The 144,179-nt window shown below is 46.9% G+C and overlaps 1 protein-coding gene across 3 annotated transcripts; it reads left to right on the forward strand.

Moving 5' to 3' along the window:
• Positions 1–61,728: 61,728 nt before the first annotated feature.
• Positions 61,729–113,611, forward strand: DDHD1 (DDHD domain containing 1). Of its 3 annotated transcripts, XM_083166375.1 has the most exons (13): positions 61,733–62,554; positions 68,539–68,712; positions 70,404–70,505; positions 72,699–72,827; positions 73,474–73,621; positions 81,549–81,658; positions 86,232–86,338; positions 89,669–89,931; positions 100,628–100,700; positions 101,804–101,953; positions 102,975–103,218; positions 105,306–105,494; positions 112,862–113,611. In XM_083166375.1, the coding sequence occupies exons 1-13, from the start codon at positions 61,924–61,926 to the stop codon at positions 113,044–113,046; spliced, it is 2,505 nt and encodes an 834-aa protein (XP_083022501.1). In that variant the 5' UTR covers positions 61,733–61,923; the 3' UTR covers positions 113,047–113,611. The 3 variants fall into 3 exon arrangements, 2 of the variants coding, with proteins under 2 accessions (XP_083022501.1, XP_083022502.1); XR_014466199.1 differs by lacking the exon at positions 102,975–103,218 and having other exon boundaries at positions 61,729–62,554; positions 112,862–112,999; XM_083166376.1 differs by lacking the exon at positions 70,404–70,505 and having other exon boundaries at positions 61,734–62,554.
• The last annotated feature ends 30,568 nt before the right edge of the window (positions 113,612–144,179 follow it).

Below are 144,179 nucleotides of genomic sequence, written 5' to 3' on the forward strand. Positions count from 1 at the left end.
GCCTTCTAACATGTCCCGCTGAGCTACTCATGTATCCATGCACGCTGTGCATTAGTTTAACTGATTGTCAACCTCGCATAGTCGACACCGCCGTGTGTCATCCTTTTCTATGTTGCACAGCCTAGCATATGTATACTCTATCTTTGATCACACAGATCTGAGCGCGTCATTTGCAACCCCCTATCCAGTGATCCGTCCCAACACAGGTGATCACCCGATAGGTACCTCCCCCTCCACTGGGATACAGCCACCCGCACGTTTCAGTCCCACTTTGTGCCCCCACTCAACACATCCAGCTCCCCGCAGCGCTATTCTTCCCCCCTTCACTCGTGATGTCCTTTGTTATTCCCACACTCCAGCCGTCTTTTAAACATCAAACGGCATCAGCTCCTTCACACAAGCGTCACAGGGATTCCCTGATGACGCGCACAGACCAGCCCCTGTTGCTTAGCAACATGACGCTCTCAGCTCCGTGCGTGGTGCTGAGTGACAGCGCTAATTTGAATGTTCATTGGTTTTCTGGCGCCTTTTTTTATGTTAAATACTGCTTGTGTGAGCTGCTGCTCTGTACCCCTGAGGAAAACTGGTTAGAGTCCAGTTGAAACAGACTGTCGGGTCTGTCTGATGTTACTTAAGATGTCTATCATGCTGTGAGCATTTTCTAATACAAATCATTTCTTCAAAAACGAGTGCTGGTCTGTCTTCTTCCCTTCTGCAAGGTTGGGTAAGTTTTGCTCTATTTTCTGCTGAGGATGGAGGAGCAGCAAAAGGCCATTGAAGCCTACACGGCCACCTACGACATAGGCAGAGGAGCGGGACTGACGCATGTGAAGCGGTGAGGGAGGAAAGGAAACACCCGCCTAGCGAGCCAGATAGCTGAATCCACCCTAGCGATCACTTGAGTGAGAGAAGTAGCAGCCAGATAGCCCTCACATACCAGATAGGGCTCTTGTTGGCTGCTTACCCGCACATGTACGGTTAGGTAGTAAGACACCGGTTGCTGAAAAGCGATACATCTCCAACCCAGGGGTTCTAGAGAGGTGGAGGAACTCTTCCATCTGCCACCTTAAAATTGATTAGCCCCCTCCCCTCCATCCATTAGGCAATAATTTAAGAGACGACTGCTAATAAATAAATGAATAATAATCACAAAATTAAACAATCAGATTACATTAATTAATAATAATCATAATCACACAATCAAGCCAGATAGGGGTCTTGTTGGATGTTAAACTGATCAAAACAGTTACACACTTGCAGACAAACTCTGTGCTGCACAAAATGCCCACTGCTCCTTGGCTGCACATGGAAAACAGTGCACGATCAAGCCAGATAGGGGTCTTTTTGGGGCCTAGTTTTTTAAACTGCCATCCTGTCTGCCGCTGCAGTGCCACTCTTACATGAGCCACGTGTTTGTGCCACACACTTGTGTGGCTTAGCATAGTTATCCAGCTACCTCTGTGCAACCTTTTGCCCTAAAAACAAAATTGTGAGGTGTTCAGAATAGACTGGAAATTAATGTTATTGAGGTTAATATAGCGTAGGAGCAAAAAAAAAAAAAATTCTGCGATTTTAGCAGTTTTTATGCTTTTTTAAAAACAAAATCAGAACCCAAAACCCAAAAATCCAAACACAAAACGTTTAGGGGGTGTTTTGGCAAAACCCATTAGAACCCAAAACCTGAAGGTAATCAGAACCCAAAACCCAAAACACGAAAAGTGGCCTGTGCACATCCCTACTAAAATGGTGCATGGCCTACATCAGAAACGTATCAGGAAAGACTAAAAGATCTTAATATGTATACTTTAGAGCATAGAAGGGAAAGGGGGGACATTATAGAAACTTTCAAATATATCAAGGGTTTTAACAAGGTACAGGTGGGAGACATTCTTCACAGGAAGAGGAGCAACAGAACACGAGGACATGCACTGACACTAGAGGGAGGAAGATTCATGGGAAATTTGAGGAAGAATTACTTCACAGAAAGAGTAGTAGATACGTGGAATAGCCTCCCATCAGAGGTGGTAGAGGCAAATACAGTAGTACAATTTAAACATGCTTGGGATAGGCGTATTGATATCCTTACAAAGAAATAAGGATCAAATATTATTTGAGGTAACATGTTTAAAAAAGGGGCAAACTAGATGGGCCAAGTGGTTCTTATCTGCCGTCAAATTCTATGTTTCTGTGTAGCCCGTAGGGAACATGCGCCGCCCTGTAGCCCGTATAGACTTATAGGTGTGTACATACAGTACTTCACCATAGTATTGTAGTCATGTTTATAATGTCAGTATAATTTGTATTTTAGAATGTAAGGAAAGTGTTTGGAGACATTATGCATGGTAAAATATAAAATATTAATTTCTTCCCTTTTATCCCCCCTGATCCGGACCAGGCTCCACATTCCGAAAGGCCGAAAATTCAATCCATACGAAGAATGTGATGTTAACATGATGTCAGTGAGTTAAGTTACAAGATATTTCTTTTTAATACCCTTTTATTAAGATTAATGGTGCTTGTCCCTATGTTATAAACATGGTGGGTCAAGTTTTTTTATGTTCACTCAATTTGTCTTTGGGTTTCTCCATCCGTTATCTGTCTTTCTGGCTGTTCCGTCATTGCCTGATGGGCGCAGCCGATCCTGCCGACAGGACCACACTCGTGGCAATGCTGCTAATACTCCTTTATATGCTCCATTATGATCTTGTACAGAATATGACCAATAGAATTGATTTCTCCACATCATCCTAATGTTATAAAATACATGACTGATTTATTTTCATAAACATCGTAACTCACCCCATGAAAACATTAATGTACGCTATGCAAATTCAACACGTACAATCAATGAAAATCTAGTGGGCCTGCCTGATAATGCAGCAGTTGGAGGATATGCATAGTCACTAATCACACATAGCAGCCAACCAACGCGTTTCGTCTTGTCACACCAAAGACTTCATCAGTGGTAATACAAATATGTTGACACAGCGCTAGTTTGAGGAGAGATCAATTAAATTGGATACCATGGGATGTTTAATAAAAAAAAAAACATTTATTAATTTAATAATACTAATACAATTAAAAAATACCAATTGTAAGCCATTATTAATAGCAGCAATTGTGTGGCACTTGGCTGGGTTAGAAAGATACCGTAGTGAAGATCCAGTTTCTCACACTATAGAAGAAGTAAATGAGATTACCAAAGTCCCGTTCCTATTTTGACCTCCGGCCGTATTGTAGAACCTCACTCGCTGGGTGCTGGTTGTAGGCAAGGAGTTTCCTGGAGTGGAGATATTATTTGGAGAAGAGGGGGATCTTGGAGCCCAAGAATAAGGATGTTCAGAGGATCCTGTAGATGGAGTGATGGGTCTGGTCCGGGATTGGTAAATATGCTGTGAATATGTCCAGTAGACTGGCGTGAGCCAGGGAGAGGCCGGTCTGTGGCAAAACTAACGTGTTTTGCCAGTTCAACTGGCTTTTTCAAAGGGGTAATAATGGATTATGGATATTGATGGGTACAGATTATCAGTGTATACATCCTGACATCAAATTCAGAGCTGGTGTCTGAATCTAAACATGGCTAGAACTGGATATCCCTAAGGAGGAATCCCCTTCCCCCAACCTAACCCTAACCAGTCCTTCCTGCAACCTACCCCTATCCCTCCAACCCCCTCCCCCAGCTGTCTAAACTTAACCCTTGTACCATTACATAAACATAACCCCCTACTCCCTGCTGACTAACCTTAACCCCATCATTTGAATGACTAACCCTAACCTTTCCCTCAACCAACTGTGGTGCTGGTCTTCTGGAGCGAGTCGGGTTGCGGGCGTCGGATGAGCGACTGCCACCATCCCGTCCACCAGAATCCCCCGTTGATAAGAATGAATTCCTGTGTTTACACCGTGGTAATACCTCACGTATGCTGATCCACTGGTGTCCTATACCGTGGTAATACCTTATGCTGATCCACCTGTTTCCTACACTGTAGTAAGATGTTAGTCATTGAGAGAAAATACATCAGTCCTCTGAGTAAGCTGCCAGTTATTGGCAGCAAAATGTGTCAGTCCTCTGAGTAAGTTGTCAGTCATTGGCAGCAAAATGTGTCAGTCCTCTGAGTAAGCTGCCAGTCATTGGCAGCAACATGCGTCAGTCCTCTTTGTAAGCTATCAATCATTGACAGCAAAATGCATCAGTCCTCTTTGTAAGCTGTTAGTCATTGACAGAAAAATGTGTCAGTCCTCTAGGTAAGCTATTAGTCCTTGACAGCAAATGCGTTAGTCTCAGATTAAACCATTAGTCATTGAGAGCAAAATGGGTAATTTCTCTGAGTAGTACACTTTAAACATGCTTGGGATAAGCATAATATATATATATATATATATATATATATATATATATATATATATATATATATATATATATATATATATATATATATGATATCCTTACAAAAAAATAAGGATCAAATATGGTTTGAGGTAACATGTTTAAAAAAGGGGCAGACTAGATGGGCCAAGTGGTTCTTATCTGCCGTCAAATTCTATGTTTCTATGTTTTTATGTTACGTGGTTAGTCATTGACAGCAAATATGCGTCAGTCCTCTGAGTAAGCTGTTAGTCATTAAGAGCAAAATGCGTCAGTCCTCTGAGTAAGCTGTTAGTCATTGAGTAAGATGTAAGTATCAAGAGCCAGCTGACACTAGATAAAGGACTATGTTGAATTCTATAGGCACACAGAGAACTTGCACAAGGGGAATTCAATAAATATATATACAAACCAACCAAAGCCTTTTCACAACAAACAAAAACCTACGTTATGTTTCTATACACAACTTACACACATATCTAGAAGCAAATGCGAGCACTTGAAGATACCAAACCAATCAGTCTGCACGGCAAGATAGTGGATATCCTTCTCCTTTTAATAATACGTCATCGCCGTGCCGGAACAAAGCAGCTGACAATCGCACGATACTGTAGCATTTGTTTTTAATAAAAATATGTTTTTGTTTTTTGTTTTTATGCATTGTAGACCGAAACTAATTACACAAAGTATGAGGAAAAGAAAAAAAAGAAAAAGTTAAAGATCTCTGAATAAACCTTTCCCAACATGTGTTCTGCCCACATGTCTTTGGCTACGCATACAACCAGCATGTGCATTTTAATTAAAATGTCCTTAAATGTAATTTGATTTTTTTTTCTCCCCCTTACTCCGAGTCCACATCTTAATCATCAGCGCAGCACCTGACACAACAAACTCTCCCGGCTTCCACACGCAGCACGCAGGCCAATCGCAGGACTGCAGTACAGAAGAAATATTGCACAAATGAAAAGGGCCTCAAACAGTCTGCTACAGTACTGGGTACAGCTGTAACCACATGCTGCTGACGTGAGGCCTAAGAAGCCAAGTGACCGGGGTTATAGTGGTTTAAAACAGATTAGCCCAAGGAGCAAGAACCCCCTCTGTACTATAAACGTATGGCTAAATCCTGACCGCGCTCTCTTTGGCCTTGCTGCTTATTCATGTAAGTTCTTCAGAGACTTAAGATGAATGTTTATCTCCACAGATTAATGGGCGATAGGAGTGTAAGTGGTTTCAATAATGGAGTTATATACTTATACAGCAGTTTGTCTAAGTGCTCTCTAAGACTTTATTTGCAGCTGGAAGCTGGGCGGTAGATGCTAGAGGCTGGCGAAGCCGTTGTCCTTCACCTTTTTCAAATAAATGTCTAAAGAGGATGTATATCAGGCCTGGCCAACCTCTGGCCTTCCAGCCATTGTGAAACTACACATCCCAGCATGCCCTACCACAGTTTTAGCATTCTCTATTAGCAAAACAGTGGCAATGCATGCAGCGGTTATGCAGCCTGAATACCGCCTATTTTAGCAGGAACATTTACATGACGCACCAAGGATCAGCTGTTTCTGAGCGTTTATATAAATTACATGAATGGTTTATGCTCGAAGCTCTAGTGTCCAAGATGCGGAGCCAAAGGGAGACATTGGGAACACACATTGGCAGTGACAGGCCAAGGGGACACACGGAGATGGGAGAGGTGACGGGAACAAACTTAGGCTACATCGGGCAGTAGGGTACAAAGGGACCGTGACAGGCAGTGCGGACACAGAGGCAGTGAAAGGCAGTGCAGACACAGAGAGGCAGCGGCACATAGAGGCAGTGACAGGCAGCAGGACACAGACAGTGACAGGCAGTGGGGACACAGGAAGGCAGTGACAGGAAGTGGGGACACAGTGGGACAGTGACAGGCAGTGGAGACTCAGAGAGGCAGCACAGACACAGAAAGGCAGCGGGGACAGCAAGAGGCAGTGACAGGCAGTGGGGACAGAGAGAGGCAGTGACAGGCAGTGGGGACAGAGAGGCAGTGACAGGCAGCAGCGACATACTGTAAAAAGGCAGTGACAGGCAGCAAAAACACAAACAGTGACAGGCAGCAGGGATGCAGAGAGACAGTGACAGGCAGCAGGACACCCAGTCAGCGGGGACGCACAGACAATGACAGGTTGCTGGGACACACAGACAGTGACAGGCAGTGGGGACACACAGACAGTGACAGACAGTGGGGACACACAGACAGTGACAGACAGTGGGGACACACTGTACACACAGCACAGATTGTGCCACAATATAAAATGGCCCATTTCAGTACCAGGACTAAGCTTCCCTCCTGTAGTGGTATTAGGTGTTGATAAATCATTAATGGAGCCCTTCCCCAAAGAGTAAGTTCTGTTACTCACTCCCGAGAATCAGATGCCGCCCATATAATCATGACCCTCCTTCTATTGTAACAAAATCAAAAATTTTTGTTTTATTTGCTCCACTGAGAAAACAGAGAACATGCTTTTAGTACATTAGAAGATTTTTACACATGGTATAAGTGTTTTGTGTAGTACTTTGCCATTTCTTTGGGGTCTTTTTGTTGTTGTGGTTGTTCGTGTTGTAATGTTTCTGTTGTACTCACATTAGTTTAGGCGCCTCGGGGCATTTGAGTCTTGTCCATCCCTATAGTGCATATAATCTGCAGTAATAATGTGCAAATGAATAACATGTTCCCGAGTCTGCAATCTGATATGAAAAGCAGTCATTTGCTGGGTCTCATCCCCCCCCCACCCCCGGATACACCAAGTCAAGGGGTCTTGCAGACCCTGACCTTGTCAAGGGCCAATTTGTTGCCAAATTGGTAAATGTTCTAAAAATTAAAATTGCAGTTCAGCATTTGGCCAGAACTTGCGTCCGTTTGGGAAGCCTTTTATTTTGTTGTTCTGAGTCTGGGTAGGCGGGAGAGGGAGTATAGTTTTTTTTTATTTTGGGGGTTTGGCAAAGGACCTTTTTGGATTTTGGTAGAAATGTCAACACGGCTTAGACGGCTGTCACTTATTTCATGTAGACCTGACAGATGGTTAAAGGATTTATTCAGAGTTGGATGGGTTTGAGCACAGGTGTGGAACATAAAAAAAGAGAACCAGGAAGGACGCACTATGACAAGTATTTTCCATTTTCATTTCGCTTTACTTTTGGCTCATTGTCATTCTGTTCCCATTTTGTAATCTGGGAGTTTAATAAGTTTTTTTCCATTGAACTGCATCTCCTGGTAATACTTCTATTCAGGTGACTTGCTTTTGTGGAAGGGTAGCTATGTAAGTAACTGGTATGCTGCCAGTATATACAGGGAATGTGGTGTATTCGGGATACAGTGTAGTGTAAGTAGTGTAACTCTAAACTGCTTCCACCCAGACCCGTGGCAGCCATTAGGGGGGACCCCCAGGCCCAGACAGAAAGGGGGACTTGGACTGGAGTCTATCAAATATATTTTGTCATAAACAAAGTTCACATTTCCCATGAAGCAATGTATGGGTAGAGAACTGCGTCTGGTGCTGTGTGCACAGAGGTGTCACCAAAGATGCCGGGGGCTTTTGCCTTTATGTTCCGCCCTGGGCCAGTTACTTGTGTTGTAAACAAGGTTGTATCTACCATAGGTGCAGGGGGAGCAGCTGCTATGGGGGCCAGAGCAGAGAGGGGCCACCTTCCCTGTCAGTAACATGTGTTATATACAGGGTTTAGCTACCATAGGTGCAGGGGGTGCAGCTGCTATGGGGCCCAGAGCTGAGAGGGGCCACCTTCCCTGTCACAGATACATGTGTTATATACAGGGTGTAGCTACCATAGGTGCAGGGGGTGCAGCTGCTATGGGGCCCAGAGCTGAGAGGGGCCACCTTCCCTGTGACCGTTACATGTGTTATATACAAGGGTGTATCTACCATAGGTGCAGGGTTGGCAGCTGCTATGGGGCCCAGAGCTGAAAGGGCCCACCTTCCCTGTCACAGTTACATGTGTTATATACAGGGGTGTAGCTACCATAGGTGCAGGGAGTGCAGCTGCTATGGGCCCAGATCAGAGAGGGGCCACCTTCCCTGTCATAGTTACATGTGTTATATACAGGGTGTGGCTACCATAGGTGCTATGAGTGCAGCTGCTATGGGGCCCAGAGCTGAGAGGGGCCACCTTCCCTGTGACAGTTACATGTGTCATATACAGGGGTGTAGCTACCATAGGTGCAGGGAGTGCAGCTGCTATGGGCCCAGAGCTGAGAGGGGCCACATTCCCTGTCACAGTTACATGTGTTATATACAAGGGTGTAGCTACCATAGGTGCAGGGAGTGCAGCTGCTATGGGGCCCAGAGCTGAGAGGGGCCACCTTCCCTGTCACAGTTACATGTAATATATACAGGGGTGCAGCTACCATAGGTGCATGGAGTGCAGCTGCTATGGGCCCAGAGCTGAGAGGGGCCACATTCCCTGTCACAGTTACATTTTTCACCATTGGTTGGTACATACTGTAGGGGCCCTAGCAAACCTTTGCTACGGAGCCTACAAATGACTAATTACGCTACTAAAGGGGTACAATAGCATTTAGGTATGTCTTCGCTTATACTGGGGTGGTCTGCACTGAAGTGCTACTAGTAGAATGGGTGGTAAAGGCTTCCCTAACTAGCATGTAATTATCCTATTATACGACGCGTAATTATCACTGGATAACAGGCTTTTCTCAGGTATGCGCCCTCCTGACAATCTGGCCTTCTGGAGACTTCTGGGCCTTGAGCTCCAGCCCCTGGTAATGAATCTCACTCATGGTTAAGCTGTTAGGACCTATTAGCTTTTCTCATACAAGTCTGCCGGCTTTCATAGGGATTTGGAAGATAGCACAGCTAGCCCACTTCCCACTGATGATTCCGGCATGTGTTATTGGATACTGTGCTGGCTCAGAGGACAGGTCTGAAGTGTTTCCTATGAAGTTGAAATCTTTTAAACACCCCCCCCCCCCCCCCCCCACCACCACTAATAATTTTCTCAGCAAATGCCCGTCAGGCACATCTGCCATGGGACCCGCAGTCAATATTCCCTTGTGTGTGTTTCTTATCTGTATGTTGTTCATCCTGCGAGCAACAGTCAACTCACTGGAAGGGATTCAGGGGCTCGTTTCAACAGGAAGTGTCATCATTACCAGGAGTTTCATGCTTGTTGCCAGACACGAGAAGGTTCCCCCAATCTGGCACTTCCGGGTAACGCTGTACACTTTACGCTCCCCTGACAGATACTAGGGGGTAAATTGGTACTTGTGTAGTATCACGGCTCCCACGATGGGCATCGTATAGTAAAAAATTGCATCGCATCGCATGCGATGCGATCACATGCGATGCGATCACATGCGATTTTGATCACAAATGCATCCAAATGCATTTAAATAAGTAGGAAACATGTTAAATGCACCCCAAATGCATATCTCCCAACTTCTGTGTTGGGAAAGGGGGTGGGCGTATGCAAATGAGGGTGCAGCTTATGCTAATTAGCCGCGGCCTCATTTTCATACGAGAATAGGCGCTGTACGCATGCACACAGCGTGTATTCTATTAGATTGGGGGGTCTCCCAACTGCCGCAGCGGGACAATGCCTGCCGCGGGTGGGACAGGACCCGAAAATCGGGACTGTCCCGCTGTAATGACAGTTGGGAGGTATGCAAATGCCATTTTTCACACTGTACCACCCCCACTATCAACGCCAACCCGAAGCGTGGCGAGCGCAGCGAGCCGGCGTGGGGCAGCGGTACGCGTCCTACGACCTTTTCATACCCCCACTATCCACGTCGGCATGGAGTTGAGAATAGAAAGTGTGGCGAGCGCAGCGAGGCGAGGGGACGCGGACACCTTTGAAGCACGCAAGGGGACGCGGATACCTGGGAAGATATCCGCGTCCCCTCGCGAGGCGTGCTGCGCTCGCCACGCTTCGGGCTCGGTGGCTCACTGCGCTCGCCACACTTTCTATTCTCAACTCCACGCCGACGTGGATAGTGGGGGTATGAAAAGGTCGTAGGACGCGTACCGCCGCCCCTCGCGGGCTTGCTGCGCTCGCCACGCTTCGGGTTGCCGTTGATAGTGGGGGTGGTACAGTGTGAAAAATGGCATTTGGGGTGCATTTAACATGTTTCCTACTAATTTAAATGCATTTCGATGCATTTGTGATCAAAATCGCATGCGATTGCATGCGATTTTTTGCAAAAATGCATCAAAACGGGAAAAATCGCATCGCATGCCATCTCATGTCACAACATATGTTATGCGATGGGAGCTGTGATACTACACAAGTACCGGTAAATTTACTAAGCAACCAATCGATCAGATTCTACTTATTTATTTAGCACCTTCTAAATCAAGAAGCTAATCGATAAACAACAAATAAACAATGAATTGTTTCTATGGCAACAGGCCATCTTCAATATAACTCCCATCTTAGTAAATGTACCCCTAGAGGTCTAGTAGGACCTCTAGCATTTGTCTCCTCCAAAGTGGTGGCCATATTTGGAGTGCCATTTTTAGTAGATTTCATGAAGATTGGCCAGACCGCACGTAATCTGCAGAGACCCTTCATTCAGAGGTCGGAGTAGCTATCACTTCCTTTGAAGCGGTAGTGATATCTCTGTATTGTAATGCAGCAGCAGCAATTACGAGCAGTCATCCTAGGATGCAGCATTGAATCACTGTAACACCATCTAGGCCCAATCAGGAGAACAGACTTTTTGCCAGGCTAAGGATTTCTGTTCATCAAGTGAACCAATGTAGAGACCTCATGGACGTTTTGAAGATTTTTGCTGGATTTGAGTTATTCCTCAATTCTTTATTTAATTGTGTTTCTATTATTTTCCCTACTACTGATGTAAGGCTCACTGGTGGGTAGTTGCCTGCCTCTTCCTTGCTTCCACTTTTGTGCAATGGTGCAACATTCACTCTTTTTTAGTCCTCTGGAATAACTCCTGTAGCTGGTGACTGGTTAAAATAATTTTGGTTTAAGAAGCAATATAATGGGAGGAGACCAATGGTAGTTAACATCAAGAAGCCGGACAGATCCTTGTGATGATAAACTGTGAAAAGAGTTGACTATTTTTACAAGCAAAATGCTAATTCACAGCTTTAAGAAATAAAAGACCTTCAGGATATATTAATAGTCACATGCAGGGAGAAAAGCCAATGTAATATGATAGAAGAGCTAAAACAATCACTACCAGCTCAATTCTGCACCCGCTGATCCTGCCGGGCACATGCAAGCGGGGAGTACCTAGGAGAGATCTTACAGATCCCTCTCCTGGTAAAAAAAAAGGTACCCCTTTTCAGACTGTAGCTTGCCAGCTATAATGGCTATCGCCATCTGAAGATGGCGTTTGCAATGCTGGACCAGCTATCTGGCAATTGGCAATTTGACCAATCTCACAAGGTCTGTTTTTGTGATCAACAACAGGGTATTGCAGGGAATACTTAGGGGGATATTCAGTCTTGGATTCCATCTGTCGGAACGTTCCAACAGTCGGAATCCTGGCCCCTTTTCGCCCAGCTGGACAGCCTTGCCAGATGGAATTCAATGTTCCGCCTTGTTGAGTGTTAAAGTGGGTGTGTCGACGAAAACAGCAGTGCACTGTTGAGAAACGGCTGTGAATTCGACAATCCACTGCCGTTTCTGACAAAACAGATCTGGCTTGTTTTAAAGTCGGATTTGTTTTGTTAAAAGCCGCCTTCAATGCTGTCAGGTGCCCAAAGCGAGGTATGCAGTCTCGTGCTCTATTTCCGACAGGGGATATAGTGCCACCGCCTATTCAATACTGCAGTTTCCAACAGCATTGAAGGCGAATTTCGACAAAACAGATCCAGCTTCTAAACCAGTCGGATCTGTTTTGTCAGAAACGGCCATGGATTGACGAATACACATCAGTTTCTTGAACTCCACAGCCGTTTCACCGACACGCCCCCCTTTTCGACATTCGACAGGCGGAACATTGAATTCCGCCTGTTGAGTTGCAGATGAGCTGCCCGAAAACGGCACGAGATTCCGGCTGTCGAGACGTTCCGACGGTCGGAATCCCCCATTGAATTCCGCCCTTAATATCCTACGGCATGCGTTTCCAAACTACGGCCCTCAAGCTGTTGTAAAACTACACGTCCCATCATGCCTTACCACAGTTCAGCTATTAGGGAATGCTAAAACTATGGCAAGGCATGCTGGGATGTGTAGTTTCACAACAGTTGGAGGGCCACAGTTTGGACATGCCTGTCCTAAGGGTACCTCCCAAAAATGAGTGTCTTGGGGGGATATCCCGCAAATATTACTTAAAAAATAGGCCCCTAAGTCAAAGTAAAAGAATGTGCAATGATTGAACTATGCAGTTGAGCTGATGGACAATAAAACTGATCTTCGGGGGATATATTTAAGCTTCGTTTGCAGAAAATAAGCGCAGGATCACATGACAATGCAAACACCTTTTTTTTATTATTATATAAGTAAATGATTTGATTCATGCCTCTACCACGATGCGGATTAAGATGTAACTTTTGGATCTTTTCCAGATTGTATAAAACCCAGGTTTACAGGCTTCATGCTTTGCCAGGTTCAGTAAAGATTAGTTTGTGAGCTTTTCCCACTAGAAGATGCTAGGAAACAGAAGTTTTAGATGACAGCGGACACAAAATGGGATAACTATTTAAAGCTAAAAATATGTTTTAAGACCTGTGCGGATGATCACCACACCCTGGTATTCTCCATCAGCGCATCGTTCCGATCCCCTTCCTCCAATCCCACAATAGGCTTACATGTCAGCTATTAGCCTGGGCCCAGCAGCTGAACATGTTTAAGTGTTTAAATAAAATGAGAACACTCTGAACTCGGGCTCATCACAAATTATTACTCGTAAATGGAATCTACAAAATAAGAAAAAAAAAAATATCCCAGGCTTTTATCTGCTTTGCTATAAAATGGCCAAATTTGCTGGGTTCCAGATGTCTATCACAGGCGCTGATGTTCCCAGACCTATCCTATGGGACATCCCCTTTACAGCTTCAGGAATAGGCTCCGGGTGCAGTTTGCACCATATAACTGGATCTTGGGGCAAGATCTGCAAAGATCAAATAGGGGTGCATGGTCCACACAGTCAACTGTGCTGACATATAAGTCTTGGTGGACGACGGTTTGCAAAGGTGGCTCCAAATCACTGGGGAAAGATTCTGCAGTGTACTCGGTCATATAGTTCCCGGAGCCACCCCCTATCTTGACATGAAAGTCCCCTGCTACCGAGGTAACAGAGCCATGCAGACATGATTCTTGGCTGAGGGCAGCGAGGCACTGCGCCCATAGCATGGCGAGAGCAGCGGTACCCTTAGACGCTGTCCATGTCGACTGAGGCAAAAAAAAAATGTGTAAAACTCATGTCAACTTTTTGACTGTCAACCTTACCATTATCCACCTAATGCTTGTGTCGACCTTCCAACCCTGCCAACCTATTTCAGGTGGTGACCTAAGGCCTGTCGACCTTAAGTCATCGATCCAATGCATGTCGACCTTAATTGGGTGGACCCAATGAACCATACCATACAGAAGTGCCCCCCATACGTTAATTATAATTTTCCTTACCTACATGTTCGCTGTCGGGGTTACGTGATAGTTACCAGGGGTTTCAGGCTCATTGCCAGGGGTTACACGCTCATTGCCAGAGGTTACATGTTCGTTGCCAGGGGATTTGTGCTCATTGCCAGGGGTAACATGCTCATTGCCAGGGGTAACATGCTCATTGCCAGGGGGAGTTACATGCTTGTTGCCGGAGGGGTTAAATGCTCATAGCCAGGGGGTTACATGCTTATTGCCAGGGGGTTTACATTGCTCATTGTCAGGGGGGGAGCGGGGATGATGCTAATAGCAACCAGTCAGATTCTTTCTATCATTTTGTAGGATGCAAAAGAGAAATGATAGAATCTGAATGGTTGCTATGGGCAACATCCCCTCTAATAAATTTTAGAACTTAGATAGGGATGTAGGAGGAAAGTGTTATGGTATGACGAATGATCTGGTATCCGGCCAACAGTGTCTAGGTCGCTTGTCGATATGTCAACACCAAATGGTCACCATGCACGAGTTCCATATACACAAAAGGTCAACACAAGCAGAAGAGCAACTTGGCAATGGTTCGCACATAAAGGTCGGCATGAGTTTTTTTTATTATTATAATTTTTTTTTATTTTTAGCATGCTTTACCATCCACGTGGACTACAATGAAATGCATGGGCCGATGCATGGCCAGCCATATGGGGGTATGTGGGACACTAATTCTGTTCTCAAATCTAAGAAAAAAAAAACTAACCCCAAAAAACTCCAGTTCACCTTTTTATGCATTGTACATTTCCATGCCGACGTTTCACTTGTGTTGACCTTTTGTTCATGTTCACCTTCTGCATGTCGACCTGGACACTGTTGACCTACTAACCTAATAATCTATGGGGAGAGACAAAGTAGTAGATATAGATAATTAAGATGGTATGTGGCAGTGAATAACGTGCCCAAGATGGCCGAACCTTGTTTCCCGCATTGAATGCAGTGTGGCAGGGACAACTCTTGTCTGTTCGTTATTCCCATTGTCAGAGCGGTGGTTTCCGGGGGAATCTCTGAACCATCCAATCAGCATTGGCACAATACTGTAACTAATGACAACGCAACTACAGACAGCACACACGTCATTCTCTATGCCCCTCCCCGAGTCCCCATTAAATCATACTAATTCCCCAGTTCTCGGACGCAATGATATATGAACCCTGGTCAGGAAACAGCGGCCTGACAGCGCACATGAAGCCGTGAATGATACAACTGGCATGTATTCCTCACGTGTCGTACGCTAATCAACAAGCTTTCCAAATGACTTCCAGATAAACTGGAAACACAGCATGTACCCATTTCCTTTACACACACACACGGCCTGTCCAGCTGTGCTCTGCGGTGGTTGTGAAGGCCCTTATCTGGCCCGGTTATCAAAGTGACATATTTTCTGTATCAGGCCCTGGGAACTGGTTTATGGAGCAGGAAGGAAGCTGGAGCGGTATCTGGATGATGAAGCCCTCCGCCGTCTCATCTTCCCACTGTTTTTAAGTGTCCAATTAACTTACACATCCCCCCGGGAGCATTCATTCAGCGCGGCGCTCGTGTGTACTGACACATGTATTTAATGCATTCTAGCAAGGCATACGCAGATACTAGCCTCCTAATTGGCTACGCTAAACATCCGTCTGGGGTTGTTAAATATTCAAAGCAGATTTATATAACAGGCCACAAAAAAACATATATATATTTTGAGTGAAAACATTCCCCTAGCAGGCACAGAAAGCTCATTGAGGTAATGAGGACTCCCTGAGACGGAAGTACGCTTTTATCAAGCCGCCCGGCAGATGGGCAGGTGGAAATTGTTATCTGAGCAGCTACAATCCATAGACTAGTCTGGTATTATCTATACAAGGAGGCCAGGAACAAGGGGTTCAAGGCCCAGGGTGGTTACATCTAGGGGAACCAAGTTGCGGGACGTACCAAGCTCTAGAAGGAAAATAATTCTGGAATGGGACCCAGGCCGCTAATGACATCTTCAGATGACAAGAAGGCCTTAAGTAAGTGGTCAAGGTGGAAGTGAAGCTACCATGGGTGCAGCAGGTGCATAGCAATGGGGGCCCTGAGGACTAAAGGGGCCCACTGCTGCCACCCACTCCTGTGTGGCATATTGTGAAAACTAGGGTTGGAGTGGAGGAGTAGGGGGCCCATATTTATATTTTTGCACCTGGGCTCACCACTCACAAGTTCCACCACTGAGCCCAAGGTGGTAACATCTAGGTTACCCAAGTTGTCAATGAAATGGAAATATAGTATCAGTTATAGATGCTTACCAAGCTCTGGAATGGAAAGCATTCTGGCACAGGATCCATGCCGCTAATTTCATCTTCAGAAGGCATTAGCTCAGAGCGACCTACGGGCTACGACAGTGCATAATTTCAGCCTTCCACCAATGATCAGATTTATATGATGTTATCGTTGAACTCAAGAGGGTGGTGTGTAGCACCTAAATTTTCTATGCTTTTTAAACCTGTGTGATCAACGATGGTGGATGTGTCCTGTGGGTCCTCTCTGATTGTTGGGGTTCATGCTGAGTCTCCATTGAAACTGTCAAATTTGGGTCTTTGTGACTGTTTACTCGGTCGATATGGCTCTCTGAGGATCTACGCTCCAGATCGACGCTCCAGACACTCGTACATTTGTCTTCTGCCATTCCTAAGTAGATACCTGGTGGGCTATTGAGAACTTGTTTTATTCCTAAATCTGCGTCTTGGTTCTCAAGTTCCGCTTCCAGACCCAACATCCTAAGATCCTGGGGCTTTGTTCCTCTGATTTGGTTCCTGGTGTAGTCAAGACTTTCCAGTGGTTACTGACCTCTCTGACCCCGATCCCCTTATCACTTGTTAGTCCAGTCCAATGGGTTCTGACTCAGAGTGGATAAGCCAAGCCCATGACATTGAAGGGGAAATTTACTAAAGGAAATTTGTAAAAAAAAATAGGTGTATTTGTATCCAGAAATACACTTATTTTTGACATTTACTATCCCGAAAATACGGCAATTCGTATTGATAGCACATCAGTACGAATACGAATTGCCGTATTTTCGGGATAGTAAATGTCAAAAAAAGGTGTATTTCTGGATACAAATACACCTATTTTTTACATATTTCCTTTAGTAAATTTCCCTCTGAGTGCCAGTCTGAAGTTTTGAAGAGGTGGAGAGTCTGACACAGAGAGGGAGAGAGTTCCAGAGATTGGGTGCAGCCTGTTCAAAATCTTGGAGGCAGGAGTGGAAGATAGTAATCAGTTGGAAGGAGAGTCAGCATACATTTGTGGGGTAAAGAGGGTGGATGGGAGAGAATTGGGAGAGGGGTTTGTAAGTGAGTGAGTGTGGCAAGTTCTGAAGGGAAAGGAAGCCACGCTAGTGCCTTTATAAGACTGGGGGTATTGCTATTGGGTAGAAAAATTTACTTATCCTTGAGGTATTTCTGGGATGGAAACTGAAGGTAACAAAAGTGAGATTGTCGGAGAGAGAAATATCAAGCAGAATTTAATGACAACATCTTTGTAGGTTTGAACACATGGACATGTGCCGTGAATTAAATTTTGGGAAGTGCGATTATGTGGGAGTGTGAGAAGATGATCAGCTCAGTCTTAGACATGTTGGGGGTGTGATAAAGTGGAGAGAGATAATCTAACAGCCAATCAGATCCTAACTGACATGTTATAGGGTGTGTTTGAAAACTGAGCTGATTGGTTGGTAATTTATCTTTTCTTCACTTTATCTTTTCTCCTTTGCCCCGAAAGCTATGCCTTGTTAACGATTGCTGTGTTTAGAATTTCCAGTTGACTAAAGCCTAGACAGTAGTTTGATAATTATATTACTCTTGAAATCCCAGGAGATGAGTTGGCTAAATGTGATACTTTATCATAGATGCACCACAGGAGGTCATCCTCTGTCTTTCAATGTTTCCTGCATTTAAAAGATGAATGTCATCCACACGTTGTAATAGACATATCCTGCAGATCTGTAGACTAATCCTTACTGGTGTAGCGAGGCCAAGAGCTGGTTCCCCCAGGCCAACGTGTGTTAAGTCTGTATCCAGGGGCGTAACTACCATAGGTGCAGGGGGTGCAGCTGCTATGGGGCCCAGAGCTGAAGGGGGCCCATCTTTGCTGTCAAACTAATATGTTGGGCATACATTTATCACCATCAGTTGCTAAATAGGGGGCCCTTACAAACTTTTGCTATGGGGCCTACGAATATCTAGTTACGCCTCTGTCTGTATCAATTGGGCTGTGGAAGCTCAGAGTGTGTGCATCCTCTTGACCGTCTACATCAGGGGTCAGGGAACTTTTTTACCTTTTATCCCAAAATATATTTAGATACGCCGACGTTACCCCCTTGATTTGAAGGGAAGGAAAGCCTATTATTGTAATACACACTGTACCCCCAGAAATTGATGATATATCCTGCTAGTACGGTACACAGCCTGGCAGCCATTGATGATGATGATTACCATGATGACCATGTATGGCTGTTTGTGGTACAAAATTTGTACTACTCAACCATACATGGTCATCGTCATCACCGATGTTGCCAGTCTGTGTGTGGTATAGCCATTGATAATGTGACATCCAGGTAACTATTAGTGTCAGTATTACTGGATGATATAGTGACATCTGTGCAATGTTTTCCCCTAGACTAGAGATGGGTATACCCTGACAGGAGTCTATAACCAGGCAAAGAAATTTGGCGCTGCAACGGCAGTACAGACTGCGCGCTGCCGAGATGGCACATGGATGTGTAAGACTACACATCTATTCGCATACGGCCGCGTATTTTCACGGAGTGGAGGGAGGCGGGCTTTTGTCCACCTTACAAAAGCCTTTTTGTTCACCCTGCTGCCTAAGCAGTGAATGACCGCTGCTGAGTGAGCCAACCTGGATTAGGCCCATAGTCCCACAGTTGAATTGGGGCCTTATTCAGGTCTATTCGTTCGGAACTATTAATTTGCAAGGGGTCCGATGGTGGGCGTATGCGCATGGTCATTTCTGTGCAAGTGCATACACCGGGTGCGTGCGGACACGGGGAACAGGGTGTTCGCTGGGCGCACGCACCTAAGTGTGCAGGGGGAGGGGGGCCTGGGCTATTTTTATGTAGGAACGCCCAGCGTTTTATGCAAATGCCCCGACGGTGCGGGTGGGGGCAGCCAGCTGACCTCACCGGAAGTCAGCTGCCCGCCCACTTTCTCCCGAGCGTCCACGCATATGTGCATATTCGCCATCATTCGATGGACGCCGACCATCGAATGATGTGGGGGGATCCCACTGGGCTGCGAAGGGATGTTACTGTGTAACATCCCTTCCCAGGCCCTGCAAGGGAATCCCCCTTGGGAATGGGTGGGGGCCAGGCCACCATTCGTAAGGCTGGGTTCGGTGGACTCGCAAGGCTGTGAAATCAACCAGGATAACCCCCTTTGTTCTAGTTGAGCCTCTTACAATTTATAAAGAGTCTTTCACTGCATGTAACTGAATGCGCTCTGTTACCAAATCTGAAATCACGTCGTTGAATTCCCAGTAACCTCCACCCAGCGTCGTTCAGAGAGAGGAGAGAGGAGTAACGAGTGCAGCGGACATTTTTATTGGTTTACCTCTGCGGACTTTCATCCACGCTTTTAATTCCAGCCCCCCCCCCCCCCTTTTTCTTTTCATTTGATGATTTAAACCATGTGCTCAGAGGATTATTTTATCAGTTTCTCTTTAGTTTGAAAGAAATATCGCAGCTGAACTCATAAGGTTACACACCCGCCACTAAATCATTCTCTTCTCGCCCAGAAAATCTGCCATATTTGATAAATAGAGGGTGTCACATTTACTTCACCCTGAATCACTTTGAGACAGAGTTTCGTTACATGTATAAATTTTGTGGAGCAGTGGAATGTGTTAAGCCTTTAACAAATGACCCTTTAATGACTAGCTCATGAAAAACATAAATATGAATCTATAACACAGAAGTAATTGTCTATGAGGCTGAAGGAGGTTTTTTTTTTGTGGGGGGGGGGGGGCCTGTTGGTATCTTTGTAAAGTTAATAACTGAGATAATAAAGTATACTAGGCAGAGTTATGCCAGATGCTGGTTCTGGGAGGGGGGGTGCGGTGATTTAACGAGAGGTGAAATGACTTTACATGTTCTCTCCGACTCCCCCTTCTGTTCTACTTAGCGAGATCCAGGGCTGAAACCTTCCCGCTATCCTGTAATGGAGGCTGACAAATTGCAGAAACCTACAAGAAAATCTCTTTGTGCAAATGTGTGATTGCAACATGGCGGAATGAAATGAGACCCCTTTCACAGTTTGACCCCCTCTGTTAACGCAGCGAGAATGACCTGCGAGAGCGGAGATGAGCCTTTTCCATGTGAATTGACACGGTAAGTGCAATAAGGCCCTTATTCTGGTTCACTCGCAAAGTTGAATTCCTTCTCAAATGGACTAACCCATGCTGCACTGCAGGTGGGGCAAATGTAACTTGTGCAGAGAGAATTAGAATTAGGTGGGGTTTAAGTTAGATTTTGCAGTGTAAAAATAAACCAGCCAGCATTTTCCCTGCACAGAAACAAAATAACTCACCCAAATCTAAATCTTTCTGCACATGTTACATCTGCCCCACCTGCAGTGCAGCATGGTTTTGTCCATTTGAGAAGGAATTTGCCTTTGCGAGTGAACCAGAATAAGGGCCTAAGTGCGTTAATTCGAGTCACGGTAGCTAATGATTCTACCGCGGCTTATTGAAGCTGCTCCACACAATGAGGTGCTCAGTGCTGAGCAGCTGCGGCTGCACAGCCCACCATGTGAATCCCCAGGGATCGGCAGCCCTGTATGCATCTGGCGCCATGCCCCGGACTCTCATTGGCTAGTTTCGGGTTTAACAGTGTGTGATGGCTTATGCTGATTTCCAGGTACTCGATGTATGAAGAGCTGCTCATCCCCACGGGATCACATATATTACATGCATACATAATAACAAAATATGTGTATAACGACCCCCCACCCCTGCACTACATGGTTGGTGCTACAACCACCGCTGGGGCTAAATGACGTCACACTAGCCGGGCAGGGCCATGGATCACAGTGTCAGTGTTTGCGGCATTTTGTGGCAAGGGGCGGGTCCATGACAATGTGTCCGCGCCATAGCGCCCCCTGCGCTACCAAATCGGCTTGAAGTGCTGCATGAAGCATGGTGAGTGTGATTATTCATGGCCGCATCCTGCAGCGTGCCATGCATGTCATCATATGATAAACTTTTGGGCAAACTCAGACATTTTTTTAAAGGGGCAATCACTTACAAGACATGGTTTTCTAATACTTGGAGTACTTGTAGTTCTAAGACTCTATTTAATTAGAATCCTGTAATGAAAGATGTGAGATGCAAAAATAAAAAGTTGGAGATTAAAAAAAACTATTTTTAAATCAACTCGGCGTCACCCATACTTGCCTTCCTGACCCTCTCCATGCGCGAGAAAATGCTCTGTTCCTGGACTTCCCTGGTAATGTATGATTGCCAGCACCTGTGGTGAAACACCTTTACCTAGCTCCCCACAGGTGATGGCAGTCATACATTACCAGGGAAGACCAGGAACAGAGCATTTTCTCGCGCATGGAGAGGGTCAGGTAGGCAAGTTTGGCTTTACCTTGAGAGAAAGTGCTTTTGTGTAAAGTGCAGGATCGCACTGTGCGCTATGAACACTAGGTGTCGCCACTTGCCCACATTTTTAACTCACCTACTAACACAAGACTCACTTAATTTATATATATACACTAGTAAGCCCGCTCAAAGCAAAAGCTTTGAAAGCTAGTCAGCTTCCTTCTGTGTTTGTGCATGTGAGAAAAAAGATGTAGTTTCACTCTCTGCCAGCAGATGGCAGTGTTTCAGAGTCTCACGGACACTAGACATATACAGAATATATAGATGATCAGAATCAAACACAGGATTTCTAGAGGGGGGGATTCCAAATGCTTGATTTTAGAGTGAGTGTGGCCAGCCCATGAAGTGGGCATAATTAGCACATAGCAAGCTACAGTTGGCCCCCTAGTGCCTTATATTACAGTGTATGTAATCAGTCTGTGTGGTGAGCCCAGGTCCAAAAATATAATTTGAGCCCCCTTCCTCCACCCCCAACTCAAGTTCACAATATGCAACACGGCATAGGCGGCATTCTTTGTGATGTCACTGGCACCTAGTGACATCACAAAGAATGCCGCGCGCTGCATTTTCTGTTATGTCACTGATTCCTAGAGACTGGATAGGCTGCACTCTCAGTGATGTCACTGGTTCCTAGGGACTGGATAGGTAGCACTTTCAGTGATGTCACTGGTTCCTAGTGACTGGATAGGCGGCACTCTCAGTGATGTCACTGGTTCCTAGTGACTGGATAGGCTGCACTCTCAGTGATGTCACTGGTTCCTAGTGACTGGATAGGCTACATTCTCAGTGATGTCACTGGTTCCCCAGCTGCATGTTTCACAAAGCAGGCTAGCAAAGATGCATGCAAATTTGGATACATGCATATTGGGCCTGATTTGGAGAAGAGTAAACAAAAGTAAAGAAAACATATACCGTGCCTTTTTCTCTGGAATAAACCATGTTGCAATGAAGGGGAGAAAATAGTTAATTTTTTTTTATTTTGCATGCAGGGTAAATACTGTCTGCTTTTGCCTGTAGCCCACACAAGCTGGACAGCTTTATTATACTGCACACCCCTCTCACATCTCAGTCCCTCAGCATTTGATGCATCTGCCTCACCTGTGGTAATACGTTGCAGCCGTTGACATGCTCAGTCCTACACTACACTTAAGCTCTGCAGTACTAACATCTATATATGAATCTCAAAGAGCAAACTAACCTAAAAGGTTTATTATTTTTCATTATTTTTTATCTACAGTCATATTTTTTATGTATGTATATTAATTATTTTTTACATGAATGTTTGTTTGTCTGATATTCCGGCCGGTAAATATATGTGTCCTATGGATTATTTGTCTTTTTTAAAGAATTAAATAAGAGTATTTGAAATAAGAATATAGAATATTCTTTTGCCTATTATTGATAAATTATGGCCCTTATTCTGGTTCACTCGCAAAGGTAAATTCCATCTTAAATGGACAAAACCATGTGCACTTCAGGAGGGGCAGATGTAACTTGGCAGAGAGAATTAGATTTGGTTGGGTTTTTTCTTCAAAGTGAGATCTATATTGCAGTGTAAAAATAAAGCAGTCAGTATTTACCCTGCACAGAAACAAAATAACTCACCCAAATCTAAAGGCCCCCATACACTGTGCGATTTGGGCCCGATTTCACCCGATTCGGATGGATCGGGCAGACATGCCATCCGACCCGATGCGCGGTCCCGTGCGCATCCGGTCGGGAGGTCGGACGGGCTGCACATAAGATTTGGTAGATCTTATGTGCAGCCTGAAGGCGGGCAGAGGACACGGGGTATGGGGAGCTGAGCGGGGCGGGCTGATTCAAGGAGTCGGGCAGGGGAGGCGCACTGACCTGGGCGGTGATCGCCGCAAGCAGGGAGCCGGTGGTCCGGGGCGGTGAACGCAGTGATGGGTACCAGAGACCCTGTAGCGTGGGGGAAGCCGAACAGCAGCGGGCACACATAGAAATGAATGGACAGTCAGTAATTGGCTGAGAAGTCTCTCAGTCAGAGAGCTCTCAGTCAATCACTGGCTGTCCATTCATTTCTGTGTTTTTTTTTACTGTGCACCCACTGCTGCCCGGCTTCATCTACGCTACCCGGCAATCTGGTACCCTCGCCGCCCAGTAAACTCACTGCCTCTTTGTGTCCTGACTCTGGCTCTGTGCTTTGTCAAGTTTTGCATGCGATTCATCACATGCAAAACTTGACACATCAAGTGCCAAATTGTGTGTGACCCCCCCCCCACCCCCGGGGAGTTGTCAGTAGATTAGGTCCGACAAGTCGGCCTAATGTATTGGGGCCTTAACTCTCTCTGTTACATCTGCCCCACCTGCAGTGCACATGGTTTTGTCCATTTGAGAAGGAATTTGCCATTGCGAGTGAACCAGAATAAGGGCCTATATGCAGCACTGTTAGCGCAGTCTAAACTTTTGCGCTAGTTTTTTCTTCCCCCTTTGGGATCGAGTAAATTCCATTTAGACAGCAACTCCAGTGACTACCCTTTAGCGCTTAGATTATACTTTTTCTTGTCTTGGTTTCTACACTACACAAATGGGCTTTTTAGTGGATTCCACAGACCACATCTCCACAATGCTACTTTTCGGTACTTGTTTCCTATCTGGGCGCCCGCTAAGTTAATTGCGCACCATGCTATTCTCCGTATCAAAATCGGATCGCATCGCATCGGATACCACAAATGCACATACACGATATTGAACGATGCGATGCGATCCGATTTCGTTCCCGCTTTTATGGTTGGCCCATAGGATGGGCCATCTGTAACACTACTGTATTTATTAACCCTTCAAAGCCCTCCCCTTGTCACATCTGCACAGAAACACAGTATTGACGTCAACCCGAAGCGTGGCGAGCGCAGCGGTACGCGTCCTCCGACTTTTTCATACCCCCACTATCCACGTCGGCGTGGAGTTGAGAATAGAATAGTGTGGCGAGCGCAGCGAGCCACCGAGCCCGAAGCGTGGCGAGCGCACGCGGATACTTCAGAGGTATCCGTGTCCCCTCGCGGGCTTCACAGGTATCCGCGTCCCCTCGGATCGGATCGGATAGCATCGTATGCCATCGTACATCATCGAGTACCGAATCCGATGCGATGCGATCCGATTTCATTACGGTGCCGTACGTAGAAAACCTGGGCGCCCAGATAGGAAACAAGTACCCTACTTTTCCTTTGGTTCAGAAGATCAAAAGGACAGAACTGTGGCAAGTTCCTGAGACCACGCAAGGTGCAAAGACGAGAACGCCTCGTAATGACTCTGCCATATGGAATGGAACGTGGGATCTTCAGTCAAGGGGTGCAGGCGTTAAACAGAGAGATTAATGTTGATGGGAGAGGGAAGGTACAGATATGGACTAATATTCTGTTCGGTTCAAAAGGAAAACGCCTGACCCTGCAGGAGATAGAAGCTTATATATAAACCGCACGTCCCTTGGGACTCCTCTGTGGTTCACATCTTGTTCCCACCTTTCTTACACCATACAGAGGACCCATCGCACGTTGCAGGAGACGGCTTTTCTGGCACAATGTGTTCCCTCTCCAGTAGTGTGTGGTTAGATGTAGTTGAGCAGGCAGCAGGGAAAACATAATGGGTGTCTTCCCAGAAATTAAGGTAACGAGTCGTACAGCCATTGCCAGGGTTTGTTTTAGAGATGGTTATTGTTGTCATTGCCAACTATGGGTTCCATCGATGGCAATAGTGCAACTATACCATCGATGTGGGAGTACCAGATAGTTTCCCTGCATCGATGGCAAAGGATAAACAATGTTTCCTTTGGTACTCTTTACCTAGAACGGCGCCCGCGATTACAATCGCGGGCGTCGGGGGTAAAAAATCGCGGCCATCGCGGGCATCGCGGGTACATAAAAAACGGGTGCGACGCGATGCCCGCGATTTTCCCATAGGGATCAATGTTAAAAGTCAGATTGGACGCGATTTTAGTGTTAAATGCCTCAATGCCCGCGATTTTTACATAGGAAACAATGTTAAATGGGCCACAGAGCCCTAATGGCCCCCACAATTTTTAACGCCACCCCACGATCAACGTGAACCCGAAGCGTGGCGAGCGCAGCGAGCCCGCGAGGGGCGGCGGTACGCGTCCTCCGACCTTTTCATACCCCCACTATCCACGTCGGCGTGGAGTTGAGAATAGAATAGTGTGGCGAGCGCAGCGAGCCACCGAGCCCGAAGCGTGGCGAGCGCAGCGAGCCCCGCGAGGGGACGCGGATATGTGGGCTGTCCAGGGGCGTGGCTTCAAAATGACATCGTCATGGCTCTGCCCCTGCTATACAGTGCCAAACAGCAGGCGTTGTAAAGCAGGGGGGCGGGGCTATTAGTGATGCCACTTGTACTCTGTTGTGGGTTGCCAAGGTGGGTGCAGGAGAGAGGGGTCTAGGGGGCTTCCTGAGAAATCGGAGGACCCTATTTAAGGAAGTTTCATCTAAAGCATCCGTTTTATTTATCATTTATTTATTTTTTATTTACGTTTTTTTTTTAAACCATTGTTACGTTCTCCCGGTCAGTAATCCTCTAAGCTGACTGTTCCTGCACCGGTGTTTCCACAGCTGTTCTCCGGAACGTTGCCACCTCATGTACCCACCACGGGCACATATCCCACAGCACTTTTAATGCCTGATTTTTTATTTTGGCACGAGATCCCTGCTCGGCAAGGAAAGCTTTTGTTCTGATTTAATATAGGTGTTAGATGTGTGACGAATGCCAGTAGTATGTTTTTATTGCCTTACGGATAATAATCAGAGGAGCTACACACCGCTTAAAGCGCTTTCCTTTATTTTATATAGACCCGCTAATAAGATGAAGTCTCCGCGGGGAGTCGCATCTGAGTTTGATGATCCCAACTGCCCCCCACCCCTCCCGATAAATCCCTCATGTCAGGATCTAGTGTAACAATATGAACAACGTGTTAGGAGAATATACAGAATATACTGTAGCCCCATCTAGCCCCCAATACGTTTGTTTTCCCAGAGCAAGAACAAGAAATGCCAGTGATATATATCACTATGCACCTTTTTAACTCAATTTGTTACAGCCTATAATAATATAAGATCTTTGTTTTATTGGGCCCCTGACCGGCAGTTGGAATTAATTGAAAACGTGCTGATTCGGAAGGTTTGGAGGGAATAGCGCATTCCGCGATTCTGAAACTTGGAGGTTTTTTTCTAGACAGGGGGCCCGTGAACAAAAATGATGTTTACTTTTGCGGAGGAAGACTCTAGAGCAGGCATGTCTCCAGCTGTTGTGAAACTACAAGTCCCATCATGCCTTGCTACAGTTTTGCTATTAGGGAATGCTAAAACGATGGCAAGGCACGCTGGGATGTAAACCAGGGTTGCCGACTTTATAATTCTCCTCTCCGGGAGAAGCCCGGAGAGGAGAGTTCCAGCAGCCGCTGAGGGGGCGGGGGCTTAAGTGTGACGCCACTAAGCCCAGCCCCCATGATGGCAAACTGCCGAATTCACGGATCTCCGTGGAGGGGGCGGGGCTAAAATGACGCAACTGTTTCATTTTAGCTCCGCCCCCTCCTTTGAGACCCGAGGATTGTGGCATTTTAATGCCGCGATCTGGGGTGCAGGGGAGGGGGGGGGGTCCCCCTGAATCCGGTAGGGTTGCCCACCCTTCCGGGGGGCCGGGAGGGGGTCCCGATTTTCGGGAGACTCCCGGCCATTCCGGGAGAGTCGGCAACCCTTATGTAAACATGCCTGCTCTAGAGGTTTAGGTACTTCCTAGCACGGCCACAACGATCATGATCGTGGGCATCGTGAGGAAAAATCGCGGGCATCGCGTCGGTACCATCGCACCCGATTTTTTAGTGCATGCGATGGTACCGACGCGATGCCCGCGATTTCCCCATAGGGAACAATGTTAAATGCCTTAATTTACCCGCGATGCCCCCGATTTCCCATAGGAATCAATGTGAAATGGCTCAATTTACCCAAATCATCATAGGGAACAATGGTAAATGGGCCAGAAAACCCTAAAAACACTGCTGAACATTGAAATGTCCCCCCAAAAGTAGTTTACACCACCCCACGATCAACGCGAACCCGAAGCGTGGCGAGCGCAGCTAGCACGCGAGGGGCGGCGGTACTCGTCCTCCGACCTTTTCATACCCCCACTATCCACGTCGGTGTGGAGTTGAGAATAGAATAGTGTGGTGAGCGCAGCGAGCCACCGAGCCCGAAGCGTGGCCGAGCCCCGCGAGGGGACGCGGATACCTGTGAAGCCCGCGAAGGGACGCGTTTACCTGTGAAGGTATCCCCGTCCGCTCGCCACGCTTCGGGCTCGGTGTCTCGCTGCGCTCGCCACACTATTCTATTCTCAACTCCACGCCGACGTGGATAGTGGGGGTATGAAAAGGTCGGAGGACGCGTACCGCCGCCCCTCGCCGGCTCGCTGCGCTCGCCACGCTTCGGGTTCGCGTTGATCGTGGGGTGGCGTCAACTACTTTTGTGGGGACATTTCACTGTTCAGGGGTGTTTTTTGGGTTTTCTGGCCCATTTACCATTGTTCCCTATGATGATTTGGGTAAATTGAGCCATTTAACATTGATTCCTATGGGAAATCGGGGGCATCGCGGGTAAATTGAGGCATTTAACATTGTTCCCTATGGGGAAATCGGGGGCATCGCGGCTGGACCATTTAAGCCTTTTTTAGCCGCATACGACGCGACCGACGCGATATTGACTTTTTTCAATGCATTTCAATGGGAAAATCGGGGGCATCGCGTCGGTCGCGTCGCAGACCACTAAAAATGACACCCGATGCCCGCGATTGTGGCCGTGCTAGGAAACAAGTACCGAGGTTTATTGCCCCGTACACTGGCTTTCAGATAAGTACCAGCCATCTGTCGTTGTGCAACCGCCACTAGGAGCAAGGCTGGCTCTATCAATGGGTGGCTGTCGAGGGGCTCACAGAATTAAGGATGACTGTGAGAGAGGCATCCTTGCTGAACTTAATGCAAATGGCCTGTTGGACACCACCTCCACACTTTCACCGGAGGGTCTGGAAATTCGGTGTGTGGGTGGTTGTGTGAGCAGTCCCAGGGTGCAGAAAACCTTTGCACGGGTAGGACTACGACGTGCTTCAACCACACACCTTCCGTCTTTCATCTTTACTCCTGCCACGTGTTTTCTGCCTGATCTACTGGGAATCTGGCTCATAGGTCCACAATACAGTCGATAGACTGACCTTACATGATCGACATGCCAAAGGTCAATAAGGGCAAACGGTCGACAAGTTAAAAATTAGCCGGTGCTTAAGGTGACAGCTTCGAAAAATCATCAGTTCAGAAGATCATTATGACAATGATTGAATTGCATATAGTTAACATCAGGGCTGTAACTACGTGTGTGTGAGCGGGGCGCCCAGGGCAGAGGCTCTGTCACCCACCCCACTGCCCATGCTTCTGGCATGTAAGATGCATGGAACCGCATCCTGCAAGCCTGCAATGCAGCAGTAGGAAGGGCCTAAGTAAGGGTTAAGGGTGCAGAAGTTCCGGTGAAGACCCCACCCCCTGTGCATGTTGACACATTCAAAGGGGGAGGGGCCAGAACAGGGTGCCACGGCATGAGCGCTAGTTACAGTACCGGTCAACGTATGCGATACGATCTAGTCCAAATTGCATACAATAATTGTACTGTGTGTGGGCACCTTCAGTCCTGGGCTACGCACAGACTGCACACACTGGGGAAATCATTTGAAGGATGAGCGGTTGCAAATCGATTTGTGGCCAATCGCAGGCCTGTGATATTTTCGCACGCTTATCGCAGCCCTGCACGGGGCGGGATTTCACTCTGACTGGGCGGCGATTACATGACCGCAGGGCTCTGCAAATTAGCAGCGATCAGGTTTGAATAACCCCCATAATCTGAGAATTAAATGTGTGCAGACATCATATACCAGGAAGCTTCTTCCATACTGAGCCATCGATGATTCTGCGTTACTGCTGTATATACAGTTCAGATGCAAAACTCCCAATAACTGGATCACCCCCATACAGCAAAGCAGAGCTGACAGCCTTTGCTACATTATCGCATCTCGCCAGGAAATCTAATCCGTCCTGTCATGTCCACATCTTGGTTAAACACTGAATGTAGGTCTGCAGCAAACATCTGGAGAAGGTTCATTACTTGAAATTGTGAGTCTTGCTGTTAATGTACCCCACGAGGAACAAGCTGACAGGCTGCATATTTCTGCAAAGTGTTCCCAGAAAGAACCAATTTCCTGCCTTCCATGTGGTGTCAATAATGCAGGCATGAGATGGGGCTGTACTTATGAAATATTAAATCTTCTGCTGTAGGAAAATTCAGACCACCTGCGAGAGAGCGGCTCTAGGCCGGGCAGCCTCGCTGGGCATGCGTGTAGGATACCAAGCCCCCCTCTGTCCTCTGTACCTGACTTCATCTGCTCTAAAGTAGTGCCCTAAAATGTGTTACCCTTCCATCGCCCAGGGGCAGACCCGGGTTGCCGTTCATTTGCTTCACTGATTTTTAGCTTTCCCATCTCTGCGGACAATCATAGTTCCCGTATTCGTCCTCACTGGGCATGGTGCGGAGCGGTAAAAAAAAATGGGGGTATGGAGCTCCAAAACTGAGGATCATATGTATCAAAGCTTGGGGAGAAATAAAGTGGAGAGATGTACAGTTCCTGCTAGCCAGCTATACGCAGAGTGGTACACATGACATGTTGTCTGTATGCAGGGTGGTACACATGTTGTCTGTACGCAGTGTGGTACACATGTTGTGCCATTCTTACCTGCTTTCGATAACTAGAATCAGGGAGAGAACAGTAGGATGTTCCGCATGAACTAAATATTTGCTGTGATATGTCTTCTCACTCAGCACAGTATACGTGATTGATGTGATGTCTATGCAATATATTCCAAATGCAGTTTGACCTTGTGTGAATTCATCCCTGAGCATATAAGTATGATTTGAGTGTATTAAATGTTATTTTATTATTTTACTAAAGAAAGATTAGGAACAAAAATGCTTACCTTAAGTCACAGCTCACTACAAACAGCAGCAGCACACTATGGATGAGTGCACACCAGCACAGATAAGGCTGTGTGATCATGTGCTGCCTTCTCTCCTGACAGAGGTTCCCAAAAGGGGGGGTTAATGAGAGCTGTCAGCAGAGACTCCTGACCTGAGCAGCTACAGGAAATCACAGTGATTACAGCAAATCACTGTCCTTGCAAGAAACTGCTTAGTGGCACACCTGGCAGAATCCAGGAGATTAGGGGTCGATGCAGGGCAGCATGAGATTTATGACTGAAATGTGAGCCTCCTGGAGGATGCTGGAGTGTAGGCAATTATGTGTTGTGGGACTCCCACACCTGTGTGGTGCTCTGGTCTCATACATACTTTCACTTCCCTATACTGGGAGCAAAATTTAGGGGGGATTTATGCACAATGATCAGCCTGTGTAATTTAGGAAGGTGCTCGTCTGTATTTGAAATCCAGATGCCCCCGAATGGCAGGTATCCGAGTATGGATCAGAGTGCCGTTCGGGTTTTCCCACCAGCCCTCAGAGCGCAAAACGAGGCAAAACATTGTCATCCCAGCATCGGAAGTCCCCCACTACCGCCACCATCTTCACTCCAGCATTAGAGAGGGTTGTGGGCGGCTGTGTCTCTGGGAAGCTGGTTTGAGGTGGTGACCTGGTCGCAGCTGTGGTGTCCTGTGCAGTCCATTGCAGTCCAGTCCTGTGGTACTGCGCTGTCTGCTGCCGGGGCTGGTGTCCTGTGCTGCTGTATAGTCCATGCAGTGGTGCTGTGCTGCTGTGAAGCCCAGTGGGACAGCCGTATAAGCCCAGTGGGACAGCCGTATAAGACTATGGGCCACATTTTTAAAACAATATTTGTGGCTAATTTGGAGGATACTTAATATTTGCGGCTAGCCTCCGCAAGTATTAAGTATCCTCCGAATGCTCCAAAGTGGGACTGCAACAGGAATCTCCGGTCCCTGCTACGATACGATTGGAGGTAGTCCTATCTTCTATACCTTCTATCCAAAATTCCTCCCAAGGATCCTGCAGCGCTATTCCTACTGCTGCTGCTGTTGCTGCTGGGAGTCGTTCATCATCTCTGTAGCTGCCACTACATCTTTTACTTTGCAATTGACCATCCAACAATCATTTGCGATGAGGACGAAGTACGACAGCAGTCATCCTATGGCAAAGCAGATAACCGCGGCCTTGACAGCTATGTTGGTGTTAGACGTGCGTCCGGTGTCCGCCATCAGTGGAGTGGGTTTTAGACGATTGATGGAGGTATTGTGTCCCCTGTACCAAATCCTATCTAGATTCCACTTCACTAGGCAGGCGATACCCAGGATGTGCAGACATGTCCGAATAAGTGTCCTCAGTGCCCTGAAAAATGCGGTTGTACCCACTATCCACTTAACCACAGACATGTGGACAAGTGGTTCAGGGCAAACTAAGGACTATATGGCTGTGACAGCCCAGTGGGAAGATGCATCGACTTCCACAGCAGCAGCATCTCCTGCACGCCAGCTCCTTCCAAGGCAGGCTACTCTGTGTATCACCGGTTTCAGTAAGAGGCACAACGCCGACAACCTCTTAGAGCAGGGGTCTTCAACCCATGGCCCGCGGGCCACGAGTGGCCCGCGGAGCTGATCTCAGTGGCCCCCTGCCCGCCATACACAGGATTTTTTTTTTTAAAGTAAAAGAAAATGCTGCCGAGGGAGGCAGCGTAATGGAGTCCCCCCGGGTGCCGCCTACCCGATTTTCATTGGCTGCAGGCAGGGCAGAGGAGTGGATCCAGCGTGGCTGAGGGAGGAGGAGGCACGTCTGGTGGGAGCTGGGACCCGTTGAAGCTGCGGGAGGAGGCAACGCAGCTGGCGGGAGCAGGGGACCTGGCGCAGGAACTGCAGGAGGAGGAGGCACAGCTGGTGGAGGGGAACCGGCGAAACTGCAGGAGGAGGCATGGATGGTGGAAGCAGGTGACCCGGCAAAGCTGCAGGTTGAGGAGGTACAGCTGGCGGGAGCAGGGGACCTGGCAAAGCTGCAGGCATTACTGGGGGCATTGTGTGTGGGGCATTACTGGGGGCATTGTGTGTGAGGGGCACTGCTGGGGCATTGTGTGTGAGGGGCACTGCTGGGGCATTGTGTGAGGGGCACTTCTGGGGCATTGTGTGGGGGCACTGCTGGGGCATTGGGTGAGGGGCACTGCTGGGGCATCATATGTATAAGCAGGAGTACTGCTGGCATTATGGTCTGTGGCATAATGGGCATTAGTTTGGGGCATAATGTGCAATGGGCATAATTTTGTGTGGATTAATGTGTAATGGGCATCACGTGTGCGGCATAATGTGTAATGGGCATTACGGTGTATGACATAAAGTACAACAGGTATTACGGTGTGTGGCATAATGTCTAATGGACACTATGGTGTGATGCACAATGTGTAATGGGCATTACGGATAAACGGTGTAACAGTGTATATTGATTTAAGTAGCCTTTCATTGTTTGGGTTTGATCTGTGAGGCATACTAGTTCACTGTGTGGGCCTTCATGTTTATATGTCACTGTGCAGCCTTCAGTCAACTTAAGCGTGTCAGGACAAAGACCATTCCTGCGGTAACCAATGTCTGGTCATGCAGGTTGCAAAAGAGGTGTCAGGTAATTGTTTTCCTGCTAGTTGACACTCTTTATAATTAGACCACGCCCCTTATAATAGGGCCACACCCCTCTTTGGGAGCGCGCCTACGGCGCGTGCAATTTATTCAATATCAAATTATATATGGGGGGGGGGGGGCACATATTTTACTGTTTGCACTGGAACCCAAATTGGCTGCTGATGACTATTGGGGTATGTGTGTGTGGGGGGGTTATGTGCTGAGTATGGGCGGCTGTGCCAATTATCTATGAAGGACTGTGCTGACGTTATAGGGGAGCTGTGATTCTATGGGGCTGTCTGAAATACTGCAGTAGAGTTTAGTGGCCCCCGGGCTTCACTGGATTTTTTTAGGTGGCCCACGCTGTCTTAAAGGTTGAAGACCCCTGTCTTAGAGAAACTGAGGAAATCATCGCGCAGTGGCTTACCCCCCTTAGACTCCCCTGGGAATCAGTGGTATTGGACAACACCAGTTACATTGTGCGGGCATTACATTTTGGCAATTTCCAACATGTGCCCCCACAATAAATTTGGTGGTGCGGCATTTCCTTAAAAGTGACTGGAGTGTGCTGGAGATGCTTGCGGTAACCTGCATAATTGCGGAACACTTTTGCCATTCTGCCATTGCCTGACGAAACTGGAGCGACATCAAAAACTCCTGAACCTGCCCTGCCATCACCTCAAACAAGAGGTGGTGACACGCTGTCACCTACTACATAGGCAATGGAGCCGGGATGCACCTGACCCAAGCGTAGTGGAGGCTGATTTCAATGTTGTGCAAGGTTCTCCAGCCGTTTAAACTTGTCAGTTCCGACACTGCCAGCTTGTGTCAGGCGAGTCCCTTGATCAGGCTGTTGCAGAAGCAGCTTGAGAAAGTGAAGGAGGAGCTAAAGGGTTGCGATTTTGGAAAGCATATAGCTCTCGTGGATGAAGCCCATCATATGCTTTGCCAGGATATCAGGGTGGTCAGTCTATTAAAGTCAGAGGAATACATTCTGCCCACTGTGCTCGATCCTTGGTTTAAAGTGTATGTCCGGTTGACACAAGTCTACAGCTGTGCAAAGACCTGCACAGTCAGGAAATTGTCATCTGAAGCGGACGGTGACACGGCACCAGCTCCTCCTTCGTTTTCTCCTCAATCTGAGGCTGCGAGGAAACCGCTCAAATTTCCTACCCGACCCGCTGGCGGTGATGCAGGGTTGGCAGGAGCAAGTTTGGACATTTGGTCTGAACTGAAGGACCTGCCATTGATTTGCCGACATGTCTCCTGTCGCTGCATACAATGCTGTTACCATTGAAAAAATGGTGGAGGATTACATTGGCGACAGCATCCAAGTAGACATGTCAGACAGTCCTTACCTGTACTGGCAGGAAAAAAAGGCAGTTTGGATGCCCCTGTACAAACTGGCTCTATTTTACTTGAGGTGTCCCCCCTCCAGTGTTTACTCCGAGAAAGTGTTTTTAGTGCAGCAGGGAACCTGGTCAGTGAGCGGGGTAGGAGGTTGCTTCTGCAAAATGTGGAGAAGATGATGTTCATCAAAATGAATGATCAATTATTCAATGAAGACCAGCGATTGCCTCCAGAGAGATCTGGGATTGTGGAGTCCAGTAGGGACTCGTTGATAATCTGTGAGGATGAGGATGTACGTACTGAAGGGGGTGAGGAATCTGAGGATGAGGACAACTTCTTGACTCTGTAGAGCCAGTTTGTACAGGGAGAGAAGATTTGCTTATTTTTTTGTGGGGGCCCAAACCAACCAATAATTTCAGCCACGGTCGCTGAAATGATAATATAAGGGTGGGTGGGAATACCATCTTGCACCTATCTTTCTTTGTATGATGTGCTCTGTGGAGCATTTTTTGTCATTTTTTAGAAATGCCATCCTGTCTGCTGCTGCATTGCCACTCCTAGATGGGCCAAGAGTTTCTGCCGCCCACTTGTGTCAATTAGCATAGTCATCCAGCTACCTCGTGCAACCTTTTGGCCTAAAAACAACATTGTGGGGTGGGATGTATTCAGGATAGACTGGAAATGAGTGGAAATTAATGTTATAGAGGTTAATTAGGATAAAAATAAATACAAAATTCAGCAATTTTAGTGATTTTTATGGTTTAAAAAACAAAATACAGATACAAAACACGACGAGACACGAAACACTGAAGGGTGGTGTTTTGGAACAGATCCAGATCCAAAACACTGCTGGAGATACAGATCCAAAACACATTTCACAAAACACTAAAAGTGGGTGGTGCCCATCCCTAGTGTTGTGTCCATTGGGCACATATAACTGATCACACTATTATCACTGGGTGTTCTGCGTTTTATTTCATTTTTTCCCCTTTTTAAAAATTTTTTTTTGTAAATTCGCCTAGATCGCATTTTCCATTAGAAGTAAGGGAAATGTGATCTAGTAAACCCTTTTAAACATTATTTTCGTGAATTTTTTTAAAATAATTTGTCCCCAAGAGAGAATGATTACGCTCCTGCTATCACTGCATATAAAATGCCACAAAACTACCACACAGGCTTCCTATGCACATAGGACATTATGGCATGCCTTATTACAGGAAGCAGACCTGGTTTAGTTTCTTTTTATTTTATCCAGACCCTGCCGGTAAGAGACCTGGGTATAAAGGATTGTGCCGGAATATTGAAAAGGGTGTTGGCAGCTTTCGTGCACTTCCACCTGTTGCTAGGCCTCAGTCAGACACCAGTACGGGGCACAGGTCATCTCAGAGATTCATTACTGGGTGGATGGGAGGTCAGACAGTAACTCTCGTCCCTTCCCAACCATTAAGGAAAACCATTGACTATTTCATTGACTGCTCCACCCAGCTTAGGTCAAAGATTCATGTACGCTTAAACCTTGTCAAGGCCTTCTTCACATCATCTCCAGGCCATTATATAATGAGGAATGTCTCTGCACCTGCTAATAATAAGGACACCGTACCAAACATTAAAAGAAAATGAGACGGAATAGGACGCTAAATAAACACTATTCCTCATTCCATCATAGGTGATTCCAGTCACAGGAATAAAATCATTTAGACAGGGGTGTAGAGTACGCCCCAAGCAAATGCACTGATAACATGATGACAGGTTAAAAATGTTCTTGGCCAGGTTCTGAGGATGTAGTGCATACATTTACGCAAAAAAAAAAAAAAATATATATATATATATATATATATATATATAAACTCTAAATATATATGAAAAGTAAATCCAGCTGGAAAAGAAGCATGTTAACGGATAACATATGTATAGCTCAAGGGCACAGAAATGCTCCGAAGTAACTAGAATACACTGTAATCTGTATGAACACTGAATACGTTACAAGTTAGATGATTGGTTTTGCCAAAAAAGAATTACCCATAACGTAATGGGCTTTATAGCATCAGTCACAGAAACACATGAGCCTCTCCACACGGGTGGATGTTTCTGAAAAACACAAAAAAATAACAGGACAGTCGGCCTATGTCACCATGATTTAGAGAATTTGCAGTGGACTGTGAGCAGAAAGCCGCAAATGATTCACCAGTGGCGATGCATTCGCAGATCCATTGGCAAGAACTGAAACCTCGAACAGTTTTTCATATCTGCGCCAGTCTGGGGTTTCCACTAATCTGCTCAAGAACCAGGCTGGAAGTGGTCATCGCTGATCTCATAGATGCACCTGAAATGTATGGGCACCTGCCGGTCAGGTTTCCGCCCCTAAACACCTGCTTCCTGTCAATCAAACTGCAGCTACTCTGCGACTAATATACTTATGGATAATTGTACACTTTTTGGGCCAGGAATACGCAGTGGTTCGTTATTTGCTCAATTTGATTGGAAACCAAAGGTCTAAAGTTTTAGTGGGTTGTATTTTGCGCCAGATTTAGTAAATCTCTGGACTGCATTTTCGATGCTTTGGAAGTGTACCCTTGGGAGTCATTCCTCCGTGTCCCCAAAATGTATAAGCCCACATCAAGCATAATTTCTGATCCATGTATTGGTTTATGAACAAGGGGTTGTACCAACGGTCATCTATTTGACCATTTTACGCCCCTGTGTTATTTCATTCACTCAACTCCAACCACCAAAAGTGTACCAACGAGTTCTTCTAAACATGGATACAGATGTAGTTTATGAAAAGAGGTCTTGTATAAATCTGGAATTTGTAAATTCAGTGTAACAGAAAGAGAAGTGTCCGCTAGGCCATAAGGAGACACATTGGTTAAAGTGTGTGGGACAGGGACAGGGTGGAACTTAGTTCAACCACCTGTAATGGTAGGTTGAACTAGTTTTACCTCCACCATGGCCCTACACAGTAATTCCAACATAAAAAACCACCCACATCAATAGATGTTGCAGCCACATCCGAAATCCCCCTTCCTAAGGATCTGGTACCTTCACTATTCTCTTCCACCTGTGGCCCATCCCTCCTGGCACTCACATGAGTTTCATTACCTCTCCTGGACCACTTTAAACCCTGAGCAGACATGTCATCGGAGCTCCATTATGGCCAATGAAAGTCTTTGAGTCATCCTGCATTTATGAGGGAAAGTCATGGATGTCATTGACTAATAAATCATTGAAAGGTCTTTGTTAAGAGACTGATTATACATTTTATTGTCAAACCACATCAGAAATTACTTGAATTTTCGTTTTTGCATTACTACAAAGGAAATCCAACCAAACCCACTGGTGTAGAGGTTTCCAAAGGTGGTCCAGGTTTTTAAAGATATCCATGGCTCAGGACAGATAGTTAAATCAATTGACTGAGGTACTCACCTGTGGCCAAGCATGGATATTCCTTGAATACATATTTCGAAACCACTGCACTAGTGACTTGACCATCTATAGGGTTTTCCCCAATGTTGGTAAAGGACCATTGATGGTGAGGAGTAGATGTTTAGGCTATTGCCATCAGGAATCAGCCATGTTGTATTGGCTAGTATGTTTAAATGTAATTGATTTCTTGGAAGCCACTGGTGGTAGTGTACAAATACTGTGCTGAAGAGTACAAAAGGGCATCTTATCTCATCTGTCTCTGGATAAGCGAATCATGTCCAGATGCTCGGACAAATCTAATAATGTTTTCCCGCTGGTAAATTAAGGCTGATCTAACAGATTGAGAATGCATTAATTAAATACATTTGACATAATGAGCTGAACTTGCCCACAATTATACTAAATGAAAACCATCAGGAGAATATTTATAGGTCACTCATTTTACAACGGAGGGACATTTGGGGTTGGAGGATCGGAAGTTTGTGGTGCGGTGAACTCCTAATAGTACGTAGATCATAATCACCAGTGCAGGCCAGTTCCACTATGTTCTTTCTGGTGCCCCACAGAGTTTTAAGTAATATACACAATTGTTTAAATTAAATTGGTGTTATTTCAAAGCGAGATATAAGTTGCTGTGCCCCCGATCTCTCTGTTGTAGGAAACAAAGGCTGCACTGTGCATTAATGGGCTCATTCATAGTTGTACTCTATGGCCATGTCTGACAGGAAGCGGCCATTTTGTTTGAGTGAAACAGGAAGTAGCTGCAAAAATGCAGGCCTGTCGAGGCTGGTTTGCCCAGCTCAGCCATGGAGAGTACAGCATAACAGTACATAATGCGATGAGCATTTAAAATGGCTTATATTAAGCCATCTAAAAAGTGACAAAGTTGCCCACAGCAACCACTTATAATTGATCAAGTACAATCTATAAATTGATAAGCAGAAGCTTTTTGGTTGCTATGGGCACCTCCTCCGCTGGTATACTCTTTAGCAACCGACCCTCTGGTGTACTCGCTGTTGAGGCTGCTATGATGACGCAATGCCCCCGTTGACAGATGTCAGTGTCTCAACCGACAGGATCCCTGGCCTCGGACCCCGGTGGAAGATGCAGCAAATACTTCGGCCTGGAGGATCCCACCCCCACCAAAAGATGGAGGACGCCCCGCCACGGCCCTGAGACCCCCGACCCTGAGACCCTAACCGAGACCCTAGTGGGGAGAACATCGTGGCCTACATGATCCTCGGCTGCGACCTCCTGAAGCAGTGTCCCTGGGAGCTCGCCCACTCTACACAACCTCCGGGATAACACAGCAGCAAGAAAGTAAGAATCCCTAGGGGAGGAGGTAAGGCTTTTGCTTCAGGGGGTAGCAGCGATGGGCCCGCAGCCCAGTTCGGCCCCCAGCCTCACCTCTCTTTCCACACACTGGCTCACCCCACAGCCGCGGCTCCAACCAAGACCCCCGGACACACTGACCGCCCCTCGGATTCTCACAAGGTCGGGACTCAGTAATACAACATGCTGATAGGAAAAATGGCCTGGTAGGCCCTGCTGCTGGAAGTAGCTATGACCAAGATGGCACTGCTTATAGGCTGCCTAGGAGCTGTGCAGCTCAGTCATATATGTTCCCCATCTTACATATATCTGTACTGTCACTGTTTTACTTGTTCCCGTCCTGGCTGTTGCACAGTAATCCAAACCAAATTCCTAGTATACGCAAGTATACCTGGCCAATAAAGCTGATTCTGGATTCAGATTCTGGTATTCTGGAGTGGCTTCTTTTCTAAATACTAAATATATACATATATGTGTGCCCTGAGCTGCCGCCTCCTGAGGTCGGTGATCAGGTTCCCTGCCTTTAGTTGCAGGAGGTACAGGATTAGACACAACTTCACAATGGAATAAAAAGCGAAAACGACTCAAAGAGGATTTGGCCTGATTAGAAGCGCAGAGTGAATTCTGTGATGTCCGAGGCTTTTCTCCTACATTGGCCTTATCTAATGGAGTCCCTAATCCCATGTTTAACAACAGGTTTCTCTGTCCTCCCATCGGCAGCGGCCTGAGAGAAAGCAGTCGGTGACCCATGTGATCCCCAGTCAAGATGGTCACCGCGAGCCTCACTTAAGCCTCAGATCAGAGCTGACAGCTGTGAGCGAGGGAAGTGCTTTCTTTCCTTTGTGAGTCACTTGGAAGAGAATGAGTAATTGTCAAAATAAACAATCAGACTAATACTTTCATCATGCATAACACCATTAATGAGTGTAATGGACCACATTAAGGGATTTCCTGGCAGAGGAGAAAGGAAAAAAGCCCGGAGACTTTGTGTTTACGGTTTGCTCCATGACTTTGTAAATGTACCGAGGCGGCCATATTGTGAGCTGACCTGAGCCATTGCTTGCAGGAAACTCACTAGCTCCCTAGCAACCGTCGACACAGCAGAAAATGCTGAGTATTACCTCAAGAGGTGGGTGAAGACCGGTGCGTCCTGGGCACATATTTCTCTAATGTCACAATTACGCACTCGTCACCATGCCCCTTCAAGTACCTTGAGGCACCAGATTTGTGCCAAGGATCAAAAAGGGTTAAGATAAATGGGCCGAATCAAACCCATAAATTACGGGCCGACGTCTTCCCTGCATGTGCATTCCTTGGGAGGGAACGGCTTTGGACAGTTTCACATTCGATGGTAAGCAATCATCAAATGATTTATCGGCCATGCGGCCGCAGGCGAACGTGCGTGAAATCTCATGTTGACCTTTTGACTGTCGGACTTCCCATTGCCGACCGAATGCTTGTGTTGACCTTCCGACCCTGTCGACCTTAGCCATGTTGACCTATTTTATGTGTCGACTTAAGCCATTTCAACCTTCAGTGGTCGACCAATGCATGTCCAGTACCATGCAAAGCATCTATGCATCCTGCGCGGGGGGCTAATCAGCTTCACAGAGGGGGGTACTCGTGGCCGCTAACCTGCGCCGGGGGGAGGTGCTAGTAGTGTGAGGGAGCTTACCCTGGCCTTCAGGGATGGTTAATGGATGGGTGGCTTCTCTCCTGTAGCATGCAGCACCGCCCTCCAGTGGCCACCACTCATAGGCAAGTGCCTAAAGCTGCCTAGCGGTGGCTCCAGCCCTGTGCACGTCGGCCTAATATGTTCCTATTTTCCATCTCTTATCTCCTTAGAGCAGGAGAATGTGCAACGATTATACACTCTGATAGCTATTTTTCAGCCATGGATTATACCCACATGTGTTTGGCAGGTCACCGTCATTTGGACCCCCACCCAGAATACTCCAGTGCTGTGCTTCTTGGCCAAATTATCGGTGCATACACTTCTACAAAACCAGCTGGCCAATATGTTCCTGGAGAGCAGCACCATCGACCCAACAAAAAACCTTGTTCCGTACGTTCCAAAACTGTGACTCGTTCTCGGAAACATTACACTGATTTGTGTTTTTGCCATGAACTTATGTTGCACGAAATCTGCTGCTCACTTTTGTCATCCCCTTTAAAATCTTTTACAGCGGCTTTCATGTAGAAGCGAGGCTTGGGTGCTGCACATGGAAAGTCTGAGGTTCTATGCTGTCATTCTTTGAACAAAAGCTGTGGGAGACTTTTCGCTATATAACATGGGAATTGTAAAAGGTTACAGTTGACATAAAGACACTTCTAATCCCGCAGATGTGACATTTTGTGCTATTCTTCTTAAAGAAAATAATAATTACTCACGGAAATTTCAAACACAACGGTGAAGAAATAATGATTTATGGATAGGGAGAAACCAGCGGCAGTAAATTACATATTGATGTATTAGACAAATGACAGATTAATAGAATTTTCAGCTGCAGTGCATGAAGTGGTGGTGATTCTTTATAAGGATTACATTGTACGCCTGCATAGATCATGTCTATGTCATACTTAAGTAATATATTAGATCAATAGATTAGTGACCTGGTGCCCGTACACATTTCTAATTATGACTCTAATTCAGGTTGATTTGCAAAAGAAAACTCCTTCTTTAATGGGCAAAACCATGTTGCGCTGCAAGTGGGGCAGATGTAACAGGCGAAGAGAGTGTTACATTTGGGTGCCGGTATTTACCCTGCACAGAAACAATACAACCCACCCAAATCTAACTCTCTCTGCACATGTTACATCTGCCCCACCTGCAGTGGGGTGACAGTCGGGATCCTGACAGGCATTTACCCGATGTCGGGATCCCGACTGTCAAAACACCGACAACTGGGTTCCCGAGCCGCCGAGCCAGCAAGGGGCTTAGTTGCGCTCACCATGCTGTCTGGGTCCGGCCAGTCGGGATCCCGACTTCGGGCTAAGACTGTCGGGATCCCAACTGTCAGACCCCTGTACCACACCCCAACCGTGCAGCATGGTTTTGTCCATTAAAGAAGGAGTTTGCTTTTAAGAACTATGACAAGTTACCTATGCCACATATTAAATTAACCCTGCACTAGTTAAACCGAGGGAAAGCAACTGGAAACTCGTTACTTTTAGTGGAACTACAACTCCCAAGATGTTACCAACACCAATTGGCTAACACTTATATTACCCTGGGCCTACTTACATTACTCTGGGCCCGCCATTCAAAGCACTGGGCATCACTGGTGGAGCCAAGCCGAAGACTTGCCTGCTCTGTCAGGAGGCTGGGAGCACCACCTGATTTTTGCCCATTCTGGGAGAGTGGGCAAGCATTAAAAGTATGGGTATTGAGATCTGTGGCCAAATATAATATCGTCTTAGTTCAGCAGCAATGCGGGATTCCAGACGAACGCTGAGGGTTTTTTAAAGGGGCAATCATTTACCAGCCATGCCTTGTTAGTGATTGCCCCTTTTAATAAAAACTCTGAGTTTGTCCAGCAACCAGCAAGGGCCAGCGAACCCGGAAGCTATTACATTTGGAAGATGTGAAATAAAAAAAATAAAAAAATCATCTTTTTTTCACATTATTTTAGTAAAAATAATTTTGATAAATATGCCCGCAAGTTCCAAACAGTTCCCAGGGTTCATTGTGAAATAGAGCTCAATACTGCCATCTTGTGCTCAGCGTCAAGTATGGGAGCCACCAGTCACTCAGATAGGAACCCCTGAGTTACATTTATTGGGTTACCTTCTGTATAATGAAATTCCTACAATTTTTGAGTGAAATCTATTCTTCCTCCCCAAAGGCACAGGAGACTAGGTATTTTTTGTGAACTTAATATTACGAAAAAACGTTCACCATCATACAGCCTCATACACACTGTACTGTTTTGCAGAGCCCGCTTTGTGTTTTATTTAGGCAGCTTTAGGCAGCTGCCTAGGGCACCAGGATCTGGGGGGGCGCCACCAAGTCTGCCTATCAAAAAATCATGGCTGTCTATGAGGAATGTGCAACTTCTAAGACCTCACCCCCATACTTTCCTTGAGGCATACTTCCCTACTGCCCCATCCTCCTTGTACTCTGTTGTGGGTGTCAAAGGGAGGCCTCAAGGGAAAGCAGGGGACTTGTCCATTTTCCCGGGAAGGGCTGGGAGGAACAAATGATTTTTGGGAGCCTCCTTGGAGGGGTGGTGGGGGCAGTAGGTTAAAGTTTTGCCTAGGGTGCTGAGAAGCCTTACACCGACCCTGCATACATTAGGCCGACTTGTCTTAAGGGCAAGTCAGCTTTGATTGCCCCTGAGCTCCCCCGGCAACTCCCTGGAAGAGCTCACTTAAGATTTGGCATATTTTTAATATGTGATAAATAGAATGCGATTTATCACATGCAAGACCGGGGAGCTGCAGGCAGGGGTCGGCAGAATTGAAAAATCCTATTCAAAAGACTGAGTGGTAGCTGATTGGCTGAGAGAGCTCTCTTAGCCAATCAGCAGCCACTGAGTCTTTTGAATAGGATTTTTCAAGTCTACCCGCCGCCCACCGGACCCGCTCCCCACCCTGAGTGTGCCGCTTGGTATATAATGCAATACATCGTGGGTGCCTATCCACAATTTGATTCACCCAGAGATCCTGATCCCACTGCCGTCCAAACCCCCAGCTTACAGCTTTATTTGGGAGCCTCATGCAGATGAACTCTATATACACCTGCTAAACAACTACAGTGGATGACATTTGTCTCATTTCTATCAACTGGTTCAAGGGAGATAGATCAGGGTTGCAGACTTTTTCTGTCTCCTCTCCGGGAGAAGCCCGGAGAGGAGGCAAGCCACCTCGCCAGTAACATTGAGGTATTCCACAACCCACCCAAAAAGCTATTTGTATTTTGTATTTTATTGATATGTTTGCAAATAATAATATATATTAGCATGCTATTTTCTATTATTATATTATATATTAAAATTTGTTTTTTATTATTAAAAATATATATTTTACATTTAAATACTCATTAATCTATTCAAGAGCACAGCAAACCATTCCTGTTTCTATATACAGTACCATACCTCCCAACAGTCCCTATTTTAGCGGGACAGTCCTGATTATTAGAGCCTGTCCCGCTGTCCCACCCGCGGGCGGCAGTGTCCCGCGGTGAGGGGGGGGCTGTTGGGAGTGCCCCCTGTCGGCGCGCATCAGCAGTGTCCCGGGTCCGGCAACCACAAAGTTGGGAGGTATGCAGTACCATTGTTTAAGGGTTTGACACCCCTGATATATTGCTGCTGCTTGGGTTTAAAAACAGCTCTTTCCAAACTAGCACCCTATTGATATCTTGATATCTTATTTTGGCTCTACCATTAGGCAGCTGGGATTCTGGGGGGTACTACTGAGTCTGCTTATCACAAACTGAAGGGTATCTATGAGGAAGATATCTGTAATGCAGTCGTTTGCTGCAGACCGCTCATAGGGCCTTATTCTAATTGACTCGCAAGGCTGCGAAATTTGCTGTGGGTGCACGCAGACACAAAACATCGGCCCTCCGTGCGAATGCACGGAAGACCGTATCAATCTGAATAAGGTCCATAATCCAGGTATGATGGGGGATGTGACCTAGTAATGTGTCTTTATGCTAACTGCATCATTTTCGTCCCACCCCTATGCAAATTATGACCCGATCGAAAGCATTGTCCCCATGAGGGTGGGGCCTAATGAGCTGATTTGTCTGGTTCCGCACCCTTTTCACCTCTGTGCATTTTATTTACCCACCTGTGCTTAAGCAGGGATATCCGTAATGACTGGACTGTGAGTGGACAGTGAGGACTGGGTTCGAGCAACACTGAATTAGATGATCAATTACATTATATTCCTTTTATTATTATATTTTATAATTATTTAACATAAGTCATATTATACTAAATGTAGGGTCGCACCCTTAGACGTAAGCGGTGCATGATGACCATAGGGCCCAACAATGAGGCATGCTGGGGTAGGGACGCTGCTTCCCCTCCAGTACTGGCCCTCAAGTGAAGTGAAAGACCAAATAAGTATCGCACACCGCCCGCACAAGGATGGCTTTTTGCTCTGGGCCAGGTGGGGGAAACATAGTGGTGAGTGTCCACCCATCATTGAGGAAGCACTGGAGAAAAAAATGTGAGCCACAAGAAAATGGCTGCTGCTCTCCACAACATGCTGATTTGTGGTTGTGACTAATTCCCCTTTGCCGAAAGGACCAGGATGTGATGCCAAGTGAGAGCAGAAGCTGTTTGATGCCCTTACAGCCTTTTTTATTTTGTGTAATCTAGGTTTGGTGTACAGTAGGTTATTTTCTTTTATTTCAGCTGCATTGTACCCTCAAGGACTCGCTTCGCTCGCGACAGGTTACTATTCCACCTCCAAGAAGACGTGGACCCAGTGCACAATGGGAAAGGTCCTCCCGGCGAAGGTGAGCTAGCTGCCTGCTACCGATGATTTATTGGAGGAGTGCACATTACAGGGAGGCCTGTGCTTTGTAATAGGGGAAACCAATATATCAGTCATTGGGGCACATTTATCAACGTAGAGCGATGCCGGCGCGATGACATCGCCGGACATCACATTGCGGTATTGTGAAATACCGATTGGATGTATCATTAGAAGGGCGCAGGGACAGGGCTCCGAAAGGAGCCCGTCCCTGTGAAGCCCTGACCCGGAAGCCATGGGGTCTGCGCATGCGCGGTTATGCGCTGAACCCCGCCAACCCCTCTGACCACACTGCCCCGCTCGGCAGTGCGATCCCGCAGTCATAGGCTACAATGGGCTATCGCCATCCCAGAATGGCGATAGCCCAGGGATGCGAAGCCAGGCTGCCCGATGTTAATACATTGGGCAGCTTCGCATCCCCCATAGAAACCTATGGGGGATGCGGCCGGAGGCGGTGCAGGGGGGATCGCAGCAGGAATCTGAGATTCTTGCTGCGGTCCCCCTTTTATACATTGTCCTTACAGCACAACTCAGGAGCAGAAATTAACCTCCACAGGGGTCTATGTACTAAGCCTCGGAGAGAGTAAAAAGTGAGGAAAGATAAAGTACCAGCCAATCAGTTCCTAGCGGCCATGTTACAGGCTGTGTTTGAAAAAATTACAGTTGGGAGCTGGATGACTACTACTTTATCTCTCAGTTCACTTTGGCGCTGATTTATTAAGCTAGGTGAAGGCTGGTACTTTATCACCGGCCAATCAGCCCCTAACTGTCAAGTTAAACACTGGCTTTGAAAAATAACAGTTAGGCGCTGATTGGCAGGTGAAAAAGTACCAGCCACATTATCACTTGACCGGGCTTAATAAATCTTCCCCTTTATCTCTTTTCAAGGCTTAGAATACAGACCCCTGTGTTTTTGATTGACGGCATAGGTAAGTAGTTCCACAACTTTGAACTGAATATTCGTTTGGAAACGCTGCCCCAAAACAATCGCCCCCCTTTTTGTTTCCAGCATCTGTAGATCTGCCTCGCAGGTTCGTTTTGCAATGCTTGAAAAAGAAACCCACTTGAGGTTTCCTTTAGCTTTGAGCCGTGCCGACATAAGCTGGTGGTTGCATCATCTTTCTTCATAAAGTAACTCAGAGTAAAACTTAAAGAGGCCCAGAGCTGCAGACCCATCAGGCCCAACGCCTCCCCTGCCTGCGCACCCCTGTTATTGTTGGATGTGCCAATACTCAATGGATATGACTGAACTGCGCTGACTAAATCATCCACACTTCAGACATGTGACAGCTGGCCCCCATGCCCTCACGCCATTGGTCAATACTCGTTATGATTTCATCAATCAGTTGAGACCCTCTGAGGGGGCTGCGTTTCTCGCTTGTGTAATTGTGTGGATATTTATAAAGCTGGTTCTCGTTTGAAATGGCACAAGATGACAGGTTACTCACTTTTTTTTATTTTTCATATATATTTTTTTAGAGGCTAAAGTATTTTTTGGGTCGACTTGGCACGTTCGTGAACAGGGAGTGGGATTTCCGCCATGACCAATAAAAGTATTGATCATGAATTATTTCTGTCGCTGTATGTTATGAAAGCATTAATTGGCAATGGCTTCCATCGTTTTTTTTTTTTGTTTTTTTTTGAGGAACGTGTGTTGCCATGGCAACGTAATCCTACAGCGCAGCTGAAAGTGCATTTCACTAATTGAATTTGTGCAAAAGTCCACCTCGCAGGCTGGAGTGGAGTGCAGAACTCGTGGCCCTGTATCCTTCTGGTCCTTGGGGCCTAATTCAGGTTGGCTCGCCAAGCAGCAGTAATTTATTGCCTAGCGAGCCCAGAGATGCCACACACCGCCCAGCCGAACGCCCCCCACCCAACCCCCCCCCCCCCCCACACACACACAGTCAAATCCCCTTGGTACCATGCGAGGGGATATACGCAAACACATCCCCTGGCATGCGGCTGAAGCGGAAAGAAATCGGTCAATGGTCACCGACCAGTGAATGATTTCTCTCCACTTCGGAAGTAAGTCTGTCTAAACTGACTTTTATTTCCGTCGGAGTCTGCCGAAGTTCGCACGAGCAGGCATCAGCCTGCCTGTGTTCCCAAAACAAACCTCTTAAACACAGCAATACATAGAGATAACGTGGAGAGAAATAAAGCCCCTAACTGTCAAGTTGCAGACTGGGTTTGAAAATGGCAGTTATGAGCTGATTGGCCAGTGATAAAGTACCGGCCACTTTATCACTTCAGCAGGCTTAATACATCTGCCCCTTTATCTCTCTACAACCGTTCATAAGAATTCTAATGTTAACATCAGTACAGAGTATTTCAGCACAACCTGTTTCCCTCTGCCCACATGTAGGAGACTAAACGAATCGTGTAGTGGGAGAGGGTTAAAGTATGTACAGAGCCCCTGTCAGGATTCCCCGTATCGGGATGCCGGGGTCTGTCTTGTGACTGGCGGCATCCTAACTACCGGGATTAGTAACCCCTGAGGCGCCGGTTTACTTCAGCTAATTGAATAACTGACACATTTGCGTTTCCTTCACAGGCATTCTGGCTTGGAGTTGCATTCCAGCAGCTCGCCGGTGACCCTGGCACATTGCTGGACCTGCTGGCTGTTTCACACTACAGATACTAGATAAATACATTGTGTCATTTCTAAAAGGAAACTGGAGAGGGAAATGTCATTTAATACGTGAGCCCGCCAGGCCCGGGGAAACGGAGGAAGAAAGAAGGGAAAACACATTGCGGATCTAAGAAATACAGTATGAGCGATTTAGCAAAACATGTCATCGTGTGACAAGGTAGTTATTCTTGCAAACAGGTGCATGGCAATTTTATAAATCTGAAATCTTCGGAGGATTGCACGGTACAATCGCTGGCAGCTTGATGGCTCCTGGCTGCCGTACAGATGGAATGGTATTTTTTTTTCTTTCCTTCTTAAAACCTTCCATCAGTGGGGAGAGGCCGCTGCCAAGACCTAAGACCCGTCTCTGGATACAGAGAGGCTCACATTTAAAATCAGGGCGTTGGGCCAAGAGCCTGCGAGAGCTGAACTGAAGACAACAACATCAAAACCATTAGACAAAAATAATAAATACAAAAATACTATAACACTTGGTCCATTTGTCCAAAAGTACCGAAAATATGGTCGGCCTGGGCACCTGGTTGGGGACGGGACGGTAGCCGGTTGTTGGGCAAAACCAATAATTATGGAATGCTGTATGTCCGGATGACATCACGGAGTCATGGAATCAGCAGCATGATCCTTTAAAAGTACTGTACTTTGGGTTACAGCTGGCACTGCAGGGGATTTATGCCCAATAAACAGGTTTTTATCCTTTCCCAATCCCTTAGCGCTATAAAACATTGCATCAGGCATGGTCTGCCTCCCACGCGTTCTCCCTGCCGCTTACAAAAATGTGTGAGCGTTGCACAGAATGATTGCGTGCCCTCCAAATTTCATACAAGATGGTAGCTCCAGAGTATTTGTCTTCACTTCCACTGATGGGCATGCTGGTGGTTGTAGTTGCACATTTCAACATGCTCAAAAAGTTGATGGCTGCCAGGCCCTGCTCACCTGCTGGGACGCCACACATGCCACGTCCCTGCCTCGCGATGCAAATGCAAAATCTGTCCTTGCATTACTACTTTCATTGCTATATAAGCGCTCGCACATCACCAGTAGCCCCCTGATTGGGCAGCCTAGCTTCTAAGCCAGGTGCAGGCTGATCATTCTTTGGGTCGTATCGGCTACATTACCCAACAGTCGCACTCTCCTGTGAACGGTCTGGACCCATCTGCATTGTTTGGACCACGCCCACAAAACACTTTGGACTATGCCCCCTGAGGACACGCTGTCACATTTTATTCCAGAGACAATATAAATTGTGACTTCACACTGACGTCACATGACTTCCCTTTAAACGCTTTTTCCCTGACACACCCACAAAACGGCCAGTTACCACACACAAACTCTGGCTTCCTGACAATCGACTTGCGTATGGCCAGCGATTAAAAAATGAGCAGGATTTTATCGCAGCATGGCCTCGCGCATCCGTACTACCAGTCGTATGCAAGCACAGTCTATCGATAATCACGCAGCCTGCAAATTCTTAGCAGTGCGATCAGTTGTGAATTAGGCCCATAGTTTTCAGATTCAGCATTTCGAGGCGAGTGCGGCCTTTGACCACAAACATTCATTTAAAGATGAAAATGATATAATACAAGGTCAACTGCAGTTCTCCATTCCCGCATCCCGCTGGGTTTATATCCGGGACTGGAGGATCAATCAGCGTCTTAGTCATTCTGACAGATCCACCTGTGCAAATGACATATCCACACAGGCTGACAATTATAAATTCATCAGTAGCTGAGGGGCCCCCAACGCGTGTGTCGCGGATATGACCCCCTGACTCACCTTATAGCACCGATGAAAGGGGCCCCGTCAGAGAAGTACATGTCTTGTGTGTCAGTGAATACACTATCATTAAGTATCTCGGAGGAAAAACTTATGAAAGAACGTCTTGTAACGTATACTGCTGAAATGTAGTGCCACAGTGGGAGGGAATCGAAATTACAGATCTCCTGCCTCAATATCATTTGCATCCATTCTGAGTTTTAGAAAAAGCTTCTGCAAATGACATTTTGAGTATAGAGAGTTACTGGCTTCCCCGAGAGACCGTTCAGTGGAGATGAGAAATGAGGCAATATCAAAAATACACCTTCTGTTGCTGCAAACCCCTAAATTACTATTCTGTCTTGTTATATTATTTAGTAACAGGTTTTTAGTCTATATCAGAGGTTCTCAAACTGTGGGTCCTGACCCCAAAGTGGGTCCCCACCACCTAAGCAGGGGGTCACAACTTGTTGCTGACCATCAGGCTAATGTGTTGGTGGTTGTGTGGAAGGGGAGGGAGGACAGGTTAAATCGTTAAGTAATCACCCACTGCCTCCCTCTTCCATCCCTCTGTCACCTTTTTCCATCCCACCACTACCCACTGCCTCCCTCTTTCATCCCTCTGTCACCCTTTTCTGTCCCACCACTACCCACTGCCTCCCTCTTTCATCCCTCTGTCACCCTTTTCTGTCCCACCACTACCCACTGCCTCCCTCTTTCATCCCTCTGTCTCCCTTTTCTGTCCCACCACTACCCACTGCCTCCCTCTTCCATCCCTCTGTCACCTTTTTCCATCCCACCACTACCCACTGCCTCCCTCTTTCATCCCTCTGTCTCCCTTTTCTGTCCCACCACTACCCACTGCCTCCCTCTTTCATCCCTCTGTCTCCCTTTTCTGTCCCACCACTACCCACTGCCTCCCTCTTTCATCCCTCTGTCACCCTTTTCTGTCCCACCACTACCCACTGCCTCCCTCTTTCATCCCTATGTCACCCTTTTCTGTCCCACCACTACCCACTGCCTCCCTCTGTCATCCCTCTGTCTCCCTTTTCTGTCCCACCACTACCCACTGCCTCCCTCTTTCATCCCTCTGTCACCCTTTTCTGTCCCACCACTACCCACTGCCTCCCTCTTTCATCCCTCTGTCTCCCTTTTCTGTCCCACCACTACCCACTGCCTCCCTCTTTCATCCCTCTGTCACCCTTTTCTGTCCCACCACTACCCACTGCCTCCCTCTTCCATCCCTCTGTCACCCTTTTCCGTCCCACCACTACCCACTGCCTCCCTCTTCCATCCCTCTGTCACTCTTTTCCATCCCACCATTACCCACTGCTTCCCTGTCAATATAGTGCTCATTTCAATTACCTCACATGTGGTGGCCTCACTTGCTGGGGTCCTGCATTATTTTTCTTATTTTCTGACAGGGTCAAGGAGCAAAATAGTTTGAGGATCCCTGGTCTATATAATGCTGCTACCTATTATGCAGCGATGTCCAAATTATATATATAAAAGACTAACTACTCCTCACCTCTATGAAGTGAAGTACTGCCACTGACCACTAGAGGGACCAAATTACTCCTTTGTGTGCTAAAAGATGTCATAACAGAAAGGGAAAGCAACTTTTGCTCCTACATTGATGTGTTTCAAACTTGCTGGATATGGAGAGAGGGAACTGTGAAGACAGAGATTAGAGGTAGGAGCAGATATGGACTGGGATGGGATGGGGTGGTGAGTTTGTGGGCTAAAAACTGTCACCGCTCAAAGTGAAAGTAAAAACTGTCACAGCTCATAGTGGGCCAGATGTATCAAGCTTCACAAAGCGACTGGGGGTGGGGTGGAGTGTTTGTGGGCTAAAAACTGTCACAGCTCTAAGTGAACGTAAAAAACTGTCACAACTCAAAAGTGAAAGTACATTGCAGAAGCCGTTATTTTGACGGGCTTTTACCTAGTCATCTATATATATATATATATATATATATATATATATGTCTAGTGTCTGTGTGTCACCGAAACACTGCCATCTGTTGGCAGCAAGTGAAACTACATCTCTTTCTCTCACATTAGCTACCATACTAGCTTTCAAAGCATTTGCTTAGAGCGTGCTTACTAGTACTTTATAATTCACAATAGTCCCTGCACCGCAGAGCTAACACTCTATATTAACTATCACAAGGACATACAAACATACACAGGTTACATTGTATTATGAGCCAGTAAAGCCATTAATATGACTTAGTGGGATAAAACTGGAATACCTGGATAAAACCCACACAAACATGGTGAGAACATACAAACTCCACATAGATAGGGCTGTGGTTGGAATCGAACCACTGAGCTACCTGTGTATGGAGTAGATATTCTGAATACTACATAGTGTACATAAATTCAGTTAGGCTCACAATATGAACACCTGTACAATGAACTGTTATATCTCCATACACATCTTTCAGAATTGAAATTATTTTCATTTTGTCTGGGAAAAGGAGAATGCAAAATATGTATCTCCTAGGCCCTGGTGGGACCACTAACTTCTGTGATGCCCCACACTGGAGAGTTGCTTTTCTCTACCCTTTATCTGATCCTCGTGGGCAGGGATGTTGCTGAAGCCCCTCCCCTGCAGCAAATCCACAAACACCTGACCCTCTAATTCTATAACAATGTATTATTTCAGTGTACACCTGTGTTCCTCCATGTTCCTGACCCTTTAATACCAAAATGTATTAGTATTAGAGATGTGCGGGCTCGGATTCCTCAGATCCGAGCCAGCACGGACGTCATCAATCCGGGCCCGGATACGAGCAGCGCTCGGCGCTTACCGCCTTACTCTAATCTGGGCGCACTGGCAAAACGTCATCGCCCAGCGTCGGATTCTCGCGAGATCACGGAACCCTTAAATTCCGCAACCTCGCGCCGCCATCTTCACTCCAATCTCGGAGAAGGGTAGGGAAGGGTGTGCTGCTGCTGTGTGTGGTCTCTGCTGGGGCCCGTGCTGCTGTGTACTGTGTCTCTGCTCAGTGATCAAGACATCACCATTGCAAGGATGACTGGTGCTGTGTCCTGTCTCTCCTTTGTGCTGGGGCCTGCCTCTGCTGAGTCTGCTCCTGTATAGTCAGTCACAGTGTGATAGTCCACTGGTGCTGCTAGTGCCACTGCCTGCCCTGCACTGCCTAGTGTCTGCTGCAGTCTGCTCTCTGCTGTTGCCACTGGCTAGTGTCTACCAGTACCTATTGCAGTATATAATTCCAGTTTGCTGTTGCCACTGGCAGTGGCTACCAGTATTTTATTTATTGCAGTATATAATTCTAGTCTGCTGTTGCCACTGGCTACCAGTATTTATCGCAGTATATAATTCCAGTCTGCTGTTGCCGCTGGCTACCAGTATTATTTATCACAGTATATAAATCCAGTCTGCTGTTTCCACTGGCTACCAGTATTTATCGCAGTATATAATTCCAGTCTGCTGTTGCCGCTGGCTACCAGTATTATTTATCACAGTATATAAAAATCCAGTCTGCTGTTTCCACTGGCTACCAGTATTTATCGCAGTATATAATTCCAGTCTGTTGCCACTGGCTACCAGTATTTATTGCAGTATATAACTCCAATCTGCTGTTTCCACTGGCTGCCAGTACTATCAGTCCAGGGGTGCCCACATGTGTGCTGTATCCATCCAGGGGTGCCCACATGTGTGCTGTATTTGTCCAGGGGTGCCCCCATGTGTCCTGTATCACTCCTGGGGTGCCCGCATGTGTGCCGTATAATTCCAGGGGTGCCCCATGTGTCCCATATCAGACCAGGGGAGCTGCCCTTTTTTTTTAATGAAAATAAAATTAAGGTGTTTTTTTTTTTTTTTTTACTGCAAGGGCTTTTAAATGCGCTGTAGTCCAGGGGTGAGCCAAGAGTGCTGTATAATTCATGGGGTCTTGCTAAGTAAGGTGTGCTGCTCTTTTTTATAATTAAAAGAATACACATTTTTATTTTTACTGCAGGAATTTGTCTGCCGTATAATTCCATGCCTGCCGCCATGTGTGCCGTAACAGTCCAGGGGTAAGCCAAATCTGCCGTATAATTCATGGGGTGCTGCCAAGTGTGCTGTATTAGTCCAGGGGTGATGCTAAGCGTGCCATATCAGTCCAGGGGTGATGCTAGGTGTGCCGTATCAGACTAGGGGGGATGCTAAGTGTGCCATATCAGTCCAGGGGTGATGCTACCTGTGCCATATCAGTCCAGGGGTAATTCTAGGTGTGCAGTATCAGCCTAGAGGGGATGCTAAGTGTGCCATATCAGTCTATTGTTTGTGCCGCACACTTGTGTGGCTTATCATAGTTATCCAGCTACCTCGGTGCAACCTTTTGCCCTAAAAACAATATTGTAAGGTGTGAGCTGTTCAGAATAGACTGTAAATGAGTGGAGATGAATGTTATTGAGGTTAATATAGCGTAGGAGCAAAAAAAAAAAAAAAATTCTGTGATTTTAGCAGTTTTTATGCTTTTTTAACCAAAAAACCAGAACCCAAAACCCAAGAAATCCAAACACAAAACACTTAGGAGGTGTTTTGGCAAAACCCATTAGAACCCAAAACCTCAAGGTAATCAGAACCCAAAACCCGAAAAGTGGCCGGTGCACATCCCTAATTAGTATATATATATATAATATATATACACACACACACAGTATATGTGGTCTGAAAGCTGACATAAGAGGAGGTGGTGGGACCCTCAGACCCCACTTCCCCCAATGGTACGACAGACACCACCTGTGCAACATGAATGAACCACATTCCTACTGCACAACTACTACTGGGGGTTATTCTGGTTGATTCCACCAAACCCCGCCTTGCGAATGGTGGCCCGGCCGCCACCCATTCGCAAGGGCGACTCGCTCGGAGGGCCTGCGAATGGAAGTTACACAGTAACATCCATTCGCAGCCTTGGGGATACTCCCACATCACTCGATGGTTGCGACCATCGATGATGACGAAGGCGCATGCATATAAAAGTGACTCTCAAATCACTTACATGCGTGGACCCTTGGGAGAAAGTGGGCGGGCAGCTGACATCCGGTGATGTCAGTTGCCCGCCCCCCCCCCCCACCCCCATACCCGCATCATCGGTCCATTAGCATGAGAACGTCCAGCGTTCTCATGTGAACGCCCATGAAACCATGGGCGTTCCCATAGCAAATGGACTGCCCCATGCACCTCTCCGCCCCCCGCCGGCATACTGTTTGCCGTGGCCGCACACATCCGGCGTATGCACATGTGCATAAATGACCTGGCACATGCGCATACGCAACCATCCGAAGATTCGGACCAGAATAAGGGCCTTTGTTCTAACAGGGCAGATTGTAATGTTGGGGGGCTATGATTACACTGTAACAGGTCGACTCATACCCCATTCACACCACAAAACAAATTACCGGGTTAAAGCTTTTCAACCCGGTAATTTGCCAGGAAACCCGGGTTTTTTGGTGGTGTGAAAGGGTCAACACGGGTCCTAAATCCCGGCACTCCGACCCTGCTCTTGACCAGGGTTGGAGTGCCCGGATTTAAGACCCGTGTTGACCTTTTCACACCACCAAAAAACACGGGTTTTGCGGCAAATTACCGGGTGGAAAAGCTTTAACCTGGTAATTAGTGGGTGGTGTGAATGGGGTCCGGCTGCACCCGGCAAAATTACCCGGCACTTAAAAATGCCGGGTAATTGCCGGGTGGTTGGTGTGAAAGGGGTATAAGCCATAGACATCCCTGCAGAACTCAGAATAAATGAGAATGCCTCATGTCTCATCAACTGAAGATAAAATCAACATTGCAAATAATTCAGAGATCTCATGACAAAATATAGATGATCAATCAATAAAATATTACTTCAGATATAAACAAGACAAAAGGATATGCTAAATCCTTGTATCAGGTTAAATACTTTATGGGAAGTGGAACTTTCTGCTCATGCAGAAGGTAAAAGCAGTGAGGGAATACTGTCACCTAGTGGCTGCATCTGCCATTGACACCCTTCCTATATCATTTATATAGCAAAAATTGTTAGTGCGCAATTAGTACTTTGTATTTAGGACCTTATTCTGGTTGACTGGCAAGGCTGCGAATTCCACCAAAGGCCGCCTGGACAGACGGCCCTCCCACCTTAAACACACCACAATCCCCAGCAGGCATGCGAGTGGATGTTTTGCATAAACATCCATTCGCAGCTTGCGTATGGGGAGGAAATCATACGATGGTCACCAACCATCGAATGATTACTACAGCGCTCACAGACCTAAGACACCTGAATGGTGTCCTAGGTCTGCGGGCACCCTGTGCGGAAAGCGGGCGTTTAGCTGACATCCGCTGATGATAGCTGCACCCGTCTACCGCACCCACGTCATCGCTGAATCTCCATAGGAACAACATGGGCGTTCCCATGGGCGCGACCGCTCGCACCAAGCGGCTGAACATGCGCATAACGTTTAATGCACATTCTTAGTCGCACGCCTTCGCTCCCCTGCGCGAACATGCCGGGGAGCGAATGGACAACAATAGCGTCCTTAGATCCCTGAGAGCAAGCCCGCATCCACATACGGTTAGGGCTCTAAGGGGTAAATTTACTAAGATGGGAATTTTATTGAAGATGGGATGTTGCCCATAGCAACCAATTAGATTATTTTATCTTCTAGAACAGGCATTCCCAACCACGGTCCTCAAGGCACACCAACAGTGCAGGTTTTAGTGATATCCAGGCTTCAGCGCAGATGGTTTAATCAGAATCCCTCAGCTACTAATTAAGTCACCTGTGCTTAAGCCTGGATATCATTAAAACCTGCACTGTTGCTGTGCCTTGAGGACTGTGGTTGGGAATGCCTGTTTTAGAAAGTGCTAAAGTAATCAATGGAAATTAGTAGGAGGCTCCATAGGGATGCCGGATGATGTCCCGACAGCCGTCTGTAAGGGCCTTCTCTGCGCCTGCCCCCCTGTTGGAGTACTGGCAGTCGGGAATATCATTTCGGAATACGGTCGTATTGTCGACAGCACTTAAGTCAACAGTCATTAGGTCGACAGGTGGGAAGGTCAACAGGTGTCTAGGTTGACATGGGACAAGGTTGACATATGCGTTAGGTCGTCATGGGTTAGGTCGACATGGGTTTTTTTTTCACTGTTTTTTGAGCCGACATGTGCCTACAGGCGGTATTTCATGCCCTACCATCCACTAGGGCTTATTGGGAGAATAAAATAGTGTGCCGAGCGCAGAGAGGCACCGTGCCCGAAGCATAGCGAGCGAAGTGAGGGGCTGCGGTTGACTTCCAACTGTGTCCATGTCAACTATGTCGACATTCGGGTAAAAAAAACAGTGAAAAAATCCATGTCGACCCAACGACCTGTCAACATCACCCATGTCGACCTAATGCATATGTCGACCTTGTCCCATGTCGACCTAGACACCTGTCGACCTTCACCCATGTTGACCTAGAAGCCTGTCGACCTTCCCACCTGTCGACCCAACGGTGTCGAATTAATGACTGTCGACCTAACCATGGTCGATAAAACGATCCACACCCATCATGTCGTGTAATGACTGACTGTTGAAGCAGCCTACCACACCAGCTCCATAGCACATGGGGTGTGGATTATTAGATAGACAGTCAATGGCCATCCCTATTTATGGGTTGCAATAGAGTGCAATAGAGTGCAGAGACTCATACGCAGGCCTAGTTAGGCCGTTTTCAGGGTGTGTTTCAGACTGCGATCCTGTATGCGGTAACAATGTCTCCTGCGCCTCACTTGTGACCAGAGTGCTGCTCAGAACTTCGATAATCAAATTATCTGCAATCAGCTCTGAATCTCTGCTTGCAACCACTTGGATTTGCAATTGGCAGCTGGAAATTTGCAAGCGGGAACGCACTTCTAAAAAATACATTTCACAGAAAACGTAGAGGGGCGCTGCCGTGAGGAATACCGGGAATAGGGCAGAGGGACACTGCCGTGAGGTGTAACGTGTATAAGGTAGAGGGGTGCTGCCTTGAGGCGTAATGCATAAATACGGTAAAGGGGCGCTGCTGTGAGGCTTATCATAAATAAGGTAGAAAGCTGCTATGAGGTGTAACGTGTATAAAGTAGAGGGGTGCTGCCATGTGGTGTAACGTGTTTAAGGTAGAGGGGCACTGCCATGAGGCGTAGCATACTGTGAATAAGGTAGAGGTGAACTGCCGTGAGGCATAACAGGTAAAGGGGTGCTGCTGTGTGGTGTAACGTGTATAAGGTAGGGGGTGCTGCCGTGAGGTGTAGTGCATATAAGGTAGCAGGGCACCGCCGTGAGGCGTAAAATGTAAAAGGTAGGGGGGCACTGCCGCGAGGCATAACACATATCCGGTAAAGGGGTGCTGCCATTAGGCGTATCATAAATAAGGTAGAAAGGCGCTGCCATGAGGTGTAATGTGTATAAGGTGAAGGTGCTCTGCCGTGAGGTGTAACGCATTCAAGGTGAAGGAGCCCTGCCGTGAGGTGTAATGTATAAGGTAGCGGGGCACCACCGTGAGGCTTAAAGCTTATATGGTAGAGGGGAGCTGCCGTGAGGTGTAACGTGAATAAAGGACACTACTATGTGACAGAACGTGAACATGTGACACTTTTGTATGATATGTGCAGGGCCGGCGACAGGGGGTGTCAAGGGGGACAAGTGTGACGAGCCCCAGCGATCTGAAGGGCCCCGTGACCCTCACGGCCACTGTGTGCCACTGCGTCTACTGTGTGTGCACCCTGCTGCTCGGCGCTCAGAGGCGCACAGCTGTACCCGGAGCTGGCACTGTGGCCTCAGTCTCTGGTTCCTGTACTTTTACTGCGCCGGTCATCTGTTCCGCGCTCTAAGGACTACCTGCCCTGCCTGCTTGTAGTGCTCGGCATTCTTTTGTGAAAGTGACAGGCCAGCAGCAGCCAGGAGCCAGCAGGAAGCAGCAGCTGGGAGTCAGCAGGAAGCAGCAGCCAGGAGCCAGCAGGAAGCAGCAGCCGGGAGCCAGCAGGAAGCAGCAGCTGGGAGTTAGCAGGAAGCAGCAGCCAGGAGCCAGCAGGAAGCAGCAGCCAGGAGCCAGCAGGAAGCAGCAGTCAGGAGCCAGGCCAGCAGGACTGAGTACGAGAGAAGTCGGCACCTGAAAACAGGATCTGGAGCAGCGAAAGGTTAAATGAGGCTCATGCAGAAGAGGGTTATGTGGATTTGGGATTAGGTGGGAGGCCCCAGAAATATCATTGTACTGGGCCCTAAGATTTCTTTTGTCGGCCCTGGATATGTGAATAAAGTGGCACTACCGACCATGTAGCGTGAGTTGGATTGATGGTGTCCCAAATACTGCGCATCTGTATTTGGGACACATGCTGTAGGATTGTTGGGGCAAAGAGCACCTACTACGGTATGTCTGAGTTGCCCTGTGGATGAGGACTGCTGCGGACGAGGTGAGGCGGGGCGGGCCTGTGCTGTCTAGAGATGGGTCGTTCGCGAACGAAATGGATCTTTTGGACGGATCCCATAAAAGAGTGAGGGAGCCGCCGAGCCCAAAAAGGTGAACCGTCATTCTTTTACTTTCAGTTTTGTTTTTCATTAAAATGCATTTGTCTGAGCTCAGCACTGCCACCTGTGGCAGCTGAGATGTACTAACTCTGGAGACCGAGTACAATGCTGCGACTGCAAGTGAAAGAAAGAATAACAAGGCTGCTGCTGCTAGGGATGGCCATCGGTGCAGACGCCATTGATGGTTGCCATCGATCATGTATGTTCTTATTTGTTCAGCTCACTGAAAAAAGTTTAAAAAAGATGTTGATTTTACCGTTTATGTCAATAAATGATTGTAAAACAAATTATGGTTCGTTATTATGAAATGACCCCTTTTTTTCAAAGCGAGTCGATGACCTGTCTGAAAGATCCGGATCTGTTCACTGATTGATCGCTGGATCCCAGCTGCTTTTATACCCCTTTCACACTCGCAGAGCCGGCTCATACCCAGGAATGTGTTCCCAAATGTACCCATTCATACTGCACTCAGACCTGGGATCGACCCGGGACAGCTCCATTCACACTGATCCCGGGGTATTAGTGACCCGTTTTGCCCATCTCTAGTGCGGTCACAATGCAGTCAGTAAGGTGCCCTCCCAGCACAGGACACAAGGGGGCACCGCTGCGCTCATCTCTGTGCTCACAGCAGCACACAGCGCCAGTGACACGCGTGCACCTGGCGCCGCCTCCTTCCTTCTCCATTCCCACTGATCCCGGGAAATCCCTGCAAATACGTATGCATGTCATTAGAAATGGACTCCAGGGCTCTGAAAGATGACATCAGCATTTGTGAGCCCAAGAAAGCTCGGTACTTGTTTCCTAGCACGGCGCCCATCGTATCGTATACCATTACACTAAATAAGGTATACGATGGGACGCGATATTGTACAATAAAATATTGCATCGCATCGTATGCCATACAATGGCCTACAATGCAATGGTATACGATTTTTGATTGTACAAGCACCCTGATGGGTCCTTACAATGTTAAATGGCCCCCCAATGTCAACGCCAGCCCCCGGATCAACACCAACCCGAAGCGTGGCGAGCGGCGTCGGTACGCGTCCTCAGACCTTTTCATACGCCCACTATCCACGTCGGCGTGGAGTCGATTTTAGATAGTGTTGCAAGCGCAGCGAGCCACCGAGCCCGAAGTGTGGCGAGCGGATACATGTAAAGTAATACGCCTGCGCTCGTCACACTATCTAAAAACAACTCCACGTCGACGTGGATAGTGGGGGTATGAAAAGGTCGGAGGACGCGTACCACCGCGCTCGCCATGCTTCGGGTTTGCGCATGGGCTTTGCGTTGATAGTGGGGGTGGCTTGGGGGTGCATTTAACATTTTAAGCACCCATCAGGGTGCTTGTACAATTAAAAAACGCATTGCATCGCATGCGGCTATATGTCATGCGATGCGATCAGATGCCCTAAGATGGACATCGGGGGCGCCGTGCTAGGAAACTAGTACCGAAAGCTCCAATCAGCAGCTTTTTTAAAGTCCCGTGTGCCCAATCCTGGGTACGGGACCATTCACACTGACCGCATCCCAGGTCGATTCCAGAATCTACCCAGGTCAGGACTTGGGTAGAAATCCCGGGATGTTCATCCCGGAATATTCTTTCAAGACCCTTTCACACTGAGCTAAATCCCGGGTTGATGCTTTATCATGTGCAAAAACCTGGGATATTTTTGCAAGTGTGAAAGGGGTATTAGTGACCCGTTTTGCCCATCTCTAGTACGGTCACAAGTGCAGTCAGTAAGGTGCCCTCCTAGCATAGGACACAAGGGGGCACCGCTGCGCTCATCTCTGTGCTCACAGCAGCACACAGCGCCAGTGACACGCGCGCGCCTGGCGCCGCCTCCTTCCTCCTCCCAGTACGCGTCATGTGATGCTAGTGTCACGGTCCGTCTGTCATGTGACTGCGACGGGAGCGCGCATGCGAGCGGAGACAGGCAGGCGGGGGCGCGCTCGGGTACCGGCAGAGCTGCTAGGGCTATCCACACCCCGGGGGGCGGCTGACGCAGCGATCGGAGGCCGAGTCGTCCATGCCGGAGGCCACATGCGCCCGAAAAGATACCAGCTGTCGCCGGCCGCGGTATGAATCCCTCCGGCTACAGGTCCCCGCTCAGCCCGGAGAAGAACGGCGAGTGCGACTGGGAGCCCGGCGGGTGCTGCGAGGAGGAAGAAGAGGAGGACGAGGAGGCGGGGGCCCGGCTCCACCACCGGCACCGCCGCCGGCACTCGCCCATGTCTCCCCCCGGCAAGAAGCACCTGGGCCTGGAGCTGCACCTGAGCGGATTCCCCCCGGAGCCCGGGCTGGCCGGATCCCCTTCCGAGGGCGAGGACGGCGAGTATGAGGCCGGCGGCGGCCTGCTGATACCGGAGAGGAGGCGGACCCGCTCCAGCAGCTCCCGGCACCGCTATGAGATTGTGGCGGAGCTGGGCCCGGAGGAGGTGCGCTGGTTCTACCGGGAGGAGAAGAAGACCTGGAAGCCTTTCATCGGCTATGACTCCCTGCGCATCGAGCTTGCCTTCCGCCGCCTTGTGGAGTTAAGCACCGTCCCTGTGGGGGAAGAACCGACCGCGGGGGAGGTGACCGAGGAGCCGGGGGCGGAGCTGGACGTGGTGGCAATCGGGGAGGTGCTGAAGATAGAGCCGGTGTGTGTGCGGAGCGGCTTGTACGAGGTGGACGTGGCTGAGGGCGAGTGCTATCCGGTGTACTGGAACCGTAAGTGCTGCTCCCTTACTAGGGATCCTATGTGTTCTCCCCATCCCAGCTGTCACCACACCTTAATATACATACCCTGGGGCCCATATTTACCACCATCCCAGCTGTCACCCACCACCCGAAAAAACACACCCTGGAGGCCCCTGTTTACGCTTGTCACTGTTGTCACAGCCTTCCCCCCCATACACACTACCCATATGTACCCCCCTCAACCCGTTAACCCCCCCCATACACTCCATGGGGGCCCTTATGTACCCCAATCCCAGTAGTCACCCACACACACTGAGGGCCCCAATTTGCACCCACCCCAGCTGTCACAACCCCCCCCCCCCAATACACACAACCTGGGGCCTATATATGCCCCCATCCTATCTGCCCCTCCCCCCCTCTACACAATACACACACCCTGGGGGTCCCTATCCCTCCATCCCAGCGGTCAACCGCCTATACACGGTGTGGACCTGACATGGATGTTACGGGATGCAGTCAGCAGGTAGACAATGAAAAGGTCGACCGTCGATATGTCAACCACTATTGGTCGACACATGAAAAAGGTGAAAATGGTCAAAGGGTTGAAACATGCAATATATGGCTATGGGAAAGGTCAACATTAGTTTTTCACATTTTTTTTCATGGAACAGGTGGTTTTTCATACTTTTCCATCCAAGTGGACATAGCTAGCTTACAGTAGTGTGCCAAGTGTAGTGCAGCACCGTGCCCGAAGCATAGCGAGTGAAGCAACATGTTACGCTTACACGGTTTCCATGTCGACATAGACACCAAATCCATTAAAACCCCATGTCGGCCTTTTCCATGTCGACCTATTGCTGTTGTCAACCTAAGGCATGTCGACCTTGGGCACCATCCGTATAAATGCAGCTCAGTGATCATGGTGCTGTCTAATTGTTTCTCTGGGCAGTATTCAATGAGAAAAATTCTCCGTGTTTTATGGAGAATTTTTGCTTTTTTCGCCCTGGACGGAGCATTTTGCTCTCCAAAAGTGAACCACCCTATTCAATGTGAAATATTCGCCGTCTTTCTAAGTGATTTTCGCCGTCTCTCTCCGTGTAGAAATTCTCCATCTTTTGATGGAGAGCTGCAATGTGAACTTTTAAACTAAAAGGTTTTTTTTTTTTAATTTTGGTGTCAAAAAATCAGGTTTTTTTTTTCTGTGAAGGGGCATGTTATTTTTATTCATGTGCTTATAGCACATGAATATATATATTTAATAAAAAAAAATTTAATTTTTTTTTTTTTACACAGTGCAGCCAGCAGGGGGCCGGAGCGCTCGAGCCGCTCATTAGATATTCATATATTCACTGCACCCAATCGTTAATATGCAGATCGGGTGCAGTGAATACTGGGTCCCCCGCTGGCTATAGGGGGGGGGGGGGGGGCAGCTTGTGCTGCCTGGGTCCCGGGGAGCCCACCTCCCCTCCACATTCCTCTGGAGCAGCCAGGGAGACTTTAATCTCTCTGGCTGCTTCCGCCCCCCGGCTCCCTGAAAGCTCCCTGCAGGGGTTAAGACTCGCCGCGAGTGGCGACGAGTCTTAAATAGTGTTCCCGCTAGGCTGTTTTAGCGGGGCGCTGCGCCCTGCCCGATTTTTAAAGGGCAAAATGCGCCCTGCCCCATTAGCAGCGCCCCGCTAAATCAGCCTGCATTCTGCCCGCCGGAGTGCCCGGGTCGTCGCATCGCTGAAGGGGGCTTGCCCGGCCATGGCTACGTCCCGGCAGCTCAGTGACGTAGTCATGGCCGGGCAAGCCCCTTCATCGATGCAGCGGCCCGGGCACGCCTCCTGGGGTGTTGCGGCGGCCCGGGCACGCCTCCTGGGGTGACGTAGTGGCCCGGGCACGCCTCCTGTATTGACGCGGCGACCCGGGCACGCCCCCTAGCGTGACGCGGCGACCCGGGCACGCCCCCTAGCGTGACGCGGCGGCCCGGCCACGCCCCCTGCCGTGACGCGGCAGCCCGGGCACGCCCCCCGCCGTGACGTCGGCGTGCCCGGTCCGCCAAACCAGCGCCCTGCCCCCCATAATTCCTAGGGGGAACACTATTAAATACATTGAATAGTGGGAGCAGGAGGCTCCGGAACAGGGAGAGTGCATGGCGAGAAAAAAAATCTCTCGCCATGCACAGAGAATTTTTTTCATTGAATACTGCCCTCTGTCAAGTTAATTTCCCCATTGAGCTGCAGCTGCCAAGTGGTGGGTACAGCTCAGACTTCCATTACCAGAGGAGAAGGGGAAAAGTTCCTGTGTATGAGGTGGGAGAACATTGTGTTTACGTGTCATGGGAACGTTCTGTCCCTGTCCCGAATGAATGACCAATGAGTCATTGGGTGCGTGGTAGTAAGAACTGGCAGCTTTAGTCTACACAGAAATCTACGTATAGACAATGAGGGAGTGTCCCCATCAGAATATGGGGATATTCAATGTGGGGTTCCGCCTGTCGGAATGACCCAACAGTCGGAATCCCGGGCCGTTTTTGCTCAGCTCACCTGCAACTCGACAGGCAGAATGCAATGTTCCGCCTGTCGAGTGGTGACAAGTGGGAGTTTGTAGTTTGTCGGATACGACCGTGGGTTGTCGAATTCAACGGCCGTTTCCGACAAAACAGATCCGACTTGTTTTAAAGCTTTGGTTCGTAGGGTCAAAGGTGTCTAGGTCGACATGGAAAAAAGGTTGACACAAGGAAATGGTCGACACATTAGTTTTTTTGGGGGTGTCCCGTTTTTATCATGAAGCACATGGACCCCCAATTAGTGTCCTGTGATCCGCACCGCTATCTCTGTACACGCGGACTACACGTGGGAACAGCGAAGTATGAAAAACCATATGCCGTGCTGGGCATTAACAGTCGACCTAGTAACTGTCGACATAAGTCCATATCCAGCTGCCTATTGCTAAATAGGTATTTCAGCCATTCTAACTCATTGCTCAGAAGTCTGCTACAAAATGTCGACATGCACATTGCCGACATAGGCCTACATTATGACTAACATTTTCTACTGTTAGAGCCCTCACCGCTGCCTACCCCTAGACCTCTGTTACCTATATTTCATCCGTGTCGGCATTCTGATGTTGGCCTGCTCAATGACTATGCACCTCCTTGATGGACGTAATGTCACCAGCCGCCATTGGCCGGTTATAAGCCTCTAAAGGGCCAAATAGGCAGAGAAGACGTTTGCCCAATAACCGCAGTTGTCCAAATGTGGGCGTCCACCCCAGCTATGATTACACAGCAAGTGTGTAGCATGGCTGGTCTAGCGTTTAGCATTGCTACCTCAGTCATAAGGCAGCAAGTACAACCCCTGACCTATGTTGTATCTGTGTGGAGTTTTTACGTTCTCTCTCTCTCTCTGTGTTGGGCTTCATCCACAACACAAAAACAGGTTGTTTTGTAGGTTTATTGTGCACCCGTTGCCTGGTGACCTTCTTGATTGCTTGTGTACGTTATTATGGGCTGTCCGCTGATACACAGTCAGTTGTGCGCGGCGTGGGCCTGCTGGTAGGAGTACAGTACATGTTTGGCATTGCTGATCTGTAGCCATCGCACAAAGCGCCATTGTCTTATTAACGAGCAGCGGGTTCTCTGCCTCCGGCACTGATGGAGGGATCCCTGTGGTTTGATGGCTGAACAGTGACACGAAGCGGCAGATCATTGGATTTAGGCCTTGCCCTGCTCTGTCCGTTCTCTGAGCTGCATTAGCCTCTCTAAGCCTTATCCCTTTAGCCGCACATGCTGTGACCATGCATGGTCAGTGCATGTGCCCGGAGATCATGCATGAAGCCGTTACATGGAGATTTCCAGCCTCCTTATAGGTCTATCCTCTTATCCAAGGATTACATTTACCCGTAAAATAAGTGTATGTGCCCGGGCATCACATTGTGACAGAACTGTGCAGCAGGGCAGAACCTGGCAGCGTCAGTACAGGCAAATTCACTCGCAAACTAACTAGGTGAATATCTGACCCGGTGCCTGGTCCGATGGGTCCCCCTAGTGATTAAAATGGACCAGACGCTGTGCTTTTGGCCACCTTGTGCAGGATGGTGACGCCCCACCTCGCTGAATTGCCCGATGGTACAGATGACAGCCCGTGGGGGCAATGGCTTCTAGCACAGTAAGTGAAACTTTGTATTTTGCTCCAGGTCACCTTAAAACTTCAAATGTAAAGTTAAATATAACACAAGTGACACAGGTACCGGCCTGGAGGTAACCTGTGGGAGTGCAATGGTTAATGCAGCGCTGCGTGTAATAGATCCTCAGGGTGATGTTTGAATGGCAAATTCTGCAAGTCTCGGGTTGTATATAACAACCACCTTGTTTGTGTACTGACTATGATGTGACCAGGATCTGCGCACCTGATTATAATCTGCATTCAGCGAGTCTCTAGGTCTGACTTTTGTGTTTGGATAGAGCAGTCAATGTGTAGTCAGCCAGGACATGGCAGCACAGAGTATATCAGGAGATGAAGGATGTGTCAGTGAGGGCAGGGCTGCATGTGACGAGGGGGGTTATTTTGGTTCACTCTTTCTGACAAATTCCTTCTTAGATGGACCAAACCATGTGCACTGCATGGGGGGGCAGATGTAAAATGTGCAGAGAGAATTCGATTTGGGTGAGTTATTTTGTTTCTGTGCAGGGAAAATACGGGCTGCTTTATTTTTACACTGCAATATAGATCTCACTTTAAAGTAAAACCCCACCCAAATTTAATTCTCTCTGCACAAGTAACATCTGCCCCCCTGCAGTGTACATGGTTTTGTCCATCTAAGAAGGAACTTGTCAGAAAGAGTGAACCAAAATAACCCCCGAGGGCAGGGACGTGATGTGAGGAGGGAAATGGAGACAGCAGGAAGCCACAGACAGAGAGTTATATAGTGGGAGGAGCAGGGTCCCCAGCAGCACAGAGTATATCAGGAGATAAGTGATGTGTCAGTGAGGACAGGGCTGCATGTGACAGGGGCAGTGACATGATGTGAGGAGTGGAACGGAGGCAGCAGGAAGCCATAGCCTGAGAGTTATATAGTAGAAGGAATTTATATAGTGGGAGGAGCAGGATCCCCAGCAGCACAGAGTATATTAGGAGATGAGTGATGTGCCAATTAGAACAGGGCTGCGTGTGACATGTAAGGGGGGGAATGAAGCTACAGACAGTTTTATGTAGCAGGGATTAGTGACATGATGTGAGGAGGGGAATGGAGGCAGCACGAAGCCACAGACTGAGAGTTATATAGTGGGAGGAGCAGGGTCCCCAGCAGCACAGAGTATATCAGATGGGTGATGTGTCAGTGAAGACAGGGCTGCATGTGACAGGGGCAGTGACATGATGTGAGGAGGGGAATGGAGGCAGCAGGAAGCCATAGCCTGAGAGTTATATAGTGGAAGGAATTTATATAGTGGGAGGAGCAGGATCCCCAGCAGCACAGAGTATATTAGGAGATGAGTGATGTGCCAATGAGGACAGGGCTGCGTGTAACATGTAAGTAGGGGAATGAAGCTACAGACAGTTTTATGTAGCAGGGATCAGCAGGTGTAGCGCTCGACTTTGCGTTTACCGAACACACAAGCTCATGTAATACTCGTGATTTGTTCCATTGCAGAAGAGAACGGTACTGAGATAAGTGTGAGTTCTATCACAGAGTTCAAAATTCCACACAAGTACACGCACACACACGCATTCCAGGGTTAATGTTTTGTTGGGAGCCAATTAACCTACCACTATACTTTTGGATTGTGGGAGGAAATTGGAGTGCCCTGGGGAAACCCACTCATGCACATGAGAACATAGAACTCCACGCAGTTAGGGTCGTGCTGGGAATCAAACGCCATGACTTAAGTGCTGTGAGGCAGCAATGCTAACCATTCGTCCGCGCTGCCATATGTACAGAGATAAAGACCCAGATGGGGTGTTGGGGAGCATCTGATATGATTTGGGGTTCTTTCCAATTCTCTTTTTTTTTCTTTCTTGCTTTATTTCAAGAGACAGATAAGATCCCGGTGATGCGAGGACAGTGGTTCATTGACGGTACCTGGCAGCCCCTGGAGGAGGACGAGAGTAACCTGATAGAACAGGAGCACCTGTCTTGTTTTAGGGGTCATAAGATGCATGACAATTTTGACCTGGAAGTGGCCAAGCCTTTAGACCACAAGGACGGTGAGATTCAATTGCGCATATTCTAATTATGTTTCCAAAAACGACTTGGCTGAAATCAGTTTTTTTTTCTTCAGTTGCTTTATTTTTTTAAAGGAAATGAGCAACTGGGGCCCAGTGTGGCTACTTCCAATGTACACGGTGAAGATGGAAAACTGGAACGTCGTTTCCAGACCATTTAATTATCAGTTTGAAAATACATTATTTAAAATGCAATAATCGCACAGGTCAGTCTGGGGCAAAGGCGCTTTTCGTCCCCCAGAGGGTCCCAGTCCTGTGTTTCTGGAAAACTGCTTTCAGCTTAGGTTTTTAGTTATTCATTTGAATATGAAAATGTTTATATTGTGTCTCTCCTAAAAACATGAGATCAATCACACGTGCATGCCTGTAACTGTCCGTGTTCTGATAGGATGAGAAGGGAATCGACTTTGTCCGATAGACATGTGATTATCCTAATCATTTGGGCAATGTACTTTTCAATTACTATGAATGCCAATTTCCTATTCTCACAAATGTAAACAAAATCTAAATAAATTGTGTTCGGAGTCAACTCTGCCCGCCCGGAGCTGCTCGCACCCTTCTGCCATGCAAGGTCTCTACAGTACAACTTCCCACAGTCCTCGCTGCCGGCAATGGGTCGCGATCATAGTATGGACAGGAGTAAATTTTCTAAGCTGGGAGTTCTATTGACGACGGGAAGTTGCCCATAGCAACCTATCAGATCCTACTACTTATTTATTTGGCACCTTATAGAAGATAAATGGAATCTGGTTGCTATGGGCAACATCCTGTCTTCAATAGAACCCCCATCTTGGTAAATTTACCCCACGTTGCCTAGCTCGACAGTCAGTAGGTCAACAAGCACAAGGTCGAAATTGACAAAGGGTCAACGTGAGGTTTTTCACGATTTTTTTTTCCACAAATGTTTTTTTATAATACTTTCACATCCACGTGGATTCCGAATGGGAACCACATGCATAGCGCTACACTGATTGGGTGTCCAATTGACACCCAAAAAATGTGAAAAACTCTCCATCGGCTTGTTTTGCTCACCATGCACTGTAGTGGTCCTGCTAGGATTAAGCCAGAGTGTCGGGGTACGGGTGCAGCATGATTGGGGTGGGATGGGTCCATCGACATCATCAATGTAGGCCGGGCAGCCCTGCCAACATCATTGATTGGGGGGGGGGTGCGCGCTGGCCTTCCCCCAAGCTCTCTGGTTAATGTGAATAGACGCGTACGGCACCTATACACGCGGTGAGGGATGGCAGGCTGTTATGCGACATTGCAATGTCGACCTTTGCTTGTGGCGACCTGGGGCATGTTGACCTTCTGTCAGTGTCGATCTATTGACCAGTACATTGTGAACCTATCATCTGCATCCGGCCGTGATGACTTGGAAGTGGCATCCCCTTATATTTCTTTATTTTGGGGTGGCTGTATACAGTATATTTGTGAATATTGCTATAAGCTCTTCTGTGTAACATTATTGGCCCATCAATGAACCTTGCATAGCGAGAGGCGGTAACGTCCTCCGGCGGCAGAGCTAGCGCTCCGAGCCAATCAGAGTTCAGATTGCATTAACATATGTTATAGAAGTAATCCGTGCTGTGCTCTCACCTGACTGATACTGTGATTCTCAGACGATTTCATTGCAAAAGCCAAAATAAAGTTACCTGTCTTCACTTTGTTAGTTCTCTACCACCTTCCTCCCTTCTCCCTCCCTTTCCTGTTCAATTGGAGAGGATATAACGAGAGCACAGGGTCCCCGTGTGCTAAAAGGAAGCGTTACGAAGGTACAGTAACTTAGCTGCCTTATAGATGACTCTGGCTTTAGATGCTGTCACTAGCTAGCCCACCACTGACTCTTCCTCTAGAATAACCTAGCTGGCACGGTTCTTCCTATGCTGGGGTTGCGGTGCTCTTTCATGTGTTCCTGTTCTGGACCAGCAAAGGCAACTTGTGATTACGTGGCCAGGCTGTAGAGGGTCTGCCACGTGCTATAGGTGTGGTCCTGTTCATTCTGTACACAGAATAGTTACAGTGCAGCATTTTATACAAGAGGTTCTGCTCTCAGACTATACATGGGGCAGGGGGGTGTTTCCGATCTTGGACGGTACAGTGAGGGAGGTTTCCGCTCTTGGACGGTACGGGGGGTGTTCCGCTCTTGGACGGTACAGGGGGTGTTCCGCTCTTGGACGGTACAGGGAGGGAGGTTTCCGCTCTTGGACGGCACGGGGGGTGTTATGCTCTTGGACGGTACGGGGGGTGTTATGCTCTTGGACGGTGCAGGGGGTGTTCCGCTCTTGGACGGTGCAGGGGGTGTTCCGCTCTTGGACGGTGCAGGGGGTGTTCCGCTCTTGGACGGTGCAGGGGGTGTTCCGCTCTTGGACGGTGCAGGGGGTGTTCCGCTCTTGGACGGTGCAGGGGGTGTTCCGCTCTTGGACGGTGCAGGGGGTGTTCCGCTCTTGGACGGTGCAGGGGGTGTTCCGCTCTTGGGCGGTGTATGGGGGGTTTCCACTCTTGGACGATACAGGGGGCCTCCGCTTTTGGACAGTACATGGAGGAGGGGGGGGGGTGGTGTTCCGCTTTTGGACGGTACAGGGGGTGTTCCGCTCTTGGACGGTGCATGGGCGGGGGGTTTCTGCTCTTGGACGGTGCATGGCGTTTTTTTCCGCTCCTGGGCAGTGCATGGGGGGGTTTCTGCTCTTGGGCAGTGCATGGAGGGGGGGCTCCGCTCTTGGATGGGAGGGGAGGGGCTCCGCTCTTGGACGGTACATGGTGGGGGGCTCCGCTCTTGGGCAGTATATGGGGGGGGGTATCCGCTCTTGGGCGGTACATTGGGGGGGATATCCGCTCTTGGGCGGTACATTGGGGGGAAAATCCGCTCTTGGGTGGTACATGGGGAGGGGCTCTGCTCTTGGGCAATACAGGAAGGGGGGCTCCGCTCTTGGGCAATACAGGAAGGGGAGGAAGGGGGGTTCCGCTCTCGGACGACACAGGGTTAGGGGGCTCTGCTCTTGGATGATACATGGGGGGGGGGCTCTGCTCCTGGACGATACATGGGGAGGGTTCCATTCTCCAACAGACTAATCTTCCTTTTGTATGGGCACTACTTTAGCTTTTACAAAATATTTGCTTCATATTTCTCAGTTCAGTATTTTTCACTAAACCCTTCATTCATCTGGGAATGTATATATTTTATATATACATTCCAGTATAATGGAGATTATTTTTTTACCTTGAAGTGATGTAATTCATAGGACATGTAACTCAGCCGTTCTCTGCCTCACTACGGAACACTTGCGGGTAGTCTCTGCCGCTGTCAGTAACCCCGTTACAATCAGAGCTAGGCTTAGTCACACAAACAGCGCTGTATCCTGAACCGCATCCTTTAGGCTTTGTAATGCTTATTATAATATGCTTATTGCTTTTTCCCATAGTTTGGTGCAAGTTTCACTTGTGTCTTATCTTTGATCAAAGCGATTTGCAAAACCTGGTTCCACGCGTTGTGCGTCCCTGGCAGTCAGCCTCCTCTGTGTCCATGCGGTACCTCCCTGGACCGCTCCCACTGTTAGTACTGCTGGACACAAGCCCATAACGAGGCTACTATGGGGACAGCTAGGGAACTCCGCTCCTATCCATTCTGTAGTGGTATTCACAGCACTGTCCTCCAGCTGTCGGGGTGTATGAGGTGTTACAATCATTTTCGGGAATCGTTATTGATTGGAACTACCAGCGTTTATGTTTTATATAAAGGCAGGATGACCTTACTATACACTGTAAGTGGTAATATAATAACTACTACCAGTACAGTTCTACAGAACCCCAAGTTACCGACCCCTACCTGATCAGCAGCGGCAATAGTGTAACCAGACCTAGTGATGATCTGTTGCTAAGTTTAATGATCCCCATTGATATCTGCAGGAATGTTTGCCCCCCGTAAGGGGTTTGTTGTCTGCCCCTCTAACGCTCCTGTTTCCCCGCAGCTGTCCACAGTCTAAAGTTAAGTCGCAGCCACGTGGACTGGCATGGCGTGGACGAAGTCTACCTCTACAGCGATGCAACAACTTCCAAAATAGCGAGGACTGTTACGCAAAAGTTGGGGTTCTCAAAGGGTAAGCATGTGTGTTACCGACGATGATATATCGGTGATGATAATATTGGTGGCTGCAACCACTCTGAGTTATCGGAACATGAACTTAGACCGGGTACCGCAGCCACGCTGCGATGCTTAGACCAGGTACCGCAGCCACGCTGCGATGCTTAGACCGGGTACCACAGCCACGCTGCGATGCTTAGACCGGGTACCACAGCCACGCTGCGATGCTTAGACCGGGTACCGCAGCCACGCTGCAATGCTTAGACCGGGTACCATAGCCACGCTGCAATGCTTAGACCGGGTACCACAGCCACGCTGCGATGCTTAGACCGGGTACCGCAGCCACGCTGCAATGCTTAGACCGGGTACCACAGCCACGCTGCGATGCTTAGACCGGGTACCACAGCCACGCTGCGATGCTTAGACCGGGTACCGCAGCCACGCTGCGATGCTTAGACCAGGTACCACAGCCACTCTGCGATAACTTAGACCAGGTACCACAGCCACGCTGCGATGCTTAGACAGGGTACCACATCCAAGCTCAGACTTGTTATTGTAAGTGCAGTACAGCAAGCTGTGAATGTTTGGCAGAGGGAAGAAACCGCTGTTGTGTAAATGAACCCGTCCTATACACGGTCTATAACCTGCCTTATGTCTCATAGCGTCCAGCAGCGGGACCCGGCTACATAGAGGCTTTGTTGAAGAAGCTACGTATGAGGACAAGCCGGTGGATACAAGTCACATTGTGTTTGTTGTCCATGGAATTGGGCAGAAAATGGACCAAGGAAGAATTATCAAAAATACAGCCATGTAAGTGCTGACACAGGGACGTGTCATCATTATGATTGTAATGACCTTGTCTGAGATCTTTTTTTTTTTTTTTTTTTTTTTTTTTTTAATTTTTCCACCCTGGGGATATTCCCTTCGCTAGTTGGTATAATCTCCGATTCACCCCCTTCTTCATCTACCATCAGAAAGGACTTGCTCCTGTTTATTATTAAGCCTGAATAAGATCCAAAATCTTGAAGAGTGGCCATTACCTGAGGAAGTTCTTCCTTATAGTTAGACATACCCACTAGTAGGTCGTCTGCATACAACGAGACAAGGCAGCCCAACTCACCCCCATTCTGCGCATGATTTACAGAGAGGATTTTCCTAAGCCTACATGCAACTGGCTCAATGGCCACCGCAAATAGGGTAGGGGAGAGTGGGCATCCCTGTCTCGTACCACGATGTAGGGGAAATAAATCTGAAACAAACCCATTGATGGAAACTCTAGCGGTTGGGCTCTGGTAGATGGAAAAAACCCTATTTACAAATCGTGGTCCGAAGCCAAATGCTTCTAGTGTATTTTTCAGGTAAGGCCACTCCAGCGAGTCAAAGGCCTTATTAGCATCGAATGAGGCCACAGCTATCTCAGTACTAGTGATCTTCCCGGTTTGTAAGTAGGTAAATACCCGACGTAGATTTATTGCGGTGGACTTGCCCCTTCTAAATCCAGTCTGATCTGGATGTATAATTTCATCTATTACATTGTTTAATCTGTTGGCCAGAACAGTTGCGAAAATCTTGGCATCGACCGTTAGTAGGGAAATTGGCCTGTATGACTCAGCCCTAAGAGGGTCTTTTCCTTTTTTGAGTATTACCGTAATCACGGCTTCTGTCATAGACTGAGATAACGTGGCCTCATTTTCCATTTCTCGAAAGAAAAATAATAACCTTGGTGCTAGCGTACCCTCGAGTAGCTTGTATAACTCTGCCGGCAGGCCATCTATCCCAGACGCCTTACCGGGCGAGAGTCCCTTAATTGCACCTTCGATCTCTGCTAGCCTAATAGGCTGTTCTAGTGATTCCCTGGCCTCGGGAGATAACACGGGGAGTTCAAGCCTATGTAGATATTCATTATAATCCAGGGACCCCTGTGTATTTTTGGATTTATATGTTTCGGCAAGATGGGTAACAAACACATCTACGACTTTAGGTGTATCAGTAACTAGTTCACCAGTGCTTGTATATATTTTAGGAATTACGTTAGAGGGTTTGTCCACTCTGGCCATATATGCCATAAGTTTTCCCGCTCTGTCTGAGTTCAAATACATTTTGTGAGAATCCTTTAACAGCTTGCATTTTGTCATTTCTTGTAGGTGTGTCACCCATGCGCTCTGTGCAACCAACCATTCTTGTTTACTTGGTTCGGTTTTACTTAATAAATAATTTTGCTCTAATTTCATCATTTTTACCTCTAACGACAGTGCTGTTTTTTGTAATATTGCTTTCGCAAGGGCTGTTTTTTTAATCATCGTGCCTCTTAGGAAGGCTTTAAAAGATTCCCAGACTATTGCTGGTTTGGTGGAGTTGATATTTATTTCGAAGAAGCCCTCAATTTCCATTCTTACATCGCCTAGATCGCCCAGCTGAGACAGCCATGCTGGATGGAACCTCCAGTACTGGTGGCCGCGGCAGGGTTCTGGATCCACTTGTACTATGAGCGGAGAGTGGTCCGAGATACCACGGGATTTATATTCAATTGCAGATATTTTATTGAGTAGATCCCGGGATGAAAAAATCATATCAATTCTTGAGAAATTGTTAAATGTAGGCGAGTAACAGGAGTATTGGCGCTTCTCCGGAAACTTTTCTCTCCAGATCTCATACCAGCCTACCTCTTTCATAAACTTGGCAAAATTACTTCTACCCACCGGGCTTCCCCTTCTGGGGCTCCAAATGTCCAGCCCATAGTTCATCACATTATTATAATCGCCTAAACATATAAATGGATTGTCAGGCCTGGCTGCAATAAATTCCAGTGCCGCTCTTAATACATCAAATTTAAACGGTGGGGGGGCATACACTGTTAACAGGCTTAGCCTAACTGTGTTGAACAAACCCTCTATGAAAACATATCGGCCGTTCTGATCAATTTGGACCGCAATGTGCTCATATACCACAGTTTTTTTAATAAGAATAGAGACCCCTCGTGAGGATGTAGTAAACGGTGCGTGGAAAGCTCGCGCTATCCATGGACGTTTTAAGGACAACAGTTTTTCTCCACAAAGATGGGTCTCTTGCAAGCAAATTATATCGGCCTCTAAGGCCTTACATTGTTTAAGGACTAAGGATCTTTTAATCTTGTTATTTAAGCCGCGTACATTCCACGTCAGAATTTTAACCATTTTTACTTATAGCAAATATCAACATTAGGGGATTTCTTCTCAAGTGCTTATGGTTACATTTTTCATATTTTCGAAATATCAACATGTCGATATCGAGATCGTGGACCAGGGCAAAAATACTGCAGACATATTTAAAAAAAAGACAAACAACATTTAACATAAACCCCCCTCCACCCCCCACCCCGTATAACCTACCCAGCGAGGCATACCTATATCCTTACCCCCCATTTATACCACACAATTTCCCTTTCAGTTGGGGACTTTTACTTAATGACCACGTCTGGCGCGGCAGATGCCCCCGGCACTTTAATATATATTTATCAATGCATCTATTTACTCCACTTTTCCTCCCCCGCTAAGACATACCACCCTATATGCTACTTACACTCCATACCCCATCTATCTCCTCCATAAGCTTCCTACACTGTTACACTTTGTATTTTACAATTTAAGTCTTATTTATTATTTTATTCAATTGCAATTTGTTTTTTAGCAGAATAGGATTTATCCAGCCACGCAGCTGCTTCTGTGGCTGTGGTAAAGAATTTTGATTCTCCATTGGCAATCACTCTAAGTTTCGAGGGGTACAACATTGAATATTTTAAATCCAGTTCTCTCATCCTGGCTTTAATGGTGCGGAATTTGGCTCTGTCTCTCTGAACCTCTTGTGGGAGGTCGGGGAAGGTAGATATCTTTGTCCCGTTGTACACAGTCAGTTTTGTCCCGTGTTAGTTTTAGGACTTTATCGCGGTCCTTAAAGTTCAAAAACTTTGCGATCAGGGTGCGGGGGTATCCACCTGGGATAGGTGGGCGAGCAGGGATGCGGTGGGCCCTTTCAATGGAGAATTGGGCAGAGAAACTCTCATGCCCCAGCTCTTTTTTTAGCCAATCTTCTAGGAATCTCTCAGGTTCTCTCCCCTCTGCTCGTTCCTCTAAACCCACAAATCTGACGTTGTTCCGCCGCAAACGCCCTTCCATATCTGTAAATTTTAATCTTAGTTCACCCAGCTGATTGGAGATGGTAGTGACTTGGGCCTGTAGAGGGGCCACTATATCCTCAGTTGTTGAAACTCGCTTCTCCATCTCTGTGACCCTATCCCTGATTTTTTGTGCGTCGTCTCTGATCAGCGTGATATCTACTTGTAATTTGTTAATCTGTTCAGAGAGTCGTCCTTCACAGTTATTAACTGCCTCCAGGACCTGCTGCAGTGTGACTTCTGGGACCTGGGCTTGGGGAGATGGTTTGGAGGGTGTTGTTTGCGGTGTGGCAAGTTGGGAATTGTTTGCCGCTTGGGTACTTATGTAGTATCTGGGCTGCCGATTTTTTGATTGTATGCCTTAAGTTAAGGCATACAATCAGATGCGATGCGATGCGATATCGCATCGCATCCGATATCGGATGCGATGACCCGATTTTTCCATAGGAATCAATGTTAAAATGATTCCTATGGAAAAATGGGTCCTTTTCATACCCCTACTATCCAAGTGGGCATGGAGTTGGATATAAACCTGTGGCGAGCGTAGCGAGCCACCGAGCCCGAAGCGTGGCGAGCGAAGCGAGCCCCGCGAGGGGACGGTATTCGTCCCCTCGCGGGGCTCGCTTCGCTCGCCACGCTTCGGGCTCGGTGGCTCGCTACGCTCGCCACAGGTTTATATCCAACTCCATGCCCACTTGGATAGTAGGGGTATGAAAAGGACCCATTTTTCCCATTGAATTCCATGTTAAAATGGACTCAGTCCATTTTAACATTGATTCCTATGGAAAAATCGGGTCATCGCATCGCATCGCATCGCATCGAATCGCATGGTCGCATGCGATGCGATGCGATCTCCCGATCCGACCCGATTTAGAAATCGGCAGCCCAGATACTACATAAGTACCGCCGCTTGTGTTTGTGTACGAGCGTACTTTTCCAAGCGGGCCGCAGCTGCAGTTTGGCTGGTTTTCCCCATTTTTGTAATTTGGTTAGTGTCTCTTTAAATATACCGGCTTAAGTTGATTAAAGCTCACTGGTTTATGCTACTTTTCCCTTTTAACACTGTGTTTATCAATGGGGAGTGTTTTCTGTGTAGCAAAATATTAGTCCTTTGTAGCTTTACAGAGGGTTACAGATGGGGGCAGAGGTTAATAAGCTGAGGTGCAAAATATTTGATTTTACCTCAATGTCAGGATCACCATAGAATGGATTGCAGCTTGTGGGCTCTATTGCTGCTCCTGCCTTCAGCCTGGGCTAGGGTTCAATCGCTGGGCGTCCGTATCTCTGCCACTGTAATCCGGTGTCTGAATTCACCTTGCAGACTGTAGCCTCCGAGCAGAGGGACAATGGAGCGTGCCTTGCTGCTTTTGAATTTCCCGCCCCAGCTGGGAGACCTCGCCGTCTCTCACCCGGCGTGTCTGACGCTACCTCCTGGCAACGCTGTACTCCGGCGCCTGCTACTGTATGCGCAGCGCCCCGATCTCCTCCTGCTCGCGTCTCCGTCCAACGCTCCGGCGGGGAAGCAGGGCAGACACCCGGACCTTCAGCCAGGCTCTGCGCACCACCTTCAAGCCGGCTAACGGGCAGCACGGCCAAACCTGCAGCAGTCGGGTTAGTGAATTTCACAGCCTGGTCCGGGAATCAGTGTGGGCTAGGGTGGGTGTCTGCTCACATTGGGATTTCAAGCGGAGAGCTCATACACGTGCCGGAGCTCCACTCATCTGAGCTCACTCACACACCGCCGTCGTCACGCCCCTAAGGGGAAGCGTCTGAGATCTGGTTTTAGTTAAGCGTAAATATGTCATTCTTGCCTTCCCTCTAAATACAATCTAATATACTATAATGCCAACCAGTCTTTAAGATCCACCAGCGGCCCACGTTTTCCAGACCCCTATCTGGTGCACAGGTGCAGTCATTACTAAGGTGCACAGGTGCAGTCATTACTAACTGTCACATATTCAAACCTGTGCCTCATTCTTTCCTAACCGACACATTCTGCAGACCAACAGTTGGCCTGGAAAACATGGACTGTAGGTAGATTGCGAGGACCGGTTTGGCCCCATGCTGTAGGCGTTTTGGTGTTCCTTCTATTGCCGAACCTTTAGGAATCCAGCCCCTGGCCACACCTACAGTGGTCTCTCCCAAGTCCCTTACCACTTGGCCACGTTCTTGAGATTTTGCAAACCAGGTCTAGTAATTGCGCCCCTACCTGATATCTTCTTGTTATCAGTTCTCTTTCCGCCACGTTCTTAAGATATGCTGCATTGGGACGTTGTATACAAAAAAAAAAAGACAGGAGGACTCTGGTAAGAGACAAACAGATTATGGGAACAAATGATAACTAATGTCAGCTTTACTAAACACTGCGCTACTTGGCCACACGTTCAGAAATGGCAGATAAAGTCCTATTATAGGAATTGGTTTATACTGTAATATTGTGCTTCGATAAATATAGTAATGGAAACTATGGAACAGGCTCATATTATCCTAGCTCTATTGTTAGATGATTGGGTAACTTCCTGTGCTGAGGTCTAAGAGTGGATAAGGTGGGCGCACCCTTGAGTGGAAACTGAAGGTAAATACACATGTGATGATTGGCTCCCCCGAACAGTGATGTCATCAGGACCCTGCATCATACAAGTAGTCATTGACGATAAGGTCAAACGGAGCTGCATGTACAGAGAAAAGGGGGCGGGGTCATTAACTACCCGTCGGATTAGACATCATTTGTCGTTCCTAGCGTACACACTAGGCAGTTTATAGTGGTTGCACTTGGGGCGTGATTCTGGTTCACTTGCAAAAGCAAACTTCTCCTTTAATGGACAAAACCATGCTGCACTGCAGGTGTGGCAGATGTAACATGTGCAGAGAGTTAGCTATTGTTTCTGTGCAGGGTAAATACTGGCTGCTTTATTCTTACACTGCAATTTAGATTTCACTTTAAACACACCCCACCCAAATCTAACTCTCTCTGCACATGTTACATCTGCCCCACCTGCAGTGCAGCATGATTTTGTCCATTAAAGAAGGAGTTTGCTATTGCAAACCAACCTGAATCACCCCCCTTAGTCTCAGCACATATTTATTTTTGTTAAGCATTTAAGCAGTTAAAGAAAGATGATCTAAGGTTAGTGAGGACGTGTTGGTGGAAATGCTGACTTTGTGTGTACAGGAGAGATGCCTGCTGTCAGCCTAATACCTTGTACCAAGGACAGGGCTGGGACGTGTGCTCGGATAATGACGCCAATGAAGTAAAGCATACAGATAGGTGCGGCCTCAGCGCTGCGAGTTGGTAGACCCAAAGGCCACTGGCTGGATACGTTGTCTAGCAGTGTGTATCTAACTACTATACTTTTGCTGCCCTCCTCCATAGGGCCGGAGTAGGCAGACTTATATATACTCGTGGCCCCCATACAATACTTGAGACGTCATCAGTCAGCAGCTCAAAACTTTTTTTTTTCTTTTTTTTTTAAATAAGCGCAGCTTTATTGCAGTGACCGCAGTACATTAGTTTTTGTGGTTTATTATATGTGCTGTGTTCCGTATATGCTCATACTCATTAATAACCACTACTGTACAGGACAAGGCCGCTAGGTCGACAGTATGAAGGTTGACCTAAATGATGTCGACCACTAAAGGTTGACAGGGCTAAGGTTGACACATGAAATAGGTTGACAGGCCTGATATCGACAGGGTCATTGCGTCAACACAAGCATTTAGTTCAAATTGTCGGCGTGTTTTTCATGTTTTTTTTTTTTTTTGCGCTATTTCATACCGTAGACTGGGCCTTGGGGGAGAATATAATAGTCTGCCAAGCGCAGCGAGGCACCATGCCGCGCAGCGAGGCACCATGCCCGAAGCATGGCGAGCGCAGCGGTGCACTGATACAGTGTCCATGTTGGGAAACAAATTTGAAAAACTCATGTCGACGTTTTGACTGTCAACCTTCCCATTGTTCTTATGCTTGTGTCGACCATCCCTTCCTGATCACCTTTATACTGTCGACCTTTCGACAATACCCTACTGGACAGGATTCCTAATTGTTTTTAGTTTCTGTCCATCATGTATAAATGTTATCTGTGGGAAGCTTACTTGGCCTATTCCATAGAAGTTCTGCCTATTAAACAGTACGGTGATTCTTCCTCATGTTTCCCCTGTATCCTGCCCTCTGATACTGTGGCCTCCTATGCCAGTGCTTCTCCCGTTCTGTGGATTGTAAGCTCCTCCCCCTTCCGGCACACACATCCTGCTGTCCTCTGTCCTGTGCCAGTAACCTTGTTATGTACATGGAGCGTTCTTATTCATAGCACAATGCCTTTACTTGCACTTTGTGGGAACCTGATACCTACCTGAACGGTATGCTGCTAGGTGACCAGTGTAGTGGATCACCGTGCTCCCGTACCCACCTGCCTTCCCTCACTGATAGAGAGAGACTCCTTGTACTATATTTGCCATGTTTGCTCCATTAAAACTATATTCATTCTTTAATTTTTTGAGACTTAAGTGCACATTAATATACAGTAGCCTGTATATTAATGGCTGACCATGTCTAGTTGTGTTGGCGCTTACACGTGCTTTGTGTTACAGGATGAGAGAGACGGCCAGAAAGGTGGAAGAAAAGCACTTTTTCCATCAGACTACAGAGCACGTTGAGTTCCTTCCTGTGGAATGGCGTTCCAAGCTTGCTCTAGATGGAGGTACGTCCTGTCTACCTGGAGTTACGCGAGGAGGGGTATCCTACAGGCGCGGTGTTAAGGAAGCAGAGACCATGCTGACAGTCAGTGTAATATTTATAACGTGCAAATGATCTTCTCTCTGATTAAAGCAAGAGTAAAGGGGCCCACACACTGGGAGATTTTGCTAGATCCTTCAGAACGCTCAGCAAGATCGCACAGCGATGTGTGCTGAGACATCTCAGGTCCAGTGTTCTCCGGAGAGAAAAGTGGCCTAGACTGGCAATTATAGATTTATCCAGCATGCTAGATAGTATTCGCAGGGTGATAGAAAGGTGCAGGGCCACCTATAGCTGTCGCTATGGCCCCTACACACAGCGATGTAGGGGGCATCTAGTTAGATCACTTAGAAAATTCCCTGAAATCACCCCATGTGTAGGCCCCTTATCCCATCCCCGAACTGTATTATCAAAGCTTTATTAGTGACCGTGTGATACAGGATGCAGACATGGTCTGAATGTCGATGTGGAAGTTAAACGCAGACATTGCAATTTCTGTGCATTTAAGTCCACACCATAACACTAAAATGAGCTGTTAACATTGCGGCTGTCGGCATTGACCATATCCACAGTTTGACTGTCGGCATAACATGTCCAAATTCGGGAATGTTGACATTTCCGCTACATACCTGTTTCAGCACCTGGAGCTAAATCAATTGTATCTGTGCTTTCCTGACATACATTAGGGGACACTGGAGTAATGGGTATAGTGGAGTTTTGTAGAAACTCCAGCACTCTAAGGATGAATGAAATTTGCGCTTATCCCCAGCCCAAAAGATAACAGGTTTTATTATTTTTCCCGAAAAGCCAGTTTTAGCGCTTCCTTAGTAGCATTAATTATTCAGAGTGTTCATTTGTCTGTTTCCTTCTTACTGCAGGCTGTACGTCAGCTTCTCCTATATTTATTTATTTAGTTACAGTTTCTTATATAGTCCAGCAGATTCTGTTGCGCTTTACAATAGTAGACCGTGATAGAACTAACTGGTAACAACAGACAGACTTGGAGGGCCCTGCTGCACGCTTACAATCTATAAGGATATAGGAGGGAAGCACAAGGACAGGCACCAGTAATAGCATAGTAGTCCCACCAAGCTGCAAGTCCAGAAGAAAAGCTATATAATACATAAGTGCCTCAGAGTGTTGTGTGGTAAATAAATATGATAGGCTTGCCTGAAGAGGTGAGTTTTCAGGGAACACTTGAAAAGTTTGGAGGCTAGTGGAGAGTCTTGTGCGTGGAAGGGCATTCCATAGGATTGGAGCAGCCCGATGAAAGTCCTGTAATAGTGAATGGGAGCTAGTGATCCGTGCAGAAGAGACACAGATCTTGTGAAGAGCGAAGTGGTCGAGATGAGATATTTTGTGATGAGTAGAGAGATATATGCTGGTGCAGTATGGTTAATAGCTTTATATGCGAGTAGAAGTGTTTTATATTGAATACGGTAAGATACAGGTAACCAATGGAGGGACTGGCAGAGCAGATCAGCAGACGATGAGCGTCTTACAAGGAAGATCAGCCTAGCAGCAGCATTTAGAATGGATTGCAGTGGCGAGAGTCTGTTCTTGGGAAGACCAGTTTGGAGACTATTGTAGTAATCAATGTGGGATATAATGAATGCATGGATAAGAGATTTAGAAGTGTCTTGTGTGAGATACGGTCGTATTTTGGATATGTTTTTTAGATGCATGCAACATGATTTGGAGACAGATTGAATGTGAGGAAGAACAGACAGTTCAGAGTCGAGGATGACCCCTAGGCAACGAGCTTGTGGGGTAGGGTAGATTGTCGAGTTGTCAACAGTTATGGAGAGATCAGGATGGTAACTGTTCTTGGTTGTGGGAATATAAGTAATTCCGTTTTGGAAATATTGAGTTTGAGTTGGCGACAAGACATGAGATGGCAGAGAGACATTCAGAGAATCGGACCAAAGCCACTGGTGACAACTCTGAGGTTGATGGATTTGAGTATCATCGGCATATAAGTGATACTGAAATCCGAAAGAGCTGATTAGTTTGCCAAGAGAGGAAGTATAGATTGAGAAAAGCAGAGGACCTAAGACTGAGCCTTGCGGAACTCCGACTGACAGAGGTAGTGAGGAGGAGGTAGAATCAGAGAAGCGAACACTGAAAGAGCGATCAGATAGGTAAGATGAGAACCAGGAAAGGGCTGTATCATTAAGACCTAGGGAGTGTAGTGTTTGTAAGAAAAGAGTGTGATCCACAGTTTCAAACGCAGCAGAAAGATCTAGAAGAATAAGTAGTGAGTAATGGCCTTTAGACTTGGCAGTTACCAGATCATTCACCACTTTAGTCAGTGCTGTCTCAGTGGAGTGTTGGGAACGAAAGCCTGACTGACGCAGGTCTAATAGGGTGTAAGAGTTAAGAAAGTGTGTGAGGCGAGAGTAGAATAGTCTCAAGATTAGCTTGGAGAGCCATGGGAGCTGAGAGAAAGGACGGTAGTTAGAGAGAGAGTTAGGGTCAGAATTGTGATTTTTCAGTATGGGAGTAATCACTGCATGTTTAAACAGAGAAAGAAAAGTACCAGTATCAAGAGAGAGATTGCAGATTTTAGGTAATGTTGGAATAAGCACAGGAGATAGAGTTTTAATGACTTGTGCAGGTGCAAGGGGCTGTGGTGCACTTTAAACTGTGTCCATGTCGACTGTGTTCACATTCAGGTAAAAAAAACCTGTAAAATACCCCATGTTGACCTTTTCACTGTCGACCTAGACATTGTCGAACTAATGACCTTTCAACCTAGAACCATGTCGACCTTTTCCCAAGTCGACCTAGACACATGTCAACCTTTTCCCATGTCGACCTGATGATGTCGACCTAATGACTGTCAACCATCATGCTGTAGACCAAATGATCCCAACCCGTGACAGTGCTGCAGGCGAGGCCGTGTCTGATTGTGTAAGCCAGGTTTCTGTAATGGCCAGCAGGTTGAAGTTATGAGAGATAGAGTGGTCGTGGATGGATGTTAATTTGGGTCTTGGGCTGAATTACTGATGACACTACCTAATGCCTATTCCTAATGCCACCTGCTTATAACAGGTCTCCGCTGTGCCTCACTTGTGGCTACGGGCTATTTTTTCTGTCAGTCCACTCTGTTAGCGGCATTTTAGGATGGTCGTTAATCTGGTGCTAGAAACATAGCGGGGGATTTGATTCTGTGCAATGCACCTCTGTAACAATGATCGGGGGTTGGTGGGGGACGTGGTCGCTGAAGGGGGTTGGCCACAGCCCTCCAAAAAAAACATTTTGTTTTGCAGGTATGGTGAGGGGAACGGTGCGTGGGGACCCGGCCCCTCCATCAGGTCTGGGTAAAAATGACTCGCTCCATCCTTCCCCTCTCGGTGTCAGAAGGCACTTCTCCTAGGCCGAGACTGGCTGCGGCATAGTCCAGCAAAACTATTCTGACAGAAGTGTGATATATTGCAGTACAGGAAGCACTCATACGATACAGATGCTACCTCAGATGTGCATTTGTCTGCTAGTATCTCTGCCTCTTCCATTACAGCAAAGATAACTCTTTGGCATGCGTTGTGAGATACTACCCAGAATCATAAAGGTCTTTCCAGGTCATTCCGCTTTCCCGTAATGGACTCTTTGGCTCCAGATTAGGAAATATTATTTGTGGGCCTCAGACATTTTGTCATCAAAATTTAGCTCTGCTGAATAAGTCTAGTAGGTTTCACTGCTCAAAACATGACTCACACGAGAACACCTTCACCTGTTGAAACGGGGGCTGGCCAAAGCTGCCATTTCGATTGTGAGATTTCAAGTCCATTTCTTAACACGCTCGTAAATAGACTTTGCATGCCCTTCGTGCCAGCCCAAACACCCTCATGTTCAATCCCAGAGCCCCCTCATCCACTATTCTATTCCATAGACCCCTCGTGTCTCCACTACCGGTGCTTTTGGCCAGAATTAATGAGCAGGGGTGGGTTGTTGGACAGGCTGGAGGAGGAATTGCGCAGTCGGCCTGATCGGTGATGGTGACTTTGCGTAGTGGGGTCTGGTATTAGCAAGCCTCCTAGGGGATCCTGGATGGGGGTTCTGCGGTGCGGGCTATGAGTTTGACATGACTGGTGTCAATTCTGGATCGACCTATAGGCTCAGTGTAGCGCTCCACCCTGTAGCTGCGGTGCTGTGTAGCGCTCGCCCCTGTAGCCGTGACGCGGTGTAGCGCTACTCCTGAAGGCACGGTGTAGCGCTCCCCCTATAGGCGCAGTGTAGTGCTCCCCCTGTAGCCACGGCATGGTGTAGCGCTCCCCCCTGTAGCTGCGATGCTGTGTAGCGCTCCCCCTGTAGCTGCTTCGCGGGATAACGCTCCCCCTGCAGCCACGGCGCAGTATACCACTACCCTATATTGTGCCAAGAAGGATTCTGCCTACATCCACACACGCCCTTATTGTACAGTTCATGTTTCCCATATTTATGTCCCATACAGATATACCTGCGGTATGAGTGTATATATGATGCAGTATATATTGCTGGGGGTTATACAGTAACATGGGGATTGTTGTTCCCATCAGATACGGTGGATTCCATTACTCCCGATAAGGTGCGTGGAATTCGGGACATGCTGAACAGCAGTGCCATGGACATAATGTACTACACCAGCCCCCTGTACAGGGATGAGGTAAGTGACGGAATCATAGTGGAAAGTATGTGCTGGAACCAGGCTCTGTGTTGTGTGTCTGTCGCTATGGAGATGGGTTTAAATGCTCCGACGCTGACTTTATGGAACACCTGAGCTGCAGTATTAGGCAGATCATTTGGCTGTTTTGTAGCGTTCCATAAGAAGGTTCCGCCCGGTCTCCATAGCAGAGACTGCACTCACCCCTGAGGCAGATTGGGGTTTTGGCTGTCCAATAAAATACTTTATTGCTACACCTGTCCTGCATAAAAGTGGTTTACTTTAAGAGCTGAGCGACTATGTTATTTTCTGTGACTTTAACCTAAAGGATCTGTCCAGGTCCTCACCTCTGCTGCAGAAATTAGCTAGTATCAGCAACTGGAGCCTGCCCAGCCGGCGCCTGAGTCCCTGCCCAGCCGGTGCCTAGAAAAGACAGGTGGGGGTGGGAGGGGCAAGGGGGTGACCTTATTAATCCTATGTTATTCCGTTTATCCCCATACATGATTGTAGACTGTGACAGTGTCCGCTAACTGATCATACATTGATTTTCTAATAAACATCTAATTATAATTGTTGTCTAACGCAAAGTTCCTGCCTTATACCTCCGACCATTGACGCGGTACAGTGCTCTGTACACTGCCATTCCTATGACGAACTGGTTAACATTTTATCTGTGTTTTTTTAACCTGAGTTGCGTGGATTATTAGATAGTGTGTAGATATAGTCAATAGGTCTACATGGAAAAGATCGAATAAGTCCATGTCGACTGTTGTTGACATGGGCCCCAAATTAGTCTAGCATGTTTAATTTTGACCTGTTGCATGTCAACCTTTTTTCATGTCAACCTTTTCACCCGTCGAACTATTGTATGTCGACGTTTGGGGTAGACTTATTGACTGACTGTCCAGGCACTGCAGATCTATCGGATTCAGTATTGAATCCCGGCGGTCGGGATCCCGGCGTTCAGAATCCCGATGCCGGAATCCCGACAGCCGAAATGCCGACAAGGGGGGGACGTGGATCGCCCCCCCTTGCGGGCTCGCTACGCTCGCCACACTAATTTATTCTCCCTCCAGTGGTGTCGTGGACACCCACGGAGTAAGAAAGTGTTGGCATTTCGGCGATCGGGATTCTGAACGCCGGGATTCTGAACGCCGGGATTGTAACTGCATCCCGATCTATCAATCTGAACTAAAACAGAGTTAGAGAGACAAAAAAACGCACCCTTCCCGGGACACAGCCGCGTTTTACCAAGTCCCTCCACCTGCCGCTAGCGCCCTGTTTTAATGGTTTATTTTACTGTTTTCCCGGAAACCAAAACATTTCAATGTTTTTATTTTCATTTGATCCTTTGTTTTCCTGTGACTATTGTTACAGCTGGGACATGGGATCCGGCGCTGCCGGACCCCTTACAAGTGGCGCAGAGCGGGGTGGGGTCGCCTTTGTGTTTCTCTCCTTTGTGCTGTGTTTGCACAGCTATTACAACGCTGCTGACAGCGGTTACAAGGAGCAGGATAATACACGGCGCAGGCAGACTGTGTCCGTGATGTTTGCTCTTGTTCTGCCAGTTAGACAGAAACAATGCAATAGCGTATTAGAGAGTATCAGTGTCACTTGTAGCGCATCAATTATTGAGCAGCCGGCAGCCTCGTGCCAGAACCGCTTGGAAAGATCTCACGGAGTCACAGAAACCATGTACGGGTGTAAATGTGTCTCCTGTGGGCAATGGTGGCAGCCAAGTCAATAGTCTATCAATACACTAAGAAGCGGAGACGTTAATAGGCCTTGGTGATGTGGTGCAGTATATAATAGAGGATTTAGGTCTTTAGTTCTGAGCATTTCATATCTTATTATATAGGCCGAGATTTATTATAGGCGACTAATATAAAACCTGACCAAGATTTGAGAGTACAGCTTAGTTTGCTATGTGCTCGATTGAAGAGTCAGTAGTACATCAGAGGAGTCAGCTCGGGGCCCCGTGGCAGAAGGTGGGGCTGGAGGGCGTAGTGGCTCAGCTATGGGCTTGGTGGCGGAAAGTGAGACTCAAGGAACTGATGGTGCATGCATGGGGGGGGCAGGGGCCCTGGGGTCTGGTAACCAAGGTGACACAGGTGGGGCTTAGTGGCATCTGGTGCAAACGGCGAGGCTTGATCCTGTGGCAGAATACATGGTGTGCTTTATATTTGACCTCTAATAGATTTAAAGGGGTATGGGTCATTGAGTCAACCCAATGGAGATTGACATGCATTGGGTTGACCACTGAAGGTCGACACTTGAAATAGGTGGACATGGTTAAGGTCGACAATGGGAAGGTCGACATGAGGTTTTAATTTTTTTGGCCCGAATGTCGACATAGACATCGCCTAAGTGTGCCACGTCCACTTGCAGGGTTCCCTGCACTCGGCACGCTATATATTTTTTTCTTCCACCGCACTGTATTGGATGGTAGGGCATGAAATACCGCCTGTCGGCACATGCCAGCTCAAAAAACAAAAAACTCATGTCTACCTTTTGACTGTCGCTTCCCACTGTTGACCTTCTGACCCTGTCGACCTATTTCAGGTGCCGACCTACAGTGGTTTGGTCCCCGATTTTAAAGTGAGTGCTGGTTTTTGCTTTGTTGCATTTGCACCAGATACTGGGGGAGATTCTCTAAGAATCTTCGCCGCCCATCGCATTTATAATTATCGCATATGTTGTATCATATGCGATAATTATAGCAAAGGACAGCTCTTGCGTTAAGAGCTGTCCTTTGCGGTGAGAGTCGCCGGGTCCCAGCAGGTCCCGGCGGCTCCCTCACACACCCGGCGCTGCTGTTGCTGCGCCGGGCTCTCCTCCGCCCTGCACCCGGAAGAGGATCAGTGCAGGGAGGAGGTCACAGGTCCGGGCAGCACAGCTCTGTGCTGCCCGGACGATGCGGGGCGGCGGGGGTCCGTGCGGGGCGGCGGCGGGTTGCAGTAGAAGCCCATTGGCTTCTATGGGGCATCGCCAGATTTTTCTGGCGATGCCCCGCGCCGGGTTACCGCGGGGGGCTTAGAGCATCCCAAAATGCGATAAAAACCCAGATAACGGGGTTTTTACCGCATTTTTCGCTTAGAGAATCTCCCCCACTGTTACAGCAAATAGAACAAACACAATACACCTCCCCCATTCCCACAGACAGGTGCATTAGGTGACAAGTGAATTAGGCTCATGTTCTCATGGCAGGTGTGCAGTGCTCCATCTGAGGATCTGACGTAAGTGCTGGTATCTACTATCTGTGTCACTGTTACTATTATACCTTTTATATTAGTGCTGCCCTCCCACTTACTGAGTCTCTGTCTCGTTTGTCAGCTGGTGAAAGGTCTCCAGCTGGAGCTGAACCGCCTCTACACTTTGTTCTGCTCCCGGAACCCCGAGTTTGAAGACAAAGGGGGCAAAGTGTCTATCGTGTCCCATTCCTTGGGATGTGTGATCACATACGACATCATGACTGGCTGGAACCCGGTGCATCTCTATGAGCAACTGGAACAGCATGAGGAGGAGGAGGCCGAAGACCACTGGATTAGTTATGAGGAACAGCATCTCCTTCGAGAGCTTTTTTTAACCAAACAACGGTAATGAGATACTGATCGGGAGATGGGTCACCTATATGGCTTTGTTTCTCCTGTAATATACATTGCTCCCTCTTTATAATGCCCACCACCATCAGAACTAGTTATGTTTTTCTATCGGCCTATCTTTCACCCTTCCTATGGGACACTGGGAGACTGGGTTTAGAGGGGAGACTGAGGAGTAGTCGCTTAATGTTGCAACTGCTAGAGCTGAATCTCCACCCACTCAAAACCATCCCACCCCATCACTTTTTTTATTTAGTAAAAGAGAAGATTTGCATTGGAGATGGAGATCAGCAGGTCTACCATCCGTGGTTTACATTGATGGTGAGAACCTTTAACACGACTGATTGCTGTGGCGGCTCCAACTTTGTGTGAGGGTAGGACCCAGCGGACCTATCAGGGAAGGGGTCAAATCTGTGCATTTCGTATCAGGAATGGGGGCTAAGCTCCCTGCCCCAGACAGATGGTGTAGGACCTTAAGATCTCCACATTGATAGCAAATCCAAAAGACATTGGTGGATAACCTTGATGGCCCCTAATTTATGTAAGTAAGCTTTATTTTTATTTTATTTTTAGCTTCCATCACTACAGGATCATGGCGCGGAGCCATTATGAGACTTGGAGCAGGGGAACGGCGCTGGTAGTTTGGGACTAGCCTGCTCCACACGGGTGTGGTATATGGTCCCGACAGTCGGGATCCCGACAGTCATTAGCCCAATGGGATCCCGACAGTCATTAGCCCGACGGGATCCTGACCGGCCGGACTCAATTGCAACTAAGCCCCTTGTGGGCTTGCCATGCTGCGGGCATGGTGGCTTGCTACGCTCGCCGCCTATTCTTTTCTCCCTCTATGGGGGTCATGGGCCCCCACAAGGGAGAATAGCCGGTGGCCATTGGGACCCAGAGTGTCGGGGTTTTGACTGTCGGGATCCCGGCATCGGGGTAATGACTGTCGGGAAACTGTGCAGCACCCCTCTGCGTGGTCTCCAGTACAGGACACAAGGTTCCTGCGGGTGCGAGTCCAAATGTGTTCTCAGACTGCACAAAGCCACAGTTTTCAACTTGCCCGGAAAATAGCTTGGCACGGCCTACTCTGTGTAGTACTGGGTGTTTGGGCAGGTGAATTAGGGTCCCGGAGACTGCCTCTCGGGCTCTGGGGAGTAGTAGCGCTAGACTTGATGGGTGCTAGCCTTATATTCAGCATTTTATATGTAATACTGGTTTTGTCTTTGTTTTTCTAGATGTGTAACGTGTGTTGTTCTGCTTCCTATAGTTATTTTCCCCTGTGTACAGCCATCTGGTCTTCCGAAGGTGGTTTCTGGTTTTCTTCTGAACCAGGGGATTTGTTTTGCCATCTAAGGCCGTCTAGCCCTCCTCCTACTGCCGCTACTTGCTGAGGAGTTGTGTCAGAAGGCAGGCATGTCCAAACTATGGCCCTCCAGCTGTTGTGAAACTACAAGTCCCATCATACCAGTTTTGCTATTAGGGAATGCTAAAACTATTGTAATGCTGGGATGTGTAGTGCTCGAGGGCCATAGTTTGGACATGCCTGTCATGGCTATTCATAGGTCAGATTGTGTCTCTCAGGGGTAGATTTATTAAGCTCGGGGAAGTGATAAAGTGTCTGGTTTTTATCACCGGCCAATCAGCTCCTACCTATCATTTTTCAAACCAAGCCTGTAACGTGGGGGGTGGGGTGAACACGTCACCCAGTAGCGCTGGTGCTTATCAAGGGGATCAGACCTTTTAATTACTTAATTGGATGGAGCTGCCGCCACTCAAACGGAGGGATTGTGTACCTCTGTATAAACAAAGCAAGATGTGGTTTGTGGGGATAATAAATATCACCACCAAGGGGCGCTGCTCCACTCAATATACTAATGGAAGTGAGTCAATTTCAAAGATAAATTTCAAAGATAAATCTTTTCTTTTAATAAAAAATTATCACAATAAAACATGCGCATTTACATTTAATAATTACTCTCAAAAAGGACACACGGGACACACAACATATAAAACGTGGGCTGGCAATGAGGCTTGTATGGCTGTAATATTGTTGTAATGAGACAGTATTGTAGCTTTCAATTAGCAATATTTACCAGTCCCATATGGAAGCTTTTCAATCTCTTGTAGTGGAAGTCCTTAAGACTGCGGTTTCCTTTATCTGAGCTCTGTACTCCTTTTTTAGCAGGTCTCAATGGGAGACAGGCTCCAGGTATGGGTGTCCACCAAATGGTTTCCCAAGTCCACACAGAGATCTTATTGTAATCCAAATGTCCAGGTGCCTGGTAACGGCGGGACTATAAGCGGGCTCCAAAACGCGTTTCTCCGCCTCTTTACAATCGGCGGCTTCCTCAGCTGGATCCAGCTGATTTATCTTTGAAATTGAGTCACTGCTATTGATATATTGAGTGGATCAGTGCCCCTTGGTGGTGATATTTATTATCCCCACAAACCACATCTAAGCCTGTAACTACACAGTTAGGAACTGATTGGCCGGTGATAAAAACCAGACACTTTGGGGGAAATTTGTAAAAAAAATAGGTTTATTTGTATCCAGAAATACACTTATTTTTGACATTTACTATCCCGAAAATACAGCAATTCGTAATTCTATTGATGTGCTATCAATACGAATACGAATTGCCGTATTTTCGGAATAGTTAATGTCAAAAATAAGTGTATTTCTGGATACAAATACACCTATTTTTTACAAATTTCCTTTAGTAAATTCCCCCTGGATACAAATACACCTATTTTTTTTTACAAATTTCCTTTAGTGAATTCCCCCTTTATCACTTCAAGCTTAATAAATTTGCCCCTAAGTCCTCTGATGCTCGTAATCGAGTTTGGCCTGGCTCCAAAGCAGTGCATTGCTTATGGATTGCCTTCTTGTCGTAGTCCCTGCCAGTTTCCATTGAAGCATAGTTTTCTCATTCTATGGCGGCATGGCGCAGTGCTTTAGGGCAGGATAGCTTTATGGTATACTTGGGTGCACTTTCAGGTTTCTTAAGACACCCATACATTAGGCAATTCACCTGCAATTTGGGCTCTCTTCCTGTGGTGACGGTGATCAATCACATGAAAAGAGCCCAAATGGCAGGTGAATGACAGCAGGTCCAGTGCGCGTTGCACCGGGCCCGCCGAGTCGCCCCGGCTGCAGAACCAATCTCCTGGATAGCTTCTGAACCGTGCAGGCTTGGCTAGGATTGCATGCAAAAGGACAGCATGCCATCCTGCCACCCCCGGGACCATCCCAGGTGGCTTAAGGAGGGACCTTTTCCGAGGGGAGATATCTCCCTAACGTATGGGGGCTTTTACAGTTTCACAAATTTGTGGCTATTCAAGCTTGCGTTGGGAATTTCCACAGTCTGCAGTATCAGGTACAAGGATTTTTGTATCCACCTTAAAATCAATTCGCCGGAGACCATCTGGGGCTCTCTTCTGTACTGGTCGGACTCTGGGTGGGGTTGTACTTGCTTCAGCAGTTACACGGTTTACTGACGACTCCTCCACTTCCCCTCTGACCCCACAGTCTGCAGTGTGCCCCAAGTGATTGGCAGTAACCAATTTATATGATGAGGCTAGAACACTCTCTGCATTAACCCTTTGAGATATTTTGCACATCTCTCACAGCAACCTTGTCACTCAAATGGTTAAAGTCTTTTCATTATTTCTAACGTCACACAATCTATAATTTCTCTTTCAATGGTCCTGGTGACACAGCTCAACACTGGGATGTAGGAGGGTCCGAAGGAGCCAGGCACCTATCCTAAAGCTTTAGAGGGTAGGCTCCTCCCCTACTGCATCCCTGGACTCTTCAGTTCGTGTTAGGTGCCCACTGGAGTGGGTACTATTCTAAAGGGCTGCGGGAGCAGCCGAAGAAATAGAGTAGTTAGGGAATTTTTATTGTTTTATTAACTTTCACCCTAGCTAGGTAGGCACAGTGTGAGGATTCTCATAGTGAATCCTCACACTGCTAGCGCAGCAGGAGCTGACAGAAGCGCGTCCTGTCAGCTCACTGTGCACAGGGGAGACGCTGTCTGGCCTCCCTGTGCAGCGCTTTTAGCCTCTTTTAAGAGGCTGCATGGGCTCCGGAGCATCCTGAAACCGGCTCCACGTTTAGGTGGGGATCATGGGGGACAGGCGTTCCGTGATGGCGGCGGCCATTTTATGCGGAGCTTACACGCTGAGCTCCTGATTGAGAGGACAGCAGCGCTGTGACAGGCATGTTCCAAGTGGTCCCCATTCGAGGGGGAGACACTGGAACTAGAAAATCCTACCTAAGGAGCGGCTGGCTGGGGGTGGTTGGCGCCAAAAGGTCACGGACCCCGCAGCAGCAGGGACTTTTGGTCTCTTCCTTCACTCTGACTTTGACTTTGGCGCCTTTCAGAACGCTTGCAGCGGAGCTGAGCTGGCTAATTGATCCTGGCAGAGTGACTTGGATTTCCTGGGCATCGCTTCCCCGCAGTTGAAACCAACAGACAGCTAAGTGACTGGGTGCATTGCCTCTGTATAAACGCTTGTACATTGTTTGCACTGTGTATACTGATAGTTATACATTTATCGCTTACATCATGTCTGAGCATCAGGCTGTGGTTTTGGGGGAGGGAGCCCTTAGTGCACTGAGCGCGTGCAATGTTTGCACACAAAAGTTTGTCCCTGAGCAGATGGCCAAGGGGGCTTATGTATTACTTGCGCTGATGTGAGACCCATGGGCAGTAAACCCCATAGGGCTGAGCAGAGTGAACCTGCGTGGGCCAGTGCCCTAGGCAGGTCAGTAAACGCTTTGGTGCAGCTTTTAGACAGGCAGAGTGATGTGTTGGTAGAATCACAGAGACCTATGCCATCATCTCAGCAGTCTTCTGGCTCCTTGCCTCTTACCCAGGCAGATCCTGCGCTTATTCAGGTGATGCAGGATACTGCAAAGGGGATCAACAGGTTCAGTGAAATACTGGACAAAATGGATGATGTGGCAGGGACCCCTATAAGGTCTTATGCTATGCCTACTGTGGTAGATGAGGAGGAGGGAGCGTATACTGACACCCCCTGGGAGGGTGATGATTTTGAAGAGACCTCTGCTGCTGGTATAGAGGATCTTATTGTAGCTGTGAAACAGGCTTTAAAACTGTCTGTTGAGGATAAGACTCCTGTTAAAGGTGTTTTCAAGCGACAGCGGAAGGAGGCTGTTACTTTTCCTTCAGATGAGGGGTTGCAGGAATTATTGGAAGGGGCTTGGAAAACCCCGGATAAGAGGCTACAGATGCCTAAGAGATTCCTTAGTCTGTACCCCATGCCAGAGTCTCATGCTGAACTCTGGGAAAAGGTGCCTGTTGTGGATGCTTCAGTGGCACGTTTATCCAAAGCTACGGTATTGCCTGTTCAGGGCGGTGCAGCTTTTAAAGATTCTGTGGATAAAAAGCTGGAGGGAAACCTCAAGGCTATTTTTGAAGGGGTGGGGTTTACCCTACGCCCCCTTATTGCTTCAGCCTGGGTCTCTAAGGCCATGATAGAGTGGGCTGGTGAATTATGCACCATGCTGCAAGCTGACCCTGGTGCTTTGCTTATAGCAGAGAAGATTAAGGCTGCTGCAGAATATGCGGTGGAAGCAGAGGAGGAAGCGCTTAAGATGGCGACCAGAGTGTCCACAGTCTCTATTAATGCCAGGAGAGTGCTCTGGCTTAAGGCCTGGGAAGCGGACAATGAGTCCAAGAAGGCCCTAGAAATGTTAGCTTTCAAGGGAAAGTTGCTTTTTGGTTCTGAGCTAGAGGAAATTATAAAGCAAGCCACGGGCGGCAAGAGTACATTTCTGCCTGCCCCCTCAGCAAAGCAGACATCCAGATTCGCTGCTTTTAGGCCGTCCTTTCGGCCCTCCCCTAGAGGTGGTGCGTCCTTTCGAGGACAGTCTTTCAGGGGAAAGTTTCAGGCCTCTAGGGGCAAAACTCAAAGGTCCAAGTTTGGCTCCTTCCATAAGAAGCCTGCCTCCAAAGGAGAGGACAAACCCTCCGCATGACTGTCAGGGGATAGGCCCGACAGTGATAAAGGTGGGGGGGCGTCTCACACATTTCAGGGACGCATGGGCTTCTCTAGACCAGGATTCCTGGGTTTTAGAGATTATTACCCAGGGTTACAAAATCCCTTTCAGAGGGTTGCCTCCGAAGAGGTTCATCCCCACACCCGTGCCAAAACAGGCGCTCCTTCGCACAGCTCTTATGAGAGCGGCTCATTCCCTTTTGGAAAAAGGGGTGGTTATTCCGGTTCCCAGGGCAGAGTGGAAGAAAGGCTTTTACTCCACGCTGTTCCTGGTGCCCAAACCAGACGGGTCTTTCAGACCAATACTAAACTTGAAATCCCTAAATGTCCATCTATGGGTAGACCATTTCAAAATGGAGTCTTTAAGGTCAGTACTCCTGAGTCTGGACCAGGGAGAATTTTTGGCGTCCATGGATGTCCAGGACGCATATCTGCACGTTCCCATTCACCCGGAACATCAGACCCTGTTGAGGTTTGCTATAGGAGACCTGCATTTACAATTCCGGGCGTTACCCTTTGGGCTAGCGACCGCGCCCAGGGTATTCACAAAGATAATGTCAGTGATGGCGGCGGTGCTGAGGCTCAGAGGAATCACAGTAATACCCTATTTGGACGATCTCCTGTTCAAAGCAGGGTCAGCAGCCATGCTTCAAAGTCACTTGGCAGAGGCCATCAGTTTTTTGCAGGCTCACGGCTGGATTTTAAATTTACAAAAATCTCAGTTGGTACCGTCACAGAGGCTTCAATTCTTGGGAGTCATACTGGATACCCATCTCCATCGGGTTTTTCTCCCGGAGGTAAAGGCCAGGGATCTGGTCACTCTAGTGCAGGAGATTCTCAGAGCTCAGAGCTTGTCAGTATGAAGGTGCCTCAAGCTCCTGGGGAAAATGGTGGCGTCATTCGAGACGCTTCAATTTGCCAGGTTCCACTCTCGGGTGTTCCAATGGAACATTTTGTCAGCCTGGTCAGGAAACACTCTGACCATGAAGGCGGAGATGATAGTGCTGTCTTCGGACACTCGAGACTCCTTGAAATGGTGGACAGAAGTAGATTCCCTTCAGTGGGGTCGGTCATTACAGACCTGGGACTGGTTGGTAGTGACTACCGACGCCAGTCTCAGGGGCTGGGGGGCAGTAGTCCTGGATCTCAGGCTGCAGGGCCTGTGGACGGCAGAGGAATCAGTGTTACCAATCAACATCTTGGAGCTAAGAGCTGTCTGGAAAGTGATTTCCTTGGCGGGAGACAGGTTACGGAACCTCCCTTTGAGGATTCAGACCGACAATGCCACAGCTGTGGCGTATCTGAATCACCAGGGAGGTACACGCAGCAGATTGGCCATGTGGGAGGTGTCCAGAATCTTTCTATGGGCGGAACAGAATGTTCCTGCTGTATCGGCTATATTCATTCCAGGAGTGGAGAATATAGAAGCAGACTTCCTGAGCAGGGAGGAGCTCAAGGAAGGAGAATGGAGTTTACACCCTCAGGTTTTTCACCAGATCACTTTGATGTGGGGAACTCCGGATGTGGACCTGATGGCATCCAGGTTCAACCATCAGGTGCCCAGGTTTTATGCCAGAATGAGAGATCCGCTAGCAGAGGCAGTGGATGCCATGACTACTCAGTGGCAGGGAGATCTTCTTTATGCATTCCCTCCAGTTCCAATGTTAGCGAGACTTTTGAAAAGGATACAGGACCTGAAGGTTACGGTGATCCTTGTGGCCCCGGATTGGCCAAGGAGGTCCTGGTACTCGAGGCTTCAGAGGTTGTCTGTGGACTCATGGCGTCTACCTCTGAGACCAGATCTGCTAAGACAAGGCCCATTCAATCACCTGGATTCCGATCGATTGATTTTGACGGCCTGGCTATTGAAGCCGCCATTTTGAAAAGGAAAGGGTTTTCTGACGCAGTAGTGCAGACTATGATAAAAGCCAGGAAAGCTGTTTCGTCGGCAAATTATTATAGAGTCTGGAAGACTTACATTAGATGGTGTGAGAGGCGAAAAGCTCACACATCTCACTTCAAGTTATCAAGAATGTTGGAATTCTTACAAGATGGGTTTTCATTGGGCCTAAGCCTTCAATCATTGAAGGTGCAGATTTCGGCCTTATCCATCTATTTCCAAAAAAAGAGTAGCCATTTTGCCGGAGATTCAAACTTTTTTACAAGGGGTATCCAGACTGAAACCCCCTTACAAGCAACCAGTAGCGCCTTGGGATCTGTCACTGGTTTTGGATTGCCTTCAGAAGGCACCTTTTGAACCTTTAAGGTCGGCTGACTTTAAGTTCCTCACGTGGAAACTAGTGTTTTTGTTAGCAGTAGCATCTGCTAAGAGAGTGTCAGAGTTGGGAGCCTTGTCATGCAAATCTCCCTTCTTAATTTTTCATGATGACAGGGCTGTTCTGAGAACAGTGCCTCAATTTTTACCGAAGGTAGTCTCTGCCTTCCATTTAAATCAGGAGATAGTTCTACCTGTGTTTCAACCCCCAGAGGGTTCCAAGAAAAGGGACAAGTTGAAGACTTTGGATGTTGTGCGTGCCTTACGCATATATGTGGACAGAGTGAAGAGTGTCAGAAAGACTGACACATTATTGGTACTGTATGACGTACACAAAATTGGTTGGCCTGCTTCTAAGCAGACTATTGCTAGGTGGTTGCGATCTGTGATAGCTTTTGCATACACCAAAGTGGGTAGGCCTGTACCGGCCAGAATTAATGCGCATACCACCAGGTCAGTTGCCACCTCTTGGGCGGTTCGGCATGGGGCCACAGCTGAGCAGGTTTGCAGAGCTGCCACTTGGTCGTCTGTTCACACATTTGCCAAATTCTATAGATTCCATGAGTTCGCGTCGGAGGACGCATCATTCGGGCAAGCAGTGCTGAGAGCTGCAGACCTGAGCGTACCCTCCCAAAGGACCGGCTCTGGAACGTCCCAGTGTTGAGCTGTGTCACCAGGACCATTGAAAGAGAAAAAGGGATTTTTGTAAGAACTTACCGTTCGAATCCCTTTCTCTGATATGGTCCCGGTGACACAGCGATCCCTCCCTTACGCTCAGTAAGTATGCCAGAAGTTTCATGATGTTCATGTTAAAATGGTTAAAAGTTAACAGTTTCTGTTATAAAATGTGCATATAATATGTGCAGACGTTTGTACTGAGTTAATGTATTCCAGTGGCTTTGAAAGATTGAACTGAAGAGTCCAGGGATGCAGTAGGGGAGGAGCCTACCCTCTAAAGCTTTAGGATAGGTGCCTGGCTCCTTCGGACCCTCCTACATCCCAGTGTTGAGCTGTGTCACCAGGACCATATCAGAGAAAGGGATTCGAACGGTAAGTTCTTACAAAAATCCCTTTTTGGGTTTGGGGTGAAGGGGGCAACGCTGTTACTGTGCAAAGAGGACTAGTCCTGGAGGCTTATTGGAAAGCTGGGGTACCTCATTTGCCACGTAGATGCCAGTAACCGCATCTAGAGACGTATGCCCAGTGGGGCAGGGGTGCCCTCCCATTGCAGCTAGTTTTATAGGTGTAATACCAAGCTGTACAGCGGGCACAGGATGTGTTCAGTGGTATTGAATGAGAAGAGACGCGAGGATGTGACATTAATATATGACAGAACAGAGATGGTTTTTCGGGTGTATACAGACACAAGTGTATTGGCCACTGACCAACTGGTATCTGTCGGCTTTCTCCGTACACACACACATATGAAAACTGGTCAGTGGGAAGGACGTGACCTCTCGTGGGGGGTCTACAGGAGATGGCTATAGGAATATAATCTGAGCATTGGGGCCTCATTTCCTAAACTGACCTTTCACAGTAGGCATCTGTGTTCGCTACCTGTGTCTTTGTTACGCTGGGGCAGTACGGATGGTGTAATGTTAGCATTACTGCCTCACAGCACTGAGGTCATGGGTTTGATTCCCACCATGGCTCTGTGTGGAGTTTGTATATTCTCCCCGTACTTGCGTGGGTTTCCTCCGGGTACTCCTGTTTCCTCCCACAATCCCCAAAATATACTGGTAGGCTAATTGGCTCTCAACAAATAAACCCTAGAATGTCTGTGTGTGCGTGTACATGTGGTAGGGAACATAGATTGTAAGCTCCACTGGGGCAGGGACTGATGTGAATGTTCAACTATACTCTGTAAAGCGCTGCGGAATATGTGTGCGCTATATAAGAAACTGTTAATAATAATAAGATAAGTCAAAAGTTCATGGGAATGACTTATGTATCAGAGAAAACATTATTTGCCTGCACACCCCATCCTGGATGGTGGCTCTGTACTTGCTCACTTCCCCGGCATTGGGGTCTGCGGCGTATCCTTAGTAACGTGTCGCAGCATCCGCATACTGTACATGGTGCGGTTGCTGTTTATGAGCTTATGTTGGTAGTTGTCTTATGCCCTCAATCCAGAGGATATAATGTTTGCTATATTGTCCTATAGCTAGTTACCAGAACACAACAGTAATGTCTGCGCAATTACTTGAATTGGTCAATCATGCGCCATCTACCGCCGGCTCACAAAACACTTGAATTCCTCCCTTAGAGGTGAGGAGCCGTTTATGATATAGGATTTACGGATTTGAAATGAGAAAATATTGCAATTAGTATTTAACCTGCTCTCCCCGTGTACACAAGTAGGGTGAAGGAATCTCATTTTTTTTGTAGGTTAAAAGAACTGGAAGATCGGTTACATGGACTTAAGAATTCAATGTCGAACGCCCCTGCCTTAAAATTTAAGGTGAGCAAATGTCAGTATTAAGGTAACTTCAGTCTTTCCCGTGTGTGTATTTGCGCTGTGTTATAGCATAGCTATAGCTCCAGTGTTATCTCACTCATTGAGTTCCATTTATTGGGAATAGGGTTTCCCATAGTAGATACAAGTTCCTTCACTGTGTGTTCTTACCACGTACTGGTACCAGACAGGTTAAGCAGGTTGAGGGCTTTTCCCCCCATGAACTGCGCAAGAATATTTGAGGGTAACTGACACCCATTGACCCGGGCCCGGCTTATGTCTGAAAGGGTCTAACCGGGTTGACAGTCCCAGGTCCACGACCTTCTTGCTTACTGGTTTAGAAGCAGGGCTAGAACTCTGTATAGGTGACCCGGCTTAGTTTAGAAAGCTGCGACGACCTGGGTTACGCCTACAAGAAATGTAATATGTAGCAGTTGTATATGACAATGTCAGAGGGCAGAGATTCTCTGTAGATAATGGCCATTCCCAATTAGTGTGCTATGAAATAATAATAAGCAGCACTTCTCTTTCTGTTTTAAGAGCATCTGAGATTGTGGTAACTGCTTAATGCATTGATGGATTTGAGAGTGATTGGTGCATTTAGTTGAGTACAGGCGGCCATGACAGAGAGCAGTCTTGCTGGATAGTTATTTGACATTTCTCATCTTCTGATCACATGACACATGGGAGCCGTAATGATGAGCTATGCAAGTGGCTGGTGGTGGTGTTCCTATAGGACGTTGCTTTAATGTGCCAGGAAAGGGAACTGGTTAACATACCGATGGTAGGATGCCAGCAGTTGAATGCCAGTGCCAGAATCCCGGCTGTTGGCATTCAAATCGTACATATGGAGGGTTAGGATTAGGTTAGGCACTGGAGGGTGGGTTACGGTTGGACTGCTGGGGTGGGAAGCGTTAGGGCTAGTCTGCAGGTAGAGGACATACTTACCTAAAAAGTGTCGGGATCCTGACCATTGGGTTGCCGCTATCTGTCTTCTGACTACTGGCATGCCGATACACCTGCTGTGAGAGTGCTCTGTCGGTTATCTCTGTCCTGTATAAATTTGCCTTCACATTTACCTGCATGACACCTGTTGATCCCTTTTTTAGGTTGAGAATTTCTTCTGCATGGGGTCGCCCCTAGCGGTCTTTCTGGCATTGCGTGGCATCCGCCCTGGGAATCGCGGAACTCAAGATCATTTTTTGCCTCGAGCTATTTGTAATCGGTTATTTAATGTATTTCACCCCGCAGACCCAGTGGTAAGTGTCTCATTATTATCCGGAGCTGCCGTAACACAAACGGAAATAATACATGCTTATAAGCGGATATGACCTATACGTGGTCTAACTCTGCCATAGCCGAACGCTGCTCCTTGTTGTATACAAGATTTAATTATATATGATGCAGATCATTGTAATTTTAAGTCTATGATGTAGCCCAGATAAGCCAAGCTCTGTATTTTTTTTCAGGGGTGTATCCGAAACAAGATCTCACGGAGACAAGGGGGAGGTCAAATGGGTGGTGGGGGTTGTATTTAGGCACCCTTCCCATTCCATAGTGTATATATTAATAAAATGACATCTGTATTGTGTGTTCTATGTGGGTGATTGTGGTTGACTTCATATGACAATATGTGTACCCAGCGAGGTTGTGATTCTTGTTGACTTCATATGACAATATGTGTACCCAGCGAGGTCGTGTGAGATGCGACCTGGCGGGAGCGCCATCATTAGAAGGTGCATGCAGGTCTGACGGAGGATGTCGCTGATGACGTGCGGGAGCATGCATCATCAGCGACATAATGCGTACACACTGGACGGCATGCACGAACATAGCGTTACAATATATAGCTATTGTGCATATTGTTTAAAAAATAGTCAAGTGCATACGCACCTTAAGTGGCTAACTGTCCGCTGCTTATGCAACCTATGTAATAGTAGACGTGTATAACGCCAGTTTGTTTTTTGTAACTTGGGAAGGTGTCCCGGTGTAACGGGTTATGTTAAATGTTGTTGATATAGGCCATTGTCTATCTTAATTTAAGTTTTTTTTAGCCCACAACAAAGCCTCTGTATCTCATTGGCTGGTGGCTTGTTTCCTCTCATCCTGTCTGTATCTCATTGGCTGGTTTGTCTCCTCTCATCCTGTCTGTATCTCATTGGCTGGCTCGTCCTGTCTGTATCTCATTGGCTGGCTCGTCCTGTCTGTATCTCATTGGCTGGCTCGTCCTGTCTGTATCTCATTGGCTGGCTTGTTTCCTCTCGTCCTGTTCGTCTGCAGGCCTACAGACTGGAGCCATTAATACTGAAGCACTACAGCAACATTTCCCCCGTCCAGATTCACTCCTCCCACACCACCAACTCTGTTCCCTACAAGCATATGAAGCCAGGTTTCATCAACCCATCCAAAGATACTACCTCAATGTCCGATACAGAAAGTATCCCCAGCCCAAGCACTTCACCGGTTCTGCCTCGGAGACACTATGGCGAGTCTATAACAAATATAGGCAAAGCAAGTATATTAGGTAAAGTCCGAGTCATTAAAAGGGACTACTGCTGTGGGTTTTATTCAATGTTTCATCTAATGTACGTGCTGATATATGTTGTACACTGCTTTTATTATCGCATTTGTACGTTTACTTGCATACATCACCATTCAGTATAGTTACCACTGTTTTCCTTCTCTTTCCCATAATACCGCTCTCCTCATCTAGCACCGTGCAATAGATTACAGACCTGTGTGTGTATATAGGGTATATAGGAGACCTTTTATGTACATTGCAGAACTGGGTGTGCAATACAGAACGGCCAAATAAACTCTATTAACAAATGGCAATGGGGGTGTGAGTGGGAAGACCAATTACTGGTAACAATTTATTTTTATTGCAGCCTGTGACTGGGCCTTTCCCTCAAAAACAGATTTAATCCTGGGCTGCTAGGGAGTGGGGAATCCCCAAAACTAGCCCCTTTTTACTCATTGGTAGCACTACATTAATGTTAATAAAACCCTAAAGTCATGCTGGAAAAAAATAAAATGTACATATATGTCCTCATACATCTAGCCTCGATACGCCATGCACCGCAAAATACCCGGTGGGAGTGAGCCGACAGTTCTGTGCAACTCCGTAACATTGGGCATCTTGTTTTGCCATAATGCATTTCATGGTCACATGATCATTGAAAAGTATATAGGACACACAAGCAGCTTCTACTGACTAAAGTGATATGCAGCATGCCTATCATCTGTGTGTGTGTGACCGCACCTGTATCAGCATAGTCAAGGTAAAACTCTTCTTACTCTGTACAGGCCACACATATATATGCAAATATTTTCTCGTTCTTCACTTTCCCGTCCTCCTGACCCCAGGCCAACATTACTGTGTGACCAACTGTATACAACATTCCAGGAAAACACTAGAATGTAGCCTTTCGTATGCAAATATAGCAGCAGTCACACACTTAATATAAGCATGCTGCATATTATTTTAATCAACAGAAGCTGCTTGTGCGCACTTTTCACATTGTGATGCGAACAAGGCACAATTTTAACAATAATTGTCACAAAAAACAGGCGCTTGGCGCTACCGAGTCTACACCACGGCATGACGCAGCTAGAAGGGCTGTTTAATGTGAGGATGTAGGAGGACACATCTGTAGGGGCACACTCTGAGAATACTGTAAACAATTACTACCGACTTCACAGTAAACCTGATCAGGAGGTCCCTAACATCCCTAATACGGACACATTATACAGATTTATCTGGGTTCTTATACAGAGCAGCATGTTCTATATAACTGTACAATTGGAAACAGTGATCAAACAAAACTGGGTAATACCAGACATGCATAGAGGTTGATACACTAGGATAGGTGTTATCTATTGCATAATGGTCACCCGATTGCAGAGGTTCTTGGTGGTCTGTATCATATACATACCCTCCAACATGACCCATCCCATTAGGTACAAAATGCTCTGTTCCTGGACTTCCCTGCCAGTGACAGTTACAGATGTGAGCCTACAGCACAGTCAGTCCAATATTCAAAGAGGGGGGGGTCACATCAACTCTCAGTGATGTTTGGGATGGCAGCTGGTGTGGCTCCCCTTTTTAAATATTGGACTGTGCTGCAGGCTCACATCTGTAACTGCCACTGGCAGGGAAGTCCAGGAACAGAGCATTTTGTACCTAATGGAATGGGTCATGTTGGAGGGTATGTCATATGGTGACCCAGCAATGTTCACCAGGGGTCAGGAGGATGGGATAGTGAATAAAGAGACCTTCTATGTGGATACATGTGGCCTGTACAGAGTCATAGCAAGGTAGGTAATTGGCAGCCCTTTAGCTGCTGTTGAACTACACAACCCAGCATACCTACCAATAGTGTGGCAGGACATTCTTGCATGTGTAGTCCTGTAGTGGCTGGAAGGCCTCTGATTGCTCACCCATCTTCCTGCATGGCACTACAAGTCTCAGCACGCTATCGCCTCTTATGTTTAAAATTTCCCTTTCCCCCAAAATCCTAAGTGTGCAATGTCTGTTTCTAGCCACTAGATGGCAGCCTAGTTTGGGGATTTCGCTTTGCTCTGTTACATCCCTGTTCTTGTTTTGTGTAGGTGCCGCGAGCATCGGGAAAGGCCTGGGGGGAATGCTGTTCTCACGATTTGCACGTTCTAGTGCAACCGTTCCACAAGGTTACGAATTAAAAGACGTAGCCGATGGAGAAGAGAAAAAGCCGTCGCCGAGTCCGAGTGCTGCACCCCAAACCCTTCCGCATAGCGTTTCAGGCTTGCTGGATGCCACAGGTGAGATTACGATACCCTGGAATATCTGGGCGTGTTCTCATTAAAGACGCAAGACATGTAGACATATGCAATGACGTTTTGTGTCGGCACTTCTCCGTTCACAGAGCGCCTTGACCAATCACTGATTAGTAGGTCCCTAAATCCACAGTGTCTATTGTCATAAATGTCACGCTGCATAGTGTACTGAGGCTGGATGTATGAGGTATATCACGCTGCATGGTGTACTGAGGCTGGATGTATGAGGTATCTCATGCTGCATGGTGCACTGAGGCTGGATGTATGAGGTATATCATGCTGCATGGTGTACTGAGGCTGGATGTATGAGGTATATCACGCTGCATGGTGTACTGAGGCTGGATGTATGAGGTATATCACGCTGCATGGTGTACTGAGGCTGGATGTATGAGGTATATCACGCTGCATGGTGTACTGAGGCTGGATGTATGAGATATATCACGCTGCATGGTGTACTGAGGCAGGATGTATGAGGTATATCACGCTGCATGGTGTACTGAGGCAGGATGTATGAGGTATATCACGCTGCATAGTGTACTGAGGCAGGATGTATGAGGTATCTCACGCTGCATGGTGTACTGAGGCTGGATGTATGAGGTATCTCACGCTGCATGGTGTACTGAGGCTGGATGTATGAGGTATCTCACGCTGCATGGTGTACTGAGCCTGGATGTATGAGGTATATCACGCTGCATGGTGCACTGAGGCTGGATGTATGAGGTATCTCATGCTGCATGGTGTACTGAGGCTGGATGTATGAGGTATCTCACGCTGCATGGTGTACTGAGGCTGGATGTATGAGGTATCTCACGCTGCATGGTGTACTGAGGCTGGATGTATGAGGTATCTCACGCTGCATAGTGTACTGAGGCAGGATGTATGAGGTATATCACACTGCATAGTGTACTGTGGCTGGATGTATGAGGTATCTCACGCTGCATAGTGTACTGAGTCTGGATGTATGAGGTATCTCACGCTGCATGGTGTACTGAGGCTGGATGTATGAGGTATCTCACGCTGCATAGTGTACTGAGGCAGGATGTATGAGGTATATCACGCTGCATGGTGCACTGAGGCTGGATGTATGAGGTATCTCACGCTGCATAGTGTACTGAGGCTGGATGTATGAGGTATATCACGCTGCATGGTGTACTGAGGCTGGATGTATGAGGTATCTCACGCTGCATGGTGTACTGAGCCTGGATGTATGAGGTATATCACGCTGCATGGTGTACTGAGCCTGGATGTATGAGGTATATCACGCTGCACGGTGTACTGAGTCTGAATGTATAGATATATCACGCTGCATAGTGTACTGAGGCTGGATGTATGAGGTATATCACGCTGCATGGTGTACTGAGGCTGGATGTATGAGGTATATCACGCTGCATGGTGTACTGAGGCTGGATGTATGAGGTATCTCACGCTGCGTGGTGTACTGAGGCTGGATGTATGAGGTATCTCACGCTGCGTGGTGTACTGAGGCTGGATGTATGAGGTATCTCATGCTGCATGGTGTACTGAGCCTGGATGTATGAGGTATATCACGCTGAATTGTGTACCGAGGCTGGATGTATGAGGTATCTCATGCTGCATGGTGTACTGAGCCTGGATGTATGAGGTATCTCACGCTGCATGGTGTACTGAGCCTGGATGTATGAGGTATCTCACGCTGCATGGTGTACTGAGGCTGGATGTATGAGGTATATCATGCTGCATGGTGTACTGAGGCTGGATGTATGAGGTATCTCACGCTGCATGGTGTACTGAGGCTGGATGTATGAGGTATATCATGCTGAATTGTGTACTGAGGCTGGATGTATGAGGTATCTCATGCTGCATGGTGTACTGAGCCTGGATGTATGAGGTATATCACGCTGAATTGTGTACTGAGGCTGGATGTATGAGGTATCTCATGCTGCATGGTGTACTGAGCCTGGATGTATGAGGTATATCACGCTGCATGGTGTACTGAGCCTGGATGTATGAGGTATATCACGCTGCATGGTGTACTGAGGCTGGATGTATGAGGTATATCATGCTGCACGGTGTACTGAGGCTGGATGTATGAGGTATCTCATGCTGTACTGAGGCTAGAGGTATGAGGCATCTCTCGCCGCATGGTGTACTGAGGCTGGATGTATGAGGTATCTCACGCTGCATGGTGTACTGAGCCTGGATGTATGAGGTATCTCACGCTGCATGGTGTACTGAGGCTGGATGTATGAGGTATCTCATGCTGCATGGTGTACTGAGGCTGGATGTATGAGGTATCTCACGCTGCATGGTGTACTGAGGCTGGATGTATGAGGTATCTCACGCTGCATGGTGTACTGAGCCTGGATGTATGAGGTATCTCACGCTGCATGGTGTACTGAGGCTGGATGTATGAGGTATCTCATGCTGCATGGTGTACTGAGGCTGGATGTATGAGGTATCTCATGCTGTACTGAGGCTAGAGGTATGAGGTATCTCTCGCCGCATGGTGTACTGAAGCTGGGTGTATGAGGCATCTTGCACTGCATGGCGTATTTAGACTACATGTAAGGTGATGCCTTTGCCTGTCTATGTAACATAACGCAGTGCTTGGAACCTTTGTGCACGTTATGGTATGTACACACTGTTACAATCTGCATGAGATTTTGACTAGATAGTCAAAATCTCATCGATGCGCGTTCACGTATCACAAGCAGAGTCTTGGTTGCCTTGACTATATAGTGCAGATATGCACTTTATAGTCAACGTTGTATGCAGGTTGCTCGCATGCCGTGCAATGCGATCTGATCGCGCCAGGATCGCATCGCACGGTACTCGCACCGTGTGTACACACCATTGCTCTCTATATTATTCGGTGTCTGTCGTGCGACTTTTATAATCATTAATCCTTTGATTGCCAACATATCTGTGAGATATGTTCAAAATATCTGCTAAAAATGCCCAGCGTCCCTCATATTTATTAATGAATAAATTCAAATAAAAAATATTGTGTAAAACATTATAGGTAACATGACAGGTCATTATGATGAATACAAATATTTGCTTCGCCATTCTCACACTTATTTTGACAAATTCACAAGGCACTCAAAGGGTTAATACATATTGAAAGAAAAAGTAAATGTGGTTCTGTTGCCTGTACGGGAGGTGGGGGGGGGGGGGGGCACCAATACTTGACACTTATCCACTAGTCTGATCTAATCGCACCCGTTATTCAGGTGGAAGCCTGCGTTACACACCCCAGTAATGACACGATCCCTGCAACTTACACGCAACATCCACATCATTGTCATTCCCGGCCTGTTCCCCTAATGAAGGAAATGATCTCAGCCGCTGGCCGCTCACCAGCATTGGTGTACTGAGGCTGGATGTATGAGGTATCTCACGCTGCATGGTGTACTGAGGCTGGATGTATGAGGTATCTCACGCTGCATGGTGTACTGAGCCTGGATGTATGAGGTATCTCACGCTGCATGGTGTACTGAGGCTGGATGTATGAGGTATCTCATGCTGCATGGTGTACTGAGGCTGGATGTATGAGGTATCTCATGCTGTACTGAGGCTAGAGGTATGAGGTATCTCTCGCCGCATGGTGTACTGAAGCTGGGTGTATGAGGCATCTTGCACTGCATGGCGTATTTAGACTACATGTAAGGTGATGCCTTTGCCTGTCTATGTAACATAACGCAGTGCTTGGAACCTTTGTGCACGTTATGGTATGTACACACTGTTACAATCTGCATGAGATTTTGACTAGATAGTCAAAATCTCATCGATGCGCGTTCACGTATCACAAGCAGAGTCTTGGTTGCCTTGACTATATAGTGCAGATATGCACTTTATAGTCAACGTTGTATGCAGGTTGCTCGCATGCCGTGCAATGCGATCTGATCGCGCCAGGATCGCATCGCACGGTACTCGCACCGTGTGTACACACCATTGCTCTCTATATTATTCGGTGTCTGTCGTGCGACTTTTATAATCATTAATCCTTTGATTGCCAACATATCTGTGAGATATGTTCAAAATATCTGCTAAAAATGCCCAGCGTCCCTCATATTTATTAATGAATAAATTCAAATAAAAAATATTGTGTAAAACATTATAGGTAACATGACAGGTCATTATGATGAATACAAATATTTGCTTCGCCATTCTCACACTTATTTTGACAAATTCACAAGGCACTCAAAGGGTTAATACATATTGAAAGAAAAAGTAAATGTGGTTCTGTTGCCTGTACGGGAGGTGGGGGGGGGGGGGGGGGGCACCAATACTTGACACTTATCCACTAGTCTGATCTAATCGCACCCGTTATTCAGGTGGAAGCCTGCGTTACACACCCCAGTAATGACACGATCCCTGCAACTTACACGCAACATCCACATCATTGTCATTCCCGGCCTGTTCCCCTAATGAAGGAAATGATCTCAGCCGCTGGCCGCTCACCAGCATTGGTGTACTGAGGCTGGATGTATGAGGTATCTCACGCTGCATGGTGTACTGAGGCTGGATGTATGAGGTATCTCACGCTGCATGGTGTACTGAGCCTGGATGTATGAGGTATCTCACGCTGCATGGTGTACTGAGGCTGGATGTATGAGGTATCTCATGCTGCATGGTGTACTGAGGCTGGATGTATGAGGTATCTCATGCTGTACTGAGGCTAGAGGTATGAGGTATCTCTCGCCGCATGGTGTACTGAAGCTGGGTGTATGAGGCATCTTGCACTGCATGGCGTATTTAGACTACATGTAAGGTGATGCCTTTGCCTGTCTATGTAACATAACGCAGTGCTTGGAACCTTTGTGCACGTTATGGTATGTACACACTGTTACAATCTGCATGAGATTTTGACTAGATAGTCAAAATCTCATCGATGCGCGTTCACGTATCACAAGCAGAGTCTTGGTTGCCTTGACTATATAGTGCAGATATGCACTTTATAGTCAACGTTGTATGCAGGTTGCTCGCATGCCGTGCAATGCGATCTGATCGCGCCAGGATCGCATCGCACGGTACTCGCACCGTGTGTACACACCATTGCTCTCTATATTATTCGGTGTCTGTCGTGCGACTTTTATAATCATTAATCCTTTGATTGCCAACATATCTGTGAGATATGTTCAAAATATCTGCTAAAAATGCCCAGCGTCCCTCATATTTATTAATGAATAAATTCAAATAAAAAATATTGTGTAAAACATTATAGGTAACATGACAGGTCATTATGATGAATACAAATATTTGCTTCGCCATTCTCACACTTATTTTGACAAATTCACAAGGCACTCAAAGGGTTAATACATATTGAAAGAAAAAGTAAATGTGGTTCTGTTGCCTGTACGGGAGGTGGGGGGGGGGGGGGGGGGCACCAATACTTGACACTTATCCACTAGTCTGATCTAATCGCACCCGTTATTCAGGTGGAAGCCTGCGTTACACACCCCAGTAATGACACGATCCCTGCAACTTACACGCAACATCCACATCATTGTCATTCCCGGCCTGTTCCCCTAATAAAGGAAATGATCTCAGCCGCTGGCCGCTCACCAGCATTGTATCATTCAGACGCTCATCAGAGATTCAAGTCATACGTTCCGCCCCCTGTGCTCTGAGACGGCAGAGCATTTATAACCTGGTGGAGGATTAAAGCTTACTAGTTATTTAGGGGACACCCATTACTGCAAAGTGACCCCCCAGCTGACGTTATCCATCTGGCCTCGATGGTCCAGTCTACGGGCCTGAGGCCGGCATTGGTCAATGTATAACTCTGTTTTTATGACAAGAATAAGTTGTTGTGCTGGGTACACATTGGAGCGCAGATTGCCCAGTGTGTACGCAGATTAAGAGGATGCTGCCAATGAGCGGGGTACAAAAGTACCAGACACATACCGGTAAGGGGGCTTTAGTGAGGCCCTCTAACACCCTCCCCCTAAGCCCGCCTTATAGTTTGTATAAACCAGACATGTCCGAACTATGGACCTCTAGCTGTTGTGAAACTACAAGTCCCATCATGCCTTGCCACAGTTTTGCTAAAGATATGGTAAGGATGTGTAGTTTCACAACAGCTGGAGGGCCACAGTTTGGTCAGGCCCGATATAAACAGTATAGGTTCATCATGTTGATACCAGAATGTCGACAGAAATAGAATGTTAACGTCTACCATGTCGACAATTATAGTGTCTACGTTGTTTCTGTCAACAGCCCTTTTTTCCCAGATTTTGTAGGGTTAGTCCTGCGGTTAGGGATAGTTAGGACATATTTGGAAACTACGTGGTCAACATATCTGTTGACAGGTCAAGGTCGATATTGCAAATGTTGCCATTTGAGTTGCCGCCATTCAGAATATGTTGATATTCTGGCGTCGATATTGTATGCGTGCTGTAAATCTTCGCTTAATCCCAGTTCTAGGGAGGCGATGTCTAAAACTGGAACTTTGTTACAGAATGTCATTTTTGCTAAATTTGACCGGTAATTGCGCCGCTGGGCCGCGCCACGGTGACATCAGAGCAACATACAAATAAAAACATAAAAGTAACTTATACTGTGCTTTTTTAGAAACAAAAATCATTCTGTTATAATAAACGTATAGAATTAAGCGATGGCAGCAGCTGAACGTGTTTTAAGATGTCTGTCATGTGACCACTATGCACTCGTGAACTGCATGGGGCATAGGCTGGCACGGGCTCAATGGTATACTACATGGGCAGCCAGGAAAGGATTGGTTACTGTGTATTATGTGGGCACAGACTGGCGTGGGGCAGCGATGCTTTTATACTGTGTTGGCAGGACTGTCCTATTGGGTTACCGATGAAGGTATAGTAGGCACAGGCTTGGTATAGCTTGTAATACTGCCCAGATGTGTAATGTTTTTACCCCTACCCACACTCAGCAGTTCATTATATGTATTATAAATTGTAGCTGGCTCTCAGAATATATGGAGATAGCACAGGTCTCTCTGCATATCAGTGCTGAAATACAGACCACGCTGTGCCATGAGCAATCCAGCAGAGCGACATACCCCAGGCAGGGAAGAGGAACTGCACAGGTTTTGGGAGATGGAAGGTTCTAGAACGAACACGATAAAGTTTATATTTTTAAATTCCAACTCGGTCCTCGCACCCCACACAATTCACATTTTCACCTGACAGGTGCATTCATTGCTCATTGACACATTTTTTAAAGATCCACAGGTGGAGCTAATTACTTCATTTGCGATTTCTGTGAGGAGACCAGCAAAATATGCACTGTGTGTGTGGTCCCGAGGACCGAGTTTAAGAACCTGTGCGGTAGAGGGACGTGACTCTTATTTATGCTGCTACCTAAATCCAGATCCCTTATTTCTCATCTTTCAGTGGATTTGGAGCATCGGATTGACTTCGAGCTTCGAGAGGGTCTGGTGGAGAGCAGATACTGGTCAGCCATGACCTCCCACACGGCGTACTGGTCCTCCATGGATGTGGCCCTATTTCTACTGACTTTCTTGTACAAGGAGGCCCAGCTGGACGATGAAGAGAAACTAAGTGTAGATGAACTGTAGATGCCATTAGAAAACCACTGGATGTAACTGGATGTGCAGCTGGGGCGGAAATGCAGGTTTTATGAGGAATGGAGGTTTCGGATGTTTAATTTCTAGAGAGCACCGCTGATTATTATCCCCCCTTTCCCCCTGTACATTACAGCAATAGAGGAACCTGTTGCTTGAATGTGCAGGAGCCTAATCTCATCAACGTCTCCCTAGGTGATCTTTAGTCCTTGCGGGACGAGAAGGCCGCCACACTCGGAGATGGTGTAACGAAGGGCTGGACCTCACTCAAGTCTGCATCGCAATGGAGCGCGTTTTACTTACCCAGAGATAAAACCAAGACGGCTTCAGACTAGCGTGACCTAATTCTAGATAGATTTTACCTCTCATATTTCTTATTTCAGTTACTAACTTTTTTCTACTTGTTTCTTTTGGTCCGAGAACTGAGTTCATTTTCTACATTTTTCTGCGTTGATTTCCCAGAATGCATATCTTTGTACTAAAATAACTGTGGACACTGGCGCACTCTCAGTAATATTTTCATTACAAAAATAATAAATATTTGTGGTTTCACAGACAACGCGTGGCGCAAGTTATTTCAGAAAGGCGTAGAAAACGTGCCACAAGCAGCACGGTCAGATCTTGCGTCCTCGTGGCCCTTGTTACGTCTGCAGCTAGAACCGCAACTGCGGGACAGACGTGCGCCACATACCCTAACATTTCATCTCGCGAGAAACTGTCAACCTTATTACTGCCGACCGCATTCCTCGGCTGGCAACACGCGTCTGTTTTAATAAATAGTGTCCATCGCCGACTCCAGGGCGAATGGTTACAGGACCTGCATGGAAGTAACTGCAAATTGTGCAATGCCCCTATACTATGTTGCGTTTTGTAAGAAGAATTAGGGAAAGTTTTCAATCAAACTTCTCTTGAAATGTGTGAAGAAGGTCAGTATCCTATAGCTATTTGGGGGTCCATCTGTGGGGGGAGATCACTGCAATAGACTGTTGTGCAGAACTCACCCTAGGCTCCGCACGTAAGCAAATCAGAAGCACATGCTACAATTACAACCGGGAACGTTGCAAGAGCCGCTGCAAATGTCTCCGTGATTTTCTAGAACTACGGTTTGCCGCTTACTCCCGAATCCCATAGTAAGGGGGACACATGCCCATTATGTTAAAATAAAAGCAAAACTTTATCCAGATGGGGGCTCATTTTACAGAATTCCTGAATCAGCGGAGCAGAGCAGTAGAAAGGGGGCGGAGTCAGGTAGAGAGGGGGGGGGGCAGACGATAATCGGGGTTGTGTCCCTTTACTAGTGCTGTAAATAAATGCTAAACTCTCATTATTAAATAGTACTGTTAAAAAGCGGCAGGCCTTTGCGGCGTTTAGGCTGTAACCAAGGGGCAGATGTATTATCGTGCCCATAACGTTTTAGAAATAACAGGTCCCGCTTCTCCTACATAACGAGGAGAAGCGGGCATCCGTTACAGCCTGATGTATTAAGGCCCCCCTGCTGATAAGGAGAGCAGTTATGTTCTGCCTTCAAGGCTCTCCTTATCGGCGCCCCTGGCATGCGCCTTCTAACAATCAGCTCCCTCTCCCCTTAGCCGGCTGTAATGGGCATGTGCGAGATCTCATGCGCAGCCCGGAGCCAGCGGCAGGGCTAGTGTTGTCCCTGCTGTGGGGATAGGACAATGCTAGCCCTGAGCTGGAGAAGCGGCGGGGGCGGTTTAACACATAGCTGTCTGTTAACACACCGCCCGGCCGATAATTGTTGGAAGGGATTGCAGGGGACAGCCGCTCCGAGCGTTACTCAGCGGGCTTCCCTAGCGCACGCCAGGTGTGCTGTTAGTACGTCTGATAAAACTAACTTAATCCCCCCCCCCTGCTAGTTGATACATCTGCCCCCAAGTGTCTTATAAAATGGAGCAAAATACCAAATCTTGAATGTTTTCTTGAATGTCATTTTTATGTATGATCCAGCTGGCAGTGATATCCTGTGGTTATTGTATCCTCATAATCAGCTGTGTACTATACACTGTGTCACAAAGCGGTTATATTCATATGTCTATGTGTATGACGGCACATGTCTAGGGCCACAGTATTCTCAGCAACCCCCCCCCCCCCCAAAAAAAAACCAAACAAGTTCTAACTTCTTAGTAATAGTTTACACATAATGAACGTCCTATTACAGGGGTGCGGTATAGCTCACAGACCATGTCATGGTCAACATACGCAAGGTCAATAAAATGTCGACACTTGCAAAATGTCGACATGGGTTTTTCATGTATTTATTGGTACTTGTTTCCTAGCACGGCGCCCACGATTTTCAATCGTATGGCATCTTATGCATTGTATCGCATCGCATGCCATATAGTCGCATGCGATGCGATACGATTTTTAATTGTATAAGCACCCTATTGGGTGCTTACAATGTTAAATGCACCCCCACTATCAACGCCAACCCGAAGCGAGCCCGCGAGGGGCGGCGGTACGCGTCCTCCGACCTTTTCATACCCCCACTATCAACGTTGGCGTGGAGTTGATTTTATATAGTGTGGCGAGCGGATGCGTATTACTTTACATGTATTCCGTGTCCCCTCGCGGGGCTCGCTGCGCTCGCCACACTATTTAAAGTCAACTCCACGCCAACGTGGATAGTGGGGGTATGAAAAGGTCGGAGGACGCATATCGCCGCCCCTCGCGGGCTCGCTTCGGGTTGGCATTGATAGTGGGGGTGGCGTGGGGGTGCTTTTAACACTGTAAGCACCCACTAGGGTGCTTATACAATTAAAAATCTTATAGGGGGGCCATTTAACATTGAAAGCACCCATTAGGGTGCTTATACAATTTAAAATCGTATCCCATTGCATTGTATGCCATATACGATGGTATATGATTTTAAATTGTATAAGATCGGGTGCCATCGCATCGCATACCATTTTAAGGCTTATGGTATACGATGCAATGGGCGCCGTGCTAGGAAACAAGTTCCTATTTATTTTTTTGTGTCAGTGTTGACACCTGTACACACGAACCCTCAGTGATTGTACCGTGTTCACTCATCACACTTCGGGTCACGCACGTTGACGATCGCAATATGAGTACACGTTTAAAAAAAAGGTAAGAAAATGAAAATAACTATAAAAAACTCACGTAAAGCTTTTCATGTGTTGAACTTTTCCTATGTCGGTCTTTCGCTTCAGTGCTCAGAAAATAAAATAGTGTGCCGAGCTCAGCTAGGGGATGCAGTACACTCTGACAATGTCCATGTCGACTATGTTGACATTAGGGACAAAAAAAACATGAAAATCTCATGGCGATCTTTTGACTTTCCCATTGTCGACCTTCCAGCCCTGTTGACCTAAGCCATGTCTTCCTTCAGTGGTCGACGCAATGCATGTCGACCTAATATGGGTCGTCCCAATGACCCATACCGCTCAAGGATGTTTGTTAGGTCGACAATCACTAGGTTAACCACTATTGGTCGATAGTCAACACGTCAAAAAGATTGACATGCATCGACGCATGAAAAAAGGTTGACGTGCACAAGATCGACATGGGAAAAGGTTGACATGAGTTTTTCACTTTTTTGAGTCGACATGGACACTGTTAGTGTCTTGCGCTACCACACGTACACTGGGATGGTAAAGTGTGAACAAGTTAAATTGAAATAAAAAAAATCATTGAAAATATGTCGACCTTTTGACTATGTTGACTTTTTCGTGTGTCGACCTAATGACTTGTTGGCCGCATACTGACTACACTAGAGGATTCAGTAACCACATGATGCCTCGGTTCATGTGCCACACCCCTGCACGTTCCGCTCCCACTGCCCGTGTCCATCTGTTAATGTAAGCATAGCTGTCATCAGTCAGTGGAGTGCGGCTGTAATGTGCTGAATATCCGCTTACCAGCAGCGTTAACACATTACAGTTAGTGGGAGTCTTATATTGTCAGTTGTTCTTTATTATAAATAATTAAGCAGGTCCCCCCACCCGCTCCTCCTACAGATCTCGCTCACACTCCAGGATGCTATAGTAAATGTTTTCCTAGGCTTGCATACATACCAGTAGTAAGGAATGCGTCTCCCGTTTACACAGCTGGTTTATATCTACGCACTACAAGTCCTGGAAACCGTTCCTCCATAGATCTATGTGTCGGGTGCTGAAATAGCACGAATATTTCTCTGTTCTTGCCATGAAATCATTTCATGCTGCACGATATCATTATTAGCTAGCGGTTACACCAATGGCCGCCTGAGGTCGCCTTTGTAAGAGAACGCCGCTCAAATGGTGCTGTTTCCATGGTTACAGAAGCTGCATTATTCACAACCCAGCTGTCCAATGGCAGCCACAGTGTGTTTCTTGGTTATTAACAGGCATTTTTTGGCAGATGATGTCATTCAATTATCAGAAGTTTTTGAGTGGATTTGCCAATAACTGTCTAATAACATCCAGATATCTATTTGACACATATTGGACAGATTGATCATAACTCGGAGAGAGGTAAAGTATCGGTACTTGTTTCCTAGCACGGCGCTGAGATTTTCTACGTACGGCACCGTAGGGAAATTGCATCGCATGGGCCATTATAGCGGCATGCGATGCGATTTTTTTTTCATGTATCTTTTTTTCCCTCATTGTACACCACTATATCGCATCGCATGTCCCGCAAAATCGCATGCGATCTTATAGGGTGTGCGATGCCATGACATAATGTACAATAATATGATTGTCCTAAAAATAGATTTAACGCACCCCCACTATCCACGCCACTCCGAAGCGTGGCGGAACGTGTCCTCCGACATTTTCACTATCCACGTCGGCGTGGAGTTGTTTTTATAAAGTGTGGCGAGCCACCGAGCCCGAAGCGTGGCGAGCACAGCGGATTACTTTACATGTATTCCGCGTCCCCTCACGGGGCTCGCCACGCTTCGGGCCACTATATAAAATCAACTCCACGCCGACGTGGATAGTGGGGTAATGAAGAAGTCGAAGGACGCGTTCCGCTGCCCCTCGCGGGGCTCGCTGCGCTCTCCACGCTTCGGGGTGCCGTGGATAGTTGGGGGGTGCGATAAACCTATTTTTGGGACATAGTCATATTATTGTATACCTAATGTCATGGCATCACACACCCTATAAAATCACATGCGATCGCATGCGATTTTGCGGCAGATGCGATGGCCCGGGGCTGAGAGAGCAGTGAATAAATGAAATAGGAAAATTGCATCGCACATCGCATGGCCCATGCGATGCAATGCGATTTCACTTCGCAGAATAGCCCACTAAGCAAATAGCTTAGTGGGCGCCGTGCTAGGAAACAAGTACCAAAGTATCTACCAGCTTGTAACTGCCATTTTACAGGTTGTGTATGAAAAGTTAAGGGAGCTGATTGGCTTGTACTTTATCTCTCTCCAACCTATGGTAAATCTCCCCAATGGTCCGCTATGTACTGCAGTTCTCCCCTTCTCTATTAAACAGAATATACAGTACACTGTGAGGGTTAAATCCTGGTTGATTAGATGTGAATTTGCATCCTTGCGCGTCAAACTAACCCTGCCTTGTGAATGGTGGTCGTCGACCATCGAATGATGTGGAACATGCACGCGTATGTGAGGGTGCTCTGAGGCACCCTTACATATGTGTGCACGTTCAGAAGGAAGTGGATGGGCAGCTGACATCCGGTGATGTCAGCTGACCACCCCTGGAGCACACGTCACGGCCTCATTGGCATGAGAGCACCCAGTGAATAACGTACACTAATGTGTGGTGTAATGTTAATTGGTACTGTTATTTGGCTACACCCCTTCCCCATGCCTCTACATTTTTGATGCATAACTTCGGTGCGGACTGGACCTATCTACAGTTTATACCAGTGGTTGCCAACCCGTCGCTCTCAAGCTACTGTACCGTAGCTCGCCTGAGCAAAACGGGTGACTCGACCACTGCTCTCTGCCCAGTCCGCCTGCCCGCTGCTGCCACCGCCTTGCCCCGCTACAGCCGCCATAGCTCACGCCCCCAAAAAAGGTTGGAGACCACTGCTTTATACATTACGCCGCACACCCTAATGCATATTATACAGCATGCCACACACTGTAATGCCCATTACATAACATGCCACCCACCATAATGCTCTCAATACTCCTTCTTATACATATGATGCCCCCATTAGTGCCCCACACACAATGTCCAAAGTAGTGTCCCTTACAAAATGCCCCCAGTAATGCCATTTACAAACAATGCCCCCAAAAGTACCATTTACATTATGCTCCCAGTCCTGCCGAACCCGGCACTGCTGCTGTGTGGAGAGGAGGAGAGTGTAGTGCAGAGCTGTTGCTGATGAAGGCGCTAGACGGGGGAGGGAGGAAAGCGTAGCGCAGAGCACACTCCTGCTCCCCTCTGTGAGTCATCCGGACATTTCAAATATGGTGCCAGTTCATGAGCCAATCGGAGCTTGCGGTCCAGCAACCAATTACTATCTGTTCCAGGTTATCCAGCAGGTGTACAAGGAGAGTTCACGAACTGACATATTCCAGAGCACAATGGTGATGCATTGCAAATGGTAAGCATATGTTTTGCCACATAACTCTGAAACGCAGCAGCCAATACCAATACTTATTTTTTTTCTGCAACTCTACAAACCGAGACCTTTCATTTGTGATTTGCCTTGATGACTGCATCATGGAAGACACGCCTCCTACTGTACTGTATTCTGTAGTCTGCATTCTGTACCATGAATCGCAATGTACAGAGAGGCATTTTAACAAATAAACATGTTAATACAGATGATATATATTTAATTATATTTTAACAGATAAAGCCGTATTCTGTGCTATTACTCATCATTTCAGCAAACACAGAACATAAACTGTTGGGAAATCTGATTTAAGACAACTGTTCATAAATCTTTAAAAATGTCACATGGGAAGATAACGGCGACATTGTTTCCTAACTGCAATGAAAGTCTTATGTGTCAGCGTTGTGTGCTCAGCCGGGATGCGGTCATTTGGTCTACTGCATTATGGTAGAAAGTCATTAGGTCGAATCCATTAGGTCGACATGCTAAAAGGTCGACATGACTCTAGGTCGACATGGGAAAAGGTCGACATGATTCTAGTTCGAAAGGTCATTAGTTCGACAGGTCATTAGTTCGACAAGGTCATTAGTTCGACATTGTCTATGTCGACATTCACAAGGTCGACATGGAGTTTTTTACTGTTTTTTGAGCCAACATGTGCCAACAGGCGGTATTTCATGCCCTACCATCCACTAGGGCGTGGTGGGAGAATAAAATAGTGTGCCGAGCGCAGCGAGGCACCGTGCCCGACGCATAGCGAGCGCAGCGAGCGATGCGAGGGGATGCAGTGCACTTTAAAATGTGTCCATGTCGACTGTGTTGACATTCAGGTAAAAAACAGTGAAAAACCCCATGTCGACCTTGTGAATGTCGACATAGACAATGTCGAACTAATGACCTTGTCGAACTAATGACCTTTCGACCTAGAATCATGTCGACCTAGAATCATGTCGACCTTTTAGCATGTCGACCTAATGGATTCGACCTAATGACTTTCTACCATAATGCAATAGACCAAATGATCCCAACCCGCTCAGCCATCGGTCAGGGCCGTGTTCCCTGATGAGAACACTGTCCCTGACCTATTACTATCCAGCTCGCTGGATACTGATCGCCAGGGCGATAGCGTCGCGCATTGCTATCGCTATGGCCCCTACACATGGAGCGATGTAGTGAGATTGCTTAGAAAATGCCTCTATATCGCTACGTGCCAAAGCTTGGGGAGGGATAAAGTGCCGACCAATTAGCATCTAACTGTCATTACATTCTGTTAAAAGCTGATTGGTTGGTACTTTATTTCCAAGAACTGATGAATATCCCCCACTCCCACTATGTCTGATCTTATCTAAGAGAGATTAATACTATGAAGAACTGTAGCCTTCTGTAACATTGTGCTGAAGAAACACAATGTATATATCTGTAATAATTGCAGATCATCTGTCCCATCTCTTCAATGCTCGCACAGCGGTAGTCTGCGCACACCGCTCTTAATGCAAGGGACAGACGAGGAGGACCAGCCGGTGGGAACATGTATGGAGCTACGGGGGTGTTTGTAACAGAAGAGATGGGACGGGGCGTAGTGGAAGGGTTACGGCATAAATGGTAGATAATGTCTAAGTTGACCACTAATGGTCGACACAGTCGACATACCCAAGGTCAACCTTTGCAAAATGTCGACACCCGCTTATGGTCGACAGATACAATGTTGACATGAGTTTTTCATATTATTGCAAGGTGTCTATGTCGACATATGTCACCACTATTTTATTCCCACTCTATGCCCACCTGGATAGTAAAGTATGAAAATCCACCTTTAAATAAAAAAACAAACAAAAAAAACATGTAGACCAGTGGTGTCAAATTCATAGCCCTCCAGCTGTTGTGGAACTACACGTCCCAGCATGCTCTGCCACAGATTTTATATAATGGATTGCTAAAACTGTGGCAGGGCATGCTGGGACGTGTTGTTCCACAACGGCTGGAGGGCTATGAGTTTGACACCACTGATGTAGACCATGTCTCTGTTGACCATAGCCTTGCAAATTGATACGTTGGTGCAATGAGGGTGTGGATGGTGCAAATCACTGCCCCGCCCACTGCAAAGAAAAGCTACTAATCCATCATAGGGGGTGTGTCCATGATAACATGATCTGCATTGCTCCAAACCAATCCTGTCCACCTCCCTCCTCTTCAGGACTGAGTCGTGCCCGATCGGCTAGTATGGTCTCATTGAAAGCAGAATATAATTTTACTCATTAACAATTTATTTGGCAGATCGCCAATGACCAAACATGACTAACATAGGATCTGGTATCCTGTTATTTGGCGACACCTCAGGCAAAACTTACCTGTGTACATATTACACCTCATCCTGAAATAATAACTTTAGAGTTTCATAGAAATTTAATATGGTCCCGTCATCGATGAATTAGCATCATAAAGTAAATATAAGAGCGAAGCAGCCTCCTAATATACTGTAGCAACAAATGTTGTGTTTCCCTGTCAGATGAGAAATAATAGTTTCCCTTATACAGTGAATAAGCGTTTTGTGGCCAGATAGCCCATACCACATCCGACCCTAGCAGTCTCGCCCGTCGGACGCTCCTCCCTTTTTCTGACTCGTGTCTCTGTGATTCATTGCACAATTTGTGTAATTAACATGTAATAATATCTGATGTCGGGCTGCGACTTTTTCTTTTCCGTTCAGTGGTTTCATCTTTTGTGACTTGAAAACCGTCCCCCACAATAGTCATAGGGTCGACTGTAAATAGGTCAACACAAAAAGGTTGACATGCCTTAGTTCAACATTGAGAAAAGTTCAACATGCATAAGGGCCTCACTGACAAAAGATCGACCCAAGCAAATGGTCAACATGGAAAATATTGACGCAAGCAAACTGTTGACGTGGTATTTTTTTTATTTGTCAGTGTCGACACCTGAGCAGCTGGACACCCAATTATTGTAGCTTGTATTCTCGCGCTTCGCTCAACATGCTTCTGGCCCAGTGCCTCGTTCCGCTGCACTCTGCACACTTTACTGTTCCCATGAGTCCAGAAAAAGGGATGAGAGAGGTATGTGTGGCACCTGTTGACTCTATATAGCTAGAATCCCAAGGTGTGTGTGGGTGTTAACAGTCCGGAACTTTTTTTTATCCTTTACATTATGGACCTTTAAGATCAGTCTATCTGTCCTGAGGAAACAGAGAAACCACACAACATTAATTTTATTATGGAAACTCAATATTTTTTACTATAAGTGTTGATACGGACCTCCGTTTACTCAAGAAAAAGTGGGAAGAAACGGAGTGAAAAGGAAAAAAGAAACCCTTATGTGTATGAAATTGCGACAAACCTTGTAAGTAAGGTACAGTATGTCCATCCCCTACACTTCTGTGAGGTTGTGGATACACATTGGTGGAAGGGAGCGGCTCAGTGTGACTGACTCACCACACAAAGATACCTTTATGAATGTAGAACACCCCCTTTCGGTGGTCGCTCCCAATTGATTGATTTATTTTCCGTTCGCTAATGAAAGTCAGTCAAGACTTATTTTGGCCGGAGATGGCAGAATTCGGAACAGGTGCTGATGTCTGCCACACCCCCGAGCATTGACCTGCTCCCATTGTTTTTTTGGGCACGCACATGAAACACTGGGCTTTCCCCTGGGCCCACCCCCGGCCCGCCCTTCACTCCCTACAGAATCACATGTCTTATTTTGTTTATGATGTTTGCACTAGGATTGCATGTACATTATAACATAGAAACATAGAATTTGATGGCAGATAAGAACCACTTGGCCCATCTAGTCTGCCCCTTTTTTGAACATGTTTCCTCAAACCATATTTGATCATTATTTTTTTGTAAATATATCCGTTGCCTATCCCAAGAATTTTTTAATTGTTCTACTGTATTTGCCTCTACCACCTCTGATGGGAGGCTATTCCACTTATCTACTACTCTTTCTGTGAAGTAATTCTTCCTCTAATTTCCCCTGAATCTTCCTCCCTCTAGTGCATGGGTCCTCAAACTGCGGCCCTCCAGCTGTTGTGAAACTACAAATCCCAGCATGCCTTGCCACAGTTTTAACACTCCCTTATAGCAAAACTGTGGCAAGGCATGCTGGGATTTGTAGTTTTACAACATCTGGAGGGTCGCAGTTTGAGGACCCATGCTTTAGTGTCAGTGCATGTCCTCGTGTTCTGTTGCTCCTCTTCCTGTGAAGAATGTCTCCCACCTGTACCTTCCTCCCCCAGTGTCAGTGCATGTCCTCGTGTTCTGTTGCTCCTCTTCCTGTGAAGAATGTCTCCCACCTGTACCTTGTTAAAACCCTTGATATATTTGAAAGTTTCTTTCATGTCCCCCCTATTCCTTCTCTGCTCTAAAGTAAACATATTAAGATCTTTTAGTGTTTCCTGGTATGTTTTGTGATGTAGGCCATGCACCATTTTAGTTGCTCTTCTTTTTACACTCTCTAATGTATTTATATGCTTCTGGAGATATGGCCTCCAGAACTGAACACAGTACTCTAGATGAGGTCTTACCAATGTAGCCAGAAAATGATGTTTACAGTTGCGCTGCCTCAGCTTGTAGAGATTCTTTCAGAACCTTGTAGACCCCAAGTTTAGATGGGGGAATGTATAAAAGAAGACAAAGGGAAGCTGGTCAGTTCGATGTCAATTGATTTTCATTCACACCAGGAGTACTCCGTAACTGACCTTTTCACTTTGCCCTATTTTCACATAAAGGTATCTTTGTTTCCCGTCAGGTCACCCGCTCATAGGTAGAAAGTGCTCACCTTATATATGTGCCCTATGTGCATGTAGGGGTTTCTTTCAGTCACGATCTCCGTCAGGGGACAAGGACTGCTCACAGGAAACCAATGGATGAATTCCAAAAAGTTTTATTCACCACAGGACAACAATGAAGAACGTCACACTTCCAGAAAAAGATACGATAAAAACTCCAAAAGTGTAATAAAACAGTCTATATCCGAATAGAACCAGAGAACCACTGGGTCCAATACATCAAACTTGATCTCACCCGGGAAGAGAGCCAAGATGGATGCCACACTGATGAAAAAAGTGGCCAGGGACTTCAGGGTTTCTCTGGTAGCTATCCTCCTTCTCACCAACGCGTTTCGGGTCGTTATAATTGACCCTTTTTCAAGGTATGAAGGAGCTTGGCATTGGTGGGTATTTATACCCTTTCCAATTAATCCCTTAAGTTGTGAAAGATAAAACATGGTGCGGGGCATTTTTCCTTTCTTTTAAAATTCTACATAAACCATAATTTCATAAAATTCCATACATACTTATACATTACATATAATACATATATAAAAAATTTCCACAAAACAGATCATTAAAACATATATTAATACTGTGCGGCATATGTACATAAATATCATAAAAAGTCCGGTCCAGGCCAGTAGAAATGTCGGTACTTGTTTCCTAGCACGGCCACAATCTTGTGGATCGTGTACCTTTAAGTTAAGGTACACGATCCACACGATGGACCCGATTTCCTTTGAAATCAGGTCCATTTTGCCGGCAAAGGTACAAAATCGGGGGCATCGCGTCGGTCGGGACCATTAACATTGGTCCCGACGCGACCGACGCGATGCCCCCGATTTCCCCATAGGCTTCAATGTTAAAATATTTTTTAACATTGAAATCGTGAGGATCGCGTCGGTCTTGTGCCATTATAATGGCACAAGATGAGATGGACTTGTTTAAGTCCATCTCACCTTTAAAAAAATGTGAAATGGGCCAATATGACCCATTTCACATTATAGATGTCCCCGTCGTCACCCCACGATAGACGCCAACCCGAAGCGTGGCGAGCGCAGCGAGCGCGTCCTCCGACCTTTTCATTCCCCTACTATCCACGTCGGCGTGGAGGTGAGAATAGAATAGTGTGGCGAGCGCAGCGAGCCACCGAGCCCGAAGCGTGGCGAGCGCACGCGTATAACTTCACAGGTATAAGCGTCCCCTCGCGGGGCGCGCTGCGCTCGCCACGCTTCGGGCTCGGTGGCTCGTCACACTATTCTATTCTCAACTCCACGCCGACGTGGATAGTAGGGGAATGAAAAGGTCGGAGGACGCGCACCGCCGCCCCTCGCGGGCTCGCTGCGCTCGCCACGCTTCGGGTTGGCGTCTATCGTGGGGTGGGGTTTACGTCGTTAAATTTGGGGGTCTAGGGAATATTTTACATTGAATCCAATGTAAAATCGGGTCCCAGGGACCCGATTTACATTTCATTCAATCAAAAAATCGGGTCGAAAATCGGGTCGGTCGCGTCGATCGCATCGCATGCGACCAAATCGCATGCGATGCGATCGACCCGATTTTTCCGACACGACCACCCCGATGTAAATCGGTGTGGCCGTGCTAGGAAACAAGTACCGAAATGTCATATACCTGTTGGAGTGTGACTGTAATAAAATATATATTGGTAAAACAAAAAGGAATTTGAAATTAAGGTCAGCGGAGCACATATATAACATCCGCAAAGGTGCGACTACCCACCCGCTGTCCGAACACTTTCTTAAGCACCATAAAAAGTGTGAAGGGTCCATTAAAAGATTCATTGGTATTCAGCAAGTAAACTCACATTGGAAAAATCGTGATATAGAAACAAATCTTGCAAAAAACGAAATGAAATGGATCTTCCTTTTAGATACGCTTTTACCAAAAGGTCACAATGTTGATTTTGAATTAAAATGGTTTTTAGAGGAATGACATTTTTTATCTCTTTTTATCTCTTTTAAATGTATTCATCTCATGACCAAACTCACTATTATGCACTTTATTTCAATAATGCACTTTATCTTACATGTTTTTCTATCTTCCCCTTTTTACATGTCTGGAATCAAAAAATACTGCATGGAAACATTGCTCTCCCGGTAAAAGGGATGGACCATGCGGGAATACTAAGTACGGCATAGTAGGTAAGGAGAGCAATGTAAAAAGAATCTGTGTATTTAAAGCCAAAAGAAAATTTGCCCTTCATCTTGCCCACAACAAAGATGGCGGCCGTAATATCCAGCGTGAGAAAAGGGAGAAAATGAAAGTATAACATACAAGCATCGATCACTGGGATCTCCGGGCGATAGAGAATATGTAGGGAATCTGAAACACACAAATAAGAAGAACAACTGCCTGTAACAAGCGGCGCCTGTATAACGTACTTCCGGAAGCGGAAGTAAGGTGGAACGCAACCGGAAGTGACTGCTGGAACGCAAGCCACTTCCGGTAGCGGAAAAAATTGCGGGAATTGTCCGCAAACGCTCATTGGTGGTTGACTAGTAGTAAAGGGGTATAAATTACCTCCCACAGCACAGGCACTTTACACAGCCTGAGGAAGGAGAAGCATTCTCCGAAACGCGTTGCTGTTTCATCTGCCAGCGCACTTGCACTTCATTTGCCACTTGGACACTTTAAGAAAGGACGCACTCTGCACTTTCTCCTGGGACCCTTACCCTCAAGCCTTCTGCGGTGGTGCCGCAGGTCTTATTGCTTTAAGAAAAGCCCACCGCAAACATCATCTAGGGTGAGGTGAAATATCTGTATTTTATCCCAGTGTTTTATAAGTGTCCTGGTTTATTATGTATGTATTTTAACATTCAATAAATTGTTGTTTTTAAATCTGAACAACTCACATTTTATTTATGAATGTGCGCCAAGCTATCCCCATTTATCTTTCTAAGTATTCTGTCTAAGGAGGACGGTATCCCTCCTCGGGGAATATAGCAGGCTGCTAATTCATAATTCATTGCGCATTGAACACAAGTATATTACAAAAAAGTGACTTTCCTCTAATCTACCTAGATCATCAATCATTTGTTTTACCCCTCCTGGTGTGTCTACCATTTTGCGTACCTTTGTGTCATCGGCAAAAGGGCACATTTTACCCTCAATTCCATTTGCAGTATCGCCAATAAAGATATTATAAAGCACTGGTCCAAGTACAGATCCCTGGGGTACTCCACTTGTAACCTTTCCCTCCTTTGACTGTACTCCATTTACTACAACTCTGTTTTCTGTCCTGCAACCACGCTCTTATCCATTCAACTATCTCAGAATCCAATCCCAAGCTTTCAAGTTTATTTAACAGTCTGTGATGTGGGACAGTGTCAAAAGCCTTATTAAAGTCTAGATAAGCTACAGCCCCACCTTGATCTATTACTTTAGTCACCCAGTCAAAAAAAATCAATAAGATTTGTTTGACATGATCTTCCCCCAGTAAACCCATGCTGTTTCGGATCCTGTAAATTGCTGGTTTTGAGATATTCTACAACTCTTTGTTTTAAGAGTGTTTCCATCAATTTCCCTACTACTGATGTAAGGCTCACTGTTCAATAGTTGCTTACCTCTTCCTTGCTTCCACTTTTGTGCAGTGGGACTACATTTGCTGTTTTCCAGTCCTCTGGGATTACTCCAGTAGCTAGTGACAGGTTGAATAATTCTGTTATTGTTTTTACCAGCTCCACTTTCAGCTCTTTTAGTATCCTTATATGTATCCCATCTGGCCCCATTGATTTATCCACTTTCAGTTTTGAGAGTTCTGTGAGGACTTTCTCCTCTGTAAATGTACTTGTTTCTCCCTCAGTTTTCTAACTATATTGCCACTTAACTGTGGCCCCTTCCCCTTTCTTTAGCAGTAAATACAGAGCAGAAATAATTATTAATATGATCTGCTATTACATTGTCCCCCTCAAGAAGACTTCCACTGTCTGTCTTTAGTCTTATTATTACACTTTTTGTTTTTCTCCTCTCACTTATATACCTAAAAAAGTTTTCCCCCCTTCAACCACTGACACGGCCATTTTCTTCTCTGCCTGTGCTTTTGCACATCTGATTACCTTCTTAGCCTCCTTCTGTCTAACAAGATACACCATTTTGTCCTCATTATTCTGCGTTTGCTTACATTTCTTAAAGGCCAACTTTTTTGCTTTCACAATACTTGCTACTTCTTTCGCAAACCACAATGGCTTCTGTTTCCTTGTGTTTTTCCTAACTCTTTTGACACAAAGTTCTGTTGCTTTTAGTATTGCACTATTTAATTTTTCCCACTTCTCCTGCACTCCTTCCAAGTTCCTCCACTCTGCCAAAGAATCTCTTACAGAGTTTTTCATCTCTACAAAATCAGCCTTCCTAAAATCTAACACCTTTGTTTTTGTGTGCGATGAGTCAGTCTCTGTCTTTATTTTGAACCATACTGCTTGATGGTCACTGGATCCCAGGTTTTCCCCCACATTTACATCAGATATTCTGTCACCATTTGTAAGTATTAAGTCTAATATTGCGTCCATACGAGTGGGCTCCCTCACCAATTGCTGGAGGGATGCTTCTTGCAAGGAAATCAGCATGTCCCTACTTCTGGTGAAACTTGCAACAGGCAGCTCCCAATTTAGGTAGATTAAAGTCTCCCATGATTAACTCCTCTGCTTTTAATGCCATTTTATTGATGTCCTGCAATAGGCTCTTGTCTAGTTCCTCTTCCTGACCTGGTGATCTGTAGATCACCCCTATACGAAGAATCGCCTTCTCCCCTGTTTCTACAGTCACCCAAAGGGCCTCCGTTTTTTCTTCAATACTTTGTATTAAGGTAGTCTTTATTAGAGATGTGCGGCGGACACTTTTTCGGGTTTTGGTTTTGGATCTGGATCCCCCTTCGTGTTTTGGATCTGGATTGGTTTTGGCAAAACCACCCTTGTGGGTTTTGGTTTTGGATCTGGATTTTTATGAAAAAAATGCTAAAAATGGCTAAAATAACAGAATTTGGGCCTGTTTTTGCCCCTAAAGTATTATTCACCTCAATACCATTAGTTTCCACTCATTTCTAGTCAATTTTGATCACTTCACAGCTTACAAAATTGTTTTCATTTACTGTAGTTGGGCCAAAAGGGTATACCGAGGTAGCTGGATGACTAAGCTAAGCGACAGCAGTCGGCATCACATACATGTGGACCTTACACTTCCAACCTGGCAGAGCGGCACTGCAGGGGCAGACAGGGTGGCAGTTTAATAAACTAAAGAGAAATGCTGCAAACAGCAAATACAAAGAGGTATCGGCCTTGTCATGACTGGTGGTAGCAGCTTCAGCACTCCCACTATTTCCTCCTCCATCATCCTCCAAAAATGTGTTTTTATTTTATTTATTACTTTTATTTCTTTTTCTTACTTTACCTTGGACACAGCCGTCACACTGGACACAGCCCCTGGACAATGGACACAGCCGTCACACTGGACACAGCCTCTGGACACCGCCCCTGGACACAGCTCCTGTACACTGGACAATGGATATATGTCACGCTGGACACTGGATATATGTCGTCACACTGGACACTGGATATATGTCGTCACAGTGGACACAGGATATATGTCGTCACAGTGGACACAGGATATATGCCGTCACACTGGACACTGGATATATGTCGTCACAGTGGACACAGGATATATGTCGTCACACTGGACACAGGATATATGTCGTCACACAGGACAATGGATATATGCCGGCACACATTACATGTCACACTGGACACAGGATATATGTTGTGACACTGGACACAGGATATATTGTCGTCACACTGGCCACTGGATATATGTCGTCACACTGGACACAGGATATATGTCGTCACACTGGACACAGGATATATGTCGTCACACTGGACACAGGATATATGTCGTCACACTGGACACAGGATATATGTTGTCACACTGGCCACTGGATATATGTCGTCACACTGGACACAGGATATATGTCGTCACACTGGACACAGGATATATGTCGTCACACTGGACACTGGATATATGTCGTCACACAGGACAATGGATATATGTCACGCTGGACACAGGATATATGCCGGCACACATTACATGTCACACTGGACACAGGATATATGTTGTGACTTGTGACACTGGACACAGGATATATTGTCGTCACACTGGCCACTGGATATATGTCGTCACACTGGACACAGGATATATGTCGTCACACTGGACACAGGATATATGTCGTCACACTGGACACAGGATATATGTCGTCACACTGGACACTGGATATATGTCGTCACACTGGACACTGGATATATGTCGTCCCACTGGACACAGAATATATGTCGTCACACTGGACACAGGATATATGTCGTCACACTGGATATATGTCGTTACAATGGATATATGTCACGCTGGACACAGGATATATGCCGGCACACATTACATGTCACACTGGACACAGGATATATGTTGTGACACTGGACACAGGATATATTGTCGTCACACTGGACACTGGATAGATGTCGTCACACTGGACACAGGATATATGTCGTCACACTGGACACAGGATATGTCGTCACACAGGACACAGGTTATATGTCGTGAGTGACTTGTGACACTGGACAATGGATAAGATATAGGCCGTCACACTGGAAACAGCCCCTTGTATTACTGCAGCCCCTGTACACAGTGTACTACTCTGCAGCGCTGCAGCCCCTGCGTGTGAGCACTGCAGCACTGAGTTAGTTAGTTAAATCACAAAAAGCACAGGGTTCAGGGCTAAATAAATCACAACACAGGGCTTAGGGCTAAATAAATCACAACAGGGCACGGGCCACAGGACAGCCCCTGGACAGTGGACACTGCAGCCCCTGCGTGTGAGCACTGCAGCACCTAGTTAGTTAAATCACACTACAGGGTTCAGGCCTATAAACAGTCACTGACTCTCAATACAAGAACAGGGCAGTGAGGGCACAGGGCAGGTCACGGAGCACAGGGCAGTGAGGGCACAGGGCAGGTCACGGAGCACAGCACGGAGCACATGGCACGGAGCACAGCACAGGGCAGTGAGGGCACAGGGCAGGTCACGGAGCACAGCACGGAGCACAGGGCACACGGAGCTTCCCAACCACCCTCTTCCCTCTCCAAGATTGGAGTGAAGATGGCGGGGCGCGCGTGCGTCTTTTATAAGATCCCGCTCCCGCGAGAATCCGACAGCGCGATGATGACGTACGGCCTCGTTATTGGTCCGGAATTCAGGTGGGAACTCCCGAGCCGACTCGGATCTGACCCGGATCCCCGATATTCTGATCTGTCGGATCTCGGGGATCCGGACCCGCTCATCTCTAGTCTTTATGCTTTTTTTTCACTGTTTTTTGAGCCGACATGTGCCGACAGGCGGTATTTCATGCCCTACCATCCACTAGGGCGTGGTGGGAGAATAAAATAGTGTGCCGAGCGCAGCGAGGCACCGTGCCCGAAGCATAGCGAGCGATGCGAGGGTCCGATTCTCATTGCCAACTGTGTCCATGTCGACTGTGTCGACATTCGGATAAAAAAACAGTGAAAAACCCATGTCGACCTTATGACCAGTCGACCTTCCTCATGTCGACCTTTATGCAAATTCGACCTTAAGTCATGTCAACCTTGGCCCATGTCGACCTTAACTCAGGTCGACCTTCCTGCCAGTCGACCTAGTGGGGTCGACCTAATGACTGTAGACCTAAGTTCATTCTGACAGATGTACCGCTTCCGTTATAGCATGAATGATACCTTTTGTATGTTATAGCACGTATTATACCTCATGTACATTATAGCACGTATTATACCTCATGTACGTTATAGCACGTATAATACCTCATGTACGTTATAGCACGTATTATACCTCATGTACGTTATAGCACGTATTATACCTCATGTACATTATAGCACGTATTATACCTCATGTACATTATAGCACGTATTATACCTCATGTACGTTATAGCATGTATTATACCTCATGTACGTTATAGCACGTATTATACCTCATGTACGTTATAGCACGTATAATACCTCATGTACGTTATAGCACGTATTATACCTCATGTACATTATAGCACATATTATACCACATGTACATTATAGCATGTATTATACCTCATGTACATTATAGCACGTATTATACCTCATGTACGTTATAGCATGTTATACCTCATGTACGTTATAGCACGTATTATACCTCATGTACATTATAGCATGTATTATACCTCATGTACGTTATAGCATGTATTATACCTCATGTACATTATAGCATGTATTATACCTCATGTACATTATAGCATGTTATACCTCATGTACGTTATAGCACGTATAATACCTCATATACGTTATAGCATGAATGTTACCTCATGTACAGTACATTATAGCATGTATTATATACCCTTATGTACGTTATAGCATGAATGATACCTTTTGTATGTTATAGCACGTATTATACCTCATGTACATTATAGCATGTATAATACCTCATGTACATTATAGCACGTATTATACCTCATGTACATTATAGCACGTATTATACCTCATGTACGTTATAGCACGTATTATACCTCATGTACGTTATAGCATGTATTATACCTCATGTACATTATAGCACGTATTATACCTCATGTACGTTATAGCACGTATTATACCTCATGTACGTTATATCATGTACGTTATAGCATGTATTATACCTCATGTACATTATAGCATGTATAATACCTCATGTACATTATAGCACTTATTATACCTCATGTACGTTATAGCATGAATGATATCTCATGTACCGTACATTATAGCATGTATTATACCTCATGAACATTATAGCATATATAATACCTCATGTACGTTATAGCATGTATAATACCTCATGTACAGTACATTATAGCATGTATTATACCTCATGTACAGTACATTACATACCCTCCAACATTTGAGGGGCAGAAATCGGTACACAGTCGGAAAGGGGCGTGGTCAATTGTAAAAAGGGGCGTGGCCACCCCCACTTCCTGAATGTGTACTGGGAATATATATATATATATATATATATATATATAGCAGCAGACAGGTGGGTGGCACTCCCAAAAATAAACGACTCAAGAGCCCAAAACGATTACCAACGTTTCAAATGTATTGTGACATTTTTCATCTATATATATATAGATAACATAGAAAGACCGCACTCTCACCCAAGGAAAAGACAGCAGCGGGGTGCCCAGCAAAGGTACATGCAATAGCATGTCCCTAATAATAATCAAAAAAATCCACACACAGCGGTGTAGATGCGGAGCACTCACCGTAATCACAAATCAGCCTTGTGATAAAAGAAAATAAGTTTTTAATCCAACTGGGTCAACACAGTGTAGGGAAATCAGAAGTATATAAGCCCCGACGTTTCGGTCCCAACATGGACCTTTATCAAGGAGCCTATAATATACAAACGATATATAAGATACAAACATTGTGTTGTACGGGTTTGTAGGTTTTACTGTCCTCTAACTGTCGGACCACTTCAGAATGGTAATCAGACCAGTTCTGGACTGAACCCGTACAACACAACCCCATACCTGAATTTAAACGAGTCATTGATAAAATTCTACAAAAAGGACTGACAACCAACTGTATCAAAAAAGACACATTTGATTACCTGACGGTAGAATACCCAGTGTGTCCAATTATATATACCTTGCCAAAGGTCCACAAGTCGCACTCTCACCCTCCTGGCAGGCCCATCATCTCGGCCCGAGGGTCTCTACTACAGCCGTTGGCTATCTTCGTTGACAACTACCTCCAGCAACTTGTCACTTCCAGCGACACCTATATCAGAGACACCTCTGATTTCATTGACCAACTGAAAACTGTTGACATCTCCTAACAACGTGTATTCCTGGCTACAATGGACGTAAACTCCTTATACACCGTGATACCCCATACGGATGGCCTCCGAGCACTAAGGTCCAGATTGGATGAACGCCCAATATTAACACCATCAACTGACTTCTTGGTTGAACTGGCCGAAACCATACTCTACCACAACCACTTCATGTACCAGAGGAAGTACTACATCCAGGTATCTGGGACCGCGATGGGGTCGAACCTGGCACCCCCCTATGCGTGTACATACATGCTTGACTACGAGCACAAATACATATTACCCCACTATCAGGAGAAGATCAAATTCTACAGGAGATACATCGATGATGTCTTTCTTATATGGGCAGGCTCGCCAGACGAATTTACCAACATGGTCAACCTATTGAATGCCAAGGACCACCCCATCAAATTCACACATCTCATCGATGGAGACTCAATAAGCTTTCTCGACATCAAGGTTCAAATCTCCGAGGGAAGACTACAAACCAGCCTCTACCGTAAGTCCACGGACAGAAACACCCTCCTCCTCACAACCAGCCAGCACCCGCCGACTTTGAAAGAGCACCTTCCAATCTCCCAGTTCATGCGAGTAATGCGCAACAATACAAACATTGCAAATATGGAAATGCAACTGGTAGAGATGACAGACCGTTTTAAACAGCGGGGATACTCCGAAACCACTCTCAAGCGATGCCTAGCCAAGGCGAGGAATAAGATGAACACCCCCCGAACGGACACACAGACTCCGAAACCTGAGCGAATGGTCTTCGTTAACAAATATGACCACACATCATCCAAGGTCCAAACAAGCTTGAGGAAACACTGGCCAATCTTGGCATCTGACCAGACTCTCAAGATGCAGAACTATGGTCCACCTATGGTAGCATACAAAAAAGGACCCAATTTGAAGGAACTCCTTATGCGACCCACCACAAGTCCACAGGCAGACACAAACATCACCTGGCTCCATTCGAAACGACCTGGCTGCTTCAGATGTGCCGGCTGCACCACCTGCAACAGTCTTACCCCCGGTCCCACTTTTCCACATCCCCACACAGGCAGACCCATAAAAATCAGGTACCGCCTACATTGCCAAATGGACCACGTTATTTACCTCCTCCACTGCCCCTGTGGCCTCGCCTATGTTGGGATGACGACAAGGAAGTTTCGAGAGAGGATGGCGAATCACCGCAACTCGATCAGAGCTGCCCTTGAAACCAAAAAAGCTGAACTCCCCGTACCTCGCCATTTCCTAGCTGCAGGACATCAAAACTCTAGCTTACGCTGTCGCATTATTGACTGGGTACCACCACCCCCACGAGGAGGTGACCGTGGTTTATCCCTGAGGAAACTGGAGAGCCGGTGGATCTACAGATTGGACACTCTTGCCCCCAAAGGACTCAATGAAAATAACCCCCTGTCTATTTTCTTGAGATAAACTCTATGAGACTATACTGCTGTGACACGGCTCAAACTGAGTTAATGATGGTGCTGTTGATATGTTTGGTCCCTATGCATATGTACATTTCTCTGTACGTTCCCCTGATGCGTATTATTTTTTAGTATTTTTTCATATATGTATATTTTTTTATGCATGTATTCCATCACTGTTTCCCTCAAGAGATTGCTCCTTTCGTTTCTAATTATGTCTGCCCTTGTGTGCACCAGGACACATCTGTACGTGTCTGCATTCAAACCACAAGAAGTTGTGCTAACACTACCCCCACGGGCCATATCTGGTCTCTCCAGGTCACACTAATCCTCTTCCCCCCCCTTCCCCCCCCCCCCCACAATCACCCCATCATCACCCCGACTCACACACCACCTCAACTTTCCCTCTTGTCCCTATAAAATACCCCATATGGATATGTACCGAATGTCAGATTACAACACTCCCTAAATATCTTTAAGGGGTTTCTCCCCCCCAGACACGATTTTCACTCGTGATCTCACACTAAACAGTGGATGTCTACCAACTACAGTTCAGCACACCTCAATCCCGGACAGTGCAGAGTCACCCCTCCGGGCTCTGAATCCATCCACTTAAGCAATCATACTTATTGCACCTTCCCCACTTATTCCCTCTATCCTGGTTTTTACCGTTAACACGATCTGGCTTATACCTTGTTTATTAAAACGCATGCATGGCTTTGTAGTATTTGATATACCTGGATACACTAGACAATACAGAATAACCCTTTGGCCTTATTGATATCCCGTGCTTTAAACCTTAATTAACCCCGTATTGCGCGTAGCTCCGGCTAAACCCGGAAGCGTTGCGCTCCAGAGTTGCGTTCCAGCGGCCGCTTCCGGCCGACGCACTTCCGGTTTCACCGGAAGTACCATAGCGCTACACAGACTCGTGTCTGTGGCGCTGCCCAGCTCACACCCCCTATTAGATGGTATAAATAGCCGGACCGGAGGGCAGTCAGATAAGCTGGCTGACCCTGTCTGTACCAAGGCTGTTCCTGCACCGCTGACCATGTGATACCTATCTGATAAACGTAACTATCTTGTTGTTTCACACATTAATGCATGTTCTTCTTTTAAGCATGATATGCAACCAATGTTTGTATCTTATATATGGTTTGTATATTATAGGCTCCTTGATAAAGGTCCATGTTGGGACCGAAACGTCGGGGCTTATATACTTCTGATTTCCCTACACTGTGTTGACCCAGTTGGATTAAAAACTTATTTTCTTTTATCACAAGGCTGATTTGTGATTACGGAGAGTGCTCCGCATCTACACCGCTGTGTGTGGATTTTTTGGATATATATATATATTATATATATATATATATATATATATATATATATATATATGTCCAGATAGACCGCACTCTCACCATCGAATCACAACAGCTGGGGTGTTCATCAAGAGGTATATATGTAAACCATATAGCCTCATAAATAGTCCAAGTATCCCAGCCACTTGCTGCAGGGAAGATGAACACTCTCCAAATATATTCAATGAATTAGTCCATCAGAAATGGTGATATAATAAGATAATTTATTCCAAAATGGTATATACAATCATCCTGCCCCGACGTTTCGGTCTCAACCAGACCTTTATCAAGGAGCGTTTTAGGATGCATCAAACAAGGAGCACATGGAGCTTCAACGTCAGCCCAGGAGCGGGGGTACACACTGAATCTCTGTAGCTGTCTTGAAAACGGCCCTCTGGGGTTGAACCGTTGACCATGCCTGTCTACATCCTCTAAATAAAAAGCAATTTTATCTGCTGTGGTGGTGAGTACCCTCTCTGGCCTAAAAAACCGGACTTGTTGCTATTTTTTGGAAATACCCCTTTCCTTAGGGGAGCACCCCGTATATGATACTTTTCCTGGATGAGTGTGCGGATCCTTGGACAATATATATATATATATACAAGTGTGGGGCGGACTGGCACTCAATTCCTAAGTGCATATAGATTGCTGCGGTGCCTTCCGATACATAGCATAGCAAACAGGAACACAATGGCGGCACTCGTAGGCTTAGTGAAAAAATTCTTTATCAAAGCATTTGGTTGTGCAAAAACTTTTGCACAACCAAATGCTTTGATAAAGAATTTTTTCACTAAGCCTACGAGTGCCGCCATTGTGTTCCTGTTTGCTATATATATATATATATATATATATATATATATATATATATATATATATATGAGTAAGTGGACATAGGATGAGGCAGGGTGTTGAGATTTATAGGTGTATAGCCAGGACAGGAAGAAGTGTGAGTAGGACATTGGATTGGATACAGCGAGAACACTGTTCTGGCGAGTGGCACGCACTGACACATACTCGCTGGTGGCAGGCAGAGAGAAGGGGTAGGGAGGTAGGGACACGCACCTGTAGGGTTGGGGAATCTGCCAGAGATGCGGGCATACTTCACTGCTGACTGTAGCAGCCGTCGACAGCTTTTTCACTCAGCTGACTCACATGCCGACTCACACTTTCCCTGCTGCCTGGTTCTGTCACTGCCAATAGCGCAGGGCAGGCCATGCTGCAGCTCTGAAAGCCCAGCAGCCGGCCTACAGTGCTGAGAATGGGAATGTCCCCCGGCCCAGCCCGCCTCTGCCTGGACGCATGGGTAGACAAAACGGGGTGTGATTGGAAAAGCGGAACTCGCTTACTGGCACCCTAAGCCCCCTGGGAGATGTAGTTTGGCCGGCTATCCCTCTCAACCTCCCCGAAGAGCAGCCGGCTGTGAAAAAAACTACAAATCCCAGAGTCGGAGGAGCAGGTTACCAAAAAACGGTACATTCGGTACACTTTGATTTAGCCGGTACAGACCGTTAAAAAACGGTACTGTACCGGCTAAATCGGTACAGTTGGAGGGTATGACATTATAGCATGTATTATACCTCATGTACATTATAGCATGTATTATACCTCATGTACTGTATGTTATAGCACGTATTATACCTCATGTACATTATAGCATGTATTATACCTCATGTACATTATAGCATGTATTATACCTCATGTACTGTATGTTATAGCATCTATTATTCCTCATGTTGCTGAGGAAACATTTCCTTTATTTGTTTGTTTCAAAACATTAGTTTTGTTTGTGTCATATAATGTGAGTAACTTGTGTCCACTTCTGTTTTTCTCACCATGTAGTGACTTATAACATACTGTACTTTCACTCTCCCTCAAGTTGCAAAAAGATCTTGGTTTCCCAGGCACCCACAGAAGAGTGGCCAGATCACCAGCATCCTACCCTCTTCCTAGTGAACCACAGCAGACACAAAACACATTGAGGTCAATTTACTAAGATGGGAGTTCTACTGTAAGTGGGGTGTTGCCCATAGCAACCAATCAGATTCTACTTCTTATTTATTTATCACCTTTTAGGAGATAATAGTTGTAATCTGATTGGTTGCTATGGGCAACCTTCCAACTACAACAGAACACCCATCTTAGTAAATCACCCTAATGTGTTTTGTTTCTGCTGTGATCACTATAATGCCCACACTCCTCTCACCACATAGCACACTGACATATTTGAGCCTGTGGCAGCCATGTTTATTTACCCTCCAGAGATTTATTAAAAAGATGATAATGACTTGTAAGAAGATAGTTAATGAAAACATTATCCATGCTTTAAACGTACTTCCTATATTAATACAAATCAAACCCTTCCTAAATGCCTTTGAAACTTTCATTATTGTCTGCAAAATATTAATTGAAAATAATTGAACTCCAAACCGTAAATATTCTCGCATTTCCACTGTAGTTGTTGCACAAACTCTAAAAAGTGTAATGAAGACGCACAATTCTTTCCATATCTTAGGACCGCAGATTACTCTAAAAGAAAAGAGATTTATTGGACTCTGCTAGATGGAATTCAGGATTTCCAAGGCAGGCATGCCATTATTGGAAGGCAGAAGGTCTTGCATCATGCTTAGCAGCTGGAACTGAAATCTCCTAGTGTTTGGAGCTTAGAACAGTCTGAGCTTTAACAAGATGTAATATCCAAATAAGGACCCAAAGCTCTGGGGTTTGTATCCATGCGCAACATCACCTAGAGCACAAGCATCGTTCATTTCACTGGCGAGGCTCCGACGCGCCCTCTCTGCCTGTCATACTTTATATAGTATACTCAGCTGATTCCTCAACTAACTGGGACAATGACATTTTATGGCGCTCTTATCCTTGGTGTAGTGAGAGAGAAAAAAAAATTGGTGCGTAGGAAACCGGAATAGGTTCTCGAATCGTTTGAATTGTATTCCTTGAGAGTCCCCCGCAGAGAAATCAAAGCGTCTGAGATTTTCAGCAGAAATTGCCGTTCTGTTTGCGCGATTCATAAAAAAAATAGTTCAAACAGAAACTATTTAAATCCACATATTGCGTCCCCCCTGTGCGAACACCTTCGGTGAGTATCTCAAGTGCCGAGGTGTTCACACGGGCATAAGGGGGTGGCATCAGGGGAATGCCCAGCATTTCATGGACATCCCCATAAAAATGCTGGGTGTTCCCCTGAGAACGGGGGCGGGGACTGACATCACTATACTGTATGTGCACGTAGCGGGTACTTGTCCTGTTGGTACCCGCTACGTGCACATACAGTGCCAGTCACACTGGGCCTTATTCTGATCGGTGCGGCCGGATCCGAATATGCGGCCAGGACCGTGCGTGCGAAACCCCGCCTTCCATACGGATCGCCAACTCCGTCCGTACGCGGTAAGAAGCTGGCCGAACGGACCGCACGTGTATTTTTCACGGAATACGCCTCCTCCATCTAAGGGAACCTCCCCCATCATTCGATGGTCGCAGGACCGAGTGCTCCACCAGCTCCCGCAACCTCAGACCACACGGACATTTTTCCGTGCAAAAGCAGGGAGCTGGGCGGGCAGCTGACATCCGGCGATGTCATATGTCCGCCCCCTACACGTGCGTCACGGCCGCATTACCATACGTACGCCCAGCGTTTGCATGGGAACGCCCATGAAACGCGGGGCGTATGCATATGGTAATGAGCCCAAATAGCCCTTCACGCCCCTCTCCACCCCCTGTTCGGAGTGTTCACATATCATGCGGGATTTGGCCGTACGCCCCGCTCGCACATGCGCAGAGACGCCTCTGCACATGCGCAGACACAAAACATCGGCGGCCCGAACGCACGTGGATATTTCCGCACCGACCAGAATAAGGGCCACTGTGAGTAGGGTACGCCCATCTATGCCCTCCTACTTCACTCCAAATAGCAGAATTTAAATTATTCTTCATTGAGTCTGTATCTAATTGGTGGTTTTCTTTAATTTGTTTCCTGAGAACTATCGGATAAATCAACGGAAAGACTGAACAAAGTTCTGACGGTCTGAAAAACATCTGGACTGGTTGCGCCTTAGAAAGTTTGGAAAGTCCATTCTTGTATTTTCTTGCTATTGTTTTTGGTTATTTGGTGATAACTGGGGATTAGTACGAACTAAAGGCAGCATTGCGCCAAGGAAAGGTCATATCCTATATCTGTTTTTACGCACTAATAGGTATAGCTGATAATTGAGCGCCTGCAGAGTAACTGCATAGCTTCCTGTAACTAGGCAACAGAGTCTAGCTTCCTGGTAACTAGGCAATAGACAGGCTAGCTTCCTTTTAACTAGGCGACAGACAGCCTAGCTTCCTGGTAACCAGGCGACAGACAGCCTAGCTTACTGGTAACCAGGTGGCAGAGAGCCTAGCTTCCCGGTAACCAGGTGGCAGACAGCCTAGCTTCCTGGTAACTAGGTTGCAGACAGCCTAGCTTCCTGGTAACTAGGTGGAAGACAGCCTAGCTTCCCGGTAACCAGGTGGCAGACAGCCTAGCTTCCCGGTAACCAGGTGGCAGACAGCCTAGCTTCCTGGTAACTAGGTTACAGACAGCCTAGCTTCCTGGTAACTAGGTGGAAGACAGCCTAGCTTCCTGGTAACTAGGTGGACAGACAGCCTAGCTTCCTGGTAACCAGGCGGCAGACAGCCTAGCTTCCTGGTAACTAGGTGACAGACAGCCTAGCTTCCTGGTAACTAGGTGACAGCCTAGCTTTGAAAACTTTGCATTAAAATCTTTGTCTTCTAGAAAATACACAAAGCCTCATATTCATTTTATTTGCATATAATTGCATCTTGGGGGTGATCCAACACGGCTCGGTAAGCAGCGCCGCCTGGACGAACACCTCCTCCCCCCCCCCCACCCGCATGCCGCCATAGGTGAGAGAAATCATTAGATGGTCGCTGACCATCGAACGATTTCTCTCCCTTTCAGAAATAAAAGTCAGTCTGAGCCTCCTATTTCCTTCGGTGTCTGACAAACACAGGTGTCCTGTGACGTCAGACGCTTGCCTCCAGCAGGCATCGTTCCGTGGAAATGCCCATAGTTTTCATGGGGCTTTCCCCACCAGATGCCCCCTGCTCAACCCCCTCCCTCCCCTTCCCATACAAACGCCTGGATGACTGATAGTCGCCGAAGGCTTTCGTACAGTGGCCCTGCACTTTGCGCAAATACACACATGCGCAGAGCTGCACAATCGGTTCCTGGAGCGAATAAACCGGGGACCGATTGAACTTGAATCAGGCCCATTATTCATTGCTTAGCTCAGTCATTGTAAGTCATTTACAGTTTGCACATACTGTAGTTGATTATTTTCCTGTCCTGCTAATAATTGACCTGAGAAAGTAATTCCAGGGCAGCAGCTAATGTGTATGGAACGTTGCTTTGTCACTGTTACTGGAAATGAAGATATTCGGATGTTTTCGCACTTTTTCACTCAAACTTTACACGGTTTAAAGTGATTCCTTTTTTTTCAAGTATAGGTTTGCTCCAATCCACTTGCATATAGCTGCGAGGAGGTTGGTTCTTTCTTGTGTGGTTTCTTCTTGTATACTGGCCACACACACTCACAGCCCATCTGCCCAGTGGTCCAGTGGCCAAACTGGTCAAGGATTAGGCTATGGTGTACATGGGCTGAATCTTTGGTACTCTTTACCTAGCACGGCGCCCATCGCGGGCATCGCGGCCACCGCGATTTCCCATAGGGAACAATGTTAAAAGTGTCAATGGACGCGATTTTAGTGTTCAATGCCTCAATGCCCGCGATTTTTCCATAGGAAACAATGTTAAATGGGCCACAGAGCCCAAATAATCCCCCTGAAGTCTGAAATGGCCCCCACAATTGTTAACGCCACCCCACGATCAACGTGAACCCGAAGCGTGGCGAGCGCAGCGGTACGCGTCCTCCGACCTTTTCATACCCCCACTATCCACGTCGGCGTGGAGTTGAGAATAGAATAGTGTGGCGAGCGCAGCGAGCCACCGAGCCCGAAGCGTGGCGAGCGCAGCGGATACCTGTGAAGCCCGCGAAGGGACGCGTTTACCTGTGAAGGTATCCGCGTCCCCTCGCGGGGCTCGCCACGCTTCGGGCTCGGTGGCTCGCTGCGCTCGCCACACTATTCTATTCTCAACTCCACGCCGACGTGGATAGTGGGGGTATGAAAAGGTCGGAGGACGCGTACCGCCGCCCCTCGCGGGCTCGCTGCGCTCGCCACGCTTCGGGTTCACGTTGATCGTGGGGTGGCGTTAACAATTGTGGGGGCCATTTCTGGCTTCAGGGGGACTATTAGGGCTCTGTGGCCCATTTAACATTGTTTCCTATGGAAAAATCGCGGGCATTGAGGCATTGAACACAAAAATCGCGTCCATTGACACTTTTAACATTGATCCCTATGGGAAATCGCGGGCATTGCGTCGCACCCGTTTTTTTAGTGCATGCGATGGCCGCGATTTTTTACCCCCGATGACCGCGATGGACATCGTGGGCGCCGTTCTAGGTAAAGAGTACCGAATCTTTTTTAAGCGCTAGTAGTTTTTGTTGTGACTTTAATAATCCCGTGATCGTACCTTCTTGCACTGAGATATATAGAAACACAGAATTTGATGGCAGATCAGAACCACTTGGTCCATTGATTCTGCTCTGGTAGGCAATTTAGTACCTATTTGACCTTAAGTTATTTGTAAGGACTGAAAATTAAACTTCTAACAACTAATACAACTACAGATGGACTTCTATCCAACTTTATCTATCACCTTTTATCAGATAAACATTTGCCTCAATGGGCCACTGTATTAATTAGCCATATTATTCCTTTAGATGCAATCTTGGGCCAGCTGTTCTGGTCAGTGTGCATTCACAAACACAAATTGGTCATAAAACTTAGGGGTCTATTTACTCAAATAAAGGCTTTAAAGAAGTGGACATGTTGCCCATAGATTTTAGCTAATATTTTCTAAAAGGTGCTAGGTAAATGCTAAGGTAAAATCCACTTCTATAAACCAGCACTTTCGTTAATATAAGCCTAAGGGGGGTATTCAATGTTTAGGTCACGGCGGTCGAGCTTGCTTGACCGCCGTGAC

The sequence above is a fragment of the Crinia signifera genome, chromosome 12, assembly GCF_055691185.1.
Source record: "Crinia signifera chromosome 12, ASM5569118v1, whole genome shotgun sequence".
Lineage (NCBI taxonomy): Eukaryota > Metazoa > Chordata > Amphibia > Anura > Myobatrachidae > Crinia > Crinia signifera.

Bases quoted from the DNA above. Each gene is read 5' to 3' on its own strand.
- DDHD1 (XM_083166375.1), top strand. From the start codon at position 61,924: ATGAATCCCTCCGGCTACAGGTCCCCGCTCAGCCCGGAGAAGAACGGC. The intron at 73,622-81,548 runs GTAAGTGCTGAC...TTTGTGTTACAG, and splicing joins ATTATCAAAAATACAGCCAT to GATGAGAGAGACGGCCAGAA. The intron at 81,659-86,231 runs GTACGTCCTGTC...TGTTCCCATCAG, and splicing joins CAAGCTTGCTCTAGATGGAG to ATACGGTGGATTCCATTACT.